Source organism: Callorhinchus milii, unplaced genomic scaffold, assembly GCF_018977255.1.
Source record: "Callorhinchus milii isolate IMCB2004 unplaced genomic scaffold, IMCB_Cmil_1.0 Scaffold3, whole genome shotgun sequence".
In the NCBI taxonomy this organism is placed as follows: Eukaryota; Metazoa; Chordata; class Chondrichthyes; order Chimaeriformes; family Callorhinchidae; genus Callorhinchus; species Callorhinchus milii.
In genome coordinates this window covers 85,099,219-85,243,397 of record NW_024704744.1, presented here as the reverse complement: position 1 = coordinate 85,243,397, position 144,179 = coordinate 85,099,219, and the positions used below count along the sequence as shown (strand labels likewise).

Genomic DNA, 144,179 nt, shown 5'->3' with positions numbered 1-144,179 from the left:
CACCGGACGGCGTCTCAAAGCGCCTGCATCACATTACACAAGCCAGTAATACATCGGTTCTGGGAATGCATTGTACACACCTTCCCAGTGAAAGTGCATCGAGATGGGTTTGGGGATGAATGCATCACATTATTTCATTATCTCCCATTTCTGTTCTTGGCACAATTTTTTTTTAAAAAAAGGAGTTGTTGCCTGGATCCTTGCAGGCAACAAATATATTAAGAAGACAAAGTTCAGTGTTTGTTAGTATCTGGCTTGATTTAGAGAAGTTTTTGTTTTTTTACTTTGCAAAATAAATCCTGATTTTCACCGAATTTTCCCAGGGTTTTGTATGTGAATTTTTTTTTCCTCTCGAATTTCTACTGTTTATCTTTTTGAACAGAAAAAAAGATAGACCCAGAAATAAAAGTTTATGTTTGTGCCCGTGTGTGTGTGTGTGTGTGTGTGGATAGAAAAGACTTTCGGGATCCATCAAATATGTGCAGGTAAACTATTTCTGTTTGATAGCGCAAGAGAGAGACAAAGAGGAGAGGGAAAATATATTATAGGAAAGAATTGCTTTTGGACTTTTAGAGGGATCTTAAAATTGTCAAGAACAGTTTGGGGGGTGGAGAGGGTCAAAGCTGTACTTTGCAAACTGACAAGACCACTGAGATAAAAGCCACAGTGAAGAACAGCACTGATTTCAACAAGCCACGAAAATGCACTTTTCCTTAAGACTATGTGTGTGTGTGTGTATATATATATATAAAAAAAACACCATTTATGGACAAAGACGCTCACACCCATGGAGAGACTGGACACCATAGATTTGAAAAAGGAGTTATAAGTACCCTGATGGTCCCATTAAATTCTCTGTGTACCTGTGCTCCTCCACGCTGTTGTTCTCGGCTGTTTTCCAGTCGGGTAAGGTGCTGGCGCACAGCACCACCATGGACACGATGACGAATAGGATGGACACGGTGGCCAGAACCTGAGCCGCCACAGACGAGGTGGGCTCCTCGAAAGTTCTCCTCATCCTCTCCAGCCACTTCCTGCTGGACTGGGAGTCCGCTCGGACCTCCTCTTTCTTCCGTTTGGTCATTTCCTCCTCTTTCTCCTCGGAGTAGAAGGTGTAGGTGTCGGACATCCTGTCGTCCAGGCGCCGCTGGCAGCAGTACTCCAGGTTGGAGCGGTCCAGACCCCAGTAAATCAGTTCGTTGTAAAAGGACAACTCGCACATCTGAGGCACGAAGCGCAGTTTCCCGTACTTCACATACAACATGATGAACCCGAAAGCCTCCGAGTGCCGGTCGAAGAAATACTCGTTCCTCTCCCGGTCGTAGTCGTCGCACACTTCCAGCACTTCTTTCTCGGACAGGCAGCCGTGCAGTCTGCTCACCCTCCTGAGCGGGAAGTCTTTGATCACGTCCCTGGGGAAGGAATAGCGGGTCCCGCCGACGTTCAGGATCAGGGGGGCGCTGCCCCGCTTCATCTCGGAACAGTGCGGGGGAGACCGGGGGGGGTGGGGTGGGGAGGGGGCACTTTTGACCCTGTGCTACTACATGGGCTCAGTGTGTGATGCCACTGAGCTTTCTTTCACCTGTTCATGGTTTTTTTTTTGGGGGGGGTGGGGTGGGGGGTCTCCACATTAATCCACATGGACAAAAGCCCCGCTCAGGCTGACAAAGTAACACCACCAGGTCTGAACTAACTACTTTTCCTACTGAGTGTGCAGTTGGCTGTCGGAGCCGGGGATGAGCTCTGTGACTTGTGCTGCTCCTGGTGTGGTGTCTCTCTCCCTCTCCCTCTCTCTGGCTGAGTCCTGCAGACAGACCAGGGCTGTGCAGCTCTGACTGAACTGACGTGAGCGGCTGTCGGTAGCCACAGCGCCCCTGCAAACCACTGCTCACCACAGCACAGCACAGCCCTCCCCAAAGCAATTACATCAGGGATTACATTCAACAAAGCACAGCACCAGTCCCACACCGAACCACATTCCCGATTGCTGTATTGCTCTTTGCAGATCGTCGTGTTTCACCTACGTATAATGTTCAAGCCACTGTGACAATCACATCATACAACGTCTTAACGCCGTTTCAGACGGGGGTAACTACTAGTTAGGTTAGTGTTTTGATTTTTAATTGGAGCTTAATGCTGAGCGGATGCTTTTCCTCCTACACTCAGATATGATCAGGCAAAACACGTTTTGATCGTCAAGTGCAATTCTACGCAAACAAACAATTAAGTCGTCTACTTTTTTTTTGTGGCAACTTTTACTCGGTCTCTTTCTCTCCCCCTTTCTCCTTTGTAAGACTGTACCATGAATTGGTCTCAGAGAGCTGCAGCTCGAGCTGGGGATTTGGGGATTCCTGGGGTTCCCGATCATGTCTGGATATCGCCCTAAAACGCTTTGTTTTAAAAAGAGCGATATGGATCTGGGCTTCTATTTGACTCTCTCCCACCCTCGGTGTTCACTGCAGTCCGAGAACAGTGGTTCAAGAGCTAACGACAGAGTTTAAGTGATTTCCTCACAAGAGCACACAGTTGGATGAGAAGCTTCAGCCCTTTCTCTAACCGGCAATGTAACTGTGTTACAAATAAGACGCGCTTTAACTCACTGAAAGCGGTTTGCTTTAAATCGGAATGGTTTCTGCGGGCAGGTGTCGCCGAGATAAAATAACCCCGTGTCCATTTAGTCTTAAGATTGCAATTTGTTTAAAACAATGCAAATTGAACCCACAGAAGAGGCGATTCGATGAGCTTATCATGACTGGATGAATGGCCACATGGGATCACTGCGGCGATTTTGATTAATATTAATAATAATAATAATAATAATTCTTCCATTCATCGTGTGGTTGAGACTCTCAAAGTGCTTCACAGAATATATTGTAAAGTGGATCGACAGTGGGTTTTGTGAGCGAAGAGCAGCAGCCAATTGCGCACAGCAGTGTCCCACAAACAGTCATGGATTGAGTGACCCAATTTTTTTTGAAAATAATGATGGCATTAGAGTTTCCTACTGTTTGTGCAGCTCACTGGTGACTGGTACATTCATGGCACAACCTCACTTACAGAACGCTATAGATCTCACTCACAGAAAGCTCACACACTATAGTCCTCAATCACAGAAAGCTCACACACTACAGACCTCACTCATAGAAAGCTCACAGACTACAGACCTCACTCATAGAAAGCTCACACACTACAGACCTCACTCACCGAAAGCTCACACACTATAGATCTCACTCACAGAAAGCTCACACACTATAGACCTCACTCACAGAAAGCTCACACACTGTAGTCCTCAATCACAGGAAGCTCACACACTACAGACCTCACTCACCGAAAGCTCACACACTACAGACCTCACTCACCGAAAGCTCACACACTACAGACCTCACTCACAGAAAGCTCACACACTGTAGTCCTCAATCACAGAAAGCTCACACACTACAGACCTCACTCGCAGAAAGCTCACACACTATAGTCCCGATTCAATTTCCCACAGCAAACAAAATAATGTGTAGTCAGGATAAATAACATACAAGAGGTAGCAACTGAAAGCACAGCCAGTGTTAGCAACTATTCAAAGACGGTTCAATCCATATCGCTTTAGGATTGTTCATTAACAACCATTAAAATCTTTTATTATCCACCAAATAAAAACCCAAGTATTTTTCATGTATTTCTTTTAAAGTCTAATTGATCGTTTTTTTTTCAGAGTCTAATCTGATTGATTTTTTTGTGCCAAGAACTCACACACCATTTGCTGAGTTGTATTCGAGACACTCTCCTACATGAAGGGCACTATATAAATCTGAGTTACTGTTATTGTTGCTGTAGCCCAATACTCACTATACTGCACCGGTGACTCTGGAAATCTATTGCATGTGCAATCCCAGAACCCACTCATCTGCACAAGTGCATTTTGGAACTGGTTTGCAGGTAAGTGATACATATGCATTCTCAGAACCCACTCACCTATTCAAGCATGCATGGAACCAGCTTGCTGGCCTGTACAATGTTATGTGGATTCCCAGAATTGTTCAGCTGAATGCAAAAAGCAATGAATTGGTAGAGCAGCCAGATGGGTTTCGGATGCACACGCACCCTCACGGGTGCGGAATAAATCAACAAATTTGTTTTCTTTTAAATGAAATTCAGCTAAAAACAAAATTTTCCAATTGATTTTCATTCAAAAGGCTGGGTATTTAACAATAAAACATTTTTTTAATGGTCTTTGTACAATACAGCACTGGCACCTTAGGCACTCAACTGAACGATTACAACAAAGTTGGAGAAAAAGCCGATGATAAATTCAAAGTACCAATATCTAAGTCTAATGATTTAAATCCGTCTCCCTGTCAAGACTATTTCTGCGTCTTCAAATTGGGCCTCAGAGCTAGTTTAAGTGCAATGATCATTAATTTTCCTGCTTGAACAGCAATGGATTTCTTTTAAACATGAATAATGAATAAGGTTAATAATGTAAAAGTTATTTTTGCCCCATCACAATTGTGAAATTACATTGGTCCACTGAAGTTCCTACTTTTTGTTATCATTAAAGTACATTTGCCTGGGGATCTGTGGCCTAACATTTCTCATGAAATGTTTGAAAGTACCCAGGTTTTTCATTTGAAGATAAAACTTATCTTAATGGTCTTGCTTGTGATTTTATGGGTCTAAAAGGCTTGAATCATCTGCTTTAATCATTTTTTGTTACAGCTATCCTGATGAATCACAGCTTTTTCTTCGGAACAATTTTTCAGAAGGAGGGGTAAAGGAATCTTTGATCTGTTTCATCTCTCTTTAACAGCAACAACAACAAATTGAATTTGTATTGCCAGGAGGACGTCCCAAAGCGCTAGACAATCAGGGATCTGCACCCAAGCTGGCAGTTGGTATCAGGAAGGGGGAGGGCAGGGAGAGTAAGGGTCAAAGAGGAGTGTCTGAGACGGGTGTTGAAGGGGATAAGGGAGGGGGCGAGGCAGATCAACACCCTAAAGTGTGCAGAATACAAGATGTCCCAACAGTTCTCCTTCATTAATCAGAGATCCTAGTCATTACAGCCTAGATTTTCTGCAGGTAATAATAATACTTGCATTCGATATAGCGCCTTATCACGTTGTTACATCTCAAAGCACTTCACGGAATATTCTATAAAAGTGAATTCACTGTGTATTTTGTGGGCGAAACACTGCAGCCATGTGAGATCTAGCACTAAGCTGGGAAGTGGCTTTGTAGGGGGAAGGAGGACTCCGGCCTAAAACAAATTATACCCTAGTGGCAGGCTCACAACAGCCCCATCCATTTCGCAAAGTCTCTTATGTGAGGACATTGTGCTGAGCAGGCCTGGTATGTGATACTTGAATTGGAACTCCAAAACATCAAAGTGGTTGGTATGTTTGTAAGCCACTCCATCAAACTGAAGATGTCTCATTAAATGATGTCAAGAATGTCAATCTTAACTCTGAGACTTGCTGTAAGACATTACCAGAAGTTGGGCTTGTGAGTACACTCTCTCACATGAGGTACTTGGTGTTATCATAGTTGATATGTAGAGTGCTAATATTGCAGAATGGCAAGCATCTACATACTGTTTCTATATATGATTTTTATCTCTAACACTCATTGCTATGATCATTTGCTATAATTTGCTGTAATTTGAAGTCTCTAATTACATTCTGCCCATTTAGATAATATTACTGATGGCTAAAGATGATGGGTAGGACACTGAGCTGAGCAGGCCTATTACACGATATTTGAATTGGATTTCAGCGAAGACAATGGTACCAGAATTACACACATAGATGAGTGGGTTCTGGGACAATAGTTGGTTTGTTATAATTGGTGTCGCTAGGCAAACGAGGGAAAATTCTGCTCCCATTTTAACAACACAAGAAAAGAACTCTGCATCCTTGTGATGTGCGGACATGGTGTGGACAGCATAGTTGAACCTGCTGTGTCCTCTCAGATTGACATAAATGCAGGCATCATTGTCAAATTATACCAGCAACATAACCAGATCACAAGTGTCTCATTTTGCTACAATTTAATGCCTGGAATAAAATTATATTTTTCACACAGGCAGCAAGAGCTTGAAGGGATCTCAAGTAAAGTTTTAATTTCCAATATTAACATTGTTACACCCACAATACATTTTCTAGAAACAGTAGGAGCTCCTTACATTTGGCAGGAAGCAAGAGGTGGGTGCTCCCGTAATACAAATAATTGTGCACAAATGCTTGCTAATCGACATCAAGATTTAGGATTCTTCTGTGAACGATCTCAGTAGGAAAAGGATAGAGAAACAGATTGAAGCACCTACGTAAATGATGCTTTCATCCTTGGGTGATAGGCCCTCTAAGATATTCTAAGTTGTGTTTCTATCTTTAAAGTAATAGTTAACTTTTGTAACTACCTCGGACCAATATTGTAGTCATTAGTTATGCATGATACATTTGGGCAGATTCTAAAGACCTTGTTTAAACAATTTAAGCAACGAAAACATGCTGGATACTAGATGATTGTTTATCAGGCAATTTGAAGGCAAGCTGCATCAACAACTTGCATTTATATGGTGGCCTTCACCCAAGAAAGTGTCTTGGAGCGCGGCAGAGCGCTGGGATTGGACGCTGAGCTGGGAGTTATTGACGAATATAGTCCTATTATGTCTTCATTTCATTTCAGCAACTTTGGAACTGTGCATAAGATTCTTTCAAAGACTTGTTTTTATGTCATCTTAGTTATTACTATTTATGTCATGTGTTATTTATTTCTACTTTTGGCTAAAGTTCCGTGACTATAATACTTTCAGTTGTTCAAAATCGAGATTGGATGAAGTGATATGTGATACTATGTGATACTGTATTAAATATTGTGTTTAATTTGCTAAGTCCTACTAAAGGCCTGCAACAACAACAACAACAACAACAAGATTCCATTTATAAAGCGCCTTTCATGTCAGGAGGACGTCCCAAGGCGCTGCACAGTTGGGTCATGACCCGAGCAGGGGGGAAATGGTCAGGGTGAGGGGAGGGAAGGGAGGGAGCGAGGAGGGGGGAAATGGTCAGGGTGAGGGGAGGGAAGGGAGGGAGCGAGGAGGGGGAAGAGAGTCGAGAGGGGAGCTGAAGGCTCGGTCAAAGAGAAAGGTTTTGAGACCGGCCTTGAAGGAGGAAAGGGAGGAAGCGGCGAAGGCACTGGGGGATGGAGTTCCAGAGCCTGGGGGCTGAGAGGCTGAAGGCCCGACCACCGATGGTAGGGCGGTTGGGGCGGGGGACGTGGAGCAGACCGGAGCCAGAGGAACGGAGGGTACGGGCAGGTAGGTAGGGGGATAGTAGGTTGGAGAGGTAGGAGGGAGCAAGGCCGTGAATGGCCTTGTAGGTGAGGATGAGGATCTTGAAATCAATCCTCTGGGGGATGGGGAGCCAGTGGAGGCGAGCGAGGGTGGGAGTGATGTGGTCCCGAAGTCTGGTGCGGGACAGTACACGAGCTGCAGAATTCTGAATGACCTGCAGCTTGTGGAGGGAGGTGGTGGGAAGGCCGGCGAGGAGAGAGTTCCCATAGTCCAGCCTTGAGGTGACAAAGGCGTGAACCAGGGTTTCAGCAGCGTGAGGGGTGCAACACAAAAGGGTGATGTGACTTGTAAATAGCACAGTTCTAGATCTTTACTTCTAGATCATACATTCTAGATTTGTTCATGGGAATTATGGGCATGCCTGGTTACAAGACAAGTTGCTGAAAACTTCCACAAATTCTAACACAATTTCACGTACCATTTTTCTTGCTGCTAAAGATCAATGTTTGCCAAGCTGTTCAGCTGAGTACTATTGATTTAAACTGTTTAAATAATTGGATTTTGGTGCACATGGGTACAGCCTTAATTTTAAATGTGCTATTTAGCCTTATTTAATTTTCAACCCCTTATTTTACCTGAGTTATGTTACAGTGACAGTTAATTGCATGTCATCCTATACATGTTTGCCATTACTAAAATCACTATTAAACACTTTTTCCTTTCTGTACTGAAGGTGGTGACTTGGGATTTAGTTTCACAGTTATGCATGATATATTTGTCAGCAACCCTCCAGTATTTTACCCAAGCAGCCACTCTTCACATATGAGCTTGAACAGTGAATGTTGTTTTGGATGCTTTCCAAGGTACAGTAGCTTTCCAAAGCTCTTCTTGATGGCAGGGGATAGAGTTTCCGACAACAGGAGTGAAGTGCAGTCGGTTACTGGTGAGATGTGGAATTGGGGGGATTGTCTATGGGGTGAGCTTAATAGGCCTCTGGTGTTTTCCTCTTTCTCCTTTCTGTATATCTACATATGCATCTAACACTTGCCAGCTTATCATTCCCCAACACCCACATTCATGTATTTTTTTCTAGCAGCAGTGAATAAACAGCAGGCAGGATTAAGGACCATGGTTATGATTGCCACCCAGACGTGGTCGGAACCAACAGGAAATAAATCTAGAATACGTAACTGGAGGAGAGGGAGATGAATGAACAATGTTGGTACTGTTTCCCTAAAATGTACTACAAAGATACAACCACAAAACCAGGATATGAGCTCCCTCTGATGGTGCAAATGGTATAATATGACCACAAATTGTATAGTTACATCATTTTCTGTATATTCTGTGAAGGGCTTTGAGATGTCTCGATGAAATGAAAAGGCGCAATATCAAATGCAAGAATTATAATTATTATATAACTATGTGTCAAATGGAGGGGGGCAACCAGAGGAAATAGGGTAGCAGGAGATCAGAGAGACACCTCAGTAACTCTAAGGTGCACTGAAGGATTTATAGGTGAGATTGAGGATCTTGAAGTCAATCTGGTGGGAGACAGGGAGCCAATGGAATCTGGCAATTACTGGGGTGTTGGATGTTCAGAGTTTAGTGTGAGTGAGGATACCAGTAGTGGAGTTTTGGAATAGTAGGAGACTAGGAATTGATGCTGGAACTTTCTGTGTGTGTATGACTCAGTTTCACCCTGACAGTGATTTTACCATTTGAACCATTGGATGGAGCTCATATTTCTGTTTCTTGTATATGTTTCTTTGTTTGAGCAGAAAATTCTGTTGAATAGACAGAGATACTGCCCCAAAGGAGTTACTGAGGTGTTTAAGGCGTTTAATTGTGATTAATAGAAATATAGTTGTTGAGATTTCTGCTGGCCCAGTGAGTAAAGGCAGATCCTAATATAATGCTGTTCTATATGGACTAGAAGGTCACGGTATTGGGTTTTGGCTTGTGTTGAGTTTACTGACTTAAGTTAGGGCAAGAGTTGGAGCATTGGAATTGACTTCATCCACCTCTAGAAAAAAGGGGGAAAATTCCGCCAGAATTCTACTCAGTGCAATCAAATTAATTCCAGTGATTCAGCAGTGGTAGCACTGAGCCACATATGGTCTGTGCTGAGTTATTGAACTTGGGAAACGGCTCTGAAATAACAAGTTTTTTTTTCAATTATATATTTTAAATTATTTATTTTCTGCATCAGCTAGTTTTATTTTCTTTTGCATGAATCACGTCTTCAGACGGAGAGGAAGAGGGAGGAAACGGCAGGGGTGGGGTGATGACAAAAAAGAAATACAGGCACAAATATAGGGATTATTTTAGTATGAATTGCTCATATAAATTCAGCTCCCTTGCACCATCAGACTCAGTTTCTGTTCTGGACTTATTCTGGATGTGGTTGCGCTGTAACTGACTTTACAATACTTTATGATAAATAGTCATAATCGTAGCATTTTGATATAGCGCCTTATCACATCTTTGAGATGGCACAAAGCGCTTCACAGAATATACTGTAAAGTGAATTGACTGTATATTTTGTGGGTGAAATGCGGCTGCCAATTGCCACAGCAGTATCCCACAAACAGTCGTAGACTGAGTCACCAAATCATTTTTATTTATTTTGAAAGATTATTGTTGAGTCCTGTAGCTCAGTGCTTAGAGCACTCGCTTTGCAAGCGAGAGACCTGAGTTCAATTCCAGGCAGGGCGAAACCTTGGGCAAGTTTCCTTACTCCACACGCCTAATAATAATCCCTCCAAAACCAAAGAAACAATAATAAATTGGTCATTTTCAATCTACGGCTGTTTGTGGGACATTGCTGTGTGCAATTGGCTGCCGCGTTCGCCCACAAATATACAGTCAATTCACTTTACAGTGTGTTCTGTGAAGCGCTTTGGGATGTCCTCCTGATGTGAAAAGCGCTATATCAAATGCAAGAATTATTATTATTATTATTATTATTATTATTATCATTATTACCCCAAATTTTCCCACAAATCAACTATGAAGCAATGCTTATTATCAGCAGAACTTTGAATTGCTATTAGTGAACATTGTTGCAAAATGCCTTTTGCTTTCAACCTGGATATCTTTCAGTCAAATGCAAGGATTAGTTACAATTATTATTTACTGGAGCAAATCATTCTCCATGTAAGAAGGCATGGTACTTATGATAATTAAGCACCAAGACTGAGGGATATGGGGATAAGGCAGGGTTAGGTTATTAGCTGGAGTTACATTAGAAGATCAGCCATGATTGAATAACGGGGCAGGCTCGAAGGGCAGAATGGCCTATGTTGTGTTATCACAAGACCACAAGATTAGTCCAGATGAAGAAGACTCTTCGGCCCTTCTTATAATAATAATAATAATAATCCTTGAATTTGATATAGCGCTTTTCACATCTTCTAGAGGTCTCAAAGTGCTTCACAGAATATACTGTAAACAACAACAAGATTACATTTGTATAGCACCTTTCACGCCAGGAGGACGTCCCAAGGCGCTTGACAGTGTAAAGCATTTCAGACCCAAGCAGGAGTCAGGGGGGAAGAAGGGAGGGGAGGGGAAGGGGGGTGACCGATGGTATGGTCGAAGAGGAGGGTTTTGAGGCAGGACTTGAAGGAGGCTAAGGAGGGGGCGAGGCGGAGTGATTGGGGGATGGTAAAGTGAATTTCCGGCATTTTTTTTGTGGGCGAAATGTGGCAGTCAATTGCGCACAGCAGTGTCCCACAACAGTCATGGGTTGAAGTGACCAAATTATTATTGTTAATAATATCTGATATTAATATTGTAATAATATTGTAATAACAATAATATTGTTAATAATTATCTGATCCTTCAAGAATACCCATCCTCCCAGCAGCGGCAAACATTACAAATAGCACTCCACATTCATGATATGTGATCCTGGGCAGTGAGAGTTTAGACGTTATGGGCAGTGGAGGGAATCTTGTCCAGGTCTCAACCAACGATCACACTCATGTTTCCAGCGGAGATGACTCACTTGGGGGTGGGGAAGAGAGAAATAATGCAAAGCCATTGAGGACAATTGTCCTGCCCCAATTGATATTCCAGGACGATAAATTTTAGCAAAAACATACTAATACATTTTTTTTAGGAAATAACAGTCTTCATTGTACTGTAATTGTAAATGGCTATATCATTGTGAGAGGAATGACATTACTTTTCTTTCTCTGATCCAGGAAAAGTGCCCCAGTGTATGATTATAGATCAGTAATAGTGAAGCAAACATAAACTGAATGAAGATCCCCATGCCAACTGCCTTTTATAAAATGTAGTTTACTGTTCTGCTATTTTCCCAAATATTAACTTGAGTACAGCACGGAGGATGAAGTCTGCCATACGATATGGAATAGAAGTGATCAGTTATAACTCAATTAGATAGATGCAGGACTTAATTAGTTTTAGGCTTGTTCCAATTATGCAAGAAAAGTGCATGTGGCAATAAAGCTGACATTGCCATCCATATCAGAATTATTGCTCTTGTACATTTGCACAGGGAAAAAACCATTGATTGTGCACGATTGTTCTTGTGTTGATTGAGTGCATTAGTGCAGAAGCAAAACCAGTAGAGGTGCTGATCTATACAACCTTTGATATAAGATAACATTGCAAAACAGTTTACAATCATAATGGGATTCACTGAGATGGAAGCGGAGGAGGGGAAGTTTGAGCATGTTGGTGAAAGGCACAGGCAAGGAGACAGATTTTTAAGTGTTTTGAAGGTAGAGAGCGCGGATATACCATGAACATATTTGGGGAGATACTATATGTTAGTTGCAGAGAGCAGGAACATTGTTGCTGAAAGCTTAGTCAACAACAACAACAACAACAATAAGATTACATTTGTATAGTGCCTTTCATGTCAGGAGGACGTCCCAAGGCGCTGGACAGTGTACAGCATTTCAGACCCGAGCTGGGGTCGGGGAGGGGGGAAGGGAGGGGAGGGGAAGGGGGTGGCCAATGGCATGGTCAAAGAGGAGGGTCTTGAGGCGGGACTTGAAGGAGGCTAAGGAGGGGGCGAGGCGGAGTGACTGGGGGATGGAATTCCAGAGATTGGGGGGAGAATGGCTGAAGGCTCTTCGCAAATGGTGGGGCGTGTGGGTCGGGGGATGTGGAGCAGGCCGGAGCCAGCTGAGCGGAGAGATTGGACGGGTTGGTATGGGGTTAGGAGGTCACAGAGGTAGGGTGAGGACATGGAGCGCTTTGTATGTGAGGACCAGGATCTTGAACTGGATCCTCTGAAGAATAGGGAGCCAATGGAGTCGGGCGAGAATGGAAGAGATAGGGTCATGGAGTTTGGTGCAGGAGAGGACATGGGCTGCAGAGTTCTGGATTATCTGCAGCCTGTGGTGGGAGGAGTTGGGAAGGCCGACAAGCAGAGCGTTTGCATAGTTGAGCCTGGAGGTGATGAAGGCATGAACAAGAGTTTCAGTGGCCTGAGGTAGGGTGTTTATTAAATTCCTACTGTTGGTAGTGTGGAAGGAGTGAAGAACAAGCTATCCCCTTTACTGTGAAAGTGTTTAAAGTATACAGATCTCATCTCCAATCAATAATGTAAATTGTAGATTCCAATAAATATGATAGAACTATTCTTTTGTGCAGGCAATGAATTAATAGATCAAATCTAAACTGAGGAATGACTGAGAAACAGAAGAGGCTTGTGATGTAGAACCAGGCAAACCTTACACCAAGACGTCATCTTATAATCTAGGCTGGCACTCTACTGAGGAGCATTGCATTGTTTGAAGTGCAATTATTTAGATGAAAACATTAAAACATGGTCCCATCTACCTGCTGTCACGTTCAGGTGGGTGTAAAAGATCTAACAGCACTATTTTTTGCTTTGAGGTGTTTTAATAATTTACTGAGTTATAAGAAATTCAAGTTCTTTCTTCTTTCAGTTCACATGAGCCCAGACAGTGAGTAGATGTAGAGTTCCTCCCTAAAATTTAATTTTACCCACCAGGAATTCATTGTGTAATAATCTGATTGCCTTCTCAAAGAACCTGGCTGATCGTTTCTTAAACCATGACAACCCCTTATGGTTTCTACGCCTTAGATCTGAAAATTCAAAAGTCCAGAAAGAGGGAGGCCATGGTTAAATAGTAGAGTTGAATATTCAGGAGTTTTAGCATGATTATCCCTTGGAGCCAGAGTGTAGAACTTTTCCCAGGAAATTGTGGGAGTGGAGTGCAATGTGTGAGAACCTCACACAAACTGGTACCCTGAATGTGGGGCTGGAGAATTTGGTCCCCCTGGTAAAATCTTCAGGAGATTCAGTGAAGCTCTGACTGGTATAATCCTAAAACAGCACAAAGGAGTGCCGTTGGCATCTTACTGGTATGATGAACAGATTGACTCACAACAAATCTACTCTGCCAACTGTGTTCAAACCAATTGCACAATATCATGTAGGGTGCCTATATCTGTGGGCTTTTAGATGTGACCAGATTTTACATTAGCATGGGCAGTCTGACCAGCCTGATGAATGTTGCTCCAGTGCTAGACGTGTCCCTCAGTCTATTGTTGTAAGTTCTCAAGCTTGCAAATTTGGGGACATACAATGAGTCTTTATCTATTAAGATTATTTAATTAACTAGATTATACTAAACAAGTACTGGAATTGCAGTGGCACACAATTATTCATTCATTCGTCTGGACACAAAATTACATTCATCTGAATAACTAAGTTTACAAAATGGCATTAGAACGCTTAACAATTTCTCTGGCTCCTGGAGATAATCAGTTGGGCGTCTGATGCAGAAACTCATCACTATGTTTATTAGTACGCAGACCAGACTCCAAGTTCCAAATATGTATGCTACCTATGCATGGAAATTTCTCTGTGTCTGGAATGGAATGCACACTTTCTTCCTGGAGGTAAACCCCCTGTTAACCCAATTCCAGACAGTATTCGGCACAGGTTGGTGAGAGCCAAGGCACCATATGCTGTTGGTTGGGCAGAACACAAATTGAGACTAAAAGAATGAAGTGCCAATTCAACAATGTTTAGAGAAGGCTGACAATGTTTATTTGTTGTAACAATTTAGAAGGTTTAAAGAATGAAGCCCAAATCGCCAACTAGATACAATGCCAGCAGTTAGTTATTTCATCAAGTTAACAGAATACCAAGAATTGCTCAAACTCTATTAGATTGTTACCTCAGACAGATGGTAAAGGGAAATGTGGAACATAATAACAATGTCCACATTATAGCAAAAACTTCTAACTTTTGCTCTAATTTTAAATTATACTGTTAAAATACTCTTTGAACTTCATTACATTGGTGCTGATTTTCCCTCTTGGTAGACGGTGAGGTAATCAAAATCCCAATTAAATTCACAAACTTGACTGAAATATGAACTTGTTTTTAGCTCATCTCTTAAATGCATTTTACAATTTTACAATTTATCTCACAAACTGACAACTCAAAACCCATAATTTTACTCATGATTTGGGAAGATTCAGATTTCTGGTTGCTTATTTATGGATTTTAACTGGATCAGTACTCAGTTTTAGACTGTTATTGCCTAATCTACAATGGGAGCAAGTGGTCTCCTCCGCTTTCAACCTGTTAACTTTTGCAGGTCTGTTTTTTCTCCAGCCTAAACGTGATCAGTGTCAAGGCACTAGATGGGATAATGAGGATATTCCCTCTCTCACAAGTCAAACAGATCACAAAACTTTGCAATCTGGTGTCTTGACTAAATGTGCCTCCTTGTTTTCAATTTTGTACAAAACCTTTTATAATTTTTTAAAAATGTTGTTGTCTAATGCATGGTCATTATCATGCTAATGTTCCATGTATGACACCTACAAATGGGAATATCTCTATCTGGAGTAGAATGCATAATCGAACAGTGGTTACCTAATTCCAGAAAGTACTAGACACTGGTTGGCAAGAGCAACCAGATTATGTTTTGGGGTACTGCTGGAGACTAACCAACTAAAACCACATAGCTTACCAATGAAAGCACTGTCTGGCAAGCTGCCATTTATAAATGATACGTTGATTTCTACAGAGCCTTTCTTACAGCAGTGAACACTCATATACAAGAGAAGGTTTAATCACAAAGAGAGACATTTGTCCAATTCTAAGTTGTGCCACCAATGTGCATTGTGTATTAAGAGGAAACCCACTTTCTTCAAAAGTAGCTTAAAATATTTACTAAATTGGCAGGTAGAAGCAAAACAGATTTCACTTTGTGATACAGATGTCAAAAAAAATCCTTTGGCTGGAAGACAGTGCTGTTAAACTTCGAACATCTTTATAATAATTGGCAGGAGGTGATTACGCCCACGTACATAATTAGCAGTCATGTGTTCTACTCATGAAATTTATGTAACTATGCATTTTCAGATCATGGTAGCTTCTACCGAAGTGATGCATAGCAACTAGTGGCATACAGGAAAAGAGATGAATCAAACTCACCAGTAGGCAGGGATAGGACAGGAACATGGAAGAAGAGGAACAGGAGGCCATTCAGATTGCTGAACCATTAAGTCTATGATGACTCTTTAATTGTTCCTCTGCCACAAAAATACAGTCAAACCTGTTTTCAGCAACCACTTAGGGAACAGGACCACTGTGTCCTTTATAAAAGGGTGGCCTCTGAGTAAAGGTTTGCTGCTGTGTGTAGAATTTCTAAGTGTATAGAAAAATACATATGAACACATAAACAAACTAGTTTTAATAAAGTAATAAATCAATTGCAAAATACAAATGATTACTGTTTCAGCAGGCCAAAAATTTCAATGGGCTCAAGAGCAGAAAACCACTAGACGCCTAGCACGCACCAATGCCGTGCTGAGCAACTCACTGGACCAGATCTGGCCTCTAAAAAGATTGTCAGTACTCCACATGCCTAAAAATAAGTAACCGATGGTTGTGTTAGACAGGTGGTTGCTGAATACAGGTAGTTTACTATGCAAAATCGGTCTGTGATGTTCCAGGGGGATTGTTGATAGTAGGTGATTACTGAATAGAGGCAGTTACTTGAACAGGTTTGACTGTGTGTAAATTCGAGAATTGACAGATTATTATTGCTGAAAGGGTAGATCAGCATCTCTGTGCACAATGGAAATAAAGATTAATCACAACTTTTTTTTCCCGCCAATTTTCTCCACACCCTCTTCTGTTGAAGTTTCTCTCCCTTTTCCTTCAGCCACTAGATGTCCTTCAATATCTCTTCCGAATGACCCTGAGGAATTATATCAATTGTATCTCCACTCCCACCTTCCAGTATTATCCCAACCAAGATCAGCTAACTCAACGCAGACTGGGAATTGAACCAACAATTCTCCAGATCTGTCTAGCTCACTGAATAAACTCAGTGAACCATCAGGGACCCTGTTTTTTACAACATCAACAATAAATTGTCATGTGTATTATGTTAAATGGCAGCTGGGAGCTACGTTTGAACTGTATCAGCAGCTGTTGTGAATCAGTTCAGGCTTATGCAAGCCATACTTGAAATTATGTTTTTGCTGAGAATTAAATCTCCTGTCTCCAGGGTGCACACTTACTTACTGCTCCACAGCAAAAGAAATCAATTCATGGTCATGCAAACATCCCAGTGATGCTGAGATCAGAATTTCTCACACTGTGAGATGGTTTCTCGGTTTCCATTTTAATCAGCTAGAATTCAAAGATGTGATATGGTGCTATATCAAATGTAAGGATAATTATTATTATTATAGTTTTCAAACTTAAATTATGGATTTGCTTATAAGAATAGTGGTTTGCCTTTATTGAAAGATATGTTCCTGAAAAATCTATATACAGATGGCAACAATTATACATAACGTTGTAAGTATTGAAACAAAATTGTATTCCTTTGTAACATTTAAAAACACATCAGTGAGTTTTGAAACATTGTCTCAAATTATGTCGGAAATTCTGCATTTAAAAAAAACTATTTCCTTAGATTTGGCAACGGCAATAAAAGCTGATCTGATTGTGACTGTTAATGTGAGATTTTTGAAATATTAAATGTAATACCTATTAATTGTCTAATTTGCTGTTTTAGTTCATTATATATCCTGCTGTGTTGAGCCCATTACAAATTATGCAGTCCAGCATAAAATATTGCTGAGGGAGCCTTTAACAACAACACTCCTTTTAAAGACCAGAATGCATCCTCCTGTCTGCCAATAATTGGGCAGTGAATTTGCTGACATTCCAAAAAGCTGCCTCTTTAGCCTCTGGAATCTGAATTCATATAATGGCCAGCTTGATTTCAAGGGAAAGTACATTTTCCAACAGAGCTGTGATTACCTTTAAATTAAAATGAAATCCCTGTATGTCCTTTAGTTTATCTGGATAATACCCCTTCCCCAAGTTCACTTCTCTCCTGAAATTGGTGTCTCATTCTAAGTGGAAGTTTCATAAGTACTATTACCCTCCTCCTACAGCACCTCAGTCAAGTAACGATTTTACTAGTGATTTTTAAGACTTGTGATCTGTCAAGACGGTGCTCAGCTATGAGAATGATCACAATTAAGACCAATCCGATTCTAACATGCATTGTCTCATGTACTTAAGAATTATTGGATTGCAATGAGGAGTGAAAACAATGGTTGATTCTTTTCCCCTTCCCTATCGCTAATCAAAACCAATTGTAGTACCTCAACCGCCATCTTGACAGCTATCAGGAATCTCTTCTGTCTCGTCAGGTCAATAATAATAATAATAATCCTTGCATTTGATATAGCGCTTTTCATGTTGGGAGGACGTCCCAAAGCACTTCACAGAACACACTGTAAAGTGAATTGACTGTATATTTGTGGGCGAACGTGGCAGCCAATTGCGCACAGCAATGTCCCACAAACAGTCGTAGATTGAAAAATGACCAATTTTTATTATTATTTTTGGTTTTTGGAGGGATTATTATTAGGCGTGTGGAGTAAGGAAACTTGCCCAAGGTTTCGCCCTGACCTGCCTGGAATTGAACTCAGGTCTCTCGCTTGCAAAGCGAGTGCTCTAACCACTGAGCTACAGGACTCCACAATACTGCAACAGATAGCACACTCCATCCCATGAGCCATCAGGAGACTTACTCTTAGCTGTTCTTGTCAGTAGAAGTTCAAATGGTCACTGCTCCAAGTATTACTCTTGTTGATTAAATACATGATTTAAATACCAGTCATGTAAGCAGAGAAAACAGAAACCTCAGGGTGCTTATTCAAACTAGTTATAGACTTTTTATTGGTGAAAGGGTTAATGCATCTCAAGGGAGTTTCTTTGCATCACTGATGCACATCCAAATAAATGCTACTGCTGTTTTATCTTCTTTCAAACAATGATTCCAGAATTTAACATACAGGCTTTTACTTTAGAGGGTAGATCACTCTAAAACTAACATATCTCTATGATCCTTACAAGGAACAATAGTTTCTCTAACAAACAAGTAAGGACTTTTTGCCATTCTATTAACCAATGTGTAGTGATTATAGGACAGGATCTCACTTTTGTTTGCTAATCAGTTCAGAGTCAAAATGTACATGCATGCATGAACTCACAGGGCGACACAAATGATAGTGAGACTTACACAGACCCCATTAAGTGGATTAACCTTTTTGCTGAACTGCTCCTGAATCATGTTCTTTTCTTTCCAAGTGAGTACATCAGCCAAAGCTGCAGCCAATCAGTGAAGGAACTCTTTAAAACAGTACAGCAAACACAATTTAGAATGATCCAATATTATTTACGCTTATGTTAAATAAGGAATATCACAATATTTTACCCTATAATCCCTCACTCTAGAAATTAGATTATCTCTTTTTCTGACCTCGCCTCCAAATAACCAGTCCAATATTAATATATAGGAATTACTGTATCTACCAGCCCTTTAAGAATGTATTAATTGACAGCCACAATGATGTAAAGGACTGAATACAGTGCAGATTACAGACTAGGAGTTTGCTGATTCAAATCTTAGTAAATCCTAAATTTAGTAGCCTTGGCTGGGCTGTAGGGGGAGGCTACATTGGCTGGGTTAGGGAGGATAAAATCAACATAATCAGCACTCTGTACTTGTAGTGTGCATGTATAGTGTGTATAGCAGGCAGATGAGGAGAGATGGGCATGATCCACAGTTGAGTGGCCATGTGGTCTGTATTCAGGAGGGTAACCAGCACCTGTAGAATCTCACCCCAGAATAAGGAGGTTGGGGTGCAGGAGCAGGGTATATATATGTTCTATATATATATGTATGAATTGGTGAGAAAATTCATCATTGTAATGCAATTGGCCTAGTAAAAAAACGATGAATGAGAAGCTTCACGATTTACGCTAGTTGTTGTTTGTGTAACTGCTCCCAACACTTTCACTTTTATTTTCTAACATGAATTTGAAATTAAAGTCAAATCAACCTCAGGGGAGATCATTGATGCAAATTTCCTAAGGGTTGAGCAGAAACTAAACAATCAACACTAATGTTGAGAATTAATGTATTACCTCTCACTACATTTTAAGCCCTGGAACTACAAGATTGGGTTATCCTGACTAAATTTGATTGTGATCTCAAGGACGAGAGACATGTAAAAGTACAAGTGGGACTGAAACTAAGATTAGAATCAATTACTGTTTACTCCATCTTTCATTTGAGTTATCTGTAATTTTCTAACACTAGTTAACAAACAGCAATTCAAAATTCTTTACTTTGTTGCCAACTTGCTTGCTCTTCTTTATAATACTTATAAAGAACCTCATCACATCTCCAAGAAGTCTCGAAGTGCTTCACAAAATTTTCTGTAGAGTGTAGTCATTGTGTGTTTTAAAACAAACTTGGCAGATAATTTGTGCTCTGCAATGTCCCACAAACAGCCATGAAGTGAATGACCAATTTTATTTGGGAGATTTTGGCCAGGACACAGGGAAAAACATACTTCTCATTTTGATTAGTGCCCCAGGATTTTTATGTTCAACTCTGAACGTCCAATACTACAAGAGGAAATGTGTTGAATGTGATATGATCATTGTTAAATTATAAACTGTACATTTTCTTCATAATAATAATAATAATCCTTGCATTTGATATAGCACTTTTCATATCTTCTAGACGTCCCAAAGCGCCTCACAGTATATACTGTAAAGTGAATTGACTGTATATTTGTGGGCAAACGCGGCAGCCAATTGCGCACAGCAATGTCCCACAAACATTCGTGGATTGAAAATTACCAATTTATTATTGTTTTGTTTTATTGGAGGGATTATTATTAGGCGTGTGGAGTAAGGAAACTTGCCCAAGGTTTCGCCCTGCCTGGAATTGAACTCAGGTCTCTCACTTGCAAAGCGAGTGCTCTAACCACTGAGCTACAGGACTCCTGACATTGTCTTTCAAATAGTCAAAGAGTGAATGGCCAAAAGGTAACAGGACCTAAACAAACTGAGCTCATGTACCCACAATTTATGTAATACCTTCGTCCAATATGTCCAATACTACAAGAGGAAACCTTCGATCTAGTTCCATGATCATTATTTTTTGACACCTTCAGAATGTTAAAAACCTTTGCAGAGCGTATTATAACGAACCAAACACCTTGAATTTCAAGAAGCTCAAGTTCAATGTGGTTCATCCAAATCTTAATACAAGAGGCTTTTGCAGACCCAAGTCCACCATCGGCTGCCTCCAGGGGGTAGAGTACCAGTTCATCAGTTTCCCTTTTCACTGCAAGAGCACTTCACAGCATTTTAAAGTAACACTTTATAACTCACTAGGAGCCAATGATGAGGTGCCTTCAATGACTGAATGTCACACAAATCAAGGAGACAATTAAATGCTTACATTCATCCAAGGTTGAGAATCCTGTTCTGGAACATGTGCGATCTCAAAAGCCATATGCAATAACAAATTGCATTCATATAGTTTGTGGAGGCAGTATTGGAGTAACTGAAAGGAAGTCCAATTCCTTGCTGAGGAGCATCAAAAGAGGCATCAGGTTTGGCTCCCAACTCATCGCAGCAAAAACACAGTGAAAAGACATCATAAAGTGTGGGTTTATGAGAAGTAGAGGAAAACTTTATTTTAATGCCAACTACTGCTATTTCACATAGACATCGACTAATCATCCCTAAATCTCTGGCAGCTTGATAAAATGTTGTTATTTGCATTGCTCAGCATCCTGCAGCAAGTAAAGAATCTTGTTACTGGTAGCAAGAGCCCGTGCAATCACAGCACTTTATTTTTGTCCACGTTCTATTCAGGGCACTTGGTGTTATTAAAAATACATTTTCCATAATGCACGAAATGGCATTTAAAAGGGAGCTTGCCCTGAAGTCAGCACAAATAAAATGATTGGCAGTGGTGAGACAAGGGCATGAATTAAAAACTGGTAAACAATTAGTTTAATTGGAACAAGTATAAAAAAGATATCAATGCCATTTAAGATGTTGCGAGAAGTGTATTTAATTGACTAATCTCAATTATTTATTTACTATTCCATTCACATGTGTAGCCTATCTTAGAATTCTAGGCATTTGCTTTCAAATACACAGTCACTGCATTTTACAGAGAAAGCCTGTGAAGCTCTTCAAGATGTTTCAATGGCATAAGGATCAATATCAAATGCAAATCAAAAATGTAAGGGTTATGGTGAAAGTTGCTTAATTATAGCTAATCTCAAAATGTTGCTTCTTCTGGCATTTCATAGCAACCGTATGCATGTGAAAGCAGAAATCTTTGAAATACACCTTAATTCTAGCATTAGGAGGACGACCATCATGGCTCAGTCACTATGCCCCAAAACTCTGGAACTCTCCCCATCCCTCCCCACTTTCAAGTCCCACCTAAAGACCTTACATTTTGTTTATGCTTACGGTCACCACCCCCCTCCCTTGGTGTCAGACTCCACCACTGTCAAGCGCTCTGGGACGCTACCCCACAGGAAAGGCGCTATATAAATGCAACTTGTTGTTGTTGGTACTGAACCACAAAGATGAGCGAGGTTCTCTTAGCGCTCCGAAATGCTGTCGAGGGTGAAGGGCTCTATATAAATGCAAGTTATTGTTGCTGTTGTTCTAATTTAATTATAACACCCTCCCCTATCCCAAACCCCAGCTTGGGTCCGAAACACTGATTGTCCAGCACCTTGGGATGTCCTCCTGACATGAAAGGTGCTATACAAATGTCATTTTGTTGTTGTTGCAGAGTTTTGAATTATGGTCTCTTCTGGGATGGCTGATCTCAATCAGGGCACTGCTGGTAGCATTACAGTGTCCCTAGGTTAGGAAGAAAAAATATCAGCTGAAGATTCCCTTTCCAATCTACTGACTGCTGCTGGAAAATGCAACATGTGGATGGATATCAGTTGAGGACAGAATCAATAATAATACAAATCATCATCCTTGCATTTGATACGGTACTTTTCAAATCGAGAAGTCTCAAATTTTACTGTAAAGTGTAGCGACTGTGTAGTTGTGTATTCTGGTATTTGCCCCCGAAGTTTTCTACCTAATCTGACATGTAAAGAAAGGTTACTTGGGTGAAGTAAAGTGACTTATGAACCTGAAACAGCTTTGAGAAATGGAGGACTTCCTTTTCAACTCGTAACAACTTGCATTTACATAGTGCTTTTGACATTTAATAGTGCCTCAGATCAACTAACCAGTGCATTGGGGATCCCAATTCTGATTTCCAGGAGATGGCATTAAATTAAATATGATTTACAGAAAACACAGGAATATAATAATGGGATATGCAAACATCATATCCCGCTCGCCTGGCTCTTGGATCTTTTTTGGGGGGTGGCTGGGCGGTATCTTAATAAGAGTTTTAAGTGTGATTTGTATGACGAATTTTTGCGAAGTTTAGTGGAGTTGTATCAGTGTAAATGGGTTTAGATGTTTGCACTTTCTTCTTATATCGCTCCGGACTCCGCCAATGACACTAAACCGATGCATCTTTTGTATCTAAACATCCAGTCCTGTAAATACATCCACTGTCTCCGATCCAATCGCAGATTATACCAGTCTGCGCATCAGTCCATAAAATAATCTGCTTAATACTATTCACTGTATAACGTTCGAGACTCACAAACTAATCTGGAATATTTTCAGTCGATACAAAAAATCTAAATATTTTATTATAAAATGTGCTGGCGATCGGGTAGTAGACTGGATTTCTGAAATAACATAACATTCCTCACATTTGATCGTTGCATTACTAAGGAACGTATAGAAATATAAAATGTTCATATATAGTGATCGTAAGTTAAGAAACCTTCTGCGATCCAGACGTGTTATATTTTGAGGGTATGGGCATCTTGGGTACAACTATTCAAAGATTCTGTCGAATATCCAATGTCAAAGACTGAACGTTTTGACGAACTATGTGGTACTAATTTTCATATCACCGAGTTAGTGCAATTGTTTACTTTTATGTTACTTAAAACTTACAGCAAGTATCAAATATTAAGCTGATGATCTGTTATCACATAAAGTCAGTACATAAGGGTAATTGACATAATTATTGAAAGTGACTTAATTCCAGTTTATTAAGGCATCTCACAACAGAACACTTATTTAGGAAACGCAATCGACCGCCAATGATTGATAAATGCATTAAATAAAAGTTGCTTATTTATACTATTGGGGTCAAAGCATTCCCATGTGGAAGCCCTAAGCATAACATAACATAACAATACATAACATTTGCACATTTACTCTGGGATGCCTGATATGAAGATAACTTGCGGGTTGAATGGCATTTCCACAATTTTTAGCTGAACACTTCGGTGATTCCTTCAATAACCGGAATCCAGAGACTCGTTCAATTTGTCATTTTCTCTAAATTGGACATTAAAAAACCGGTTACAGTACATCACATTGAAATCCAGTCTCTCAGTTGCTTAAAGTTATACGATCATCATTAACATACACAGTGCAGAGTGGATTCACTGTGCACCGCAACTAACGCGTTTTGCTGAGGCGCTCCGAACTGAAGATCAGAATTTCTGTGTATTGTGTTTCCAATCCATCTGAGCACCGAGTCAGTTACTACAGTCTCAATTCATGGTCCTTTAAATAAAAAAAGGAGAACTGGCGTGCACATTTGCTGTCACCTCATTTGTAAATAAATTAGTAATTACATTGCAAACATGACTTTTTAAAAAAAGGCTCATATCCACTCGATTTGACCCAATTTCTAAATCCATGTCTAAATGTCTAAGTGTATTGTAACCGGTTTGCTACTATGGCTCAACAGTTGAAAACACATACACAACACAAAGGGGCTGCTGATGAGTAGGTAACGGTGCAGGAGTGTAGATAGCAGCAAACACAGGTCACTTTCTGTCCTTTAAGTATAAGTCTCATGTTCTTGTTGCGGGCTGTATTTCCATGTACATCTTTGTCAGATTTGAATCTCTAGTCTGTACCTCTATATGTGTGTGGTTACACCAGCACTCCTCCCTCCTCCCTCTCCCCATTTGAAAGTTAATTTCAGCCATTAAACCTTCCAAACATCTCCTGTCAATTTCACACAGTTGAATCCTTTATAATATCGCCTTTCTCTTTAGATTCACTCTGTGTTTAGTATTTGAGTTCCTCTCCACTCTGACCCCTGACAGTAGGGTCTATCATTCAATATAGAAGACATAAAGGGAACGTGGTTTCAATAAATGCTACTTTTGCAGGTCTCAGTGATCTCTGCCTTGTGCAGTGCCAACACTGCTGATTCCAGGTAGACATAAACCATCGCTGATAATCTACCGGCACTGTGTTGCTGTGGGTTTTCGGCTCTCCCTTAATACACTTGTCAATGTTAAACATCATCCTCTCTGCAAACAGACCCCAGTTTCTAATCACAGTGGCGTACATGATTTCTGGGTCAAAGTTCACACGTCGTCTATTTCCTGCACATCTGACGTCAATTTAACCCATTGGCATCTTCTCTGCAACATCGATCTACGTGTGTACATCCAACTTGTTAGGAATTTATCAATGCTTAAAACCCACTGGACGTGATACCAGAAGAATCCCAACTCGCGGGTTAAACCTCACTGGAAAATGGGCCAATTCATGTTCTGAGCAATTGGTGCAGATTTGATCTGGAACGTGTACATATCACTTCTCATCACCTTTTGTAATACAACTGTTGCTTTCAGTTGATAAAAGTCATACATGGGAGGGAAAGTAAAATGGTGAACAGTCCTGTGTCATTAATAATGCTTATTGTGGGATGTTTAAAATCTTACATACAGTATATCAATACGTTTGATGTTTTCTATGTATACTGTACACCATGAAAGCTACAATGCCTGGAAACACTGCTTAACTACATTTGAAGAGTTCTTGTGACAATTGCTACCTCATGATACTTTCAGACTTGGAATTATAAACAACCTGAGTTCAATTATTCTTGCAGAGCTCTACACTGATGGGTTGAATCTCAATCATTCTCCTAGTTAATGTACAGGTTGCACAATAATCCCAAATCAAAGCCATGACTTCAGGGCAAAGGTTAATTCTCCGGGTTGGAGTTACAATCAACACAGAATAAACATTAGAGATAAACTTGGGTGGAGGGGGAGGGTGTTGGGTAACAAATATTCTTTTTTCTGTGTTTTTGAAAATAAATAACACATCAATGAGCAACAGGCAGAGTTGTACAAAATTATTAATGAGCTGTTTGCCTGTGATTTTAAGGAGAACGACCATATCTATTACTAGGGCCATTATTTTTGAAGGCCTTATTGAAGACATCAACTATCAATGGGATTCAAATAAGCACTTGTCTGACTGCTTGCTTATGGTGTATATCTGTATAGACTTGGACTGTATTAACTTTTCGGAAGACCAGACTTTGGTGTCTAATTGATTTTCACAACGTTTTGTATTTGGCATCAATATTCGTCAACGGGTTTCCTTCATTACGTGTAAACACAAAACGCATTCATCTGGGAGATATTTATGTGTAGTTTTCAATACAGACCAGATTGCTTAAAGAGATAAAGGATGAGTAATTCCCAAAGGACATTCCTGCACATCTGCAGAACCAGCCTTCTTTTAAAAAAAACTCAACAGGCACATTTGGAGCCATAAAGTTAGAACTCAGAGCTGGTGTTTATATCCCAATGTAATACTAAAATCACTACGTGTACTGTTTAAAACACATCAAGAAAAATACAGGTGCTAGAAATCTGAAGCTACGCCCAAAATTCTGCTGGAAATGGTTTACGGTTTGGGACAGTCTGTCATCAGTATTGAAAGAATGGTCTTAAAATCATCACTCTGTCGGATAGACAAAAGTTGAGGAAAGAGAAACAGAACCCCCCCAGGAAATATTTTCAATTGATTAGGTCAGGAAAGAGGGTTACATATTAATATTGTGTATGCTTATCCTAATACTTTAAAAAAAAGCTGTTAAATGTCTGAAGTCACCAAGGCTCGCACTGAAGTCAATGCTTGCGATTTGCTTGCATAAAGAACCTCCACATGTTTCAGTGTTGGACTTTAAAACTTGAGCACAGAAATCCCCCATCGCACGTGTTCCTCAATGAGAACCAATCGAGACTTAAACCAAAGACCGGATGTGGTCCATTGAAGGATGCTGCAATTAATGCATTGGTGCTGACAGGTCTGTGCAGCATTCATCGATTTTATGACACAGGATTGTCACGGGATGTCAAATGGGGGTGGGGCGGGGGCTTTGCAAACTGAAAGAACTCCGCTTAGCAGCCCATTATATTGAAATACATGATTTTATGCACAATTCCATGCACATCCCACAATACTGTCCTATGGGCCTGGATTAAAAGTCAAATGTGACGATCCACTCATTAAGGTACCTTTAATGGATTTACATACAACTCAGTCTTGTGCTTTATTGGACCTGCAATAATTTGAATGCAATTCACACCAATTGTTTAATGACTAGAATATCATGGGACGGTAACATTTTCTACCTTCAATTTGCAATATTTTTGCGCAGTTAAATCAAAACCAGGACAAGTCCCTATAACCTCACAGACCAAAATCTGATGTAAACACTGACACAATATAAAATCACAGTGTATTGTTCGAGTCCGAACATTGCGCCTTTTAATGTTATGACCAGAAACGGTTTCCTTTTGGATTATTATTTTTAAATCCCCCATTTTATAAATATTATGCGTAACGCCCTCTCGCTAACTTTTGTGCGATACGGACAAAAAGTTACTGGATCATTGCCTTCTTAAGCACATTTATCCTGGAAGCTTAACTACTCCTTAATATTTTGAACTGATCAGAAGCTTAAACTGGGAGAAGAATAGTTAATTCTGAAAGTACTGATCTGGTATGAAACCGTTACAAAATGATTTTGGGGAGCAATAATCTTGCAAGAGATGTCCTCAAAGTGATTCGACTGTACTGTAAAAGGCACGATATATGTCGAGATGGATTGCCAATCTTTTAGTATTTATCTTATATTTGATGAATCCAGCTACTTATTTGCAAAGGTCTGCTTAATGGTTTAAATTGGCGCGATTGGACATCAGGAAAAAGTTGCAACAATTAGTTTATAATCAATTTAATTCAAAAAGGGCAAAGACTTAAGGTGTACTTTAAAGTAAATTATTACATTTTACCTACTGAGTTTAGTCCATCTCAAGCTCTTTACGTGATAAAACCCCCTTGAAGTATGTCTCAAATATGTACTCTGACATACCCCATGAGTGACGGGTGCACAACCTTCGTGTAAAGTAACAAAAATAATTAGTATGAAACACCAGAATCCTGAAACTGGATACCAGCCAAGGCACAGGTCTGAATGGCTCTCACAGTCCCTCTGCAGTGTCGGTGTTAGTTGTTTCGGGTTGGATTGCTGGAGTGTCCTTTATAACAGCTCGTTGCACCTTTTGCAGTTAGTTAGTTGGTTAGTTAGTTAGTGAGTTAGTTATACGTTCATCTTTCTCCACAAGACACAGTTTGAACTAAAACACGACAGGACTTCGGGAGCACAGCGAAACAGCGAGCATCACAGGCACAGCTCTGCCCCATCCACCACTGCCTCAGGATCCCGGGACCACCTCCTGTGTCTGCCACACTTTTCCCAATTTCACTGCGCCCTGAGCTGATGTGGTGGGATTTGCATTTTAGCTTTAAAACACACACACACACACACAGACACACACACACACATACACATATGGACACACACATAAAGAAGAAAAGATTATTTTGGAAACAAAGAACGACGAGGACACAAAGTATCGATCGAGATCCCCAAAAGTATCATTTGCAAACTCGCGGAGTGACGACACTGTCACATTGAAGGTACCGAGTCCACCCCCAGCGGTGTCCGCCCGTCCCCGCCCTGTGCTGATGTCCTCGGCCGCTGAGTGTCCACCGGTGTGTGTGTGTGTGTGTGTGGAGGGGGTTCGTTAACCCCTTGCGGTTGCCGAATATTGCCGAAGGAGCGGTGACGTCAGGCTCGGGGGTGATCGGCCGCTGCCCACACGCCGGGGTGGGGGGGTGATGAGGAGGGGGGGGTGATGGGGGGGGAGGGAGGGGGGGGTGATGAGGGGGGGGGTGATGAGGGGGGGGGGGTGATGAGGGGGGGAGGGAGGGGGGGGGAGGGTGATGGGGGGGGGAGGGAGGGGGGTGATGAGGGGGGGTGGGGGGCAGACACACCCACAGAGACAGCGCTGGAGCGCCGCGGCGGCAGCGGGTCAGACACCCACCGCGGTCTCTCTGAGAGATAAGAGAGAGAGAGGGGGAGGGAGAGAGCGAGGAAGGAAGGAAGGAAGGGGTTAAAAGAGGGGAGGGAGGGGGGAGGGGAAAAAAGGGGGAATAACTGACTTTCAGGAGAAAAGCGGAAAAGCGCCCCCACACTCGGGAGATACCTCCTTCCCTCCCGGTCAAGCAGGAGAGAGGGAGAGGGAAGGAAGGAAGGAAGGAAGGAAGGGGGCGGAATGGCGGCAAATATGTACAGGGTCGGAGGTAGGTGGGAGCCTTTCGTGGTGGTTTAGTGCGAGGCGGAGGCGGGAGGGCGGCCATCAGCTCGTGAATTACACTACAACAAGACACTTACACGCCCCCCCCCCCATCCCCTACACCCCCCACACCCCCCCCACCATCCCCCACACCCCCCCACCATCCCCCCACCCCCCCCCCATCCCCTACACCCCCCCACCATCCCCTACACCCCCCCACCATCCCCTACACCCCCCCACCATCCCTACACCCCCCCCACCCCCCCCCCCACCACCCCCCCACCATCCCCCACCCCCCCACCATCCCCCCCACCATCCCCCCCCCACACCCCCCCCATCCCCCACCCCCCCACCATCCCCTACACCCCCCCACCCCCCCCCCCACCCCCCCCACCATCCCCCCCCCATCCCCCCCACACCCCCCCCCATCCCCTACACCCCCCCCCACCATCCCCCCACCCCCCCCACCATCCCCTACACCCCCCCCCACCCCCCCCCACCATCCCCCCACCCCCCCCCACCATACCCTACACCCCCACCCCCCACCATCCCCTACACCCCCCACCACCATCCTCTACACCCCCCCCCCACCATCCTCTACACCCCCCCCACCATCCTCTACACCCCCCCCCACCATCCTCTACACCCCCCCACACCCACCCCCCACCATCCCCTACACCTCCCCCCACACCATCCCCTAGACCCCCCCCACCATCCCCTACCACCCCCCCCACCATCCCCTACACACCCCCCACCATCCCCTACATCCCCCCACCCCCCCCCCACCATCCCCTACACACTCGCCCACCATCCCCACCCCCCCACCATCCTCTACACCCCCCCCACCATCCCCTACACCCCCCCCACACCCACCCCCCACCATCCCCTACACCCCCACCCCCACCATCCTCTACACCCCCCCACCATCCTCTACACCCCCCCCACCATCCTCTACACCCACCCCCACCATCCCCCACCACCCCCCACCATCCCCCACCCCCCCACCATCCCCCACCCCCCCCCACCATCCCCCACCCCCCCCACCATCCCCCACACCCCCCCCCCACCATCCCCCACCACCCCCCCCCCCACCATCCCCCACCCCCCCCACCATCCCCCACACCCCCCCACCATCCCCCACACCCCCCACCCACCATCCCCCACACCCCCCCACCACCATCCCCCACACCCCCCCCCACCATCCCCTAGACCCCCCGCACCATCCCCTACACCCCCACACCATCCCCTAGACCCCCCCACACCATCCCCTAGACCCCCCCCACACCCCCCCCACCACCCCCCCCACACCATCCCCTACACCCCACCCCCACCATCCGCTACACACCTCCCCCCACCATCCCCTACACCTCCCCCCACCATCCCCTACAACCTCCCCCACCATCCCCTACACCCCCCCACCATCCCCTACACCCCCCCCACCATCCCCTACACCCCCCCACACCATCCCCTACACCCCCCCCACACACACACACAGCCAGTCCTCGCCAACATTTATTATTATTGTTATTGTTATTTATTGTTATTGTTTGTAACCAGCTCCCCTTCCCTTCCCCTTTTCTTAAATAACTTCTCCCCCATCCCCGCCCCATGTTTTGAAATATATCAATGTGAATATATATATATATTACAGAGGTAGTAAAAGTTCATGGTTAATATTTACTTTTCTAAACAAAAAAAATCTCTGATGATTTGTGCAAGAGAATCAAAAAAGTTGGGTGAAGTGCTAATACTTTGTGTGCATGTTTTTTTTAACATATATATCTCTCTATATATATAGATAGATATATATATCTTCTGTGTGAGTGTGTATTTCTGTGTGTCAAGTAGTTGGGTGCCGGAGTGCTGTTTGTGCTGTTGTTGGGTGACAGTGTGTGGCTGATTTAAATAAATATATATATGTTATCACCAGAGTGGAAAATGGCGAAGTGACACTTCACTCCCCTTCGGTGCTGGGCCTGTACCTTATTAACACACACACAAACCCGGGCTGCTGCTGCTATTGCTCTTCTGTCTTTATAGCCAGAAAAAAACAAAAGCTATTAGTTCGCAGTACTGTATATGTATTTTTTTAAAAATATGTCTCTCCCATCCCATCCCATCCCACTGACTAGTAGTTCAGTCTTTTAAACAGTTAATAAAAGTACAAATTATTATTTTTTAAAAAAAGCTGAGATGCCATATTTTGATATCCATTGTTAACCCCCCCTCCTCCCCCTCCCGCGCTACACACGACTACATCGCTGGGTAAAATCATTCACGTTAACATCGAGTTTCTGTTAACCGTTAAGATGCCATTCCATCTATTTCTTTCGTCCTTTCCCCCCAGGAAAATCAGGGCAGCCATTTATTATCTTCTCACTAGTGAGAATTTACAGGATGGTGAGGGTCCATAACAACAACAACAACATTACATTTGTATAGCGCCTTCCTCGTCAGGAGGACGTCCCAAAGCGCCGGACAGTCAGTGTTTGGGATCGGAGTTGGGGGTCGTTTGAATTAGATTTTATTTGGGGGGTGGGATTTAAGAATTTTTAAATATACATGTAATGCAGGGAAAATAACCAATGTGACTTTTTGTGAATCAAGGAAACTTTTCAAAACAAATCTTCTCCCTTTAATGATACAATGTGCCATTGTGTCCAAACTGATTTCAAAATATTTTATATTCAATTTAAATGTTGTTATTGTTGGTAATGTTTATGTTTTAGAATTTACTCTCTTTTTGTTGCAGATTATGTTTACTTTGAAAACTCATCCAGTAATCCTTACTTAATAAGAAGAATAGAAGAACTCAATAAGGTAATTCATATTTATATTAAATATTTATTGAAGGTATTCGACCCCTCCCCCCACTAATTTTGCCTACTCTGGTCCTCCTGAGCTATGTGCCACAGCGAGAGTGAGGGACAATCAATTACATTAGTTTGGGATTCAAATAGACCTCTCTCTTGGACTGTGCTTACAGTCCCTTCCTCCCTCCTCTGGCTCTGTGTTGGGCTCTGCCACTGTTATGCACTTCTAGATGCTACCCCAAATGAAGGGCATTATATAAGCGCAAGTTGTTGTAGTTGTTAAGATTAATTGGTGTGTGTGTGTGTTTATGGGGTTGGGAGGAGTGGGGCTGGCGGAAGCTTAAGAATTTTATGAATACATTGTGATGAACATTTGCAGGGACAAATGGTTGGTGACCTGCTCCTTATCTGTGCCAGTGTGTCTCTACATTAGTGATGGAAAGCATGCAGAACTGTTCCAGAGTTGACTCTCTCTAGTATTATTTCATCTGGTCCTGCAGGAAGCTATTGCTCTCCATTTGACATTTCTCTTGGCAATTAAACTTCTGTTGTACAGTGTCCTTGCATGTTGGATGGCACATCCATTACTGAAACATTTTATTAGGATTCTATTTAATTTCTCCCTTTTTCCCAGTTGGGTCTTATGTTGCACATCATTCACTACTAAGAGGTTGTCCAGATGAGATGGTCACAGGCCTCTGCAGATGAGCTTTGAAACTGGAAGGTAAAAGTTGTGCAAGAACAGCCACAATACTCCTATCCATAAGGAAGTTCTAATTTTCACAGTCTTACCCTTCAGCAGTATTGACACTGACCAGTTGTTTTACCATACATTGTATCATTATTGACTTGGTATTATTATATCCAAATCTCTGACTGTCCAGTGCCTTGGGACGTTCTCTCGATGTGAAAGGTGCTACACAAATGTAATTTGTTGTTGTTGTTGACTTATCATGGCATTACTATTCCATAATGATCTGCCAACACATTACTTCAAATGTTGCCTCTTATATGGTGTTCTGTAATAAATTGCAATTCCGTTACTAGTCCCTCCAAAAAAAAAAAATAAATTGGTCATTTTCAATCCACGACTGTTTGTGGGACATTGCTTTGCGCAATTGGCTGCCGCGTTCGCCCACAAAAATATACAGTCAATTCACTTTACAGTGTGTTCTGTGAAGCGCTTTGGGACGTCCTCCCGACGTGAAAAGCGCTATATCAAATGCAAGGATTATTATTATTTATTATTATTTAACATAATTAAATGTTCCAGCATCTTGTGCTGAGAGCTAGTGATTGAACACTAAATCACATAAGAGTTTGGGATGAAGACCCTCAGAAAATTAGCCCTTGCCCTTGTTCTCTCTTCCAGAATACCATCAGTCTGTTTCTTAAATGAGTCCATTGTCCTGGCCTCAACTACCCTTCCTGATAATCTATTCCAGCTGTTGATTACCACTGTAGAAAAGACAATAATCTTAGCTTTTGTCCAAACCTTGCCCTTTTACCCTTCATAACCTTGAATCTATGTCAGCTTTCCTGTGCTGAATTGGCATATCTAAAAGTAATGGAAACATCTGAAATCTCTTCACACTGTGAGAATGAGGCTTGTTGTTCCTTGACCAGGAACGACTGCAACAGTGAAGCATTCCTCATGGGAACCTGACGAACGAGAGACTGATATTGTTGTTCTTGTTGCAAGATTGCCTCCTTTCAACTAACCATGGAGCAGGTTCCAGAGGAGTTTAGAGCTGATCTTGGATCATCTAACGTCAGCAGCATAAGTTGGGGTTCTTGTTTTTCCAAGGTTTTATTCAAGAAGTTTGTTGCCAGATCAGAAACTAATAATAATCCCTCCAAAACCAAAAACAATAATAAATTGGTCATTTTCAATCCATGACTGTTTGTGGGACATTGCTGTGCGCAATTGGCTGCCGCGTTTCGCCCACAAATATACAGTCAATTCACTTTACAGTATATTCTGTGAAGCGCTTTGGGACGTCCTCCCGACGTGAAAAGCGCTATATCAAATGCAAGGATTATTAGGATTATTATTATTACAGTTATTGCAAGCTCTATTCTCTTTTTATTATAACAATGTTTCTTAATTTTGGAATAATCTGTATCCAATATTGCCTAGTTGGGGAAATTAACGCTGAACAATTGTAACTAAATACTATGTATTCCCATTCTGCTACTGTACTGTACTTTGCTTGCTCTTGTTCTTAGTCCACAGAAGGTTGGAATAGTCCAGACTGGGCAATCTACTTGCTTTTAGTGCAACCTTATAATCCTCATGTCTATCGACCGTCTCCTATTCTAACTTGTTCTTGTAGGATACTCAAGATTGTGGAAATCGTTAATCCATCCTAACATTTTCTTTTTTTTTTAAACTTTAAAGTCTAAACTTGGCCTAAAATCATCTGACTGCATCTTCATGTGGTTCTACTATTTATCAACCTTGACGATGTAGAACACAGTGGCATCTGAATGGTGTAGAATATCGATAGTAAGAACTTTCATTATGTCAGTGATTCCATTGATAATGATGAAACTTATCCTGCTGCGAAAGAGTCCAAACAGATTCTGATTTATTTTTGTGTGTGCACCTCCTAATTGGGATAGTAATTTAAGCAATGGAAGCCATGCTTGATTTACCCTCCAGATGAAGCTATAAGAAAAAGGGAGAAGCCTTATAATTGAACACAAAGAAGGGATTGGAAGAGATTCAAGCTGAAATTCAGATTTTGAGTCTTGGAGAATGAGCAGGACTTCAGAAGTCTGAAGATTTTGCTACGCTCACATATTAAATGCTGGTAATTCTTAAAACTCATTGCTGGAGTAGTGTTGTGTGCAACAACAACAAAATTACATTTGTAAAGCGCCTTTCACGTAAAGGTAGGAGGGCAGCTGAAGGCACGGTCGAAAAGGAGGGTCTTGAGTCATGCCTTGAAGGGAGCAAGCAAGATGATGGGACTGTGGGATGGGATTCCAAAAGGGCAGAGAGGCTGAAAGCCAAGCTGCCGATGGTAGGTGGGTTGGGTGGGAGACATGGAGCAGGCTGGATGGAGGGAGCGGACAGGTTGATAGGGGGTTAGCAGGTCAGAGAGGTAGGAGGGGGAAAGGCCATGGAGGGCCTTGAAAGTAAGGACGAGGAGCAGGATGTGTGTTCAGACAAAGAGTAGGATGCGGGTTCAGATTATAAATTCTCCGCAAATCCTTCTGCTGGACCATTTTAATTGATAGAAGAGAGAAATTGAATCTATTCCCTCTCATGCATCTATTAAGTGGATGGTTCATGAAAACTATCTGTTGCTTAACTCGGCACAGTGAGGGGTGAAAAATAGTTAAAAACAGTGTATGTGGGAGGGAAGGAGTTCTTTTTATGAAAAATATTATGAAGCAACAGTGTTTGACACCACGAACAACAACTTGCATTTATATAGTGCTTGTCGCGTAGGGTACCATCTTTTAAGTACTTCACAGCTTGTTGTGGACAGAGAAGTTACTTTTTTAATATAAGCAGATTAGAATAATCACAGACACAACAAATTTCATCACAGAAGACCATTTGGCTCATTGTGTTTGTGTCATTGTTGCCTGTTTTTCAAAGTTTATCTTTTATTTATTAATCCCACTTTGCAGCTCTTTTCCCCATACCCCTTAATATTTTTACTTCTTAGATTCATTATCCAGATGCCTTCTGAATGATTGTAGTGATTGAGCTTCAACAGTCACTTGTGCCATTCTTGATTTGTCTTAGTGATTAGGCAATGTATACATAAATATAATATTCCTATTGATACTGAGATGTTATTAAAGATGAAACATGCTGTAGTGGTCTATATCTTTCAAAATACACAGGGATTTAATAATCTAACTTTTGTTTTCCAGACTGTAAATGGCAATGTGGAGGCAAAAGTGGTCTGTTTTTACCGGCGGCGGGACATTTCGAACAGTCTAATAATACTTGCTGATAAGCATGCCAGTAAGTCCAAGTTTAAAATTATCAGAAAGCTCTGAATATTGAATTTGAAGTTATTAATACCAGTGGATTGTGGCAGAAGTGTTTCACTGAATTAAAGCAAAGTAACTACTATGATTTTCGTTTTATTTTGTAACGGACAAGTTATTCTAAGGTTCTTTAATGTGTTTTACTTATGTAATTATAAAACATGGGATGAAAAATTGCTTCTTAGCCTACAAATAGTGGATTCCACCTACACCTACTCTTGTCTTGGTGGGGGAGGCTGCTCTGTATATCTTTATAAATACTTCATAACTCTTAAAGAATAAACTTCAGAATATTCATCCATAATATTTCCTTTCTTTACTCCTTCTTCCTGGTACCCAGTAGCGTTATGTCCTGTGGGAATTTTCCTGAAATTATGCCATTCTTGGGTTTGTTTTTTAAAAAATTGTTATCAGCATTGCCTGTTTTTTCTATGAGTCAATTCTACACTTCCAGCAAAACAATGTCAAAATAATTTCATGTACAGTCATAGAATATTACAGGAAATTGTTAGCTGATTTTTATAAAGTAGAAAATAATGGCTATTTGCAAACTTTTTTTGAGGGACATGAAATTAATTATCATGGGAAAGGTTCAAATGCACTTTGGAGCTTATGGGATTCCCACGGAAAAGTTTTTGAAAACTAAATCTCCATTCTCCCAGTTTGTGTAAGTGCTTGTTTTTTTGTACATTTGAGTTTTAGCACTGTCAGTATTGCACACTATTCCTGACTAAGAAAGCAGTTAGACATAATACTTATAGGCCTCTTTCTTTGTCACCCTTAAGATGACCTTTAGGTGCTGTCAAAAAATAGTGAACATTTTCTCACCTTCTGCTGCTGAGCAGCAGATTACTGTACTTGTTTCTCAAGTTGCAACAAGCAGTACAACCCATATTTTGGTGCATTTTAGAGGAGTTGGGTTTGACACAAATGGCTTGGGAGGCCAGATTCTTATGTAGCTTTTTTTTAAAAAAATGAAATTTTACAGATTGTAATTACTTTCAGGTCCATGATACTTTAAAGAAAATATTAGCCATAGGTATGTGCTGTGCATAAGACATTTTACTGACTTCGTGAGATTTCTCTCATCCTGTAAAGACAAATGTAGGTACTCCTTAGATCTTAGATATGGCTAGCCATTTTCAAAATTTCCTGCAGTAGAATGGAATATTCATTCAGAAGTTTTTGTGCCTTTTAAAGCTTTTTTAGATTTTATAGTCCCGCTTTCTTTTATCTTCACCCTCCTCCCACCCCCCATAAATACACTGTACCAAATGATAATAAAGGGTAGCATGAAATAAGCCATTAAAATGTTGACAGGTCTACGGAATTAGATTCAAATGAGTTATTTGAGAGTGTAGACCTTGAAGTCATAGTTGCACCATTTACATCCCTTCCATGAGATTACAAGTAAGTTTCATTTTTATTTCACAGATTAATGAATATGTGGAGCAGACTCCCATATTAAGCAGTTTTCCTGAGTCCATCAGCACCTTTGGACAACTGTTCATTAATGAAAGAGACTGAAGGTTACATGCTCAATAAACAGTTGGTTTGTGTTTTTGGGAGCAGTGGACAACAGCTGGTTAATAAAAGGCAACGATGTAGAGAATTTTATAACTCAGCTTGATTACTTTGGGGGTTTAGGGAAAGTGTGAGACTTCTCTGGCAATATAGCAAATGAGTCTATGATGAGATAGTGGTGCATACACTGTGGAGCAAGTGGGATTGCTGAACTGATTTTTTTTGTCCCAGCCTTTTGTATGTCAGTACAATAAAGTAAATAGCAGTTGTGGAAAGTATTTGTGGCAGGTAGCCCCAGTGGTGTAATGGATAGAACTGCAGATTATGGACTGGGAGCTCACTGGTTTGAATTCTGGCCTATACTGACTTTGCTGGTCTAACATGGAGGCTAAGTTGGTGCCAGCTTTCCTGAGGATGGGAGGGGAAAACCAGAAGGATATTTACAATTGGTTCCTCTATGCTGCTCCTCCTCTGTACTGGTAGTGTGCGGTGTGTGACAGCCAGATGAGGAGATGTCCGGTTCATTTGTCACGCCTTAATAGTCTAGTGGCCTGTTGACACTCACGGTCAAGACTGATCCTGTTTACAGCCAATTTCTTATGTCAGCATTTTTTTGTAAACATTTGCAATAATTTTGTAAAATTTGTTTAACTTGCATATTGACTTTTTTTACTTTGTTAATTCCTTGTTCCATCACATATAAAGAAAACTATGTTTCTTTGAAAATTGAATTTTTGCTGAAAGGGCAGATTTTATCTTATGCTTTCAGAACTGTAAGAGTTTTTTTAACTTGCAGTTGAACATAACAAAGGAAGAGGTAACATATGCTGTCGGCTTGTGTTATCTAAATATTTTGTCTAGTAAAATGCAACAACAACAAAATGCAACTCACTTTGATCAGTTTTAACCCCATTACTGTACTTGTACGTGGTTTTTGTTTTTTGTTTGTTTGCTTGTTCATTTTCTTGAGACCTTAATATATTTTTTATATGACTCAAGAAAGTCAGTCTTTATTCACATGACATAATTTCTTGGCAATTTTATGCAAATTTTTGTAACTTGCTTTTTTGTGCTTAAATACCTTCCTTGTTCTGTTCCTGGTAATAACACAATTCTAATATTTTTTAAAGAGTAGGAGAATCATAAATCAAATAAGGTGAAAAACTTTGCCCATAGTAAGATGTAGCAAATGGGAAAGTTGCCACAGTAAGCCAATTATTCTGGAAATTAACTGAATTTTATGCAAGCATTTTGCTTGTATTTCTTCCTGAATTCCTGGAATTTTGATTCCTGTTTTACACTCGCATTATTGAACTTCTGTTAATTTTTGTATGGTTCCATGTTGCTGGAATCATTCACTTTTTGAGTTGTGTATTTATCCTTGCATTTGACAACAGCTGAGATTTGGTCCAAAGAACTGAAGTGCACAGCTGATGCTGGGCATTTGAGGGTTGCATTCCATAATGCAAGTCTGAAGCTTTCTTCTGATGGCCAACTTGATGTTTAATGATGAGTGAAATTCTGGAAAAGAGATATATTTCATCCCAGACTGATCTTTAGAATTCATAGGTTTTGAAGAGTTCAAATTGTTGGCTTGCCTCCAATTTCACTGGCTAGTAGGAAATGCTGGAAGGGTAAGGAAAAATGAACATATTTCAGTAAACAGGATAATCTTGGATTCATAAGTGATTGTGTGAATCATTACAGAATTGACACTATTTTGGCCCTATGCTATTTCCTTGCTTTGAATGCCCGAAAACCTTCCACTTCGACCATGCTTACAGCCACCATTCCCCCCCCACCGGCTCAGAGTCAGGCTGCGCCACTGTTAAGCGCTCTGAGACCTTGCCCTGCATGCACTGCGCTATATGAGTGCAAGTTGTTGTTGTTATACCAGATTGTTTTATTTTGACTAATACATGACTGTACAGTTAGTGTGTAGGGCTGAGGCAGCTACGGAGGTTAGGACTAAGTGCAGCATAATGTTTTTGTGATATGGCCTCAGACCTGAAATAATGCAGAGTTCAATTTTAATTTAAGAATCTGTCCTCTTGAGCTATTTTTCATGGGTTTGTTTCTGGAATTTTTAAAAATATATATTCAGTGAAATGATGGTGGTTGGTTTAGTAGCTACTTGTTGCATTGAAGGGAAGCTTGACAATGATTGTAACAGTCAGGATTTGCATTTTGATTTCTCCCATTCACATGGATAGGTCAAAATATTATGGATACATTTTGACATAAAAAGGCTAGGGCAAATCGGGCATCACTTTAAAGTTCGACTTGACGAATGTTATTTCGTCAGCACTGAAAACTGAATCCAGACACCTTGAAATAAAAGTTGCAAAATGATCTATAAGGCTGATTGAGAGTGGTACAGTTGTTTTAGAATTGAACTTGCAGTTAGTGCCTCAAGAATACGTGGTGGACTTTCTTTTGAACATGTCTGATTTTTCTTGCGTACGTTACTTTTTTTTCCCTTTCCTCCAATGACATCTCTGGAACTCCCTGCCTCAATCCCTCTGTTCTTGCCCCCTCTTTACCTATCTGCAAATCATACCTGAAGACTTTCCTCTTTGACTGTGCCTTCAGTCACCTCCTTTCACTCTCTAGCTTGGTGTCAAACCTCACGACTATTAAGTGCTTTGATACATTATCTGGATCGATGGTTTCACTACATATATGATCTTCATTTGTCAGCTGTAACTTAAAATTGACCTTCTTGTTCTTGTTTAGAGATAGCTTTGTTTGGATGCAATTCTACTGGTTCTCTTGTAATGTTTATTTCCACAATTGTAGCAAGGGACACTGAGGCCAATTCTAACAACCCTGTCCCCAAATTGCTGCCCTGGCAGAGATTGGCTAGCTCGGCAAAGATTTGGAATGTAACCTGAGTGTGTAAGCAATATATTTATGGGTATTCAAACAATACCCATAAATATGCTGTTGGTAGCAAACATAAATACATTTTGGTCACTCATTTCATGGCTGTTTGAGGAACACTGCTGTCTGCAATTGGCTGCTGTGTTTCGCACACACAATACAGTCAATCCAGTTTACAATGTATTCTGTGAAGTAGTTTGGGACATCTCAATGACTTGATGAGGTGCTATATCAAATGCAAGGATTATTTTATTAAAGCAGAAAGCTTTCACGATTTAAACTCAAGCAAAAATGTAGCTCTTGTAATGGATACTTTGCCTAAAAATGTAACAAGAAATTAATTATTGTTCTGGATACCGCACTAAAGTTTGGACAAAACAACATCCCAAACAATTATCAAAATGCTATTTGTTAATTTGTAGCTATCAGTGTTGATGACATCCTAACCTACATTTAATGTTTCTCTGGTGATGGTTTCTAATGTATATTTTGTACCCAGTGTATTTTGTATGCATTTTGTGTACAGTACACCATATGAAGTACAATTTATCTTCTTTCAGAGGATCATGATTTTGTTACAATATTGGCTATGACAACAGAATAACTGTAAAATAAAAACTATTTTTAATGTAATGCTAAAGTAATAAGGGACTTTTTTTTCTTGAATAACCTATTCAAAGTGGATTCAATACTGTATTGTGTTATTCAAATGATATGTTTGAACTATTTCCAGTTTGGTTTCCATGGTGAAATTGATGGGATGCTTAAATGTTATTTGCATCAGCTGGCATTGAATAGGTTAAGTATTTCCAAGCTGTTATTGTTCTAAACCCAAGATGGCTGCTTGCTTCTTTGGTCGGACCAGGTTGGCTGGTGTCATTGGGAGGGGGGAGGGCACAGGAAGTTCAGGCTGACTATTGCCACCTCACTGTGTGCAGGTTGTGTAGCTTTGCAGGTCACATGATAGATTGAGGACATACTTATTTGCAATCCTTAAAAAGATAGCAGCATAATTATTTTTCTGTTAACCAATCATGTGTCTGATTTGGAATCTGCGTTGCTCTAGCAGCAAACTATGGTTACACTAGACATAAGCTGATCTTCATATGTTGGCTGTAGCATAGAATTATGACTGGGCTCATTAATCTTGTATAGAGATAGCTTTGTGGCACAGATTAGATTGGCGACAGTGGTTAAGACAAGATGCCCATGTGGTCCATGTCTAGTGGGAACAAAATGTCACAGAGCAATGAAACTTTGCAGCTCAAAGTGGAATTATTTTACATTGCAATCAGTACTTTAGAGGATTTTTATTACTCACTTAAACTGTTTCTTAAACAAAAGAACTGAAATACTTTACATCTGCCATTTCCCCTAGTTTGCTTTGTATTGCTTGAATGCAACAGTTTCCACTGCTTGCAACTTTTATTGTTTCCAGCTGCTTATTGTCACTTATTTTTCTGCATTGAATGCTTTTAGTGCAGATTTTCATGCCATGGCTCTTGTCAACCTGCCTCTAATACTCTCTTGAATTTAATAAGCAGTGCAATCCCTTAAGGGAAAGAATGCACATTTCACCTTAGATACAGGGAGTTTTGATGCGTAGTTGACCTACATATGTAAAATTTTGTCTGGTGATGGATTTTCACATGCGTCAGATACCTGACTGACCACTGAAATTAGAATTCAGAACTTTTTCATCTCAATTTAATTTTTCAAATTGGAGATCATTGGTTATATTACTTATGTCATTCCAATGTGAAAGGCACTAAACAAATGTAATTTTGTATTGTAGTCCTTTGTTTTACAGCTTTTTTTATAATTGTTGCTATACAGTTTACTAATAGGTTTTGTGGTTCTTGTTTTCTTGGACTGTACTACCTTTCAGTCTTTGCTACACTTTCAGTCTTATTGATTCACTAAATTCACTGGTCAGCCATCAGCAATGCCTGATTTACTGATGATCTGTTTAGCATATACCCTTGGAGCCAGATCACTCCCTGGTTACTCCTTTTATTGACCTTGAAAAGTTGAAGGGCTGATTCAGCACAGTAGGTTTGAAACCCAGAATATTCTGGGTGTGTCACGGTATTTTAAGGTTTGATTTGAAAGGAAGATACATTTTTACCTCTAACTTTGAGGATTTCTGGAAGCTATTGCATCTGAACAATTCATATTCAGGAAATTTTAACTTCTAGTCTTGGACTCCTTTTGTTTCATAGAATCATCAATGATTAAGCACAGAAATGGATCATCATGTCTACATTCATTAGTGTTTTTCCTCACATTAGTCACTTAATCTAAACACATACTCTTGTTCTAAACCCACTCTTATGTTTACTCCTCATGTTCTTTACTATTCGTTTTCAAGCACCTATCTACTCCTTTAAAACAACAACAAGATTACATTTGTATAGCACCTTTCATGTCGGGAGGACGTCCCAAGGTGCTGGACGGTGTACAGCATTTCAGACCCGAGCCGGGTCAGGGAGAGAGAAGGGAGGGGAGGGGGGTGGCTGATGGCATGGTTGAAGAGGAGGGTTTTGAGGCGGGACTTGAAGGAGGCTAACGAGGGGCGAGGCGGCGTGATTGGGGGATGGAATTCCAGAAGTTGGGGGCAGAGTGGCTGAAGACTCTCCCGCCAACGATGGGGCGGGTGGGTTGGGGGACGTGGAGCAGGCCGGAGCCGGCTGAGTGGAGGGAGCGGGCGGGTTGGTAGGGGGTTAGGAAGTCGCAGCGACCATGGAGGGCTTTGTATGTGAGGACCAGGATCTTGAACTGGGTCCTCTGAAGGATAGGGAGCCAATGGAGTCGGGCGAGAGTGGGGGAGATGGGGTCACGGAGTTTGGTGCGGGAGAGGACACGGGCTGCAGAGTTCTGGATTATCTGCAGCCTGTGGAGGGAGGAGTTGGGAAGGCCGACAACCAGGGCGTTTGCATAATCGAGCCTGGAGGTGATGAAGGCATGAACAAGAGTTTCAGCGGCCTGAGGGGTGAGGTAGTGGCGGAGTCGGGTGATGTTACAGAGGTGAAGAAAGGCAGAGCGGGTCATGGCTTGGATGTGGGGAAGAAAAGACAGTTGAGGGTCGAACAAGACACCTTGGTTCCTGACTGACTTGGTGAGTTGAAGTGTGCAACCATGGAGGTTGATGCTGCCAGAGCCTGAGGTGCAGAGGCACTGGCGCGAGACATTCAGGAGGGCCTCAGTCTTGTTCACATTCAACTGTAGGAAATTTGCCCTCATCCAGTATTTGATGTCCGACAGGCAGTCTGTCAGGACAGCAGTGGTCCTGGAGTTGAGGGTGGAGGCAGAAAGATAGAGTTGGGTGTCATCCGCATACATATGGAAGTTGACCCCATGTCTGCAGATGATATCACCAAGGGGGAGCATGTAGATATTAAAGTGGAGAGGGCCAAGGACAGAGCCCTGGGGGATGCCAGACGTGACAGTGCAGGGGCTGGAGGAGAAACCATTAGAGGCAACAAAGTGGAGATTGTGAGAGATGGGATTCGATCCAGTCAAGGGCAAGTCTGCGAAGAAAGTATCTGTGGAGTTTCCTTAGCCATGATTTGTCTCAGAATTTTAGATTTCAGCCATCTTCTGTATAAGGGATTTTTTATCCCCCTCCCCCCCACCATAAATTCCTTTTTTGTGATTATATTGTGCTACAGTAAATTAAAATAAATGTTGTACAAACCTATGCAGCAGGGGGTGTTTTGAGTTTTGTTTTTACTGTGATGTGAGCAATTAGCCATGGTTATTCTATTCCCTTGCATCATTGAGTGATACACAGACACATCTTTGATATTTGCATTCCCTGCTTTTCTGCTGTTAGTAATGACAAAAATGATCCTTCTAATATCTATTCCAAGATGGCACTACACAAGGTTTCTCTGATGGGTTTGGGGATTTCAAAAGTTGATGGGGTAATGCTAAAATACATTTTTCAACTCTGCCCCTCAAATAAGGAATGTAATGTGTTCAGGTGTACTGCAAATTTGACCTCCATAACAAGACCTATTTGATCATGCTTTCAGTCATCGTTCCTCTGCTCCCACCCCCAGCTCGGGTGCCCAGCCAGCAGTCTTAAGCACTTTGATTGTCATCCTGACATGAAAGGTGTTCATAAATGTATATTGTACATTTGTACAGGGTATCGTGATATTAACCTTCTTAAAGGCTGGTTGCAGTGTTTTCTTTGGCATTGCTATAGAGTTTTATTCAACAGGGAAAAGGCTAATAGTATCAATGATTGTATAATAATACAATCGAACTGGCTTCCCATCCCTCAGAGGATCAAATTCAAGATCCTCGTCCTCACTTTCAAGGCCATCTATGGCCTTGCCCCCTTGAAGAAACCTTTCCTTGACCCAACACAGCTATCCAGCTACCGGCCCATCTCCGAACTCCCTTTTCCGTCCAAGATCCTTGAGAGCACCGTTGTCTTCCAGCTTCGGTCTTTCCTCTCCTCCCACTCCCTCCATGAGACCCTCCAATTAGGTTTCCATGCTGCCCACAGCACAGAAACTGCTCTGGTCAAGGTTACAAATGACATCCTGACCATGTGTGACTTGGGGTCCCTCTGCCTTCTCGTCCTCCTCGACCTCTCCGCCGCTTTTGATACTGTGGACCACTCAATCCTCCTCCACCGCCTTTCCTCCCACCTCAACCTCCAAGGTTCTGACCTTGACTGATTCAGGTCCTACCTTTCACATCGCCTCCACTTTGTCTCAGCTAATGGCTTCTCCTTCAGCCCCTGCACCGTCTCATGCGACATTCCTCAGGGCTCTGTCCTCGGTTCCTTCCTCTTCACTCTCTACATGTTTCCCCTTGGTGACATCATCCGCAGACATGGGGTAAATTTGAATATGTATGCGGATAACACCCAACACTATCTCTCTGCCTCCACCCTCAACTACAGGACCAATGGCGTCCTGACATCAAGTCCTGGACGAGGGATAACTTTCTCTAGCTGAATGTCAGCAAGACTGAGGCGCTCCTGATTGGCTCGCGCCAGCTCCTCCGCACCTTGGGCGCTGGCAGCATCAGCATCCACGGCTGTACACTCAACCTCACTAAGTCAGCCAGGAACCTGGGTGTCTTGTTTGACCCCGAACTGTCCGCGCCATGGCCAGCACTGCCTACCACCACCTCCGCAACATTGTCAGACTCCGCCACTGCCTCACCCCTCAGGCTGCCGAACCCTTACCCATGCAGTTGTCACATCAACATTCGATTATGGAAATTCCTTCCTCTTTGACCTTCCCAATTCTTCCCTTCACAAGCTGCAGATCATCCAAAACTCTGCAGCTCGTGTACTCTCGACCACCAGGCTCCGTGACCCCATCACTCCCACTCTCGCCCGACTTCGTTGGCTCCCCATCCCTCAGAGGATCAAGTTCAAGATCCTCATCCTCACTCTCAAGGCCATCCATGGCCTTGCCCCCTCCTACTACCTCTCTGACCTGCTGACTCCCTACCAACTTGCCCGCTCCCTCCGTTCAGCGGGCTCCGGTCTGCTCCATGTCTCCCACCTGACCCGCCCTACCATCGGTGGCCGAGCTTTCACCTTCTCTGCCCCCACACTCTGGAACTCCATCCCACAGTCTCTTTGCCTCGCTTCCTCCCTTGTCTCCTTCAAGACCGGTCTCAAGACCCTCCTCTTCGATCGTGCCTTTGGTCGCCCTCCCACCTCTCTGCCTTCCCTCACCCCTACCCCATCCCTCCCCTGTGCTCGGATCCTGACCCCTGATTATCCTCCCGACATGAAAGGCGCTCTATAAATGTAATTTTGTTGTTGTAATGAAATCTTATAATATTGAGAAATTCTGTAAAATGTTGGTAATAATAATAATAATCCTTGCATTTGATATAGCGCTTTTCACGTCGGGAGGACGTCCCAAAGCGCTTCACAGAACACACTGTAAAGTGAATTGACTGCATATTTGTGGGCGAACGCGGCAGCCAATTGCGCACAGCAATGTCCCACAAACAGTCATGGATTGAAAATGACCAATTTATTATTGTTTTTGGTTTTGGAGGGATTATTATTAGGCATATGGAGTAAGGAAACTTGCCCAAGGTTTCGCCTGCCTGGAATAGGATTTTATTATTATTATTATTAATAAATATTATTCTTTACGGTTGTCAAATGGGAATCCTTCAAAGTTGCCTATGATCTCAGATAACTTGCCTTCAAGTATTAACTGTTCAATTGGGTTTGTCAGCAATGTGGGATATATGATGGATAACAGGTTTAAAGCAGCACAAGCACACAGTATTATTAGCTGGGTTGTTTAGTTGTGTAATGTCGAAGTCCAGGACATTTGTATGACTTCAATATGTGCCAGCAAAGATTGCAGGATCCTTTTTATACAGGTACATTAGAACCCCATTGTAACATACTTCATTTTAATGGGCGGGTTAGTTTGTAGTGGACCCCACATGTACTGACCAAAACATTTAGAATATACACAGAAAGCTGGCCCACCTTTCTCTGCGAAAGAATGTCTGGCCTCTGGGAATCAGCTTGTTGCTGATGCTGGTCGTATTGGCTGTGACCCGGTGACCTGGAAGTTGGCCAATTTGACTTCTTGTCCATTAAACATGGCCCAAGTATCAAGTTACAACAGTACTCCACCATACTGCAATGTGCTACAGAGCAGAAAGGTTCATTGTGATGTTGAAAATGGATGATTTTCTGGTGGGTAAAGCTTCAGCTTTTGTAGCTCTGCTATCTCGGTTTGATGAACTTAAGGTTTGTGAAGGACACTGAAATTATGGAATGTTTGTCTTGCCTCTCTTTGTCTTGCCTAAGTAAGATTAAATAGAAAATAATTGCAAGCTGGCACAGACGTTACTGTGGAAATTCTGCATTCCATCAAAAGCTTGACTTTATGTTATGAAATGAAATCTTTTGGGACAGAAGTTGATCCAATGGAGGCTACAACGTCTATAAAGCATTGGTTTATTCCATGAGTAACTCACAAGTACCGGAAGAGTTCTGTTCCATAAAATGGTTCAGTGACAGCATGGGGATTGGCAGGGTATTCAGACAGCTGTAAAATAGAATTTACACCAGTCCCTAGTCTCTGGCTATAAGTGGGAGGAAGCATGAGTTGGTAGCCAGCGTCTTTTTCCTCAAGGTGAGCAAGTTGAACGAATAAAATAACTTGTGTCACTGGGTTTTGAAGTAGCTTTGGAAAAATACCTGAGAGCAGGTCATTTGCACACCTTCTTAGTACGTTTGGTATGTTCTGTGGAGGGACTTAAAATGGGTGTGAAAATAACTAGCATAGTAATTTTAGGAATTCCTTTACATTTAAAGTTGTTGTTTTAATTAAATTAACAATGAGATATTAGTGTGAGCACAGAAGAAATGTTTTCTCCTGAAGATAGATTATGCTGAATGATGTCCCAGTTTGTTCTGTCTTTGATGCTTTTTGTGTGCTCACTGTTTTTTCATTTGTGGATTTTGCAACTGCACTTGCAAAGGTTGGTTTAAATATGGGAAGGGCACTTGCTGTGAGATAGTATTTGACACTTCCTGTATTACCTGCAAAGACTAAAAAGAATTTACACCACAGAAACAGACCACATAGCCCATCAAGTCTATGACAGTGTTTATGCTCCACATGAGTCTTCACGCCTTCTTTACTCCCTCCCATGCCCTTCTATTCCCTTCTCCCTCATGTGAAGGTCTTGCTTCCTCTTGAATGCATTTATAGTATTTAATTCAACTCCCACTTCAGGCAGTGAGTTCTACAATTCATTACCCTCTGTATGAAGTAGTTCCTCCTAAATTCTCTTTATTTACAAGTTGATTTCCAGATTGTTTGATCCTGCAGTGGATGTTGAGAGATTTTCCTGAATATAGGATGTCTTTGCTACGTTTTTCTGTTTCTGAGTTATTGCGTGTGTGGGGAAAGGGAGTGGAGAAAATGACCGACTTAGGTAAATGATGGCTTATATGTTCACACACATGGAAAATGATAATGGACTTAAATGAAGTACAAGAAAGTGCCTGTGGAACTGTAGATCAGCAAAGAAGGGGATAAAGTTGCAGGGCAAACACAAGCAGATATTTTACCTCTCCATGTAGTGAGTGTTAAGAGAGAATCTGTGTTTTACCATTCTTTGGCTCAGCATGTTAATGTACTGAATTGGCATGTAGTGTATTGCTTTAAATGTCATCCTTGAATTTCTGTACTTGGAAGCTCAATAAAACAAATTTTATAGTAAAACTAGTCTTCAACTTATTTTTTCTTGTGCAATAAACTATTTCTGAAGAATGTCTGCTTGCTTTTTATTTGCGGTACATCAAAATGAATATTGCTGCAGTCACTTCCTTTGTATAATAATAGGTTAGTGTGTGTCACACAATTGTGGGTTACTATTTTTACATTTTACCATTAGTAAACATTGGGATCTGTAATCTAGGAGAAATTACCTATACAAACATATATGAATCAGTCATAATATTTGGTATAATAGTTTTTGCCTGAAATAACTAAAATACTATCTTGGGTGAGCCCTGCAACTATGCTTAGGTTGTCATGTTGAACGGACAATTGACTCGAATAATGGTTAAAAATGATGTTTTTTTAATGATTGAAATATTCTGAAGAGTATCCTTTTGAAACTAATACAGCATCTGTAACGTCAACACATCTCTAAAGCGCTTCACAGCTAATTGCTGTCAAGTCTAGTGTTGGCAAACATAGCAGCTATTTTTCTCGCAGCAGGATCCATGCTCTATGCAAGTGGGACCATGCTCTCTGCACTCTCACCTCTGAGTGCAAGTTCTTACCAGGATACCAGAAGACACTTTGTTTTAAAAAAAATTGTTGTAAAGTATAATGACTACATATTTGTGGGAGCACATGGAAGCAATTTGCATGAAGCAATGTCTCACAAATGGCCATAATCCAATTGAACAATTATATTTTTCAGTGTTAGTGGAAGGATGTCCCAAGGCGCTGGACAATCAGTGTTTCGGATCCGAGCTGGAGATCGGGGAGGGTGGAGGGCAGAGGTAGAAGGGTGACTGAAGGCACAGTTAAAGAGGAGGGTCTTGAGAAGGATTTTGAAGGAGGCAAGGAGGGGGTGAGGCGGAGGGACTGTGGGATGGAGTTCCAGAGGGTTGGGCAGAGTGGCTGAAGGCCAACCCACCAATGGTGTAGCGATCGAGGTAGGTTGGTAGGGTTTAGGAGGTAGCAGAGGTAGGGGGGAGCAAGGCCATGGAAAGTGAGGGTCAGGATCTTGAACTGTATCCTCTGTGTGATGGGAAGCCAGTTGAGTCGGGCGAGGATGCGGGTAATAGGGTCACAGAGCCTGGTGCGGTAGAGGACACGGGCTGCAGAGATCTGGATGCTCTGCAGCCTATGGAGAGAGGAGTTGGGGAGGCCGACAAACAGAAAGTTGGTGTCGTTGAGCCTGGATGTTATGAATGCGTGTATCAGGGTCTCAGCGACCTGCGGTGTGAGACAGTGGTGGAGCCGGGCGATGTTTCGGAGGTGGGGAAAGGCAGAGCTGGTCATGGTACGGATGTAAATGGATGTGGGGTATGAAGGACCATTGACAACTCCAGTTGACAATTGACGAAACCTCTGACAGTGCAGCACTCGCCTATCCCTGCATTGGAGCTTGATTCCGAGCAAAAGTGCTCCTAGCTAACGCATAAATGTTACTTGTTCGATCTGTGTCTTTTGTTTTTGGATGTTACAGCTACTACAACAACAACAAGATTTCATTTATAGAGCGCCTTTCATGTCGGGAGGATGTCCTAAAGCTTTACCCGAGTGACCACCACCACCACCAACAAAAACTTGGATTTATATAGCACCCTCCACGCCGGACTGCGTCTCAGAGTGCTCAGATCATACACTGTAGGCTGTGGTAGGCAGTCATGGTTAGCATTCTGCTACAATGACTGTTGTAGTTTTGAGACTTTGAACCTCTGTAATTTTAGTGTGATTTTTTTGTCACGAGGTGTGTTACCGCTTATATTATGTCATTAAGCATTTGTGCCTTGAAGGGGTTAAAAGATTAAAATGTGGAGCCGGGGTGGGGATGATAAGTAACATTGTGTGTTTCGGGGTTTTATAGACTGATTTGCACGGGTTGGTGTCTGGTGACTAAATTATGGCCAATGTTGTGCATTGATGGGTTTAAAGGGTTAAAAAAGACAGATTGGTGAGAACTGCTGTTATAAGAGGGGTTTCCTGTCAGTCCTGCACGGGCTGTGGCATTCTCCAGTCATCACTCCTTGGCTCCGTCAACAGCCAGATCATGGCAGGTTAATAATGGGGAATAAAACATTCCTTTAGAAGCCATTTTTGTGTATTATTGTGTTGTCGTAACACATTTATAAACCATTAAAACGTGACAAAGGTACTGGATTAGAAGCGGACTACGCATGATATCTTAGCACCCAGCAGAGTAGCTGCATGCACAGTGTATAAGCTTTTCATATCACCTCCAGGGATTGCTGGCTTTGTGCCAGCTGTGGGGGTGTTACATGGAACAGTTTTGCACATCGTTAACCCTGCACTAACTCGTAGCCAGTCTAAACTTTCATAAACCATGTCAAGAAAGACATTTAACGTTACAATGTGTTGGGTCGTTTCAGCACCGTGGGACATCTTTCAGACGTGAAGGGCGCTATACAAGTGTGATTTGTTGTTGTTGTAGTTTCTTCAATCTAGTTTAAAATCTTATCAAGCTTAAAATGCTCTAAGCTTAATTCTTATTTTCGATAACTCAGATTCATAGACTGAGAATAACTATTTAAAGTGACAAACATCTTTTAACTGAGTTGTCAGAACTTTGACAAGCTAGTTATCTATGCGCCAAAATCAGTTACAGTCAATTCAATTTAATTTCAAATATGCAGGAAATAAATAGCTGTGCTTAAGAGGACATCTGTCAGCCAGTGGAGCAGTTATAAATGAAAAGTGTTTGTGCATAGAAATTGAAAATAACAGCTCCATTCTGACAGAGTTGTATTTAGATTTTAGCATTTTGTCTTGAACAGTATTTGTACATTTCATCCACATTGAAGGTCTTGTAACTCAGTGTTAGAGCACTCGCCTCGCAAGCAAGAGACCTGGGTTCTATTCCCGACAGGGTGAAATGTTGGGCAAGTTTCCTTACTCCACACGCCTCTGTTTACCTAGCAGTAAGTAGGAACCTGGTTGTTAGTCGATTAGCGGATCGCTTTTCTGGAATAATCCTCAAAAAAAAAATAATTTGGTCACTCAATCCACAGCTGTTTGTGGGACACTGCTGTGCGCTATTGGTTGCTGCATTTTGGCCACAAATATACAGTCAATTCACTTTCCAGTATATTCTGTGAAGTGTTTTGAGATGTCTAGAAGACATGAAAAGCACTATATCAAAAGCAAGGATTATTATTGTTGTTCCGTAGTAGCACTATTTGTTAAATACTGTGTGCAGAGATTAGTCTTAATCAATAGGAATGTACAAGGCTTGAAAGAAACTCTGTAGTCATTCTAACCAGCTCCAAAGTTTGGAAACTACAATACTATGCTTCTCTCTCATACTCATTGAATAGTTTGCTCCACAAAGCATCTATCCAGCTCCCTCTTGAAATTATCAGTGCGATCTACCTCCCCTAATTAGTTTCTATCATAGTTCAATCCAAACTTTCCATTTTCCCTCTGATGAACCCATGTCCCCTTTGACTATTAGTTAGACTATTTTAAACCTATTATTACATCGAGGATTGACTACGCAAACTCATTGCTTGTCGGCCTCTCCAACTCATCGCTCCATAGGCTGCAGATCATCCAGAACTCTGCAGCCTGTGTCCTCTCCTGCACTAGGCTCCCCGATCCTATCACCCCCATTCTTGCCCAACTCCACTGGCTTCCCATCACACATAGGATACAGTTCAAGATCCTGGTCCTCGCCTTTAAAGCCCTCCACGGTCTTGCTCCCCCCTACCTCTGCGAACTCCTAATCCCCTACCATCCTGCTCGCTCTCTCTGCTCAGGGGGCTCCAGCCTGCTTCCAAGTCCCCTGCCTTGCTTGCCCTACTATTAGCGGGTGGGCCTTCTGCCACTCTGCCCCAGCCTCTGGATCTCCGTCCTGCAGTGCTGCCTCGACCCATCTCAAGACCCTCATCTTCAATCGTGCTTTCGAGCTCCCTGCTTCCCCCCCCTGCCCTCCATCTTCCCCGACCCCCAGATTGGGTCCGTAACTTTTTCTGTCCAGCGCCTTGGGACGTCCTCCCAACATGAAAGACGCTATACAAATGAAATTTGTTGTTGTTGTTACTCCATAACATTTTTAGTGTTTCAATAACATCTTTCTTGAACCTCTTAGCTTAGGTGCTTAACTTGTGTTATCAATCTGATGTACTCTTTGTAATGTCATTATGTCCCCAACGTAATATGATGACCCAAATTATACACTGTATTTCATATGAGGCCAGACATTTTTTAAGATCTAATTTTCTTTATTTACTTCTGTCACCTACAACACTGATATGATTATCCATGGTTTCTCTTGGATCCCTTTCCAGTGTTGTGTAGATTACTACTGCTTAGGACAGATTGCCACTGTATTGCACTGGGCTCTTGGACTTGCAGTTTAGACTTACCATGGCTTGAGATTGAACTGCACCTGAAGGCGGCCTTGTGGGTGTCCGAGACATGCCTGTGCTGATTCGGGCTTGGAGCCTCAGGAAGCCTGGGACACTGTACTTCATCGGTTGTTGTGGAGGTTGCAATGATCCAATGCTAGTCACTTGTAGTCGTAGTATTCTCTATCGCACTTCCCAATAATAATATTAATCCTTGCATTTGCCTTATCGCGTCTTCGAGACGCTTCAAAGAATACATTGTAAAGTGAATTGACTGTATATTTTGTGGGCGAAAAGTGGCAGCCGAGTGCGCACAGCTCTCATCACTTTGAATAGCATTGGCCACTTGTCATCCCAGTCTATTTCAGATCTTTCCCAGTTGGGGTTTTGTGCTCTCAGTTAGCTATATTTGCAACCCCAGCTTGGAATCGTTGGTAACCTCATTGTTTTGCTGCTTACTATTATTCGTAACGTAAGCAATGATGACATTGAAGCAGCCCACCAGCCGCTGATTACAGCAGGAGTCACTAGACAGCTATGTGAAGCAGGAACCCAGATTTTCTTTCCCCCCCTTACACTGATGTAGCTATAGGCATCTCATTATTTTGCACAAGGATCCGAATTCTTCAATAGTGCCAATCATTTTTCTTTTAATTTTTCAAATATATAGTTTAATCATGGTCTCACTCTTAATCCTTTATCAACATTGTGGGCCTCGATCTATTCTTCCCAGATTTCTTGGTGATCCATTTCTTCTTTGTAAAGTGCTTTGAGATGTTATCCTACATGGAATGGAATAAGTGCAAATTGGTAATACTGATTAAAAGCTTAGGAACATGACTGAAATTAATCCCAGTATTTATTATAAAATGACTGTATTACAAAATACAACAAAGGTAATGTTAATATATTATTGTTTTTCTGGCTTCAGTATACCCATTAAAAATGAGGAAACAAAAATATTTGGGGTGCGTTTTGTCGAAATTCTCCTTTTCCTAATCTCTTCCAAACCAACCTTCAAGTCATTTTAAAGGGTGCTTAATTTAGTTGAATTTGCTTTTTAATTTGAATTAAACTTGTTTTTTAGCTTCTGATATTTAGAGACATATATTTGAGCTTACAAGTTGATTTTGTATATGGGAAACGTCAAGCTTGTCCTATATTTGTCCTATATTGTTTACACATTGTTTTTAAAGCATTTCACTCACTTGCCTAGAATGTTGCGTGGTGGTGCTGTGATGGATAAAGTAGCTGTGAACTCTGCTAATCTACCCACTTAATCTCTTCATCAAACTCATTTTTAATTGTATCTATTGTAATATAATAGGCTGCAGTAACTGGACATCTAGATGTGTTTGGATATCTGGTTTAGTTAGCAGTTTATGCTGTATGTTAATGGAAATCTTGCACTTTGTTGACATTGTAATTTTAAATGCATGACAAGGAAGATCCTGGATTTCATTTATTCCAATTATCAGTCATTATTAATAATAATAATCCTTGCATTTGATATAGCATTTTTCACGTCTTCTAGATGTCTCAAAGTGCTTCATGGAATATACTGGAAAGTGAATTAATTGACTGCATATTTTGTGGGCGAAACACAGCAGCCAATTGCACACAGCAGTGTCCACAAACAATTATCGATTGAAGTGACCAATTTATTATTATTTTTTTTTCCTTGAGGATTATTATCAGGCATGTGGAGTAAGGAAGCTTGCCCAAGGTTTCACCCTGCCAGGAATCGAACCCAGGTCTCTGGCTTGCTTGCGAAGCAAGTGCTCTAACTACTGAACTACAGGACTGTAACTCAGTCGTTGACTGCTCTTATCACAAACTCTTGCTAATAATTGCTCTTAAGAATTTAGTTTAGTTACAACCATCACTAGTTGGACCACAATTGCTGGAGTTGCAACAGGCTATGAGAAATCCATTATCCATTGGCACTTCATTACAATATTTCCAAAAGTTTGTGCACTCCCAACAATTGCCAAGGTTCATTTCATGTCCTTGTTATATTTTCCAACTGCTGCCTGCTGTTAGCCAATATGAACTTTGAACATATAACATTTCTGAGTTTCTTTAGAGTACTGTGGATGTATGTCAGATCAGCAAGACTGCATGATATTTGCATTTAATATATAAATTAACTGTGCCCTGCAGTTAGGGAGTAATATGTAATTTTTTTTAAAAAGTTCAAAATCTCCTTCCAAAGTGATCTGTGTCTTATTGATTTTGTCCTTTGTCCTGTGCAGAAGAAATGGAGGAAGAGATGGAGATGACGATCATTTCAGAATTGACAGAAAACCAGAAACATCAGCTTAAACACCGGGAGTTATTTCTATCTCGTCAATATGAATCCCTTCCTGCTACGCACATCAGGTACAAAATGTTCAGTGATCTTGTTCATCTGGTTAAATTTATCTTTGGTATTGAGTGATCACAACCTCAGTGCATGACCTACAACAACCTGAATTTGTATAGCACCCTTCATGTAGAATAACATCTTGGAGTGCTTTAAAATGATGGGGTTTGGATATCGAGCAAGGGAGATGGGGAAGGAGGCGGGGAAGTGACCACAGGTATGATTGATGAGGAAGGTTTTTAGGTAGGGTTTAAAGATGGATAGAGAGCAGGTGAAATAGATGGGTAGAGGAAGGCATTCCACAGGCTAGGGCCATAGTAGCTGAAGGCTCAGCCATTGACGGTGGCCCGAAGCTGGCAAGAGATGAGCAGCAAGCTCAAGTTGGCCAAGTGTAGGCAGAGTAAACCCTTGCCAGTGGTGATACCAAAACCATATTTAACAGATACCTTCTGAAGTGTAATGACTATTAACTGTTTTCCTGTTTATTATACAAGCCAAATTTGCTTGTCATTTCACACTTATTCTAAATCCCTAGATGATTTTCCTTGGTTTTGTTGTGCTTCCAACTTGCGGGAGTTATGTTTTTCTAGATGGAGTAAAATGTTACTGGATTAAAGCTAGTGAATTTCTAGGAAGTGTAGACTAGGAGCAGAGAATGTCTTGTTAAGTGAGTGAAATGTTTTTATTCGTTTGCTGTAATATTGGTCTCTGTTCTTGCACTGCTAGGCTGGTTTTCCAGAACAGTCGAGCCTTTAACTTGCAAATGACCACAAATCATAACCTACTTAAAGGGACAACACAGCACTACTGTATTTTTAAGACCAGATTCTGATATGTGCTTTCCAATGAGGTCTTATGCAGGTAACCCAAGATGGCAAATTTAGCATTATAGCAAACATGCTGTTTTTATAACTGTCTCAAAAGTACAGCTTTGATGAATACAGCCACTGTGCACTTAATATTATTTGGTTAAAGTATACATATTTACAGAGCTAGATAAATAATATGTGACCCCAGAAAACGACGTAACGTCTAGCAATTCCCCCCTTTTTTCATTTATGATCCAACCTCGAGGCAACAACAATAACACATTGGATTTATATAGCACCTTTCACACTGGGATGATGTCCCAAGGCGCTGGACACTCAAAGGTTTACTCCCGAGCTGGGGGTTGGAATTAAGAAGTGGAGAGCAAAGGATGTGGGAATGGGAGATTGATCGAAGGCACATTCAAAGAAGGTCATGAGGCGGACCTTGAAGGAGGCAAGGGAGGGGACAAGGTGAAGGAATTCCAGGATGGAGTTCCAGATGGTGGAGGTAGAAAGGTTGAAGGCTCAACTGACGATTATGTAAATTTGGTGGCAGGGTGGGGGATGTGGAGCAGGCCAGTGCCTGCTGAGTGGAGGGAATGGGCAGGTCGATAAGGTTTTAGCAGTTAGCAGAGGTAGAGAGGAGCAAGACAATGGAAGGCTTTAAAAATGAGGATGGGGATCTTAAATTCAATCCTCCGGGGGATGGAGAGCCATCGGCACAGGGAGCTGGTTCAGGAGGTAGGTTCTCTGTAAGATGTATTTTCTGGAAGAGATGAAAGTGGACACAGACATCAGAAACTCAAATGCTTCAATATGATTGTCCCTTCATTTGATTTCTATACTCTGTGTGTCATCTGCTGTTCTTCTTCCTTTTCATTATTCCCCTTTTACTTTTTGTACTTTCATCTCTGCATTTTGGTGTTTAGCTTATTTTCCTTCCATTCCTTCCTGCCTTATTCCTCTGATTTTAAAATCAGTTTTCACCATCCAGGTTTTTTAAGCAGCATTAGGGTCTGATTGCAGACCTATTGCTAACACTGACAATATTTTCTCATTATAGACATGTAACAAAAAAGTTGTTAGTGTCAGTAATTGGCACATAATAGTGCCTAAAGTATCACATGTGAAGAAGGGCCCCTTTGATGTTGTGGACAAATACTACAGGAGGATTTCAGGAGTGTTCTCTTGTGATCTTCTTCTTACAAAGAATGTACAGCATGGGAACAGGCCACTGGGCCCAACCAGTCTGTGCTGGTGTTTATACTCCATAAGTCTCCACCCATTTGTTGATTTCTCCCACATCTTTCTGCTCACCTCTCCCTCATGTGAAGGTTGAGCTTCCTCTTGAATACATCTACAGTATAACCTCACTAATCCGGTCACTCAAGTGACTGGGCAAGAGTGACCTACTTAGTGAGGTGACCCGATTACTGAAACAGGTCAGGTGATCAGGTCACTGATGTAATACTAAGGGCATTGGTAATGAATGGACAAGGGTAATGAACATTCAACAACCATATTTTGCAGTCTCATTAAAATAAAGGCAATGTCACATTTAAAACAAAAGCTGTCATGTATTCAGCCTACCTTTTGAGAATGCATCCAACTTGGGTTCTGTCAATGCCGTAAATCACAGCTAACTGTCTATGACTTTTGTACTCACTGTTCTTGATCAAGTCCACTGTCTGACGTAAGGACAACTCTTCCGTGGTGGCATGTTTACAACACTTATCAACAGTCACTAAATCAAAACAATGTACACACAGACCATGTGCTCTGAATGCAACACTTACGAAGAATTGGCCGTAGGAGCTCAGGTTAGGCCGCAGGTGCCGGGCGAAGTTGATTTTTCCATTCACCCGTCTTCCGCGATCCCAACACTCCCCGCACATGCATGACCAGAGCCCACTTCACCCACAGCAGCAACATTGAGGAAACAACGTGAGAAGCCCAAGGCCTAACGCACTGTGTACTGTACAGGTTAGTAGCGGAGGGATGTTCGTACCGAGTTTGCAGCAGAGGAGAGCGCTGTGGCAGCCACAATCATTGACCGTTGTCCAGACTAATGAGGTGCCCGGTTTACTGAAGCAGACGGCCTATCTTTTAACATTGACAATGAAAGAGACTGTGAAAATGTGTCCGCAGTTGTGAGGTGGCTGGATTCCTGAGGTGATCGTAAACCAAGTTTCTACTGTATACTGTCTGATTCAGCCACCACTTCAGGCAGTGAGTTGCTTGAAAAATGTGCTTTCGAAATAGGACTTGAAGTGAAGACTAACTAACAGTTTTTTTGGGCGGAGGAAACATCACAAGGGGATGAAATGCATTTTTGGAATGTACAGCATTTCATTTCTGTCTTTTCGGATGCTTTTACAGTTTGAGCTACTGGATAAATATATTTTGTCTGCGGACTTTGTGTACTGTGTACAACCATTTGCCCTGACCCCAGTGGGGGTCTAAAATGCTGTACACTGTCCAGCGCTTTGGGACATCCTCCCGACATGAAAGGCACTATACCAATGTGATCTTGTTGTTGTTGCCCTCTCAAATCATTTTACCCATCTGTTTCTAATATTTGTGATGAATATTTTGCTTTCATTTCCAGCATTACTAGCAGGTACTAACAGCCATTATTAAGTAAGGGATTTGACATGACAGTGCACCAATCTTATGAACATTAGTGCTGTTGAGCCAATACTCATGACAAATGTAAGTTATTGCTTTGCAGGTGATTTAGGTTTGCTTTGGAAGATCATTAGTTCATCCACTGTATTTGTGTTGCTAGGCAATGGCTGCCATCTTACTGTATTCAGTTTATAACAATTACCAGTTAAATGGAGGCAGAAATGGGAAGCAACTTTTAATTTCAATTTTAATTTCTGGCATTCTTCCTAAAGGTTGCCTTTTTTTATACGGTGTATTGCATTTGACAACATAGCCCAGTTTATGTTATGTTGTTTATGGCTACCTCACACTTTTTGGATATAGTGAGGTATGAACTCAATCAACAACACAAGATCATTTTGAGCTTCTTCCTTATCGAGTTCTGTGCTATCCATGGAGTAAATGTGCCTATTTTCTGCTTCATATATGCAATATTTTGCATTTATCTGTACTGAACTGGAAATTAATTTGCTAGAGTTGAGCTTGGATGCATATTCTATTAAGATTGCCAGATCTTGACTATATCCTCTGATTTACAGTCCATTCCCACTGCAGCTTGGTGCAATGCTATTACAGTTGAGCCTGGAATTTAAAACTGCAATTCCTGAATGAGTGCATTCATTGGGATCGTACTGTAGTTTTCAATGGGTTAAACTTCCTTTAGGATAATTCCTGAATTAAAGCCTTGTCATCTTTGCATCTGTTTTAAGTGTGCTCACACTTAGTTTATGTCAATGAATAGGCCTATAATTGCATTAGCATGTGCATGGATCTTTGCGGACTCAAATAATTATAGCAATTAAGCTGCTGAATATTGATACTTAGTACAATTGGCCAAATGACTACATTAACTTCAGTGTTCTTTATTCCTTAAATCCCCTGTGGAACTTTGCAGGTTATTTGCATTATAGTTTACATATTATGCTTGATTTAAGCCAGATTTGTATATTCAGTTTGACAGAAATGGCATTTCTTTAGTTTGTGACAATCTGAATATCACTATTAAAGTATTTCAGTACAGTGGGAGCAAGGACAAATGAATATTAGCATGCAATTGGAGAGGGATAACCTATGTCACAGGATATGGTAATGTGTACAAGCCATTAGTACTATACAATTGTGCTTGGTGTACATTTCTTGGCCTACAACACGGATCATTGTGTTAAACTAGTGCACATAAAACTGGGCAATGCCTCTGACTAATAGCTCATTGGGAACTCTGTTCACTCTATCCCAGTCAGGCAAGGAATGTTGCCAATGAATAATAACTCCCCATCCACATACAACTCCAGTAGACCCATGATTTGTGCATTTCTATTGTATTGTACTATGTAATGTCACATATAATCTGCATTCTACCAAGAGCTGAACTACAGTGTAAATGTTATGGGTACTATTTGCAATTTAAACAAAAAATTTTTTTAAATGTATTTGTGTAACAAAATAAACTGATGGAAGTTTAGAAATAGAGCAAAGAACGCACTTTAGTTCAGCGTAGCTGGGAGCATAGTTATTTTGAAGCCATTCTCTCCAGTTAAGGTGCAAATCCTGTACAGTATATGCCTTATGATGTTGTGAATGAATCATTTCCACAATCACTGCTGTCTCAGTACCATATACAAGTATAATTTTGCTTCTCTGTTTAGTTGGATTTTGTTTCTCTGGGTTCCTTTTTTGATCATTTTCTTTCTGTTTGGTAAGGTCTAAAACATGTAGCCAGCTTATTGCCCTTGCTTGTGCATGTAGCTGGTTAATTCTGTGTGCCAGTAATTGAGATGGTATAATAATTTTAAATATATTGCTGACAGAGATGAAACTTTGTGAAAGATCGTAATAGCAAATTAATTTGTTTCATATTAAACTTGAGAATGCTAGTCTGAGGGGAATATAAACATTTAAGTAACTGAACCACATTTGTCAGTGCATTGTGGCAGAGAGAGACTATGCAATGCACATGCCGGGGGGCAAATGTGCCCTTGACCGCTTACAGCCAGGATGAAGCAGTTTTTTTTTATAGATTGTTGTGGTGAGTGTTCTTCACACTCAGGCATCTTTACGTTGCTGACTGATGTTCCTTACCCTATTAAATCCTTTTTTTACAATAAGTTTGATTGTTGTTTTCTTAGAGGCTGGATACTATACAGGACTTGGGGACACTATCATCTTGGAAAGATAACACAGCTGTGTATTGAGGAGTTTATTGGTGGTTGGGGGTATGGAATGCAGTAAATATAGATAATAATCCTTTCATTTGATATAGCCTAATCAAGTCATCGAGACGTCAAAGTGCTTCACAGGATATTCTGTAAAGTGGTTTGACTATGTATTTTGTGGGCGAAACGCAGCAGCCGGTTGTGTATAGCAATGCCCCACAAACAGCCATGGAGTGAATGACCAATTTTATTTGGGGGATTGTTGGCCAGTGTACCGGAGAAAATTCCCCTCTCTTTTCAAATAATGCCTTGGGATCTGAATAGGCAGACAAGACCTCGGTTTAATATCTCATCCAGAAGCAAACCGAGGTCTTGTCTACCCACCACTGCACTGGAGTGTCAGTTTATACATTGTGATTCCAAGTCCTGATGTGAGGCTTGAAACCACAACCTTCTGATTCAGAGGTGAGAGTGCTACCCCTGAGCCAAGCTGGCACACAACAATGTAAGAGTAGAACGTATGTGCAACAAAATAAATGTTACAGAATGTAAATTTCATGCACTGTTTTCCTTCAGATATTGGAATTTGATATTTTCATCTGTTCATCTAGTCCAGGAGTGGGCAAAAGATGGCCTGTGGGCCATATCCGGTATGCCAAATGATTCTGCCCGGCCCGTCATTGTATCTGGCAATAGAAAAAATTATACTTTATTCAGTCCCAGAAAGTCACACAAATTTCGCATTTGAATCTGATTGGGAACATCAGCCAATCACACTGCTCAGTTGTGCGCACATTCCCTTAAGTGTTGAATCAGGCTGACGTAAAATGAGTTTATCAAAGAAGCGGAAAGTGGACGCTGAAGGCCGAATATTCAACAAAGAATGGATTTCCAAATATTTTTTTTTACCAGTGTTGGTGGAAAATAAAACCAATAAAATAAATTAAAAAAGAAAATAAATAAAGAAAATAAAATCAGTGTGCAGTTGCAAAACAATTTTGCATGTTTTTCACTGGCACTCGATGAGAGTTATGATGTCAAAGACACAGCCCAGTTGATAATTTTTATTTTGAGCTCACAGAAGAATTGGCATTAATGCAGTCAATGAAAGATACAACAACTGGAGAAGACCTTTTGGCGGCAGTAAATAAGTGTATCTTAAAATTAGGAGTAGAGTGGAAAAAATTGGTGAATATGACCACCAATGGAAGCCCAAATCTGACAGGCAAAAATTTGGGTTACTGAAAAGAGTTCAAGATCAAGTCAAAGAAACAAATCCAGAACAGAATATTGTTTTTCTACACTGCGTTATCCACCAAGAGGTCCTCTGTAAGAGTATTCTAAAACTAAGCAATGTCGTGGACACAGTTGCGAAAGTGGTCAACTACATTCGAGCAAGAGGATTAAACCACAGGCAATTTGTAACTGCTTGAGGAATTGGAATCCGAGCACAAGGATGTTCTGTATCACACAAATGTAAGATGGCTTAGTTTAGGAAAGGTCTTGAAAGCAGTATGGGAACTGAGAACAGAAATTGATTTATTTTTGGACATGAAACAAAAAGATTTGCATTTCCCACAGCTGAATGATGCGAATTGGCTCTCTGATTTTGCATTTGTCATTGATATCATGGCCACATGATTGAACTGAATTCAAAACTGCAACGGAAGGGGGCCTTTGTGCACGATTTGTATTGCAGTGTCAAGTCATTTATGACAAAATTATTTCTTTTATCGCGACAGATAGGAAACAGGCCATTCGCCCACTTTCCAACTTTGCAGCAGATTACTGTTTGCGATCAAAGCTTTAAAAAGTATATTTCGTCACTACTTGACTTACATGCCGAATTTTCTTGCCGATTACAAGATTTTAATTTGATCGAAAATGACCTGTCTTTGGTCACTTCACCTTTCTCATTTGATGTTGACAAAGCTTCATTTGACCTCCAACTCAAGCTTATTGATCTGCAATGTGATCCATTGCTTCCGGAGGAATTCAAATCAGTGCCGCTTCCCAGTTTTTACTCCTCTCATAATGAATATACCTTTCCAAAATTAAAGGCTCATGCCCAGAGGATGCTTGTGTTGTTTGAATCAACATACATATGCGAGGAGACATTTTCTGTGATGAGATTCAATAAATCAAAACATAGATCTGTGATGACTGATGACCACCTTGCAGCAGAACTCCGCATTGCAACAACGGAGGCAATGCCTGAGTTCAGTTGTTTGGTTAACGCACATCAGTGCTTTCATTCTTCCCATTGAGTGAGCTTCTCACATTCTCATCAATATGTGAATAAATTAATAAATATCGAATAAATGTCTGCTCAATGAGTTGTTTTTATTTAACCTAATTTTAATGAATGTCAATTATATAGACTTTATTTTATGCATGTACAAGTTTAAGTCTTGATTTTGAGCTACTATTAAGCATTTACATCTATATCAAGTGTATGGCCCGCAAAGCTTACCCAAATTCATGAAGTGGCCGCCTGCCAAAATAATTGCCCACTCCGATCTAGCTATTCCTCCATCCTTTTGCTGAGGCTTCAAACAAGGTTTACTGGTAGTGGTTTGATTTTTCTTGGGATGGTAGGAACTGCTATACAGGTAGAACGTGCCATGTTTGGCCGCTTAGTAGCAAAAAAAAACACCTGACTATATTTAATTCTAACTGGTGTTCAACCAATGATTTGCTTTTCACTAGCTAGTAGTCTTCCTGAAGTACACATCTTAAATGTACATTGTCAGGGGGTAGAAGTGTGGAAAAAGTGAAGGTAATTGCTCGAAAATGTATTGACCTTAGTAGATGAGTGCATCTTATTCTCTGCTGATCTGCTATGTTTATTTGCCAACTATCTAAGAATTGCCCCTAAATGTCTTGTTGCTGTCCTCAAAAATAATTTGTAACAACTGGCGTATATTATTTTCAAAAAATGGCCGTTATCTAATGAGTTTCCAAAAAAAAAATGGCTGAGGTCCTGCTTCCATGCTGTCAGGTCACTATTGATATTACTTCCTGTGCACACTGGCTGGTTTTCTGTGTATACTTGCAGCGAACAGAAAACCTTGGCAGCCAACTGTGTTCACTATCACAGATGTACTAGAAGTGTTCAGGAGTAATCGTGGCTGACTGTGCAGATCAGCCGGTTCATTCTGTCAGTGTATTGTACTTCTGGTGACAGTCGGTCCACAGGAGAGACCGCATTCCAAGTGAACTTGTACTCCAGTGTGGCGCTTATTAACAGATGTCCTTTATTTCTGCAGTTGGAAAATATTTACTAGCTGTTATAGATGTCTGAGACAAATGACGTGTAGATTTAGCATCACTGTAAAAGTTTATAGATTTTATTTTAGTGCCCAAAATATTTCAGATTTATTATCAATTGAACACAATGCGTTTTGCTGACCCAAATATGTCTGTTCTTTCCCCCAGAGGCAAATGCAGCATTTCGCTTCTCAACGAAACTGAGTTAGTTTCCTGCTACCTGGATAAGGAGGTAAAATATAGTTAAGTGTTTAATGATATATTTTCTGACATTTTGCTGACTTGCACTCCAGTGTGGCAAAGCAGTACTGAGGGAGCTTCCAATGTTTGCCGGTAAGTGTGCATTGTGGTGATCGGTTAAGACACATTGAATCGCGGGAAATATAGTCTTGACACATACACATACACATTTACTAGCTGCAGTGACGAACTGCGTACTTACTGGCTACATTGAATTACGCATGCGCATTGTATTATTGATTAAATCAAGTTTTCTATGACCTATACAGTTTGCCTGCAACTTGGACTTCGCTTAAGTCATATTAAATGTTATGGTCCTGACTGATATGACTTATGAGTTTTACTGTATATATCCCTAGCCATCAGTTATTCTTTGAAATTTAATATAACTGGAGCGACATGCCGAAAAACCTTATTTTTTATTCCTTGCTTAAATAGAACTACTACAGACGACTTTAATGTACTTACTTTCTCTTTTACAGGATGGTTTTTTCTATTCTTTGGTATATGATCCTTTACAGAAAACTCTCCTGGCCGACAAAGGAGAAATAAGAGTGGGCCCTCGGTACCAAGCAGATATTCCAGATATGCTAAAAGAAGGTAACATTGTCATCCATTAGCACCACGTAGTCAGAAATTTAAGAAGAAATGACATTGTAGTAACACAGTTCATTGATCCAGAAACACAGCATTTTTCCCAACTAATAGTAATCTTTCTGAGGACTAATCTATGTTCAATGCAAAAAGTTTTTTTTTTAAATAGCACCAATATTTTAGTTTTGTTAAAAAAATCACGTTTGTCTTGTACATTTATGATGATGGGATTTGGGGAAAGATGCAGAAAATAATCTTCATGAAGGAAAATGCAGCATCTTTTGGAAGCTGAAAAAGGTCTTTCAGTACTGGGAGGTTTAAACATTTGAAGCTTCTGTGCAAGTTAAGATATTTTATTTTAATCTGTTTCAAGAACACTCAATTGCTTGTCCAGTGATATTATGGTTTAGTTCAGGGTGGTCCAACTGGCAGAGACCGCATTCCAAGTGAACTTGTACTCCAGTGTGGCCCCAAATTTCTACTGCCCTCGAGAGAGGGGAGGGAGGGGTAAGCAAGAGCCTCCCTCAGTTGCCATGGGGTGGACCAAGGTCAGACACTGAGCGATGAGCTGCGCAGGTTTCTCACACAAAGCTATCTCTTTCCCCAGTGAGAAACTCCTTTACCGCCTTTACCATTCCCATCCCTCCCCACCCTACCTCTGCAATTTCTCAACCCAGCCGTTCCCTTTGCCTAGCACGTACCAGCTTACCTCATGACCCCTCACCCACCAGGACCATTTTGCCCCCGTTCTCTGGAGCTCCATTCTAAGAGTCCCTTCGACTCGCTCCTTTCCCCCCCCCCCATTTCAAGGTGCATCAAGACCTAACTCTTTGACCATGCATTCCTTCATCTTTCCCCATTCCTAGGGGAACTCCCACCCCCCTCAACTCCCACCCCAACTCGGGTGCCCAGCTGGCAGTGTCAAGCACTTTGAGACATCCTTCCGACATGAAAAGGGAGCTGTATAAATATTATGTTAAGTTTCTGGAATGGAAATACAAAAATATTGCTTATGTAGGACGAGGACCTTTCTGAAGTAGGGCATCCGGCCCTCAGCAGTCAAGTGGTTTGGACCATCCTGGTTTAATATATCAATTTGCTGCAGCTCTGATGGGTGTCCTGTGATTTTGGGCTTGCAACAATTTCTCCATATCTTGAGTGTTGGAAAGATGTAGAGTAGGTGCCAAGCTTCCATCCACATGGATTGAAGGTGACTCACAGTTGCTCCCATGCAGATTTTAGCATCCAGTTCAAGAGCTACATAGAAAGATAGGGGATCAATTTGCTGCACACCATCTTGGGGCAGCGGGCCAACAATGTGAAGCGAGCCCAAGAGCACTGGGCTGGAGTGTAAAAAAAAATTCTGTCCGGTTAGTGTAGCTACGGACACAAAGTGTACAGTTTCGCCCACAAAATATACAGTCAATTCACTTTGCAGCACCCGCATACCCTCATACTGAAACCCTCATACATACATTCGTCACCTCAAGGTGCGACTTCAGAAACTCCTTCCTTGTCGGTTGCCCTAACTCTTCCCTCCACAAGCTGCAGATCATCCAGAACTGCCGCTTACGTCCTCTCCTGCACCAGGTTCCGTGATCACATCACCTCCATCCTCGATCGGTTCCACTGGCTCCTCATCCCTCAGAGGATAGAATTCAAAATCCTCATCCTCACTTTCAAGGCCCTCCACGTCCTTGCCCCATCCTACTTCTCTGATCTGCTAAACCCCTATAAACTTGTCCTCCCCCATCGTTGAGCAGGCCCCCGACCTGCTCCATGTCTCCCACTCGATTTGCCCTACCATTGGTGACCGGGCTTTCAACCTCTTTGCCTCCACCCTTTGGAACTCCATTCCACAATCCCTTTGCCTTGCTCCCTCCCCTGCTCCTTCAAGGCACGACCCAAGACCCTCATTTTCGACTGTGTCTTCAGCCACCCTCCTATCTCTCTGCCCTCCCTCATCTGAACCCTGCGCCCCCTTGCTCGGGTCCTGATCCCCACCTGTTCAGCGCCTTGAGATGTCCTTCCGACGTGAAAGGCACTTAAACAAATGTAATTTTGTTGTTGGCTGGCATGTTACTGTTTGCTCATTACCCAGTCCCAAAATGAAAAAAAAGCTTTGCATGCCCTTGCCAATACAACCTCTAGTAAGAATAGCCTTTTCAGTAGATTCATAAATAAAATTGGTTTTACAGAGGTCTTATAGAAGACATACAATTTTTGAAAAGTGTACATTGAGTGGTTCAGTGCTTAAAATATTAATCTTTTAAGGCTGAATTTCCTTGCCATTGCTGAAAATGAAATGCAAATGTGATGATGGACTGAAGGATATTTGTTTCTTGCTCTGCAAAATGCCACTTGTGGCAGCTGCATAAAAAATGCTTACAGAAACATTGGAGCTCTTTAATTTTTAATGCTGTTGAATATTGTCAAAGAAAAAATAAATAAAATAATCAATTCTGAAACTTGCCTGGTCAGATCACATCAAAACCAATAGAAATTCCAGATGCTCTTAGGAGTAAAGTGTTGATAGAGCTATTGGCATAAATTTATGTATGTGCTTTTGTTGGAAAAGTGAATGCTATCCATGGTCCTGCAACTAGACTTGCTGCCTTCCTGATGCAAACTTGGGGGATGCAAATCTGCATATCTGATTAGGTGCAATGCCCTGCTGGCAAGCATTAAATAAATCTTCAACAAATGGGACTGGCATGACTTTGAACAGTACCCTGCCTGCTGTGTTGTGCTTAAATTGGAAGGAAGCTAGTTGTTGCTTATTCCTTTGTTACTTACTAATAAGATTCATCGCATGCTGATTGCTAACATTTGGCAATTTTTTGTTACAACCTAGTACCAAAAATATGTTTAGTGGTAACAATGTGCATTCAATAATTCCCAGTATATATTTATCTCAAAGGAAATGTAGAACTGATATTGAACTTGGAGATATTGTCTAAACCTAATACTTGTTTGGCAAGTTGTCAATGTTTAAATTTCACACCAACTGTGTGGCACAAGCTGCATGTGTGTGAAAGGATTGAAAACAGTGACTGAAAGTTTGATTAACTTGAAGATCAATGGGGAAAATGTTTTGTATGTTGCATGCAGTCCAGGTTTTCCATGAGTTGTAAGAGAATTTTCTGACATTGGCAAAGGCAATATGCATAACTCTCACTTGTTGTTCACACTGGGCTTTTCATTCAGCTCTCTGAAATTTTACCCCTGTGCGAAGGTAGTTGTTGCATTGAATAATTTGTTGTGGTTTAGCAATGGCATTCTCAAGAATTAATATTGTTCTCAGTCTTTTGCTAAGTGTAGTTTAAATTCAGTAGCACTTTATTATCTTTAGAATTCTAATAAAGAGTAGGCATATATGGTAATTATCCAATGGATAGATTTCAGAAAGTATGTTGCAAATATATAATGAGTTGACTATTGAATAAATATTGTATTCAACTAGTCTTTTTTTTAGTTCACAACTGTGTGGAAACATAAACCAATAAAGGACTGCTCTTTAGAAAACTTTAATTTAGAAATTGCAATAGACTTTGCTGCTAATTTTAGTTATGTGGTATAGAATCATAAGAAGACATAAGGATGAGACAAGAAAAGACTATTTATCCTGCATAGCGTGTTCCCTTCACAGACGGTGTACATTTGCCCTAGCGTAGACTCCATCAGCCCACTCTTCTCCTAAGGGAACTAGCAAACTGCAGGTAAAACTAAGCAGAAAATTGAGTTCTCTGAACATAGTTGAGCAAAACTCCAAGATATCAGATCAGTTCAACTTTAAAACTAATAATATTCACATTGTTCTATCTGTATTCCACGAATGACATGATGACATCATCATATTCCACACAGTATTTGCTTTTCTGTGTGTTTATAACCTTTGGTGACAGAGCAGAACATTTTAATTCTTTTGAAAGAAAAAATAACTGGTTCTGGAACTTAAGTGCTGGATCACGTAATTGCTTAGTTTGTGTTCTGTAAATGTTGGGAGTGTGGCTTTTAGGGGAAGCTTGGGCATACATACCTTCAGGTTGATAAAGTTATTGAACTTGATAGTTTAAGCTTAAAATGGGAATTTCATGTTGTAAGCTTTCCCATAATAAACGCACATCAGTAAGGTTGGTAATTTTACTGACAGGCAGAACGTTCCCTCTCTTATGTGGTTGAAGGAAGCAAGGCTTTTCCGAGTTTAATCACAACTCTATTACATTGATAAAAAAAAATCCTGTAGTTCAGTGTTTAGAGCACTCGCCTCGCATGCAAGAGACCTAGGTTTGATTCCTGGAAGGGCACAATGTTGGGCAAGTTTCCTTACTCCACACACCTCTGTTTACCTAACAGTAAGTAGAAACCCGGTTGTTATTCGATTGGTGGATCGCTTTTCTGGGGGTAATAATTCCTTCAAAAAAAACAATAATGATAAATTGGTCACTCAATCCAAGACTCTTTGTGGGACACTGCTGTACGCAATTGGCTGCCATGATTCGCCCACAAAATATACAGTCAATTCACTTTATAGTATATTCTGTGAAGCGCTTTGAGATGTCTCGAAGACGTGATAAGGCGCTATATCAAATGCAAGGATTATTATGGAAAGGAGAGAAAGGACGTGAAGGGTGCTATATAAATGCAAGTTGTTGTTGTAGTAGAGCAAATCAAATGACTTGTTTTATTTTTGCTTCAGTTTTTGGCATTTGGTGTGGAATAAAATATGATTTGTGCTCTGTCAATGAATTACTGTCTTGTGGCCCACATATGGCCTACACTATGTAATTGAAAGAATTGTTGCATGCTCTGTAGACTATTCCTTCAGGAACTAATGAAAAAGCAGTTTATATCGCAATTTAAATAACATTGACGCTCTACCTATTTATTCAGGTTGAGTCTGGATTTCAATCTGTTAATTAAAAACAATAGGGGTGGGTGGTGGAGGAGGGGGGATAGTTTCAGGCGATCGGGGAATGTATAATATAATACCATTGTAACTTTTTTTAAAATTTCAAATAAAAATGATTTACAGCGTTGTTCAGAAAACTGCTGGAACTCTTTGAGTAAGCATTCCAGTGATCCCTCTGGTTTGAAAAGTCTTCTCCAGGCCAAAATTAAAACACAGTCGTTCTTTAATATTTATAATAATAAAAATAATAATCCTTGAATTTGATATAGTGCTTTTCACGTCTTCTAGATGTCTCAAAGCGCTTCACAGAATATACTGTAAAGTGAATTGACTGCATTTTTGTGGGCGAAATGCGGCAGCCAGTTGCACCTACCTTCTTAAAATAGACATGGTTGAATACTTAATTGATATTGTTTTGGGGGAAGAGGAGCAATGAAAAGTGATTACTATGAGAAGACTTGGATTAATGTGCACAATTGAGACAGCAGACTTCCTTATTCCTTTTCCTGATGAATTTGAAGGACTGGTGCACTCCAATGTGAGATGTTGAGCAGTCAGCCTGCTCTCACTTCAGCAACCTTGCCCATGCTGCCCTGAAACTTAGTTAGTAAGAAGATACCAGGAATGATATTGTGCTCCCCACCCCTTCCTGTTGCAGACTGCCTGGTCTCCATTGAAGATTCAAATAATCGTTGCATCACACCTCAGCACTGGTGCTTACCATGGTTCAAACCATGCTTTATATTCTAGTTGGTTGGCCTTCTTATTTGCAATTCCAGTTATTCAAAGTGATGGAGCATTTTACTTTTTTATGTTGAAGTATATTGTGATCTATTCACTCATATCATTTTAATGTGATTAGTTGCCTGAATTTTATCAATTACTTCTCAAATTTTTAGGGTTCTCTTAATCCATTTATCCAACCTCCCCCCATTGCAGCTTAACCATGTCCTTTCATCAACTGTGTTCCACTGCCACAGTTCCAAAATTTGTTGATTTTCCCTGGAAGCAGAGGCAGCTTCACGTCTATTTGCCAAGGAACCCTCTCATGAGGACCAGGATTAAGCAGTTGGTGCTGAGTAAGCCTGGTGCATGGCATTGGACTTAGACCTCAAGAACATCAAGGTGGCTAGCACGTCACAAGCTGTCCTGTAATACTTACCTGGAACAAACTCCGTACCCACATCTCACCAGTTCTGGCCAGGCTCCACTGACTCCTCTACACCGAACGGATCGATTTCAAGATCCTCACACTCTTGTTCAAATCCCTTCACTCTCTGGCATTTCCCTACCTCTCCAACCTCCTCACTCCCCAATCCACCACCCAACGCCTCCGCTCAACTGGCACCGGCCTCCTGCTCGTCCATCATACCCTTGCGCCTAATACTTTCTGGAATTAGGTAAGTACAATGTGTCCCTCCATGGAGAGAGTGCGCATTCCATTCCAACAATCTATCTCTAGGATTTCCATGTGAAGGTGGGATGCATGGAAATCTCAGCTTGGTTTAGATATTCTTAACATGTGTCAGACATCTGGCTGACCAAAAAAAACTGATTATAGTAATTGGATCATCCAATTCTGATGCAAAGAGACTTTGTAAATTGGTTCATAATTCATCATTCAGCTCCAAAATAACTAGCTGAATGACATGAATTAGCAGAATATAGTAATAGTTCAGGTATCCTGCAGACTGGAAAAGAATAATTGCTGACTTTATTTGTCAGTGTCTTAAATCTTTATAACTTATTATCAGTTAAAACAAAACATTTGTCAGATCCCCAAACAACCAGAATCTCTAGAACTGTTGCTTTTCTGAATCACTACCTTGCTCTGCACATTAATTATTCTCACAGTGCGGCAATGTTCAAGACTACCTGCAACGCTGATCTCTGAAAGCATACATTGTAGATATTTGTATTCATGAGAGAGAAGAAAATACAGTGGTATGGGAGGGGAATAGGGATTAAGATTGGTAGAGTATATAACTTTTTATATAGAGTATATAAGAGTATAGAAGGTAGAGTATATAACTTTTTTGGCATGGATAAGTTTGGCCAAATGGCCTGTTTCGGCTCTGTAGATTCTATGCTATTAGTGGCTCAGCGTGGTAATCTGCTCTGCTGGTTCTGTATATTAGTTCAGGGGATTTGCTCCCTCTTGCAAACTTTTAAATTATTATTTTGGCAAAACGATATCCCCCTTCACCAAATCAGCTAATTGTTCTTGATTAAAAGCTGGAGTAATGATGCCTCGCTTGATAACCACACAATGTGAACTTCCTCAGAATCAAAACTCACATAGTAGCATGCTTCCTGGTGATCAGTCTTCATGATGATCCAAAAAGTAGTTCACAAGCTAGAATCCCCACATAAAATGAAGACCACCTATTTTTATAAATATTGAATGCCGAGGAGTGAATTTAAGACAGTGATCTTATTCCAGCATTCACATGAATTCATGTGTCAACCTGGGTCAGGTTGTAGCACTCTCGCCTCTGGGTCCCCTCCCCTCCCCTCCCCTCCCCTCCCCTCCCCTCCCCTCCCCTCCCCTCCCCTCCCCTCCCCTCCCCTCCCCTCCCCTCCCCTCTCGACTCTCTTCCCCCTCCTCGCTCCCTCCCTTCCCTCCTCTCACCCTGACCATTTCCCCCCTGCTCGGGTCATGACCCAACTGTGCAGCGCCTTGGGACGTCCTCCTGATGTGAAAGGCGCTTTATAAATGGAATCTTGTTGTTGTTGTTGTCAGAAAGTTGTGAGTTCAAGCGCCGATTCGGGATTTTGAGCTCACATAGTCTAGACTGACACTCCAATGTGGTACTGGGTGTTGGGGGTGTGCTGCGTTGTTGAAAGTACTTTCTTTTGGATGAGACGTTAAGCTGATGTCCTGTCTGCCTGTTTGGGTGGATTGATAGGATATTCCATGACATACTTGGGAAAAAAAAAGAGTTTCTTCCAATGACATGGCCAACAATTCAAACCCCTCACTCCATAAAATTGCTCATTCACTACATAAGTATTTCTGGGACATTGCTGTACACAAATTGGCTGCCGTGTTCGCTTACAAAGTACAATGTTTACTGTAAATCTTGTTAAGCACTTTGACACATCCTCCGAACGTAAAACGTGATATATCAAATGCAAGAACTATTATTATAACTTTTGTGTTAGTAAAAAATCAGTACTGCTCCAAGTATCCCACTTTTGATGTATAAACGTGAAAATATGAATCTATGTAACGTTTTAATCAGTATTTTACTATCAACTTATTTTCAGACATTTTAGTTCTCCTTTATATAATTAGTTAATGGACTGAATCTAGGCCTGACTTAACTTCAATTTTGTTTAACTTCAGTTGAGCAGTTAAACTAATGCCTCAGGATGCTACCCTGCATGAAGAGTGCTATATTAATGCAAATTAATAATAATAATAATAATCCTTGCATTTGGTATAGCGCTTTTCACGTCAGGAGGACGTCCCAAAGCGCTTCACAGAACACACTGTAAAGTGAATTGACTGCATATTTGTGGGCGAACGCGGCAGCCAATTGCGCACAGCAATGTCCCACAAACAGTCATGGATTGAAAATGACCAATCTATTATTGTTTTTGGTTTTGGAGGGATTATTATTATTAGGCTCTGTGTGGAGTAAGGAAACTTGCCCAAGGTTTCGCCCTGACCTGCCTGGAATTGAACTCAGGTCTCTTGCTTGCAAAGCGAGTGCTCTAACCACTGAGCTACAGGACTCCACCTTGTTGTTGTTTAATAGAGTTAGAACTTATTAGTTAGCATTATCCAATATCAGACTACCTAAAACATGGCTCTTAAAATGTCCAATTGATTTATGGAAAACTGCATTCAATTGCAGAAACCAATGAATTGCAACATCGTAATAAATTTTTACCACAAAATTTCTGGACCATAAGAATTTACGAGCTACCTTTGTTTACAAACTATTTCATTTGCCACATATTACAAATCGCATAAATTACATTACAAAAATGTTGCTACAATAAAATGGATTAACCTCGCTTGTGATGGAGAGCACCCGTCTACTATACTGTCCTGCACTTGCCAAGAGGACATTTGAGCCTTTAACAGCAGGGAATTCGATCTTAGCCATCTCAACTGAGCTCAATCATATGTTTACCCATTGCCTATATTGTGGATTCCAGAAGAAGTTGCTGGTTAGTAGTCAGGAGTGGCAAATCGGGTTCTTTTTTCTTTACTTAACTTAGGAATTTATTATGGATTTCTTAAGACCAATCATAGGACCACCAATGCCAGATTTGGATAATCTAACTCAACATATACTGGGGATCAATTCTGAGATTTTATTCACTGGGCAAACCCTCATCAAAATTCTGAAATAAAACTAATATTGATTAGTTAGAGTTGCAGCTAATTTCCAGTCAACTATGTTTTCAGTTAGTTCAATTTATATATAAACTTGCATTTATAAAGTGCTTCTCACGCAGGGTAGTGTCCCAGAGCACTTGACAGTGAAGGAGAACGACGCCAAGCCTGGGGGAGGGGAGGGATGTAACGTAGGCACGGTCAAAGAGGAACATCTTCAGGCGCGATCTGAAGATGGGGAAGGGAGGGGCAAGACGAAGGGATAGAGGAAGAATGTTCTATACATGTGGATGTTTATCCTGTGTCTGCGGATGACATCACCAGGAGGGTGCATATAGATGAGGAAGAGGAGCTAGCCAACAACAGCAAAATTACATTTATAGAGCGCCTTTCACGTTGGGAGGACATCCCAAGGCGCTGGACAATCAGGGGTCAGGACCTGGGCATGGGGGAGGGGTGGGGTAGGGGTGAGGGAAGGCAGAGAGGTAGGAGGGCGACCAAAGGTATGATCGAAGAGGAGGGACTTGAGATCAGCCTTGATACTGACAGAAGGGAGTAAGCGAGGCGAAGGGACTGTGGGATGGAGTTCCAGAATGTGGGGGCAGAGAGGCTGAAAGCTCGGCCACCGATGGTAGGGCGGGTCGGGCGGGAGTCATGGAACAGACTGGAGCCCGCTGAACGGAGAGAGCGGGCAGGTTGGTAGGGAGTCAGCAGGTCAGAGAGGTAGGAGGGGGCAAGGCCATGGATGGCCTTGAAAGTGAGGACGAGGCCAAGGCTGGAGCCCTGGGGTACGCCACAGGTGTCGGGGTGGGAAGAGAAACTATTTGAGGAGATAAAATGAAGGTGGTTTGTTAGGTAGGACTCGAACCAGACTAGTTCGGTCCCGCTAAGTTGGATGAGAGTGGAGAGACAGTAGAGGAGGATGCCTTGGTTGACTGTATTGAACACAACTGAGAGCTCCAGAAGGACGAGAAGGCAGAGGGAGCTCCGCGTCATAGAGAGTGAGGACATCATCTGGGACCTTGACAAGTGCCATCTCTGTGTTATGGGCAGGGCAGAAACCAGACTGGAGGGGCTTGTGGAGGGGATGTGAGAGCAGAGCTGTTCAGCGATAAGGCATTCCAAAGCTTTGGCAAGGAAGAGCAATTTGGAAATGGGATGATAATTTGTGAGGTTAGAGGGTTCAAGGATGGTTTTTTTTGAGGAGGGCAGCGATGACAGCAGTTTTAAGGAGGATGGGACCAGAACCTGAGGAGAGCGACTGGTTGACTGTGTCAGCCAGCAGTGGGGAGAGGGGGGGGAGTTGGGTGACGAGTAACTGGGTGGGGAGGGGGCGATCGAGGCATCAGGTGGTGGGCTTCATCTGGGAAATGGTGGTTGAGAGAGGGGGGCGGAGTAACTGAGGCAAATGAGTCTAGGGAGGGGTGAATGGTAGGGGTTATGGTGGAAGGAGGGTTGATGTAGATGGTCTGGGAGGTGCGGAGGGGGACATGAGGGAGGAGGATGCAGCCAAGCGGATATTTTCAATGTTGTTATGTATGCAAAAATCAGTGTTTAGAAAGTCTGATGGCTGACTATACATCATGAGTAAAATCGTAATCTCATAACTTTCCCACCTGCCCAGTCCTGTAGCTCAGTGGTTAGAGCACTCGCTTTGCAAGCGAGAGACCTGAGTTCAATTCCAGGCAGAGGGCGAAACCTTGGGCAAGTTTCCTTACTCCACACAGAGCCTAATAATAATCCCTCCAAAAACAAAAAACAATAATAAATTGGTCATTTTCAATCCATGACTGTTTGTGGGACATTGCTGTGCGCAATTGGCTGCCGCGTTCGCCTCCAAATATACAGTCAATTCACTTTACAGTGTGTTCTGTGAAGCGCTTTGGGACGTCCTCCCGACGTGAAAAGCTCTATATCAAATGCGAGGATTATTATTATTCTCCCCCACCCCCGCCTTACTGTGCTTGACAACTTTCAGTAACCAGGGATATTGACTTTGACTCGGTCTGTATCCCGCGAGCAGAAGATAGCTTATTCGCTATCTTCTGCTCGCTGGATTCAAACAATTATAGTGCCAATACTGCTATTTACTAGCATTTTGAGGAACTGAAGAAAGCTGGTAAATGCCTGGGGTTTTAGTTTATTACTTCAACATTCAGGCAAGGTTAAATACCAAGAAGTTATATTTTTATAATTTGATGTACTTGCCCTCAAAGAGCTTGTTTGGGATCTTGAGCTGGAGATTATCTCAAATGGACTGACCTCAATTAATCACAAGAAAGCAGTTTCTCATTTGGTAAATAAAGATTTGCATAATAAAATATGCATGTTGATGGTTATAATGTGTTGAATTTACTTGGGAAAGTATATAAACGCCACCTTTTCTTCCTTGTTATGTAAATCCTGTATTTATTATTCTTGACCTTTCTGTATTTATAGTTTAATTGTAAATTGAGAATTGTGTCAAAGAGAAATGATTTGGGTTATTCAGTGCTTCAGCACATATTGCAACAACTTGTATTTATACAGCACCCCTCACGAAGGCCAGCGACTCAGAGCGCATGACAGTGGTGGAGCCTGATGCCGAGCCAGGAGGTGGCGGCGTTGGGTGCATTTGTTGTTGTAAATCTGTAATCTGGTCTATTGGTTATGCTGTACATTGGTGTCAGCCTGGTTCAGTTGGTAGCACTTTTGCCCCTGAGTCAGAATGTTGTGCGTTCCAGCCCCACATCGTGAATTTGACCTTGCATTGTCCAGGCTGATACTCCAGTGCAGTGCCAGGAATGCACTGCATTATTGGAGATACCGTTCTTTGGATTAGATATTAAAGGTGCTATCAGAAAAGTTTATTATTAATAAGCAAACTTGGAGTCTGGTACATTGTTTTTTCTAGTGTAAGCCTGAAGGTCATTAAAATCCTGTCCAAAATAATCTTGTACCTTGTACTTTATGTTATTTAGAACTAGCTGCACCCGTTGAAGCTTCGCTTACAACAAAAGGATCCATTATGGAATATAGACTGACACACAGACAGATATTTTGTTTTTATACTCAGCTGGGAGACTCCTGTGGAAGGACTCAGTGGGCGGACTCCTTTAATATATTTTCTCTCACTGTGTCTTTCTCTTTCTCTCTCCCTCTCTCTCAGTCTCCCTCTTAGTTTCTCTCTCTCTCTCTCTCTCTCTATCAGTCTGTTTAGTCTTTCTTTCTCTCTCAGTCTCTCTCTCTCAGTCTATCTCTCTCTCAGTCCTTCTCTGTCTCTCCCACAAAACACACAGTCACTACAATTTGTACAATATTCTCTCTCACACTCTCTCACTGTCTCTCTCAGTCTCTCTCTGTCTCTCTCTATCCCTCTCTCTTTCTCTCTCTCCCTATCCCCCGCACCCCCCCCCCCTCTCTCTGTCCCTCTCAGTCTCTCTCACTATCTCAGTCTCTCTGTATGTCCCAACTGGGTGGATTCTAGCTCCAATGACAAGCAGAAAAAAGGTGCTTTCCTCTGTCGCTGCCTAGTTGAAGAATATGATGCATACCTCATATTTTGGGGGTTAATTAAAGTATTTTTTAATATAGCTCATCAACAATGGAAAATCCCCCTCAAAAATAAGCCATGATACTGACAGATGCAAGACCTTTCTGATGAGGTATAAATTGTGTATCTACATCAATCGTTTATTGCGTGATTGTCAGATACACAGACATTTTGTCTTTATTTGTATAGATGATGAGAGCCAGAGCTTGCAATTGTAAGTTAGCAGAGCTGGTATTATAATTTCTTTGAGATTTAATATGGAAACAAATGGGACAAGATGAATGAAATGTGAGATGAGTCAATAATTCACTTTTCTGTTGTTTAATGTTTAACACCTATACATTTGAAATCAGAACCTGCTGTAAATCTAAAGTAAATTGAAGTGCTAGTTTTGGATTACAAACAGTGCTACAATTTTATTAAATCACTGATGCATCAATGTCAACAACAATACAACATTAATGTACTGAAATACTGGAAAAGCATACAGTTAGTTTGTGGCTGAGAACGCACTAATTGTATGTTTTCCAGCATTTAGTTTGCTTCACAGTACATTGTTTTCTTTCATCCCTGCAGTTCTACAATAAAAATGAAGATGAATTAATATTAATGGTTAGAAACCTAGAAACAGGAGGAGACCATTCTCCCCATCAAACCTGTTTATCAATTTTATTAGATGTTAGTAGATCTTTTAATCCCAGTGCCTTGTATTTCAACATAACTTTTAATACCTCTGCTACCCATGTATCTTGTCCATCTCTCTTTAAAAAAAAGTCTCTATTGTTTCTGTCTACAGCTTTTTGAGACCAAGCATTCCACATCTTCACAGCAGTCTGTGTGAAAAAATGCTTCTTGACATTCAGGATACTCTCCAAGGCTAAGTTTATCCTTTGTAAGATTGGTGCCCAAAACTGAACAAAGTGCTTCAAATAAAGTCTATCCAGAACTCTGTACAACTGTAGCAGCACCTCCTTACTTTTATAATCCAAATTAAATTAAATCATAAATAATAAATCTGTATTTTGAATGATTATACGTGGTATGGATGAAAGATGATTACTACTGCTGAATCTGTTAATTTTCCCATTTTCCTTTCCTTCTTGCTGGTGTGATTTGTCACAATGCCAGTTATTCAGTACAAAACTGACAATACATTTTCTGATACAGTGGATTTGTGGATTAACCAGATTTGAGATTTGCTATAATATATGACTGATTTCTAAACAGCTTATTAGTGTGAGAAAGGAACACATATTTCTAGACTTCTGAACTCTGCTCCTGAGGTGTGGAGTTTGCAAAAAAACATTTTTTTCAAAAATAAATTAGGTGGAGTGGCTCAGCAGCAGAAGCCAACAGCACTTGACTCCCAGTAGACACGGTTATGAGTTCAATCCTCGAGCTGCATGAAATGTTTCTGAGACTTGAGGTTCTGTGTTATGAAGAAAGACTCATAACATTGGATAGATTTTTATTTGGAGGAAAGATTAGGTTCTGAAGAATGAATACCATAGATATACAGAGCTTACATCTATATTACTTAGTTTTGAAGCACAAAGCTAGGCAAAATGATATTAAATAAATGAGCTTTGAATAGAATAGCAGCCAAAATGATTTTTTTATCAGTATAGTTGAGGATAATAAGAAATAAGCCTTGCGATTTATATAGTGTCTTTCATGTCGGGATGACACCTCCAGATGCTTCACAGGATGTAGTGTAAAATGTAAAATGTATCTTGTAGGCAAACATGGCAGTCAATTTATGCAAAGTAGTGTCCCAATACAGAGTTACGAAGTGATTGAGCAATTTTATTCGTGGGATTGTTGACCAGGACATCAGGAGAAACTCCCCTCTCTTTTCATATAGTGCCATGGGATCTTTAACATGCACCTGAACAGGAGGGAATGGACTCCCAGCAAAAGCACAGGCAGCTGTGTTAACTCCTTTTTTTTAAAAAAAAAGTGGTTAATGATCTGGTAAAGAACAGGATTAAGGATTGTTGGATTTTGTCAAGTTCCAGTGGAACCAATGCTGTACTGTATGGATGATCTGTTAGCTGCAAGGACAATGTCACACACAAAAGGAGGCAATAGCTCAAGTGCATAAAGCAGGATGTAGGGTTTGCTAGATGTTCAGGACATCTGCTTGATTAGACTTCAGTGTTCAAATGACCGTTGCTCAAGAGATTAAATGGGGTTGATGAAACTGATGTTCTGAAGGAGGATGACTATGTTTCAAGTTCTATTCTAACTTCAAATTTACATGCATTCATGTTCTTAACATGAATGCATGTAAATTTCAGTTACAGTGCTTTGTGCAAATATACATTTATTTCACTTTGGCAAATATATTAGTACTCTTGTCATTATACTTACAAAAAGTTTTGTTTATATTGATTCATTTAATTTGTTCATTTTGTTTATGCACTCTTGCTTGAAGAAGAATGTAGATAAATTCACATTCAGCTGAGTTCTGTACATCTGTTACACATGGACACTAGTTATTCAGAAAAGTGCTCCTTGTGAACAGTCCAGAGAATGTAGAATTCAGTCAGCTTCTTGGGATAATAATAATAATCCTTGCATTTGATATAGCGCTTTTCACGTCTTCTAGACGTCCCAAAGCGCTTCACAGAATATACTGTAAAGTGAATTGACTGCATATTTGTGGGCGAACGCGGCAGCCAATTGCGCACAGCAATGTCCTACAAACAGTCGTAGATTAAAAATGACAAATTTATTATTGTTTGTGGTTTTGGAGGGATTATTATTAGGCTCTGTGTGGAGTAAGGAAACTTGCCCAAGGTTTCGCCCTCTGCCTGGAATTGAACTCAGGTCTCTCACTTGCAAAGCGAGTGCTCTAACCACTGAGCTACAGGACTCCACAGGGATGAATCTGAATATGAGCCACTTCATTTAGCCACAAGCTCTTTAGGCAAGCTCACATTCTTGAAACAAGTGGAACATAAGTCCATTATCACCTCAGCTGTGGTGTTTGAGAGATTTAGCTGTTCCTAAAGCAGGGGATCCCAAATTTTCTGGGCCCAAGTCCTCACCATGACATTAGACATCCTGACTGAGGACTACCAGACTGAGGGTATCTCCTGGCTCTGGGGCCACCCCCAAAAAACATAATGCAGTCCTCCCCACGCCCCCACCACCCATTTGACAATCAGTGGCCTAAAGGACCCGTGGCCAAAGGTGTATTTTGCAAAGGATAGGTAGTTGGGCACTCTCTTAGCTGAAGGATTTACTTCAGCTCTTGTTGATTTATTTCAGTAAGCACACAAAAAAATTGGGAAGTTCTGAACAATCACCTGATACTCTGCAAAGTATTGGTGGGTGTCGTAAATTGTCTGACACTCATGTGAAGTTGGATATGCTGATTGTATTCTGTTTGTTTTTTTGTGGAAGGTGAATCAGATGGCAGAGACCAAGCAAAGATGGAAGTTAAGGTGTGGGATCCTGAGAATCCACTCAATGAACGTCAGATAGACCAATTCCTAGTTGTTGCACGGTGAGTTCAAAAATGAGTCTGAAACACTATTACAGAGATCTGCATAGATATTTTAACATGTTTAACATTTGTTCAGCTCATTAAATTATAATAATAATCCTTGCATTTGATATAGCGCCTTATCACGTTGTTGAGATGCACCCAAGCACTTCACTGAATTTACGGTAAAGTGAATTGACTGTATATTTTTATTCATTATCATTGTATATTAAATTGAGCACATTCAGTAGTTAAAAAAACATGCATTTGTAATAATTTTAAACTTTATTTGAGTGTGAAAATTTATTTTATTTGAGAATTTAATTGCATATTAAATTGAGCCCATTCAATAGTTTAAGAAAAATTCTTGCGTTTGTAATATTCTTCAATCCATGACTGTTTGTGGGACACTGCTGTGCGCAATTGGCTGCCATATTTCGCCCACAAATATACAGTCAATTCACTTTACAGTATATTCTGTGAAGCACTTTGAGACTTCTAGAAGACGTGAAAAGCGCTATATCGAATGCAAGGATTATTATATTTTTAAGTGGTTTACAAATAATTTCAATTTTGGTCTACTATAGTAACTTGTAATTGCACACAATTGTATGCAAATGTAGCTGCCAATTTACACACAGCAAGGACCAACAAAATACCATGAAGTGAATAACTGATTTATCTGGATGGCTATTTATTTATGACACTGGGAGAAACAGCCTTCTCATTTTGAAGATTGTCATTGCATCTTTAATGTTCATCTGAACAGGAAGGATGGTATCTCAGATGATGTAAGATTCCTCCAGTATAACACTGCTTTGCTGGAACTGGTGTCCCAGTCATTTTGAGGTGCTCTGATCTGATGGATATTACAGCCTAGACCAGAAATGTTCAATTAGACCAAATGGAATGAGAAACACATTGTTTTTCCCTTTATAGAAACTGAATTGCTTATGATCTCTCAGTTCAATTCAATCTTAAATCTTTCTTGTAGGCTTGGAAAATGGTTTTCCTTTTTCAGCTGAGGTTTTCTAATTTAAATTTGTTAGCATAGTATTCACTCATGAGCTTACAAAGCAAATTTCCAGCTTATAAGACCAAGCAAATGAGCCCTGTTGGGAAGGCTTTGAAGTAGTGATGCTCAAACATTATTAAAGATATGTATACAGCTTTCAGTTCAGGTACTGAACAATGAAGCAGAGTGAGATTGATGTGGATATTTCACCTACTTGTTTCCCAGACAGTAAGTATAAAAAGTTGCACAATGAGACAACCTACCCATCCATTATTCTTCAAAGGCATTGAAAAGCTTATTCAAGAGCCAAATCAACTGATTATATAGAGTGAACCATCACTTGCTATCAGTTGCAGACAGTAGCATCATAAATTACATGTCTAATTGCATCATCTGAGTTCTAACCATGCATTCATGAACAGTTGTTATTCTGATCAAAGACACAATGACACAGCAGGAATGATAGTAATTGTTTTAGCTTTACATTCAGTAAGAGAAAACGAAAATACCCCATACTAAAGCAGACAAGCAATCAGCTTTAGATCAAGAGATTACATGGACTAACTTTCTTAAAGAAATAGGCAGCCATAAACTATTTGATTTCAACTCTTTATCTAATTCACTTTAGTCTGTAATGGTCAACTTTATTTGACTTTGTGCCTGGTTTAAGTAGTGAAGTTTACAGTAAGAAGAACCAACAGAGGCACTAATAGCTGGGCGGGGCTCTTCTTACTTCTCAACTGTTTGCTTATCCAAACGGTTTTGGTTTTGCACATGCTCTTCGATGTGAGATAACCTGACAAAATGGATATCAATGAAAACGATCCTTTGGTTTGTTTCTTTGGTTCACATCCTTTTAGATCACCCAATCTATGATCTTCCCATTACAGCATCAACTCAATTAAGTGCATCCAACATCCTGGCCTTCCTGGTAACTTATTCCATTAATTACTCTCTGTATAAAGAAATGTTTCCTGGTGTCTGCTTTAAAATTGCTCTTCGGAATCCTGAACCATTGCTCTTGGGCTGTTTTCCAGTTTCAAATGCAGAACTACAATAGAGAGTCAAGGAAAGATCCCTTTCTAGCTGATCAAAGAAACCCATTGTTTTATCTTTAGCCGGTGCACTACCTTCAAGGTTACTGTTGACAATTGACTGCTAGGCTATATACAACATCAGTGTAGTTACAGTTAGTGATTGTGCCATTGCAGTTTTGAGTTCTGTTGTTCCTACCAATCAATGTTCCTGGGCTGTCTTCTGATTTTGAGGGAAAAAGCTATAAATCTGATCAGCAAAACAAAATGTAAACCATGAAATCAATTGTAAAAAAATGTCCTTGTTCCACATTTAAATATTAGTAAAATACAAAATATTTCAATGTTTAGTGGAGCAGATGCTGCCCTCTACAGTGTTTTATGTAAAATAACAATACACATTTATTTTATGAGATTGTACTGAAAAATGACACTTGGAAGATTTGTGCATACTATAGCACACAAAAAAATTACTATTGGTCTCTTTGAGGTCTAAGTTATGCGATTTAAAACATGCAAATTTGTGCAAGGATTATTATGAAAGAGTGTTACATTGTGTTTTCGCAACACAGATCTGTTATAACAATGAATGTGGAGGTGGATGTGGTTGAAATGTTGGGAAGGAAATTGTCCCAAAAGTGTTCACTCGTAATTTGATACAAGTGGCCATTGTACTTCTGAAGTCACACAACGTATATAATTTGCTTATTGTTTTTGGCAAATAGGGCAATGAACCCCATTCAATTACAGTTGATGCAATGCCTGATTTTATGCTACATATATCATTGGTGTCAGAGAAGCTATTTTTCTCCCTGCTTTTCAGAGCAATTATTCATCTCAGCACTGGTTTGGAAATATTTGGGGGAAAATGAGTTTTGTTTCGCACTTGGAATTAGATGGTGCTTGATGTTTAATTATACTTAATCTTTTTTCTGTTTAACATATATTCATCTTTTTGACACAAAGAAAAATAATGCCATTGTTTTTGCAACATTTAAAACTTTATATTTATAAATATAATAACATTGTTATATAGCGCCTTATCACATTCTTGAGATGTCTCAAAGCGCTTCACAGTACATATTTTTGAGTGACTGTATTTTGGTTTGTAGTGTGACAAATAATATAATGCAAGAAAATCTTGTCTAATCAAGTCAATATGTGAGCACAGTACACAGATGCACTCTGGAAAGTGGCTACATTTAAATCAAATCTATCAGAAATTTTGCATATAATATGTATATTATAACAAACACATATATATGCTTTTTATTGGAACAAATCATTTTTCTAAAATGTTTTTAAAAAGATGAAAATTAATCTGGGCATCTCACAGTCATTAGGTGTGGAATGTAATACTTACAACCAGTCATTTATTTGCAGTCTGTGAATATTGGATTGTAAGATTTATGAATAGCCAAATCACAAAGCACAAACCAGCAAAGTGAGAAAAAGGCCAATGGGAAAACTATTTACCACTGTTCATTTTTTTAATAAATGTCCAAGCAGTACAGTGCCTGATATGTTATGTGGCATATTTGATTAATGCTGTACTTAGACGTATGACCTTCAGTTCAGTCCTAATTAGATATAATAATAATAATAATCCTTGCATTTGATATAGTGCTTTTCACATCTTCTAGATGATTCAAAGCGTTTCACAGATTATTCTGTAAAGTGAATTGACTGTACATTTGTGTGGGCGAAACGCGGCAGCTAATTGCGTACAGCAGTGTCCCACAAACAGCTGTGGGTTGAAAATGACCAATTTATTATTGTTTTTTTTTTGGAGGAATTATTATCAGGCATGTGGAGTAAGGAAACTTACCCAAGGTTTCGCCCTGCCGGGAATCGACCCCAGGTCTCTCGCTTGCAAGGCGAGTGCTCTAACCACTGAGCTACAGGACTCCACATTCCACTTGAAGTTTGCTCATAATCTCTACACTGAGGTGGGGGGAGGGGAAATAGTCCTTCAAATCTTATCTTTGATAATTTTGTATTAGTTACTTCTAGTTCTTCAAATTAGTCTAACATTTACATTATTTATACCAAGGGCATGGTATAAAATATAAAGTCAATTCACTTACAGTATATTCTGTGAATCACTTTGAGGCGTCTCGAAGACGTGATTAGATGCTATATCAAATGCAAGGATTATTATGTTCCTGCTCAGTTAACCTTTCTGTAGTACAATCATTATGTAGAATCCTAAATCTTTGAAGGTCTTCTAGAGTCGGTAGCATTCTAGGAACCACTGAAAATGCTAGTGAAAGCATTTGCTGCAGTCCAGCCAACTTCCTGCATGCTGCACGCATGCTCAGTGTTCAATGATATCAGTGGCTTCTTGATGACTCACAAGCGCTGTTTGGTGGCCATTTATATAACATGACAAGTTATAACATGGGAGTCTGATTTTTATGGAGTCAAACTATTGCGTTATAATGCAATGGGTCCAACTGTGTCTTCTCAAAATAAGAAAACTTATGACTCAAACAAGGTTTGAATGCATATGTTCTGAACAGCAATGCAAAATGAAAACTTTATTGACTTTTTCCCATGTTTCTTCTCTTGGATAGTGCTGTGGGTACATTTGCTCGAGCTCTGGACTGCAGCAGTTCTATCAGACAACCCAGCTTACATATGAGCGCAGCAGCTGCTTCAAGAGATATTACCCTAGTAAGTTCAGTGCTGTTCTCCTTATCCACTAATGAGGTAAATAGGATGGTCCGTGTTAAAGTAACATAACCTTTCTCTTGCATTATAATTCTAGTAAAACAGGAAAATATTTTGGTTGTTCATTTGGAGTTTGGCATTGAAAAACCTGAATGTTTGTTTGTTTACTGTCAAGAAAATGCTGACGGTGATGAACAAAACCACATAATGCTGAATGAAAACAGATATTCTGGGATTTTACAGCATCTAAATCAGCTTCTGAAAAAGATGGTTTTAATGTTTCATAAGAGCCACTTCATCAGTTCTATTGAATGAAACCCATTTAATTGGTAGGAAACACAAGGTAGTCAATGTGTTCAACACAATGCTTGTTTTGTTAATGTAGAATATGCATATATTTTATTTGTGCATTTTATTAATCATTAAAACTTGAATTGTACATAATGGAGTAAAACAGCCAGGGAAAGTTATTGGATGTAGCTTGTTCTCTGGGTGAGATTTTTCTAAAGGTTGTTTCCATGCACCAAATATCTCTTTGGTTTGCTTGTGGATGCTGATGTACTGTACAAGGAGTGAGCAACACCAATGCAGTTGTTTGTGCTTATGAGCACATGAAAATTTATGAAAGGTCTATTTGTATGATTTTATGAGGCTAGTCGTTACAAGTCTCTATAATCACACTTTCTAGAAGAATTTGTGAAGTTTTAGACAGGTTTCTATATTTTCATTCTTGCTGAAAAAGGATCTATTGTTTAGTCAGCTGCTTTCAGGCAGATGATTGAAAGTAGGTAGGAAATGAAATCTAGTTTGAACAAACATTGGAAGGCTGAGTAGACCTTCATATTATTTATTTAGAAAAGTCTTGTTGAGCTATATTGTAAGCTGGTCTTTGTGGATTCATTGCAAAAATGAAGATCAAATTGCACAGATATTTCTTCTAATGTAGTAATATTGTAAATATGGTCAATTTGTTCTTTCAGAACAGTTACTTTTGTTTTTTGATTCAATATGAATCATTTAAGATACTGCACCAACAATATATCCTGTCACTGATTGGTAATGTGAACAGCTGTTTGTTGTTAATATGTACTATATACACAGATCAGTCTCAGGCCCTAAAGGTAATGCAGAGGAGAGTGGAGAGGCAGGACCCCAGTGTTGCAGCAGCACTATTAAGAACAATTAAATAAGCTAGCACTCTTCAACCTCAATTTGAAGGTAGTGAACGTATGGAATGATGGTTGAGGCCAAGACATCGGAGAATTTTTTTTAAAAATGGGAAGACAGTAGGATTGGTAACATGGAAGAATGACAATGATGGGGTGTTGAGCCTTCAACATCCTTATGACTTCAAATCCTCATGTTGGTTCTAAATGGAAATTGAAATCTACATTGCTGTTTTATAGTACCTTCTATTTTGGAAGGCTGAAGCACAGCTTTCAGAACTTGTGAAACCAAATCTGATACGCATTTAAACAGCATTGAACAGTCTTGTGCTGAAATGAAAAGACCTTTGTTAAATACTTCTAGCTTTAATTATAGTACCTTTCAAAAATAATGTTTTTATCCAGCTGAAAGACTTCAATGACTATCGCATTGAACCAAACTAAAAAAAGATTTCTATTACAGTTCTTTGCTGTTAATAATAGATTTGGTGTGACCTTGACACATTGAAAGGATGTAACATTTATTCTCCTAGGACTTTCTGTAGCTGATTAGGAAGAAAAAAAGGGAACAGCGATTTTTTTCTTTAAATAGAGACTGATATTTTTGTACATTTTATTGAGGACCTTTTTTTGGGGTGGGGGTAAGAAAATGGGAATAAAAACATCTATTTTAGTAGAATTTTGTTCTTGGAAACGATGGAAAGATGAACAATGAGAGGCTTACAAAGGGTTGTGGGAACAAAACAAAGCTATCCCCCCCACCCAAAAGTAAATGGTCAACTCTGATAAAAAGACCACTCCAATTGAATTTATTGTAGTTGTAGAGGATCATCTTTCCATTTCCAAGCATAAATACACAAGCCCCTAAAATCATGGCAAGCTCTGTCTAGTCTGCCTAGTCCAGTGCTATTCTAATACGTTTACCACTCACCACATGTGGCGATTGAGAATCTAGATGTGGCGAAATTGCATTTTTGATGAGTAAATAAAAATGAATGATCAACACCATCTTTGGGCATGTGACCTTTTTGTTGGTAAAATGGTGAAATGAAGAGCACCATATGTGAATGTTTTTTGATCATTGTATGTGTTTTACTTCCTTGTTTACTGCTTTTTTTTATTATTATATTTTGTGAGTCTGTCTCCATTTGCTGTAGCCTCCATCAATTACCTTCCATATTTCTCAATTGTGCAGGACTGATGATAAGGGAGTGATATTTGTGGGACACGGCTGTGCGCAATAGGCTGCTGCATTTCGCCCACAAACAGTCATTTCACTTTGCAGTATATCCTGTGAGGCGCTTTGAGATGTTTTGAAGACGTGATAAGGCACTATATCAAATGCAAGAATTATTATTATTTGTTATCTGCTGAATGAAAATTAACATGAGTGAAAATGCCAGATTTCAGCACCATGGAAACACCAGTAATATTATATGGAGAGGTGAGCTATCAATCTTGGTCAGCTTAACCAATCAGAATAACCGCTCTGGCTCAGCAGAAGAAAGCAAGACCAGACAATAATAATAATAATCTCTGCATTTGATATAGAGCTTTATCACTTCTTTGAGATGTCTCAAAGTGCTTCACAGAAAATTTTGTAAAGTGATTGACGGTATATTTTGTGGGTGAAATGCACAACAGCGTCGCACAAACAGTCGTGGATTGTGTGACCAAATTATTACTATTTTTATTGATTTATTTTTTCAATAATTAGCAGCTCCATGGGGCATGTCATGGCAAAGGGCAAGCAGCATCCAACCGTGTTCTCAATGGAGAGCAGGGGTGGGTCTAGCGTGTTTCGTGAAAGAAAAATAAAGAGAAGACTGTAAAGTACGGCACTGAATAGTGGTAAATGTTTATTAAGTAGATGTTTGTTAAGTAAATATACATGTGAAAGTACATTTACCTGAATTATGTAAGTTCATGTGGCTAAAATGGTGTCTCCAAAACCACATCTGTAGCTAAGCAGCAATTTATATTGGACAACACTGACCTGGACAACTTTCTCTCTAGCAGTTAAACTGTTACAATTTTTATTCTCTTTACTCATTAGTTCCACGCAATGGACACTTTACACAAATATAACTATGACTTAACAAATGCCATCAGCATTTTGGTGCCACAGGGTGGTCCTGTTCTCTGCAGAGATGAGATGGAAGATTGGTCAGCATCTGAAGCTAGCCTTTTTGAAGATGCATTGGAAAAGTATGGAAAGGATTTTAATGACATACGACAAGACTTTGTAAGTAGTTACTAAGGCTATTATCCTGCAAATTGTTGATGCATTTAGAGACATTGAATGGCACAGGTGATCATATCTGGAACAGTTTTATCTTTGTTGAGTGTAAGAATTCTGCAATATAATTTTGGGCATTCTAAACTTGGTTTGTGTTGAATGCAATTCCAGAAAAACTTGTAATTTGGCCACAAGGTGGGTGATGGGCAAGAATTAATGAATCCAGTGAATACTCTTCTGAGATTAGGGGAATGAAGTTGGAAGTTGACCTAGATTTTAAGCACATGGCCTTTTGGTTCTTGATCATTGACACTAAGTACAGAAAGATGTTCCTTCCCCACGACTGGCAGAACCTTATTTCCTGGAAATGTTTCTTTCTCTAATTGCTGCCCATTATATTTATGAAATGAGAATGAGTAAGTTGCAGTTAAAAGACATTAGATAATCCAGTGTTCTTTTGAGGAGAAATGTCACATAATAATTCACTGACAAGTGAACGCAAAGTAACAGGCTGGGAGATACACACTTTTAGAATTACACAGGAGAACAAGAAAAGGGGAGGGAAATAAGGATTTTCAAGCAGAGCAACATTTGAAGTGGTGATATATTTTACCATATAATCATTCATAAATCCTAACGAGCCAAAGATCTACATTGGCAAGATTTTTAAATGGTTTTGATATCTTTTTCTGATATTGTTTGTTTATGAGATTTTTTTCAGTAAACCTTCCAAAGCATTTCACAGTATCAACTGGCACATGTGCAGGCAAGAAAGTTGAGACAAAAGGGTCTGAATAAGTTACTGGGTAAGGAAGGCAAAACTGCAAGTATCATAATTACATGTGTATACAATTCAGAAATCCTCAGCCATCTCCTCAAGAATTGCTGTTAATTCAAAGTTTAATTATTTATTACCAGTTGTTTATAGATTTCTGTGAATGCTGATGTGAGGGCATTGCGTGTAAACCAACATTCTGTTCAAGTTTGCTTAGCAATGTGTATCAAAATTCTAAATTATAGTTTAATTATTTATACAAAGATTGTTTTAAAGTTACCTTAATTATGATACTAAAATTGAAGGCAGAACAAATAATGACGAATTCTGCAATTTTATTCAAAAAAGATTTGGATTTCTTTGGAAATAGAGACAATAGGTGGTAAATTTAGTTAAATGTAGTACATTTGAAACTGTTAGCATGGGAATAAGATATTGATGAAGAGATACGTGCTGGTTGGAACAGCCATGCATCGCACACAGTGAATTTGAAGTAATTATGGAAGAATTATTGAACTCATCTCTCTAGATGCTGCAATGAAGTAGCAAAGGGAGTCCAAAGAAGTGATATTACAACAACAACAAATTGCATTTATATAGCGTCTTTCATGTCGGGAGGAAGTCCTAAGATGCTGGACAATGAGGGGTTTGAACCCGAGCTGTGAGTTGGGATCAGAGAGGGCAAGGGAGGTGAAGGAGGAAAGGCTCAGTTGAAAAGGAAGGTTTTGAGACAGGCCTTGAAGGAGTTGCCTCACAAGGCACTGGTTAGGATTTTGTTGATTATAGTCTGCAGTATTGGTCAACATATCATAACAAAACATTAATATTACTTGTGCTGTGGGCTGCTATATAATCACCACCCATTGTGTAAAGTAGCAATATCTAAACTGTCTGTCCATCTTCCCTCTTCTGATCTTGAGCCCCTCCACCTGTGTACCTTTATGGCTGTGTCAAACATATTTGGGTTCAGCTGCTGTAAACCCCTTATAATCTTGAAGGTTCAATATATTTTATTCCTGAGACTTCTTTTCTCAATGCAAAAGCATTCAGAGTTTCCGTAGCCTCTTATAGGTCAAGTTCCTAAACTCAGACATTGTTTAGTGGAGTCCTGTAGCTCAGTGGTTAGAACAATCGCTTTGCAAGCGAGGGACCCGAGTTCAATTCCAGGCAGGATGAAACCTTGGGCAAGTTTCCTTACTCCACACAGAGCCTAATAATAATCCCTCCAAAACAAAAAACAATAATAAATTGGTCATTTTCAATCTACGACTGTTTGTGGGACACTGCTGTGCGCAATTGGCTGCCGCGTTCACCCACAAATATACTGTCAATTCACTTTACAGTATATTCTGTGAAGTGCTTTGGGACGTCTAGAAGACGTGAAAAGCGCTATATCAAATGCAAGGATTATTATTATTATTAGTTGCCCTCTGCTGTACCCCTTCTGATGTCAGGATTTTTCTAGTGTAGTACAATAACTATAATTTTACAAATGGCCAAATCGTTGTTTTCTGCCCTGTAATTGCCTGTATGGATGGAATTTTATGGGGGTGATAGGGCTGTTACCAAACGTTATGTGAAATATAAATCTATTGTGGAAACTCTCTCAGGGTGGGAATGGTGCTTGTTTAAATTACCCTGCAATCTATATCCAGTTATATATATATAGAAAGTTAGTTAGGTGATTTTCCTAAGTTGTGAAACTCTTTCAGTACTAGACTCTTAGATCTGGTTTTTCATTATTAGTGGAAGTGTATAGGGTGACAAAAACGTCATGATACCATTACAATGTCTAATACGTCTTAAAGAAATTATGATTTTCTTTATAGAGATTAGGGTAGCTGAAAAATAAGACATTTTGGTCACCGTGTATATCAGAAAAGTTCTCAATTGAGTTGTTATATTCTGCAAATCATTGGATTCTAGCGGACAGCAGTTTGCTAACAGTTTTGTAATAGTATTTAAAATATTATTTCCAAAGTTTTAGTTTCAGTTAGTCATCAATGTTGATTTGCTCCAATTGATACCTTCAGTGCCTGTACTTCAGCCACTCTGTCCTATTTCAATTGGTTCAGTTGCAGTCGGTGACATCTTCTGAAAATCTGCAATGACTCTTTGCTATTATTTAATGCCTCAAAAAATCTTCAAGGTCTAGATCAGATGAGTGCAAGTGAGCAGTTTGCTCAAGAACATTTTACGACTGTGCAAATAATATTTTGCATGTTTGCATGGTTCGGAAATGAAGCATTGGGTTCCTCTATAACTCCCCCACTCTCCTGAGGGTTGTTATGATCCTGATGAATCTCGGGGTCTGCAGTTAGAAACTGTTCCAGTACCTACTATCAATATCGCTCACAAATGAAAGCATCAAAACAATACCTTAAGGACAAAATATTCTTCAACAATATGACTGCCCAAATGTGGGCTGCCTTTTCGATCATGATTGTTTTCACTTTGGAAGCTAAATGTTCCTGGTAGAAATTGCTTTGGGAGACTGAACCCAACAATTTTTTAGTTATTACCTTGTGTTGTCAGATATCAGTAACTGAACATTTAACTAATCATTGTCTGACCATATTGCCTAAACAATGGATGAATAAATGCTAATATTTCTGCTAGGAATGTGTAATTTAGTTATAACCGGAATGATAGTCCTTTAAATTGCATGTTAATTGAGTGAGTATATTTTTATGCTAAATCATATATTGCTATGCTGGTTTTCTATAATCTTAAAGGCAGATTCCGCTATATCTGTGTTAGGATTTGAAAAAAAAGAAACGATATAATAATAAATGTACATTTATATAGTACTTTTCATGTCGGGAGGATGTCCTCAGGCTCTTAATAGTCCTGACTTAGCACCTGAGCTGGGGCTGGGGAGGGTGAAGAGAGGAAAGATGACCGAAGGTGCGGTCCAAGAAGAAGGCCTTTAGACAAACCATTGAAAGTGGTGAGGTATTGGGTGAGTCAGAGGCTACAGATTTGTATTTCTAAATTTTAAAATGTAACTACTATGTAACAAGTTTGAAAGTATTGTTCTTTCTTAATGCGCTTAAACTATATTGTTAGTGCACACCACAAGAATTGTCTGTCAATCTTACAATTATTATACATTAGAGAGTTTGTTTCTTTTTAACAGCTGCCATGGAAGTCACTCACCAGTATTATAGAGTACTACTATATGTGGAAAACTACAGATCGATATGTACAGCAGGTAGGAAAATTACTTGTGTATTTGCTGTTGTTTCTTGAACTGCTTCAAATTTACTGCATTAGTAACTCCTTCGTATGTTCAAATACAGGCAAATTACAAAATTGTTTTGCATGCAACCTACATTAATTGAATCCAACCATGCAAAGTTGAAGTATTCTGAGGAAAATCAAATGGATTGCTTTCCCAAATTATATTCCATAAACCTGATTTGAGTTATCTACACTTAAGTTAATTTATTTAAAAGTGCAATAATATCAGGTATTTATTTGTTGATTGCAATAGGCACGTGATTCATGCAAGGTTCTTGTTGCACACATATTTGTGTTAGAATACTAAAACTAGTGATATCTGAGCATTACGTTCCAGATGTTAGTGCAAATAACAATTACGTACATTTCGTACAGATTTCCGTACATCATTGGAAAAATGATCCTATTGGCCTATAGTGGGGCTCCCTATCACAGGAAAGGATTAGAATAAAAACAGGTGAAATTAGTCCATGGAATAACTTTGCATTTCTATTTGTGTTTCAGAAACGACTCAAAGCAGCTGAAGCAGAGAGCAAACTGAAACAAGTGTACATTCCAACATAGTAAGTATATTTGAAGCCACTGTACAATTCAAGAGGTAAAATCAAAAATATTTCCTATTTTAAAGTTGCTACTACATTGGCTAGTTGTAATAGTAGCAATAATAATAATAATCCTTGCATTTGATTTAGCGCTGTATCACATCTTTGAGATGTCTGAGTTTCACAGGATATATTGTAAAGTGGATTGACTGTGTATTTTGTGGGTGATCCCTGACACAGAGTGGATCGACTTCAAGATCCTCACTCTGGTGTTTAAATCCCTTGGCACCCCCTATCTCTCTAACCTGCTCTATCCCCACAGTAGTACTCGCTGCCTCCACTCTACTGGATCCGGCTTCCTTCGTGTCCCCTGAATCCTCTGCTCCACCATTAGTGGTCGTGCTTCAGCCACTATGCCCCAAAACTTTGGAACTCCCTCCCTCAACTCCTTCGCCTCGCCCTCTCCTTCCCCATCTTCAGGTCACAACTTCCCCCTCCCCCTGGCTCGGCCTCAGGTTCCGCCATTGTTAAGCGCCCTGAGACGCCACCCGGCATAGAGGGCGCTATATAAATGCAGGTTCTTGTTGTTGAAATGTGTCAGCCAGTTTGCACATAGCAATATCCCACAAACAACTATGGAGTAAGTGACCAATTTTTTATTTGGGGATTGTTGGCCAGGCCACCAGGAGAAACTCCCTTCTCTTGTCGAATAGTGCTACGGTATCTTTAACTTCCACCTGAAGGGGAGGCAGGAGGTTGGTGTAACAGCTCAGCTGAAGGAAGGCATCTATGATGATGCAACACACTCCCAGCACTGCATTGGAGTATCATCTTAGACTATGTTATTCCAAGTTCGAAGTAAGGCTTGAGCCACAGCCTTCTGACTCAGAGGCGAGAGTGCTCCCACTGAGCCAAGCTAGTTTCCAGATTTCAAAAATGTCTAATCAAAATAGCATTCTTTGTTTGTCAATGAAGTACAATGTAGGGAAGTGCAAAGTCATCCACCTAGGTAGCAAAAACAGTAGAGCGGGTTATTTTTTAGAAGGGGAGAGATTGGAATGTGTTAGCGTCCAGAGGGACTTGGGTGTCCTTGTACACCAATCACAGAAAGTTAGTCTGCAGGTGCAGCAAACAATTAGGGAGGTGAACGATATGTTAGCATTCATTATGAAAGGATTAGAGTATAAGAGTAGGGAAGTCTTGCTGCAACTGTATAGGGCCCTGGTGAGATTGCACCTGGAATACTGTGTGCAGTTTTGGTCTCCTTATTTAAGGAAGGATGTACTTGCCTTGGAGGGGCTGCAGCGTAGATTTACTAGGTTAGTACCAGGGATGAAGGGGATGAGTTATGAGGATAGACTGACCAATTTGGGCCTATATTCTCTAGAATATAGAAGAATTAGAGGGGATCTTATAGAAACTCATAAGATCATCAAAGAGCATGATAGAGTAGATAGTGTGAGATTGTTTCCCCTGGTTGGAGAAACTAAAACCAGGGGTCACAACCTTAAAATCAGAGGCCAACCCTTTCACACTGAGTTGAGGAAGAGCTTCTTCACTCAAAGGGTGGTGAATGTATGGAACTCACTACCCCAAAGGGCTGTTGATGCTCAGTCCTTGAACGTATTCAAGACTGAGATAGATATATTTCTTATTGCAAAAGGGATTAAGGAATATGGGGTTAAGGCAGGGTCAGGTTATTAGCTGGAGTTAGATTAGAAGATCAGCCATGATTGAATGGCGGGGCAGGCTCGAAGGGCCGAATGGCCTACTCCTGCTCCTACATGTAATCTTATGCCTATTTTGGTAGAGACAACTTCATGGGTGAGAGGTCACCTGGAGCCCATTACCTACATATTTTGCACTATGTATTTTAGATATTCCTCAGTTCTGCTTCTTCTTGTGATTGGCTGCAGCCAAACCTGTCAATTAGTGCTTTATAAGAACTGGGAAACCTGCATCCAAAACTTAATATAAGCATTTTCCAAAATTTGGCGCAATCTTAAACTTTAACACAACAGTGTTAAAGACTACTAATAAATACAATATTTGGAGTCCAAAACACCATTTCTTCCATGCAAAATACTAGGAACTAGTTTCTAGATCAAATGAATTTTTCTTTATTTCTTCTGACAGTTGAGCCATGTTTCACGGTGTACATTTTTCACTTATATAAACTACACACAGGCACTGGACAGTCTCTCACTTTGCCACCAGGTGATGATGTGTGTGGGAAGCAAAAACAAATGAGAACCGAACAACAACAATTAAATAGAATTTTTAGTGATTTCTAATGCAAAACTGGAAGTACGGCAATTTGACTTACAGGAACTCTACTCAATGCAATCGGCATCAGAGCAGAGTTCCTGCAAGTTGGCATGACTTTTTTGTGGTGACCAGGACGACTCTCCACTCAGTTTTCTTATTTAAAAAAAATCCTGTTAGAAATCACCATGTTTGACACAATATGAGCCTCTTTCTTGGGGCATTTTATAAAAAGGTATTTCCTAGTGATTCAATAGATGGCAAGTTAGTTTCTGGGTGGTGTTAATTCCTCTCAGAAGAGGACAATGTGATTTAACACATTTAAAATGGCACAGGTTTTCTATGTCTGTTAGCAGCAGGTAACTTCCTGACATCAGCTGCTGAACAAAGGCTGTTAATGATCACTTCACAAGATTTTGATTCCTGTTGTCTGGTAAGTGGAAAACTGCCACCACAAAACCTGTTTGTACGTATTGTGTGGGTGAAATGATTAAAAATCTAGTACTAGATATTGGTGGAACCGTTAATGTACACTGTGAAACTTGTTTATACTGCGTAGATGAAACAATTAAAAATCTTGTACTAGGTACTAGTGGAGCAGTTAGCTAATTAAATAGAAGTGATTTGAAGCATGCCATTTCCTTGTATTGGCATAATATATGGTATAAACACTCCAAGGATGTTTCAAGGCTGTTATTTCATCAGGCAAGAATCAGGTCGTCGACTGAGAGGAAGATTTGATTCAGACCTAAATCAAGTGGCTTCTTTTAATTATTTCGCTCGCAACTGATGTTTTCTATATTGTGAACACAATCTGCATTTTGTGAGACCCTTACTATTTCTTCCATTTCTCTAGAAATTTCTGGTGTTTTAGTATCACGCTAGATGGTCGTGGAATAATATAACTGATTCAGCTTCGAATATTAATTTTCTATACAAATATATTCCAGTAGCCTGCTAACCAGTGGTGGAAATTCAACAGGAGATGATTGCTGCAAAGATTTTGCCATTAAGAATATTAAGACAATATGAAGAATGTGGGGGGAAGGGGAGAGGTGATCCCACACACAGCTGGTTACATTTGATATGCTAAATATCAGTTACATCACTAAACTCATCCCATTGTATTTTTCTCCCAAGCTGGACATTTGGTGTAAAGATCTTCCATATCCCAGAATAGTAGAAATGTTCTCAGAGCATCCACCATACCAATCGTTGTTTAGTTACAGACATGTGTATGGTGTCTTGCTCTTACAGAGGTACTCCACTGAGATTGAATTTAACATGTAATGCAACCTATTAATTTGTTTGGCGATCATTTGAATTCAATGACTACATAAACATTTCAAAGTTGGGTTTTAAAGCTAGATTAAAGAGAGAATAATTTGGATCCATTTATTTACAGATGTGTATTGTTGGATATATTTTAACACAAACTCATAAGTCATCAACAAACTATATTTTGTCTTTCATTTTATAATTCCTGACCAACTCAAGAAGCATCTTATTTTTTTCCCCTGCTTAATATAATTTTTTAAGTATAATTTTTCAATTGTTTGTAGCAATAAACCTAACCCCAATCAAATATTGAGCAGTAATGGAAAGCCTGCTGTGGTGAATGGTCCAGTTGGAGGAGTGCTTTACCAAACCCCGAACTCTGCTGTAGGCCGGCCCTGTGAGAGCTGTTTCAGTGAGTATTTAAAACGTAATTATTTATACATCACCAATACTGTTGAGAGTACACAATATGACATGCAGGAGGAAATAGCACCTCTGTGAACTGGTATGCAAGTATTCGTCAATATGAATAACAACAACTTGCAATTATATAACGCCCTTCATGAGAGTTGCATGACAGAGCGCTCGACAATGGCATGGCTTGACACCGAACTGGAAAGTGTTGAGGGTGGGGTGGGGTTAGTGATCAAAGGTTGAAGAGGAAAGTCTTCAGGTGTGATTGGAAGATAGGCAGAGAGGGTTCAATATGGAGGGATTGAGGCAAAAAGTTCCAGAGATTTGGGTCAGAGTGAAAGCATAGCCGCTTATTGTGGAGCGGATGGAATGAGAGATGTGCAGCAGACCCGTGCCAGTTGAGCAAGAATGGCAGGTAGAGGAGTATGAAAAGCTTATGAAAGACAAGACAATATGAAGATAAGTTCTGCCATTTGCGTAGTAAATATAACTACATTTGCAATTGCTATGTTAGAAATAGTTTGCCTTATTGCTCAATATACACTATGTTTAATGTGTATTTTAAATCGGGTATTCACCCTGATTGATCGTGTTTAACCTTGTATGCCTGCCATCAATTTTGCTTGCCGTAGATGTCTGCCTCTTCTCTTTCCCAATTTTTTAAATGCCTAGTGAGTGTTTTTTGAGTGTGTATATGCTTCTGTTATTCTTTACAGATAATATTACAGTAATGGTGCTTCTGCGAATTGAAGAAGCATTACTAGATTTGTTTATTTTAACATCAGAGAGTATGAGTTGAACTTCAGAAAGCGTTACATAGATTTCACAATTAGAAAAGTTGTTACTTTCTGATACTGAGGGGTTTTTGCCCAAGTTTTACTGCCGTTGCAATATACTTAACAGGCTAAGCTACTGAGGATCATGGACTTTTTCTTTGCATTCTTCTCTTTCTTTCAGCCATACAGTCGCAGCCATGGTATTCCTGGGGGCCTTCTACTATGCATTGTAGACTTTGCGCATTATGTTGGAGTTACTGGAAGAAATATGGGGGTCTGAAAATGCCGACTCGGACAGAAGGAGAAAAAGGAGAAAAAGTTTCACCTACGCACAATGTTTCGGTAACAAATTTTGAATTGATGTTGTTGATTCTTATGATTAGTTATGGAGTTTATTTTTCTTATTGAGAAATCTAGGTGAAGGGCCAAGACCCATAATACAGGATAACATCTTGCATTTATATAGTTCCATTCATGCGGGGTAGCATCTTGGAACACTTAAAAGACACCACAGAGGATGATAAAATTAAGAGAAAGAACAAGATAAATCAAGAGGTAGTGGTTGAGTGGTGATAAAACCCTGTAGATTGTAGGAATGGAAGAGAAAGGCGAGATAAGATGCTTCACAGTTTTGATATCCTGAGGAAAATACCTATGTGGTTTGTAGACTAATGGACGAGTTCCTGTTTCTACCACAGTGGAGTTCTGTTAAAGCATTTCACATTATTACTCTCCATAAATTTTGTTTTCTGGTACATTCTACAACTCTACTCATTTCAAGTGCATGAACTAATTAAATAAGATTTCAAGATAGTGCTAGTTGGGCAAGTTTCCTTACTCCACACGCCTAATAATAATCCCTCCAAAAAAACAAAATAATAATAAAATGGTCATTTTCAATCCATGACTGTTTGTGGGACATTGCTGTGCGCAATTGGCTGCCGCGTTCGCCCACAAATATACAGTCAATTCACTTTACAGTATATTCTGTGAAGCGCCTTGGGACATCTAGAAGACGTGAAAAATGCTATATCAAATGCAAGGATTATTATTATTATAGTTGTTAATCGTGAAGTTTTCACTTCATATTAGGTAACACTTACATGAGATTTTGTTCTGGATGCCTTGTTAATAGAAAAACTATTAACTATGTTAAATTTTCTCACTGTAGTATTCCTTGCTCCCAAAGACCATATTGGAGTATACTATAAGTGTCATCTTAATTATTATTGTATTGGGTTTGTTATGAACTTATTAGTGCTTTAATAGCCCATCTTTGAATAGACATTTCTCCTGACATGTGCATAAACATTCTATCACCGAACTGTCAACTCTACTTCTCACAGCAGGTCAGTCACTAGGTTCACTAAGAATTAAATCTAGAGCAAATTAAAATCTAAAATCTAATAAATGATCCCTTTATGAAAAGAATGAACTCTTTTGATGAACGTTTTCAGTTTTTCTAATGACTCTCTTCACAAGATGTGCCTTTGGTAGATATACCAGTGTTACGTATAAGACTTTGTACAATGTTTTGTTATATCATAGTTGTGTGTTCATGGATTTGGCACAAAAAAATAGAGGACTGTTGGAATCTAGTGTTGGCTGAATGTTGGAAATCTGAATATAAAATAGAAAATGCTGGTAAATCACAGCATGTCACTAAGCAGCTGTAAGACAAGGAGGAGTTGCTGCTCCTGAGGTTTGTGTTGCACTTGGTTGAACCAGCGTGGAAACACAATGATTGAAAGTAAGATCAACAACAACAGATTGCACATGTATAGCGCCTTTCATGTCGGGAGGACGTCTTAAAGCGCTGGAGATCAAAATGCACGTGGGAGGAAGAGTTGAAATGGAATTTCCCAAGAGACCAGCAACATGTCTACTGATGTTTGACCGTGTGGTTCTTGTCTCATGAGACGCTTCAGGTTACAGCTCCACGTCTTTAGCTTGTAGTTTGCTTCTCCATTTCCCACCCATTCTCCAGCTTTTTAATTTTTTTTTAAAATACGTAGTATTTTATACTTTATCCAACATCCTTTGTTTCCTCTTACCACTCTTTTAAACTTGTCCTTTTTTTTGTAGTTAATCGTTTAACTGCCTCTTTCTGTATTTCATCAGTACTTTTATTCTCTAAATTCTAATTGGTTTCCCCCGCCCCCCTCGCAACCTGAAGTTATGATTTCTATTCTGATGAAGCGTCAATCTCATCTTCCTCTTTCAGATGCTGATTGAACTGCTGTGGATTTCCATCAGTCTCTGATTTTATTCTAAATGCAGCACTCTTGATTAAGACATTCAGGTTTCTTATTTTGTAGCACGAATGAAGCTTTCTGTCTGACCTGGATGCTTTGTTTCTACTTTTTTGTATTTTTCAAATAGGAGCCACATGTAAGAAGTCAGGGTCAGCCAGGACAATGTCTGCCAATACACAGCACCGGTAGTCCGAAGTCCACATTGAAAACCCGCCAGTCATTTTTCCTGCAGACAACACGTCTTACAAAACTTGCCAGGCATGTCTGCAGAGATATTCTGCAACTCAAACAGGCGGCAAGACGACCATTTGTTCCAATTAACTGTGCTGCCATTAAGGCAGAATGTAAGAGTTTTTTAAATTCCTAGCTTCGATTTTCCATGCTTTCAACCATTTCCTGTCCTATTATTTGCAATAAATGATACTTATGACTTACTACATTATTTATTTGTGTGGATTTTTTATTTTGCTCAGAAACCTTTCATAGCTGCATCTGTTGTTCTGTCAACAACTTCAAGGAAGCCTGTCTGTTACAAAATAAAGTTAAACAATGAATATCTGACACTATGGTGTGATTTTCCAAACTAAACAATCTAGCTTCATACGATAACTCATATTTACAATTTAAAGTAATATTTTGAATTACCATAAATAAATATTTTTCTCGCTGAACGGCATAATTTCATTGAACTGCTTTTTAAAAAAATCCTACACCTCCATAACAATCCAATTTATATTATCTAAAACTTTAACAAATATAGTGCAATCATAGTTTGATATAGTATTTCACTTGTAATTACAAGGTATGACCAATTGTGAGATTCCATCAGTCAAGGATTTATATGAGTAAATCATAGTACTGCGAATTGCAGTTTCATCATACAAAAAAAAATTAGATTTGCTAATGCATCATATTTCTGGTCTTCCTGATATTATTTTTCTTAAAAGTCCTTTGCCATGATGAGTAAAACTGAACTTATCAACTGGGTGGGGGATTGGGGGTGCCGCCTGCCACCTCAATGTTTGTGCAGACATTCTTCCTTCGAGTTAATTAGATTGTGCTTCACATCTGCTGCTTTTGCTGCTTCAAGCCATTTTGGATTATAAAAAGTGATTAAGAATGCAGTCTGCCTTCAGCAGCCTTGTGTCAGATTTGACTACCTAAAACACGAGGCCAAAAAATATAATCTGATGAGAAAGGATGCCCTGAAATGAATTAATTTGTATGAAGGAAACTTTTTTACGAGATGATTTTAAACGCTGTGGATCTTTTCCACAAGAATTTGATTTGGTAATCAAGTGTATTGTATAATAAATGCAAAATATTCCTTGATGGGTGGAAAATATAATAGATGTCTAAAAATGCAAGCTGTTGCCCAAACAGATTGCTGCAGAAAATTTCCAACTTTAATGTTAAATTACCTGCATATTCCCTAGACATAGCAAAAGATATGCAGTTTTAGCATATGGTTGATAATCTTTTGGTAGGAAATTGTGAATTGCCCTTATACTAACTGTGCATTATGCTAGCTGTGTTTTTGTTCTGATTATTTGCTTTCATTTGTGCTGTGGTGAACCATGCATATTTTCTTTCAAATAGTGCATGCATCATCGCCTTTACAAACCATCTTTGAACGTTTTGTTCCATGTAAAAGCTGCTCATTGGCAATATAATATAAAGTTCCGGGACTTGGGAGTTGGAAATAATTATTTTGAACAAGTTGGTATTTTGTCACATAAGAAACTGAAAAACAACCAATTTGTTTGACACAATGGCCTTCTTCAATGTCTTATCTTATGCTACAGATAAATTCTATGTAGTTTTTGAATGTGTTAAACTGCATAGGAGCTCCTCATTTTTGCTGGAATATTGTGTAGATATATGTAATTTAATGGTTTAATTGGGTACTTCAAGTGCACATTGTCAACAATTTATGCAGTCTGCCAAGAAGAGGTACTGTTAGGAGTATAATTTATTAATGTGCTGATTTTTTTNCAGTAATATGGGTAGGTTTGAAACCTTTACAAAATAAATCACTGACATTTGATGCAATCCATTTATGATCATCCTTTGTTGTCAGGTATGTAGTGTTTTACAGAAACCAAATCAAATTCCAAGAATACTGAAAACTTTTGGTGCATGTTTTTAGAAGAAAAAATTCTCCCAACAAATGCCTCTGTTCTTTTTGGGAAAAAGAGAAAACCTAGTAGGAAATGGAGATCCTTGAGCACATTACTGTTGCTCTGTTCTTGCCAATCTGGAGATCTTGGAATTGTGAAAGAATTCTACAATAAGAGAATTTAAAATTTTGGTTATGCCACCGAAGAAAACCTATTAGCTTTCAGAATCATGATTGTAAATGAGACAGCCAAGCGAGTGTTGGTCAAGAAAAATGCTGTACCTACATTTTATTGTGGGATTGTCTGTATCTTTATTGTGAGTGAGATATAGTCAGTCGCACAGCTGGTAACACTGTTTCCCTGCCTTCCTTTCTACATTCTGTTCCTCGCATGATCCGGAATAGTTTAGAGCTGCTCTAATCAGCTTCAGTTTTATGTGACAGGTTGCACATGTGGAAATGGTGCCATTGTAGGGCCTGAATGCAGGCAGAAGAGCAGTCGTATGGATCTTCAGTTACTAGATTGCCTTTGTTGTGGGTAATTGTGCTCTTTTCCTGTCTATATATGGTTATCGTTGTGGTTGCCAGATCACATGCAAATTGAATATTTACATTAAAAATGAATTCCATCTGATTTCTGATTTCATACCAGTGGCATGACACACTTTCACGTGGAGTCCTGTAGCTCAGTGGTTAGAGCACTCGCCTCGCAAGCGAGAGACTTGGGTTCGATCCCGGCAGGGCAAAACCATGGGAAAGTTTCCTTGCTCCACATGCCTGATAATAATCCCTCAAAAAAAATAATAATTTGGTCAATCAATCCACAACTGTTTGTGGGACACTGCTGTTCGCAATTGGCTGCCGTGTTTCGCCCACAAATATACAGTCAAATTCACTTTATGGCATATTCTGTGAAGCACTTTGAACCGTCTCGAAGACGTGAAAAGCACTATATCAAATGCAAGGATTATTATTATTATTTAATCCATTTCACTCAATTGCCTGGGTTCTTGGACAAAATAATGTTTAGCCATTGATTAATTGATTGTAAAATAATTTTGATGGTTCACTTTTGTTCATTGAATTAATTAAAAGTACTAACCATTGCAATACAGTTGGTTGGAAAAACATATGTTACACGTTATAAAGAGATGAGATCAACTATTATAATAGAAATGTGGTTTATGACATTTAGATAATTAGCATTTCTAGCTATGATGTACACATTTAGTTGTAATGGGATAGTTTATCATTTCAAAAGCGAGTAAAGCAATTTCAATTTGATAGAACAGCAAATTTTTACACCGTAAACATATTGAATGCAAATGCTTTTTAATTGGAATTTATTTTCAAGAATGTCTATCAACTGTTTGCATAACCCCCTTAAAACTATAGCAATTGATTTTACAGGCCCACTTTTTATTACTTTTTGTAGTAATAAATACTGAATCCAGATATGTCTGTAATATTCACCAGTGCTCCGCTGTTAATATGTTTGGGTTTTGATTATTTTGTGTCTGCAAATATGCACAATGGTGAATTGGTATCTTTTCCAGGCATGTTGTAAGATTTAAGCAAATCCAGGAATCAAATGTGCATTTCCTTCACTGGTTGAATAGTTTCAAGTACAGTGGTCTAATGGCATTTGATGTGTCGCTTCTTTCTGATATTGCAATTGTTTTTCCCACATTTGGCCTTTTTCTTATATGCTAATCAATGCGACGAATCAGTCAAGTTTAGAGAAACTTGCTGAAGCACAATGTTATTTTCAACCTAATGCCTCAGTGAAACATTTATTCAGAAGAGAATTTGTTGCTGTTTCTTTCTTTTTCTTTTCACAATTTTATCCTATTCATTAATGTAAAGAAACATCAAAAGTCTGATGACTTGCAAATAATGGAATAAAGTTGTGGATGAGTGTTCTTTGTCGCTGATACAGTCAGTGTTTTGGTTTTGAAAATACTAGGTGTAAAAAATGGATGCATCAGAGCTCTTTCTATCTTGCAGCAGGGTAACGCTGAGTTCACTTCTATGAAACTACACTATTGTTGAATGCTGATGTCAAATAATGAGCCATGGCCCTCATTCCTGCTGACTCTCTTAGTTTATCACTTAATTAATAAGATTAATGGAGGGTTCATGAAGACAAAGTAACTAATTCAAAAGATAAATACTAATTCATCTTACGGTGCTTAATACGCATTCTTATCAACATTTAATCCATTTTACTTATGGAACTTATTTTATGGAGGTATATGTTTAGGGCTTAAACTTCTGCCTCTTAGCTGAATTGTACTCATGTTTGGGTCAGGATAGAAAGAACTTGAAAGCATATAAATGAATTATTGTGTACCAATGGGATTTTGAAGATTGATTAAATCTTTGTTTGGTAATATCGAGCATAGATAAGGATCAAGTACCTTAGTAAACCTAAAAGAAAATAAATGGAATAATAAAGTAGAGGGATGGTATTGGCATCCTACTTGAAGCAAAAGTGAGTGATGGTGGAGAGATTTTTTTTGGACAGTCAGGTGTCTGACGAATGCAGAAACCCATCATCATGCAAAAGAGTATCCAAACAAAATTGGGAATTTCATGCATCCCACCTACACATGGAAATCCCAGAAATAGATTGATTGGAATGGAATGCAGATTCTCTCCCTGGAAGGAGGCGTCCTGCTTACCTAATTCTGAAAAGTATTGGGTACTATTTTTTTTGGAGCCAATGTTTGGGGACGCCATAGTGTGTGTGTTGGAGTACTGCTGGAATCTAACCAGCTAAAACCTTAGAGTTTGCCATTGATAGCACTGTCTGGCAAGCTTTCCCACTGATTGTCCTGCAAGGACCACTCTACCTATTAGGAATTTGGATTGCAGGGTTAACAGGAGCTGAGCGGGATGACTTCCTATCCCCAGTGACTGTTCTGCCCTTCCAAGTCCTGCCGATGGGCCAGGACTGTGTTGTCATCAACAATGCCTGGATTACTGCGGACCCACCTGGCTCAGTAACCAGACTACTGAGACCGCCATAGAGGGCTGGCTTGATTCTGACATTCTGTTGCCAAATATGTTACCTTGGAGCCAAGGTGGAGAGAACCAATTGAAAGTAAAGTATGGATGCATCTACTAACTGGTTTACACTTTACTGGTAATTAGATGTGTTAGTAAATGCCTGTCTCCAAACCTACCTTTCTCATCAGTGATTTGAGTTGATTCCACATTACAATGGGAGCGTCTAACTTGTAGTGTCCAGCTTTTTTTTTACCACATTCATTATTGTAGGAACAAAAACTCTCATTTTCAGCATTCTGAGAAGAATATAAAATCTGTTACTCATTGGATACCAATTGGATTTATTCACCTTTACACTGAACAAAGCTTAGTTATCCTATCAAGAATCAAATTTTTTATATAATATTATAAAATATGCCATTGAAACTGTTAATCTCAAGAAAGATATAAATAAATCAAAAAAATTCTAATACTTTCCCCCTGCATTAAAGTTGTGGTATTTTTGAATCTAATACAGTTGACTGTTCCAACCCAAGCATAACTTGCAATGAATCAAATAATTTCTGTTCCATTCCATTGTCTTCAATTTTTGATCTTGAAGAATTGTAATCAAACATCTTCCCCAGTTATCCATCGAGGAAGATTTCAACTCAAATGTCAACATGCTTCAGGATTGTTTGAAGTAGTTTATTCAGAGTTGGATTTCTGAATGAATGAATAATCATGCTTATATATAGATGTGAAAATTGGTTATTTTTGCCTAAGATTTATAGAATGTGTTTGTCAGTACTCATCGTTATTCCATTGTTGTTTAATGAGAAAATAAATTTGTGTATGTTTGGCTTTAGAAACAAAAATTGTGTATGCATAATATCCAATTGTTTAAAATCCATTTGTCTTAAGGAATATCATCATTTAAAATGATAAGATTCTGTTGGGAGTTCATTTTTTCATGGAACATTAGATGTGTTTCCTCTTTCATCTACAGATACAACTAGATTGCAAGAGGCAGTAAAGATACCATCGAATATCAAAGCTGCTTCGAGGAAGCCCTTGACGAGTGTCATCAAGTATCTAGGTGAGTGCTTTTAAGTATTTACTTGCACCTTATAAAATTTTCTTTTGGAAGCTTAAAAGTTGGAAAAAAAACAGTAAAACTCTTTGTTATAAAATAATAATCCTTGCATGTGATGTAGCACTTTTTATGTCTTCTAGGCATTTCAAAGCACTTCACAGAATATACTGTCAAGTGAATTGACTATATTTGTGGGCAAAATATGGTTGAAATGAATGATGGAGTAAGATCATTTAATCCAAGCTGTGATTGCAACACTAGAGAAGTGTGTGTGATTAGGTTGGGTACTACAGTACAGTAGTTTTATTGTTTAGTGTTGTGATGATATGTATGGAATTAACCATAGGGTAAGCCACGTACAAAAATCAATAATTATTGCATTTGATTTGGTGTCTTTCCTGACAGGAGGACATCTCAAAACACTTTACAAGATTTACTGTAAAGTGTAGTGACTGTTTATTTTAGTGGACATTAAAGATCCCATGGGACTATTTGAAAATAGAAGGGAGTTTCCCTTGATTTCTTGGCCTAGAATTCCCCAGATAATACTTTACGGTTGTTTGTGGAACACTGCTGTGCACAAATTGGCTGTAAATTTGCCTACAAAATACAAAGTCACTAAATGTCACATTAAAACCCTGTGAAGGGCTTTGAGATGTTTCAAGATATAATAAAGTGCTATATCAAACAATGATTATCTAAAATAATAATAGTCTTTGTTAATAAAGTACTCGGCAAGCTAATTTGTTTGTCAGCAAACAACCAAGAACATATGATTGTTGTACTTATAATAAAACATCACAATAGTGATATTAAGTCTGGCTCTTCCCCCCCATTATTGAAAAAGTAATTTGATTAATGTATTAGTTGGACGAATGTTCAGGGTTATAGTAACCCCACAATTTACAGAACTAGTCAGCAAACCCAGAAATGAGTCTCTTAAGCCTGGCAGAACTCATTAATGGTTTTGAGTCAGGAGTATTCTTTCCAAACATCCTTTTTCATGTTTCCCTCAATGTCATAGAAATAAGTGCAATGTAATAATTTTAGTATTTAAAAGTCTCCATTGGTAGCCAAAGTGTTAACAGCAACCAAAAGTACTTACAATAATTAATTGAAAATAAATGTAATTTCTGTTAGGGTAACAATCCTTAATGCTTTTCCTTCACAGGTTATTATTTAACAAGTGGATGGATGCCTGCTAACTTGCAGGAAATGTCTGCATGTTCTAAACTTTTCATTGCGGTATGACACATTTGTTTGATGGTGTAATATTAATTAGTTTATGATTAACCTGTGACAACCTAAAGGTTATCTGAGTTATTCAAACTCTGGCTTAAGAGTTCATGCTCAAAGAAGTCATTGATTTTGTTGTTTAATTAGAATAATTTGTTGTTTTTTTACAAAACTGTTGTCTGGTAAAATGTTTTGAAGGGATGTAATATTCTGATTTTGCTTTGGGGTGATTTTTTTTTGCAATTTAATTTTCAGAATTGCATCCTGCTGTGAAACCAGAGGTGACCAGGATGACCCCAAGCCTCACTTCAGGAATCTCCAGCCGATCACCCAAACGTTTGCTTACAATTCAAAACCACGGCTCTCCAACCATTCTGGGAAAGCGAGGCTACAACCAGCACAATGGTGTGGATGGTTAGTTTAATTGAGCATGACGATTGCATTTGTCATACGGTTTTTAATTATTGCAGTGTAGAACCTTACTGGAAGTGAGACAAGTACTTTACTTCTCTTTATATATATATTTTGTGTATGTATATATAATTTCCAACAACTATATGCATTTAGATTTTATTCTATATATTTACACTCTTAAGATTCTAATGAATATATTTGTATAATTTCAAAAATTTAGATGGTACCCCATTGTTATTTCCCATCAGTTTGTTTACTCCTTCAGTGTGGAGGAAGAGAGCTGTTTTGTGGCAGATTTATACTCTGACTGATATTAATGACAGGGTCATTTCCAATGAACAATTGTTGCTGGTTTCTTTATTTCTCTCCTCTCTGCCCTTTCCCAAGAATTCTACTCATTTGCAAAGGCTTAAGGACTGGCAATATTGAAATTATTTAAATTGGATTTTAATCCAATAAAATTACAACATCTTTATTAAGCCATCATTTTGTATTATAGCAAATATTTTATTATGTGCTGTACTGCAATGGGAGACCTTGAATTCATTAAATCATATGGAAGAACCAGTGCTTTTGAGATCTGTTGTAAATGATGCGGAAACTTTTATTATGACAGTGTTACTCAGGACGAACAATGGCTAATTGAAAATGTACCTGGTATTTTGTTTTCATAAATAATGCCTGCTGATTTGGACATCAGTTTGTTTATTTGCAATTATCAATCTGCTTACAAATATTACTATTTAAATTAAGCATTTTAGAGTGAATAAATGGATCACATACTTGGTACTTAGGCAGAGAGAATAGGAAAGTACAAAAGGGATTACAAAATGAACAGTCACTACATTTTAAAGTAATTCCTGTGAAGCACTTTGAGACATCTTCTTGATGTGAAAGGTGTTGTGTCAAATGCCTAGATGACTATTATTATTTTTATTTTAAGTTCAATCTCTGATCACTGATATCAGTGAGGAGCCACAATTGGCATAGAGTGTCGCTTGGTTAAGGAGAGGAAATTCAGCTTGGGTGAACCATTTGCTATTCAGTGACCTTCTAATTGAAGAATATATGTGTATGAATTGTTGGGGGAAAGATTTGCTATGTCTTAATAGTGATATAGTGCCAAATTTGAATGCCCTGCTGGCACTAAACATCTTGGCTCAGAAATAGAAAATAATCACTTGGGGAAATATTAGCGAAATGGACTGCCACCACACTTGTCAACGTGAAATATAAGATGTAATAAAACTGTAAGATGAAGTCATTTAATGCTATTTTTATACTGCTGGAAGCAAATGACCATCATTTCCAACACCAGAGCAGTTTTGAATGATGAGATGTATTTATATTTTTTTCTCCAAATTACCCTCACCAGCACTGAGAATCCACGTGAAACTAAAGACCATGCACTGAACTGTACCCATGATACCCATGAAGTAATTGTATGTGCTTGAAAGGTATATAACTGGTAACGCATACAATATACTACTTTCAAGTTTGAACAATATTTATGTGACCATAGTGAAGGGAGTTTCTTCTGGTGTTGTGGCCAACAATCCTTCAGATTAATTTTTCATTCACTTCGTGGCTTGTGTTATCTGCGAGTACAAATACAAATTGTTTTGCCTTTGGGTCTATGCTCTACTCTTCATTATTTGATACATTTCTGTAATCAGAGCTAGAGACCCTGTGGGAAGTTATGCAATGGTCAGACATTCCCTTCTCCCCCTCTTCTTTTCCCCTGCTCCTTGTTTCCTAATGGAATTACCTTGCTATTGATAGACAGCTAAAATTAATAATCCACATTGTGACAATCATGAGTACAATGTTAAATATGGATAATAATAATAATTCTTGCATTTTATATAGCGCCTTATCATGTCTTCCAGACATCTCAAAGCGCTTCACAGAATATACTGGAACGTGAATTGACTGTATATTTGTGGGCAAAACGCAGTAGCGAATTGCGCACAGCAGTGTCCCACAAACAGTCGTGGATTGAGTGACCAAATTATTATTGTTTTTTTGAGGGATTATTATCCCGGAAAAGCAATCCGCCAATCGACTAACAACCGGGTTCCTACGTACTGGTAGGTAAACAGAGGAGTGTGGAGTAAGCAAACTTGCCCAATGTTTTGCCCTGCCGGGGATCGAGGCCAGGGCTCTTGCTTGTGAGGCGAGTGCTATAACCACTGAGCTACAGGATGCCTGGATAGCACAGTATTAAGTATAATCCATGAAATTGCAGACATCCAGAACATATAGTATTTGCTTCAGGAATAACATGAATGTGTGCTTTTAATTATTTATAGTAGGTGATGAATATATTTACAATCGAACTGATGCCATATAAAGTATCCCATTTTGATCAATCATGAGTTTGTAAACTGTTAGCAAATACTCTTGATCTTACACAAACGTTATCTTCATTTATTGCTGTGTCAGGAAGTGTGAAGAAACGACTTTTGATGTCCTATAGGGGTAAGACGAAACAGTGGCAATCTACTTCAGGGATTTGCATGATTACTTTCAAATCATATTTCCAAATCATAAATATAATAATTATCCACTTGGCCAACACTTACCTGCCATTCACTGAATTATTGTCATGTGTTCAATACAATCTGTGCAGTGTTGCATGTTTCAGTGTAACTCTTAAGGTTCATATATCTATGTACACATTTATATCCATATATAGATATATATGAATAAAAACTGTTTAAAAACAGTTTATTTTCAGCCTTTTTCAGATGGTGCAACATGGATCTAATTAACACTTAGCTCATCTTTGAATTTTCCTTCAGATCAGGGTTCCATTAATTGTGCTGTTTGGCTCCATAGTATTGAATACAGTTTGGAAATACTGTATATACTTTTATGTGGTCTGAATTGTTAATTTATAATTTTATGTAAATTGGGGAGTGGGCCTGGAGAATAAAATACAATTGGACTCCTACGTCTTTGGTAGTAAGATATCAATGATGCCTCCATTTTCACGGGATATTTAGACTTCTGATTTTGAGACTCTTTGGTATTCAACACTATTATATTTACATTGTGTGTTTCTTTTAAAATAAGAGCATAAGAGTAGAATACATTTTTGAAGTGTTGATATCCTTTTGAATGCTTTAGAATGGGGGTTCATGTGATGTGATTATCATATGTTGCATTTTCCTCCCATACTCTATACATTTTTTAAAATTTCAAGAGCTGATATCGTTTTGTTGGTTGAGCTAATTTCTGGAGTGCTTCAAAGTCCTGGGACTTTGAGCTCTCTGTCTCAGTAACACTATTAAACTGAAGTCCCATCTGCCTGTTCAGGTGGATATTAAGATCCCATAACACTAATTGAAAACAAAAGGGAGCTTTTCCTCGTATTGTGGCACCCCCCAGATAAAATTGGCCATTCACAGCATGGTTGTTTGTGGGATATTGCTTTGCTCAAATTGGCTACAGGGTTCACCTACAAAACACACTTCATAATACATTTTGTGAAACCCTGTGAGATATCATCCTGATCTGAATGGTGCTATTAAAATGCAAAGATTATTATCTTCAGCATTCTCAAAACCTCTTCTAGCTAGCTAGCACTGATGTCTAGTTAGCATATCATTCCTATGCCGCTATGGCAAAATACCCAATTAATGTAATTGGAATGTTTCTCATTTTGCCACGAATGCTGAGAGAACCTCAGACGAGCAGGCTTACCCCCCCAGTTTCTCGCCCTTTACTGAAGGAGAAATACTTAGTATGACAACCTTCACTCATAATATTAATTGTTAGATGTGGGTTAGAATAATCACAGAACTGAAGACTTTTACATACATTATTTTGAAAAATGTAACTCTTCCAGTAGTATTTTCGTAAAGTTGTTTAAAAATTTGGCTCAAAATAAAAATAAACAGGACAGTACCTTTTTATTCATCTTTAGGAAACACCCATGGATATGGTGGGGGATGAGAATCATGCATTCTGCAGCTTGACAAATATACAGACAAGGTTCCATATGCAATGGCTCTAGTAATAACTACTGCCTCATGCTTTTATAAGGTATAGGTCATTAATAACAGATGCTTGCATTAAGAAGATTTATGCATTGGAGCGTCTATCCATTGTCAGTACACAGAAAAAACAAACTCGTATTTCAAATGCCAATGTGAAATATTGGTGCAGTATTCTGAGAATCCAGCCAGCAATTTGACCATGCCTTGATAGCCACAATCTATAATCTTTGGACAGTTCTCCTTTTCCTTTAAATAAACTATGTTTAAAAATATTCATTAATGAATTTCATTAGCAGTTCAGTCTCAATTTATCCATTTGGTGAAAATGTGTGTTTTAATTCAGATTAAACTACAATTAAGGGGATTGGAATTCCACAGTTGAGCAATACAATGTGAACCAGCCATTTGTTTTCTTTGCAAATAGGGGCTAAACTTCACTTTGCTATGTAATGTTGGTAAGAGTCCATGGAGCACCAGAAAGGAAGGGACGGCACATGTTTGAGTGTTTTTTGTCAGTATGCATTACTGTACTGCATAGTTGTGTATTATCACTTGCACATTTCATTTATAAGGGACAGGTTTTGATTGGTATTGTGTTCTGTTCAAATACATCTTGAATGCTTCCCATACATATTAGAGTGCCTTTTTAAACGTGTAACTTATCAGCCATCATTCATTTCTGCAGCCATTTATTCATTTTGTGTTTACTTGTTAAAATGCTTTTGTTAAATTAGCTTGCAATAGATTTAATTTGTTAATTCCTCTGCATCATCGGTCCAGAACGTACGAACAATCATAGCTAGTTGACTGAACAAGGTATGGGAATTTAACTTAAATTTGCTCATTTGATTTTCCAGATGTTCCGAGCCAAGTGCAAGGACCACTAATGGTGAGTGTTCTTATTTTTTCAGTAATGCCATCAGATTGTATCTGTCAAACAAATCAAAGTGTGAACCTATTTTTATGGGCCATGAGTGGAACTTTGATAATTTTGTGTCCAAATTTTGAGTAAAAAGTAATTCCTGATTCTGTTGTAGGACTTTCATTTCTGGGTCAGAATGTTATGGGTTCAAGGCCCATGTCAAAACTTGAGCAAGTAAACTAGATTCCGATGCAGCTACAATAAAAAAAATCACACTTATATAGTGCCTTTCACATTGGGAGAATGTCTCAAAGATCTTTACACTGATTGATGGGAGCCCAAGCTAGGAGGAAATGGTGGTGGGTGTTGGGGGTGAGGTGGTTGAAAGCCCAGTCAAAGAGATAGATCTTCAGGAGTCATTTGAAAGCAAAAAGGAAAAGAATGACATAGAGGAATTTCTGTAAAGCGTTTAAGGAGGTAGGCTCACCTGCCGATAATTCAGAAGAACAGATGGAGCAGGCTGAAGTTGGTGGAGCAGAGGGAGTGGCCAAGAGAGTAGGTTTGCAGGAGACTAAAGATCAGTCATACTTTAAAAAAGAGCCCTTTGTTTGTGACATGGACATTGTGAATAATCTATATGGATTAATAATAATAATAATAATCCTTGCATTTGATATAGCGCTTTTCACGTCTTCTAGATGTGTCAAAGTGCTTCACAGAATATACTAAAAAGTTTCTGTAGGATACTGTAAAGATTCTGTAGGATAAAGAGAGCCAAGGTCCACGGGTCGCAAAAAATAAAATAGTAAGTGACTTATATCTTTGTTCTGCTCACTGTTGTTTGTTTCAGAACTCTGGGCATTTCCCATACCTAGTAAATGGAAAAGGGATGTCAGCCGGCATTAACGTAATCAAACCTGGCACCATTCCCGTGATCAAGAGACGGGGGCCCAACTGGATCGATCCCCCTGATGATGGCTTTTATATGGCTACTGAGGAAACCAGGTAGGCTTTGTGGTTACACAGTAGAATACTTTACTTCCAACACAAAAAATTGCACATCACTAAAAGCTGCTAAATTCCGACCCAAGTTTCCAATTCCAAACTAAAGAATCCAAGGAGCACTACCTCTAATCGTCTTTATCATAGAATCATAGAATTATACAGCACAGAAGGAGGCCATTCGACCTTCTTTAGCCTTTTTAAAATTTAGTTCTACTGCTTGGCAACAGAATCCAGATAGTAGAGTGTAGGTACAGTATAGATGTATAGATTGGGACATCCTCCCGACGTGAAAGGTGTCATACAAATGTAATTTTGTTGTTGTTGTTGTAGTAGTAGACATTTTGGACCATGTATTAGCACTCTGTTAATAATTAATCAATGAACTATCTGGGACTTGCTTGGCTGCTAGGAAGGAACATAACAGGATTTCTGCCTGATATATTTTGTGGTCAAATTGCTGTTTAAGTTAATCTTTTTATGTGTTAGCACTCTGTTATACAATCAATTGGCTATCTGGGACTTGCTTGGTTGCTTGGAACATAAGTTTAAATTAATAACATTGGCTCCTCCTATGTGTGGCTGAGTGCTTGTGATAGCCATCTATTCTGACTTTAACTAACTGATGGACAATGTACGAAAGTTGCCCGAAGTGACTATTGCTCCTGTGTGAGGTACGTGTCCTTTGCTCAGCATGTTCCCCCTATGATGATAGTGGTGTTTGGAAATCGCACAAATGATCCAAACTCCCGCTTCTCGATCATCCAGAGTGTTCAAGCACTGCTGTGCTGAATCACTGCAATACAATTAACTGTGTACGAAGCAGGTTTTACACCAACTGCTTCCTACATGGTGAGTTCCTGATCTCATTCTGTCTTGTTCGGGATAGAAAATTAGATTCAGATCAGTCGGTTCTATTCTTTCATTTCTATAGATAAACACTTGAGGGAAAATAACATTAAAGTGTATTGGGGAAAGAGCAAGGAAATGGGATTAGAAAAGATAACTTCAACAGCACCAACACATGCTCAGTGAGACGAATGACCTCCTATTGCTGTAAATATTCTGATTCCTGTTAGCTGGTTCAGGAGTGCTTTGGAATAAGCCACATTTTAATAACAATAATAATAATCCTTGCATTTGATTTAGTGCCTTATCACGTCTTTATCAGAATAAACTGTAAAGTGAATTGACTGTATATGTTGTGGGCAAAACAGCCAGAGAATTGGGAGGGGAAACTTGATAGTTGATTGAAACAATTAAATTTAAATTGTAAAAACCCTGGTCTTGCCAACAGCAAGGTTAAAGCAATAACTACACACATCTCCACTGTGGTTCAGAGAACTTCAACATAGAGTTGAGAAGACTTATACAGAAACTCCCTCTGCCTATTACTGAGTGTTTGTATAACATTTTATTAAGGTTGCTTTTTGTGCCGCTTACTCTGGAGGAATATTAGATACTGGGAAGTTCTGAATCCTCAAACTCCTGCTTGTCAGGCTAATTCCATTACAATTACTTTTTTGCTCGGGGAAAAGAGGAACATTTCTTAAGGAATAAATTAATGTTTTCCTTGTAGGTAATAATCCTCTTTATTAACGTTAACTTCATTTAACACACTGCAAGCAAGGTAAAGCTGTACTATTGTGCCCTCTCAGAATTCTAAACAACATATTAATTAATCATTCACATTGTAATGTAGTTCATTTTAAAATTGTTTTCATTTCTATCAAGACATATCCTCATTACAGAATTTTACCCTTTAGATGTATCCACTCTGCCACTATCTCACCATCCACTCAGTTGAAATCCTCATCCACTGCCTTTGTTACTTCCAGATCAACTTTTCCAATGGCCTGCTTGTCAGCTTCTGAATCAACATCCTCATCCAGGGGCCTTTAAAATCCCCCCCTACCTCAGTGAACTCCTGCAAACCTATTCCCTCAGCAATTCCTTGGCTTCATTAACCTCTGTCCCGGTTCTGCCCACCATTAGCAGGTGTGCTTTCAGCTTCTGTGCCCGCTCCCTATAGAACTGTTCCCAAAATCCCTCAACCTGGCCTCCCTCCCTCACCTCTCTAATCTTTTGAAACCAGTCTAAAAAAAAATCATTCTCTTTGTGCTGGACTTCTCAGTTTTTCTAAAGCAATTTGAGATGTTCTCCCTATGTGAAAGGTGTTAACTAGAAATTGTTGTTGTAATTGGAAAACACTTTGCCAACACTATTATTATTATATAACAGAGTGCAGATTGACCTGTGATATGCGGTGCAGCAAAGTTAAACCTTGTGAGAATTTCTCAAATCACCTTGTGTTGCAAGCTGAAACCTCAACTCCTTAATGCATGGATGTTTCAAGGTAACACCAGGTTGCATTATTTTATTAATCAATAAAATATAGACACATGTGAGGTGGTGCATTTTGGTAGGAGAAATAAGGAGGTCACATACTGCCTGGAAAAGAAGAATCTAAATGGGGTAGGGAAGCAAAGGGATCTAGTGGTACAAATCGCTAAAAGTAACGATGCAGGTTAGTAAGGCCCCCCCCAAAAAGCAAACCAAGCGGGGTTCATTTCTAGAGCGATAGAAATGAAAAGCGGGGAAGTTACGCTAAACTTATATCGAATCTTAATTAAACCACATTTGGAGTACTGTGTACAATTTTGGTTCCCATATTGTAGAAAGGATATAGAAGCACTGGAGAAGGTGCAAAGGAGATTTACACAGATGATACCGGAACTGCAAAGTTATACCTATTAGGAAAGGCTGAACAAGCTTGGACTCTTTTTCTCTAGAAAAGAGAAGGGTGAGGGGTGATTTAATAATAATAATAATAATCCTTGCATTTGATATAGCGCTTTTCACGTCGGGAGGACGTCCCAAAGCGCTTCACAGAATAGACTGTAAAGTGAATTGACTGTATATTTGTAGGCGAACGCGGCAGCCAATTGCGCACAGCAATGTCCCACAAACAGTCGTAGATTGAAAATGACCAATTTATTATTGTTTTTGTTTTGGAGGGATTATTATTAGGCGTGTGGAGTAAGGAAACTTGCCCAAGGTTTCGCCCTGCCTGGAATTGAACTCAGGTCTCTCACTTGCAAAGCGAGTGCTCTAACCACTGAGCTACAGGACTCCACAATAGAGCTCTTTAAAATTATGAAAGGTTTTGATAGGTAGACATAGAAAATATGTTTCCACTTGTGGGGGAGACCAAAACCAGGGGCCATAAATATAAAATAGTCACAAATAAATCAAATCGTAAGTCAGAAGAAAAGTCTTTACCTACAGAGTGGTGGGAATGCGGGACTTGCTACCACAAGGAGTAGTTGAGGTGAATAATATAGATGCATTTAAGGGGAAGCTAGATAAGTACATGAGGGAGAAAGGAATAGAAGGTTATGCTGATAGGCTTAGTTGAGGAAGGGCAGAAGAAGGCTCATGTGGAGCACAAATGCCGCCATAGACCAGTTGGGCCAAATGACTTGTTTCTGTGCTGTATGTTCTATGCAATTCTATGTAATTAATAATAAGATAAAAGTAGATTGTGATTATAGGAAAAAGCCATAAACCATCCACTTGTTGCGATCAAAAAATAGAAGTGCTTTAAGTCAGCTTTTTCTTGTTAAGTCCCAGTATATTTGGCTCAGTATTACATGGTGCATTTGCCTATTGAACCCCATGGTTCAGATTTTTTTGATGACTCTATTTTACTCAAATGGATTTTGAGCAAAATTGTAAAAGAAAAGCTGTATCACAATCTCCACAGGCAATCTTCTCAGGTACTATTCCTAGATGGGGTGATCAATGGCCTGTTGACATTGGCGACATCTTTGGAGGTAATAGTATTTGTATTAGGAGGAAACTCACCGAATGTTATACCAAATTTAGTAAACTTGCCCTACCCAACAAGCAACAGTTATAAAATGGTAGCTTTTAGCAAAGCAGGATTCAACAGTTCTGAGGCTGCATTTTGTTTTAGCTCAATGTTGTGGCAGTGAAGTCTAAAGGTGTAAACGGTGCTTCAATTTAATTTGAGAACTGAGTAAAGCAGTTTATTTGATCTAGTAATTGTGTTCCATGTCTAATATAATTAGTTCTGCTCTGAATACAGCTTCTCTTGCAAGCAGGAGCTGACCTGATAAGTACTCTGCCATTCAATATTTGTTCTATTGCTTTTACAGCTTTTAATAATACTCTGAACTGATCCTGTGTAAGACACCAACTAATTTGAGCCGGATTGTTAACCCTCTAGAGTTTAGACCCTCTTTTGTTTCCTTCCTCCACAACTAAAAGTGTTATAATTGACAGGCATAGAATCTGATTATCTAACTGTTGTGTGGAGACCTCGAAAAGAATGATGAAAAGCATTGTATAAATATAGGTTAAACGAAAGGCAAAATAGTGCAGATACTGGAAATCTGAAATAAAAACCGAAGTCGCTAGGAATACTCAGCAGGTCTGGCAGCATCTAAGGAGAGTGGAATGTGGGTTAACGTTTCAGGTCGATGATCTTTCGTCAGAACTATGTAAGGTCATCGACCCGAAAACGTAATCCCACTTTTCTCAATTGATGCTGCCTGACCTGCTGAGTTTTTCCATCAACTTCTGTTTTTATATATTATAATAAAATAATAAGCTTTGCATTTGATATAGTACCTCATTACGTCTTTGAGATGTCTCAAAGCACTTCACGGAATATACTGTAAAGTGAATTGACTGTATATTTTGTGGGTGAAACGCAGCAGCCAATTGCACAGCAGTTTCCCACAAGCAGTCATGGACTGAGTGATCACATTTTTTTTCACAAATTATATAAATGTAAGTTTTTACTTTTGATGGACATGGAGTATTATAATGATGTGCCTGATGCACTGAAGCAAGGTTTGGCGGTCAGTGGAAGTAAGCATTAGGCAATAAGTAGGTGATGAACAGAACTTTTTGGAGTGTCTTTCTTTTTTCTTTTCAAAAAGCTTTTTATTTATAAGTCCTCTTTGTTGCTGACACTCACTGCACTTCATGAAAGCAACTCAACAAGAATCAGCATTGTAAAAATAACCAGTGATTATCATGATGATGGTGGGGAATCTGAATCACTTAAAATACTATCATTCTATAAAACCAACTCAACGCTTGACACAATGGGCTGAACGACCGCCTTCTGTGCTATAAATTTCTATGGTATAGAATCAAAAATACTAATTCTTTAAACACTCACAGTTAAGAGGCGTTTCTTCTAGGCAAGCATGTGTTGCATTGTCGTAGTGCACTGAAAAACTATATTAGGCAACAATAGAACTAGTCATCTTTTTCAGGCCAATGACATCTGAATAGTTTTGGATTGGATTTGGTAAAATTACTTCTCTCAACTCTGGCTATAATTATTCTTTTGACTTGCCCCAGGATACTCTCAAGTTTTTTATGCTGTATATAAGCCAGGCTTTGAATGTAATTATTGGACCAAGGAATAAATTTATGGGACACAAGTGCATAGTTCAACTCTTCTCAAAGTGCAAACTTGATCTGAGCCAAGCTGTTGATTGGAGGTGTGTGGGGAGGTACAGGCAGACAGAAAGACAGCTTCCCTCAGCTAGTGGGGGAGGAAAATTATCAGATAACTCTTGTACTCTTGAGGACTGGTATCAGAGCAACACGAGCTGAGACCTGGCAGCAGCTCTACAAATGAGAAATTCTGTTTTAACTCAAAGGGATTCTAATAGAATTGGGGTAAGTAATTAAAAAGAAACTATTTCAACAGTTTAACGCTTACTGCAACATTAGAAATTGAGTTGACTTGTGCGCCATGACTTCTTTAGGGTTACTTTGATGTTTTAGTTGGCCTTTTCTCGTTTAGTACTGTGTAAGCTGTTGATGCATTAAATCCTTAAAACCCATCATAGTATTTCTCTTCTCTGTGTAATTGACCAGAAGACATTAAGTACCTTCTTACCTCGTGTTTTAACGTGCTCTTACATCAAGGATTACAGCAGTAACTGAGGAAAGAACAGATCTGTAAAATATTAAAACTATTTCAAAATGAATTTAGGAACCCAAATGTATAAATGTATATCCCTGTATGTTGGCTTTTTGTGTAAAATAATCTTGCATTGTTTGCTCAGAGATATAATTCAATGCACTTTAGGTATGCATTGCAAAACTGGGATTGGTGAAAGAATTGGGATTTGTAGATTACAGCTATAATTCAGTTGTTCTTCTCTTTCCCGCCTCTCTATCCCAAGAAAATATATTGTATAATTTCACTGTCAACTTATTTTGTTTTTAAGAATTCTCTGTCTTTCTCATGGTATTTTACAAACTTGCATTGTCTTTAGACTATTGACTTTGAATTGCATGGAATTTTGGAAAATTCATAAAATTAATAATAAAGAATTTATTCTTAACTTGACAGCTGTCTTTCATAGTTTTATTCAATAACTTGGAAGATCAACTTTAAAATTAAGACTCCATTTAAGAATTTTCCAAGATTCTACACGATCTTAAATTTTAAGAGTACTGTATGGTCTTAATGCTAAGGCCCAGGCTATCTCCAATGGGAACTATTTTTCAAGAAGACAGCATTTCCCCACTGTTGCTAATGAACACAAGGTTGTTGACAGAGTGTCTTGAGATTGAGAATAAACTTGCTATAGTAGTTATAAATCGATACCATTTATAAAGTAATTACCAGGATCAGCCGATGCCATTTCTACTGGTTACCACTGTTCATTAGTGTTTGAGAGTAATTATGGGTTGCTTATAGATATGCTAAATATTTCTCTGTAAGAGTCCATTATAAATTAAATCAAACAATTGCAAGATCATTCTTTGAGAATTATAAGCACGTAGGAAGTTATAACCAAACAGATGTGAAAATCTGTTGGTGCCTGCTGTATCCAGACTGAAATTTGTTCTAGTCATTATCACATTACATCTCATTTCCATGGTTAGTTGTCTGTGTACATTTGCACACGCATGTTCGCACACGAATATACATTGTACACAGTTCAGGAAATTGCTCACATCTAAGAATGATCAGGTTCTCACAAAAAGGTATGTGAAACAATTTATTTAGTAAAGCAGGCAAAGCCTTCCTGTGAGGAATGTGAAGCAGCGGAGTCGGACAAGGTTGGGGGTGATGGGGTCACGGAGCCTGGTGCTGAAGAGGACATGAGCTGCAAAGGTAAAAGTCCACTGTTTACAGAGCCAATTTATTGTAGGTCCAAATAGCCCTTAGGATCTATCTACTACAAGAAATACAACTCAGTGTTTCAGATGGGATGTTAACTATTATTGTGGGCAGATTATGTTTGACTTTTTTGTTTTACAGATGGATGACCACCTCCAGTTTTCCAACAGTCAAGAATTTGTGACTGTGGGAATCGCAGATAACTGCCTTATGTGTATATAGATGAACAGGTGATTGCACAAGATGTGTGTGTGAGATAAGGTTACATAGGGTAATGGGTGTAAATTGCATTATGTTCAAGTAGATGTGTTTCATTTTTCATTCAATGTTGTAGAGTCCTACACATAACTTTGTGGAGAAGGGTTAGGTACAGAATTGATGTCTGCATAAGTAAAAATAGTCATAGATGTGGGGAAAGAGCTGTAACAACAACAAAATTACATTTGTAAAGTGCTTTTCACATCGGGAGGACGTCCCGAGGCGATGAACAGTCAGGGATCAGGACCCGAGCGGATGGGGGGGTGGGGGGGCAGAGCTGGGCTGAGAGAGGGCAGAAAGGTAGGAGGGTGGCCGAAGGCACGGTCGAAAAGGAAGGTATTGAGTTGTGCCTTGAAGGAGGTAAACGAGGGAGCAAGACAAAGGGATTGTGTGATGGAGTTCCAAAGGGTGGGGGCAGAGAGGCAGAAACTCCAGCCACCAATGTAATAATAATAATAACAATCCTTGCATTTGATATAGCGCTTTTCACGTCGGGAGGACGTCCCAAAGCGCTTCACAGAACACACTGTAAAGTGAATTGACTGTATATTTGTGGGCAAACGTGGCAGCCAATTGCGCACAGCAATGTCCCACAAACAGTCGTAGATTGAAAATGACCAATTTATTATTGTTTTTGTTTTTTGGAGGGATTATTATGAGGCGTGTGGAGTAAGGAAACTTGCCCAAGGTTTCGCCCTGACCTGCCTGGAATTGAACTCACGTCTCAAAGCGAGTGCTCTAAACACTGAGCGGCAGACATGGAGTAGGCCGGAGCCTGCTGAACGGAGGGACCAGACAGCTGGATAGGGGGTTAGCAGGTCAGAGATGTAGGAGGGGGCAAGGCTTTGGAGGGCCTTGAAAATGAGGAAGAGGATTTTGAATTCTATCTTCTGAGGGATGGGGAGCCAGTGGAGCTGGGTGAGGGTGGGGCTGATGGGGTGACGGACCCTGGTGCTGAAGAGGACATGAGCTGCAGAGTTCTGGATGATCTGCAGCTTGTGGAGGGAAGAGCTGGGGAGGCCAATAAGGAGGGAGTTTCCGTAGTCGATCCTTGAGGTGACGAATGCGTGTACGAGGGTTTCAATGGCCTAAGGGGTGAGGCAGGGGCGGTTTCGGGCAATGTTGCGGTGGTGGGGGAAGGCAGAGCGGGTCATGGCACAGGTATAGGAGAGAAAGGACAGTTGAGGGTTAAACAAGGCACCCAGATTCCTGACTGGCTTGGTTAGATGGAGTGTGCATCCCTGGATGGTGATGCTGCCGATGCCTGAGGTGCAGCGTGCGAGCTAATCAGGAGGAACTTAGTCTTGCTGACATTCAGCTGTAGAAAATTGGCTCTCATCCAGGACTTGACATCTGACAGACAGTAAATAGGATTAATTAAAGGAAAGTGATATAGAGCAAATAGGCAACAGTAACACAGAAATGAAGGGCTGAATGGCCTCTTTCTAGGCTTAAAATCTCTGTTTCTATGATGGGAAATATGCTCATTCAAAACTCTGCTGCCCGCATACTGACCTGGACCAAACTCCATAGCCACATCTCACCAGTTCTGGCGAGACTCCACTGGCTCCCCATCATCGATCGGATCGACTTTAAGATCCTCATTCTCATGTTCAAATCCATTCACTCTCTGCCACCTCCCTAATTCTCCGACCTCCTCACTCCTCACTCCATCACCTGGCGCTTCTGCTCGTAAACCTTCCTGTTCGACCATGCTTACCATGCCCCCCTCCCGCCGGCTCGGAGTCAGGCTCCGGCGCTGTTAAGCCATGGTTATTGTTTGGAAAAAAACTTAACTTTGAAGTATTATTAATCCTACCCTAGAAAATGAAATCAATGGAAATGCTTAATGCTGTTAACATGCAGAATGGAAATTGCTTACCTCAATTTGTGTTTATTGTTGAGGGTGATGTAGTGGTTCAAATCATCACAGCAGATTTGTGCTTGTCTATCAGTTCAGGGAGAATTGAATATTGAATATTTGTCTTTTCTAATATGCTAGGGAAATTGGGCTGAATATCAGCATAGTCTATTTACTTTGATTTAAATATTTTGTTTCCAAATTGTGTTTGAATCTTGCCTGAAGGCTGTGTGACTCATATTGAAGTGGCATAGACTCTCTGGTATGTCACCCCATTGGCCATTATTCATCTGCATTTGTTTAGAGTGAGTACTGGCAAACTAGTCGATAGTGAGAGCTATTGCAGCAAAGTTTGAACCTGCCCTCCCCCAGTATCCATACAAAAGCGGCTCAGGAATGCTGACTTGATTTCTTTTCTCGCGCATAGATGATGCTAATGGTAAAATATCCACAGTTGCCGCAGCTAAGAACAGCTAACTTGGAAACTATCAAAGATTCGATCTGATGCCTTCATGAACATTGTTGTTGTTCTTTGGATGAGATGTTAACCTGAGTCTGCTTATTCAGGTGGACACTAAAGAGCCCATATTACTCTCTCAGTATCCAGCCAACAATTCCCAAAATACAAATTGGCCATGGCTTTTTGTTTGATATTGTTACAAGATTTAACATAGGATATTTCAAATAGGAGATTGTGTGGCTTGTGTTTGAAATAGTTGTGACATGCAGTTCATAAACTACAAAAATACATGATACTGGGCAAGGCATTTCAATGTTCAAGATACTTAATCTATTTTAAGTCCTAGATTCAGGAAGGATTGCTGAACAAAATTGTGGAAATTTCAATTCCTTTCTTATTACTTGGCTTTACCCAAAATGTCAAGCATCCACAAATAAGTGTCACCTTATCTCACTTGGCAACACTGTCACCTGTAGATAAGAAGATTGTTGGTTCAAGCACCATGTCAGAGACTTGAGCTCATAGTCTGGCATTTAAGTCAAGTTCAAGGGGTCTGCATTGTCAGAGATGCAGTCTTTTGAATGAAATGTTAAGTCTAGGTCTTTTCTGCTTATTGTCAGATAGAGAGTAAAGATCCCATTACACAATTGAAAAAGAGACTTATATAATCCTTACATTTGATTTAGCTCCTAACCACATCTTCGAGATGTCTCAAAGCGCTTCACAACACATATTATAAACTGTAGTAACTATGTATTTTGTGGGAGTTCTTTCTTCTAGGCTTGGGCATTCATCTCATGGCTGTGTCTGAGACCCTACCTACAAAACCAGTCCCTACAGTTGACCGTAATTACTTGAGAAAACATTTTGGGTTGTTTTAACATGATGAGATACTTTAAAAATCCACGTTCTTTATTTTGATGTATGAATATTATTTTGATTATATTCATACATCAAAACAAAGAACTTGGGTTTTTAAACAACAAAAAAAATTACATTTGTATAGCGCCTTTCATGTCGGGAGGAAGTCCCAAGGCGCTGGACAGACAGAGTTAGGGACCCAAGCTGGGGGTGGGGGGAGGGTGTTGGGCAGGAGGGGAAGCAGGGAGATCAAAAGCGCAGTCGAAGAGGAGTGTCTTGAGACGGGTCTTCAAAGTGGCAAAGGAGGAGACGAGGTGGAGGGACAGAGGGATGAAGTTCAAGAGGGTGGGGGCAGAGTGGCAGAAGGGCCGCCCGCCAATGGTAGGGCGAGCGAGGTGGGGGACATGAAGCAGGCTGGAGCCCGCTGAGCAGAGGGAGCGAACAGGATGGTAGGGGGTTAGGAGGTTGCAGAGATAGGTGGGGCAAGACTGTGGAGGGCTTTGAAGGTGAGGACCAGGATCTTGAACCGTATCCTCTGTGTGATGGGAAGCCAGTGGAGTTGAGCAAGGATGGGGGGTGAGAGGGAGAGGACACGGGCTGCAGAATTCTGGATGATCTGCAGCCTGTGGAGGGAGGAGTTGGGGAGGCCGACAAGCAGTGAGTTTGCATAGTCAAGCCTTGATGTAATGAAAGCATGTATGAGGGTTTCGGCAGCCTCCGATGTGAGACAGTGGCAGAGCCGGGCGACGTTGCGGAGGTGGGGGAAGGCAGAGCGGGTCATGGCGCAGATGTGAGGTAGAAAGGATAGTTGAGGGTCAAACGAGACCCCAAGGTTCCAGATTGTCTTAGCAAGGTGGAGTGTGCAAACATAGATGGTGATGCTGTCGGAGCCTGAGGTGAGGAGGCGCTGATGGGAGCCAATCAGGAGAGCCTCAGTCTTGTTGACGTTCAACTAGAGAAAGTTAGCTCTCATCCAGAACTTGATGTCCGATAGACATTCAGTTAGGACAGCAGTGGTCCTGGAGTCAAGGGTGGGAGCAGAGAGATAGAGTTGAGTGTCATCCGAATACATGTGGAAGTTGACCCCATGTCTGCGGATGATGTCACCAAGAGGGAAATATAGATATTGAAGAGGAGGGGAACAAGGACAGAGCCCTGAGGAACGCCGCACAAGATGGTCCGGGGGCTACAGGAGAAGCTGTTCGTGGAGATGAAGTGAAGGTGGTGTGAGAGGTACGATCTGAACCAGTCAAGGACAGAGCCATGGAGGTTGAAGTGAGAGGAGAGGCGGTGGACGAGGATAGTGTGGTCGACGGTGCCAAAAGCAGGAGAGAGGTCAAAGAGGACGAGGAGGCAGAGGGAGCCCTGGTCGCAGATGGACAGAATGTCATTTGTCACTGTGACCAGGGCTGTTTCTGTGCTGTGGACGGCATGGAAACCCGATTGGAGGGGTTCGAGAAAGGAGTGGCGGGAGAGGAAGGAGTGAAGCTGAAAACCAACAATTTGCTCCAGGACCTTGGAGAGGAAGGGGAGGTTGGAGATGGGGCAGTAGTTAGGGAGTAGAGAAGGGTCCAGGGAGGGTTTTTTAAGGATAGGAGTGACAACAGCGTTTTTTAATGGGATGGGAACATTACCAGAGGATATGGAGAGGTTTATGATGTCAGTGAGTAGAGGGGCAAGGAGGTGGAGCGGGGAGGTAAGGTTAGGGGTTGTGATGGGGTCGAAGGTGCAGGTGGTCGATTTCATACGGCTAAAGTGGTGATGAGAGAGGAGGGGGAGACAGGTTCAAAAGTGTGGAGGGTGGTTAGGGGCTGGGGTGGGAGGAGGAGATGGGGAGGGGTTAGCAAATGCAGTGGCAGAGGCAGCTGAGCGGATTCCCTCGACTTTGAATTTGAGGAAGTCCAATATCGCCTCAGAGTTGGCATTTGAGGTGAGGATGGGCGAGGCATGAAAGGGTGGGTGGAGGAGCTGATTCGTGATGGAGAAGAGGAGCTTTGGGTCGTCCTTAGCCTCCAAGATTGTCTTGGAGTAGAACGACGATGTAGCGGAGGCAAGGGCGAAGCGGTAGGATTTGATGTGGTCCAGCCAAATCTGATGATGGACCGTTTTAAAGTATAATAACTAAAATCCTGAAAACAAATGACTAATTTTTATCAGTTGTTTTTTCTCAAGATAGGATTAAAATCTTATCAGGAGGCTTGCGTTGGATTGTAAATTTGAGTTTAATGATTGTGTTTGCAAATATCTGTACGCAGGATTATGATGGTGAATACTAATCTGTAAATCTAGGGCGAGTTAAAGTGAAAACATGAAATAAGAGCTTTGTTTTTATATAAATCTTTACGGTGGAAATCAGCGGCTCAGTACTGGATTATCTAGTGATCCGCATTTAATAATCCATTGTAATCTGTGTGGGGCTGCTTTTAATAATGTCCTTTAGCATTTTGTAATTACTGAAGATTCAAATCTTCAGTTAAATTTATACAGGGATACTTCTTGGAGCCCTTAGTAAAGTTCAAATGTACTGTTAAAATATTGTTGATCAAAGGTTGGCCAAAATGGCTGCATAATGTTATGAAAATTTGGAGAGATAAGAAATTGTTTCAGATGTTGTTAAGAAATGTTAAACGACTGTCAAAAGCTAACTCGTAATCTCAGTGGGCTGCAACTTTTCTGTTTTAATTGGCCAAAAGAGACACGTCAGCAACAGATCTGACGCACTTTCTCTTGATGGGGCTACAAGCTGAGAAAATGTCTGTATGAAGAACTCCTGTTAAATGACTGAATGCTTATTTCATTTCAGTGCTGAAGCAGTTGAACACCTTTTCACGGTAAGTCCAGCTCTTCCTACCACTTAATGTCACTTGAAAGCCATCCTGCAGCAAATACCAGTGTCCATGCTGGATAGTCAATCCTTTGGGGAGAAGCGACAGAGCCTGCATCTCATGTAATGTGCACACAATTCATACTGTGACATCTTCCAATGTGTATTCTTTATTGATAGATAGTTGGAAAGAGAAAACATGACTAAACAGCGACTATACCCTTTTAAGTTGTTAAATGGGTATTTTTCATACCCATTGTTTAATAATGTGCAGAATTGTTTCTAAAAGATAAGCTTCCTTTTTTTCAAAGGAAAATGCACTTGGTGTTTATTTGGTGTGGAATATTTTACTACAATCACATTACCAATGAAAATCACTGTCCATTTATACACATCTGATATCAAACTTGTACACATCAGGATGCTATAATTTATCGAAATATATTTAATGCAATATGCCAGTATAGACAGGATCTAATGACACTTTATTAAGGATTTTATTGCAGTGTAGTATAGCTTTCACATCATAGCTTTTTTAGTTGTAGTGTAAACTAACATTGCTGAGTGCATTTTAAGGCAGGCTTTACACAGATATTTTCCCATTTGGAAATCAGATTAGAATTTTGAACTACTTTCTTATAATAGCAACAGTAAGTACAAAATGGGATCCTGTTTTGCCTCATGCTACTAAGAAGTAGCTTAGGGACCAACTGATCTCATCAGATTTCTATAACTTAAAATCACTAATGTTGAAAAGATTTTCTTTGGTCAGCTGGGTGTCTGACACACGCAGAAACCCATTGCCATGCTTAAGAGTATCCAAACCAAAAGTACCATAGATGCACTCTACACTGAGTGTGTGCGCTCTTTCTGGAGGGACAACCCTAACTAATCCTGCAAAGTATCAGGTGCAGGCTGACAAGAGTCTAGGCTGGGGGATCCCACAATATGCATGGGGGTACAATTGGAGTTTAACCAGGTAAAACTGTGTAGCTTGCCATTTCAAATACTGCCTGGCAAGCTTCCTGCTGCTTGTTCAACTGGAACCATCATACCCATTAGGGCTTTATAATACTATAACAATCCTTGCATTTGATATAGTGCCTTATCACATCTTCAAGACGTCTCAAAGGCAGGGCTAACTGCACCGAAGTGGGAAGATTTCCTGCCCCCAATGACTGGCCTGTCTTTCCAAGTTCTGCCGATGTTCCAGGCTGTCTAGTCTGTCATTAACCAGCACTTTAAACTACTGTTGAATGGCTCAGGATCTAAACCACTGACACTAACAAGGAGAGTCGACTCATTTCCAATATACCACTGAAACCAGCTCAGCCCAAGGAGACCCAACTGTGGAAAATGTATAAATTATCACCATCCATAAGCAATGTTCTCCTGAATCCTGAACTGCGCTAGTAGCAAATAAGGCAGCAGAGGCACAATGCTCTTTGTCAGGCCACTCGATCTTTGACAATGTTGCAGTTCCATCACCCCTAGCCAACCGCACAACCTGAAACCAGTACTTTGAAACAACCAACAACAACAAAATTACATATGTATAAAGCCTTTCACGTCGGGAGGACGTCCCAAGGCGCTGGACAGACAGAGTTACGGAGCTGACGGTCGGGGTGGGGGAGGGCAGGAGGAGACGCAGGGAGATCGAAAGCACGGTTGAAGAAGAGGGTCTTGAAGATGGGTCTTGAAGATGGTGAGGGAGGGGGCGAGATGGAGGGACTGCGGGATGGAGTTCCAGAGGGTGGGTGCAGAGTACGGAAGGCCTGCCCGCCGATAGTGTGCGAAACAAGCAATTCTTATTCTCAGGACCGAAGCCATTGTATGGGAGCCCACTGTGACATGTTCAGGTTATCCAGGTTGTCTTGCTAGACTGATCTCTCTGTTGTAATTCAGTTCAGCAATGTCTCCTTGTGGCTTTAGTGGATCCGACAGCTCTTTTGTTTTGCCAATTGACTACAAATTCATGTAGCCACCTGGTTCTTGCTTTAGTACAGCTCAATCATAACCACTTGAAGCAGGCTTGCATTCTAGCTCCTCTTAGTACTTTTGTTTAAAAATGGTGTGAAGAAGGACCAGGTTGAAATGATCCATATTTTGGGAAATGTAAATGCAGGGGAGACATGCAATTCATATATTTTTCCCTCTAGTTGATAAAGATGTACACCGCTGATACTGTATATCGTTTTTAATGCTAATCCTGCTGAATGTGAAATTAGCAACTGAATCATGTGTTTAATGAGGAGATGGTTGCGCAAAGCTGATATGATTAAACACTTCTTTTAATGTCAAGAGTTCTCCTCTTTTCCCTTTAGGTTGTCTGGTCCACAATATTTCTTCATCTAGCTGTGTTTCAGCTAATAAATGAATTTATCTTTCCACTGCTGTTGTGCTGTGTTGCACCAACTTTGGGAGGTGATGTGGAGCCCTGCTTTTTAAGATGCACACCTCGTTATGTCTGCTTTCGAACTAGTTATTGATCAAGAATCCAATGGGTAATTTAAACTAGTATTTTATATCATTTAATACCTGAAAAAGTCTTTTTTAGTATTTGTAAAGTATCCAGTCCCAGGAAACATTTCATATGAAGTGTGTTTCCTTTGTATGCTTCATGAAGTTTACTTGCACCCCTCACCTTCCTTGGTTGAGAGGACAGGATTGAGAACTGCGCTGCTGTTTTAGCAAACCATCCGAATTATGCATGTGTATTATGTATTATGCATGGTTCTCCCAAATATTAATTCATACAGTTTTACTTGAGATACTTATAGAAATTTGAGCATAGGGCCCATTCAGCCCCACTGGAGCTATCTGCACGATTTAATTTACCTGCTCATTTCCTGTATCCTCATATTTTTCTTTTAAATGCTATTGACAGCTGGGTAGGCACTAATAGTAACACAAGCTTAGTTAAGTAACATCTTAACTAAGCTTTGTGTAGGGACAAAAATCCAGCCTCCCCTCTCTTTATACTTATAGTAATAGTCTTCATTTATATTACTTTCCTGCTTATAGCTGTCTTCTGTGTAATTATTGAATACAATTGTTTGTTTTGAGTGTATGTTACCTTCAAATTCTCCCTTCTTCTGGAACTCAGTTCTGACATCCCTCCACTTCTTCCCTCTCTTTCTGCTTCCAAACCCATCCAAAGATCTGTCTCTATGATTGTGCCTTCAGCTACCTCCTTCCCACCCCATGTCTCCCCCTAAGCTCGTACTCCCACTCTGTCTTTGTAAAGCAATTTGAGCCGTTCTCTCTATGTACTACATAAATGCAAATTGTTGAGTGGAGCTCAAGCCCAGTCTTCCTTTGTTTCTTGGTATTTTGTAATGGCCCAGAGAACACAGTGGGAGATGAGTTAAGAGTTTGGTCTGCAGGGCATATGTGTAATCACACACTGGTTATTGACACTTGACCTTGGTTAGAAGGTTTGGTTGATAATTCCATGTGTTCTTTGTTAATTGTCCAAGAAATTTTGTTCACATCAGCTGTATAGTACAACAATGCTTTAGTGCTTTGGATTGCATAATCACTGCAGAACTCGATCACGTTTCTTGCAAGCTAGAAATTTCCACTTCATTGTTTACTCCATTTAGCTCAGTGGTTAGAGCACTCGCCTTGCAAGTGAGAGATCTGGGTTCAATTGCAGGCTGGGCAAAACCTTGGACCAAGTTTCCTTACTCCACACACCTGATAATAATCCCTCCAAAAACAAAAACAATAATAAATTGGTCATTTTCAATCCATGACTGTTTGTGGGACACAATTGGCTGCCGCGTTTCACCCACAAATATACAGTCAATTCACTTTACAGCATATTCTGTGAAACACTTTGAGACGTCTAGAAGACGTGAAAAGCGCTATATCAAATTCAAGGATTATTATTATGTGTAGTTATCTGAAACACTCTGAAATTGATAGTCAAAAAATGATTTATAATAATCCCCAGACTAAAAATATATACCTGAGCTAAAATATAAATGCATCTAATGGGTCTCCAGTAGTGTTCATAGACATCTTTATAATTTTTATCACAGCAGGAGAACCATATCAACCCATTTTCTGAATTGCAATATGAGTCAAGATAAAATTCAACTTGGAGCTGAAAGTTCTTGTGGTGCTGTTCAAAGTAATGTTCGGTCCATTCTTTATTTTTCTTCTATTTTATAGAAAAAGATTGAGTCATTTTTCGTTCGATATTTTCAAAATACAAGAGAAATTAAGGTTTTGTGATTCAGAGCCTTTGGATTTGACAGTGAAAGCTGTGATTAATCATTTGTCACCAGCAGTGATTAGGAGTGATTATTCAGTTCCAACAAAGGTCATTTGAAGTGTGAAAAAGTTGACTGAACCAGGATCATGTCACACTGCAAAGGTTAGATATTGATCACCTTCAATGTGCCTGTGATTGCCTGGTTGAAGCTAAGCACAAAGCACTATACTGGAGTCATCAGGCACTTAAACTCAATACAGGTGTAATATCTACTCAGAATGATAACTATGCATTCATACTGGTGAAGTGCAGATACATGACACATTACTTAATGTTGCAGGTATGCTGAGTGTTTCTAGGACATTTGGTCAGTGATGACAAAGATCATTTGACTCCCACGTTCGGTAGATCTTTCTGTATTGGATGAATTTGCTTTTGTAGTGATTTGTAATTGCAGTAGCACTAAATTCTGATACCAAAATCGTGTTTTTTTTATGGAGTTCAAAGGACAAGAAGAAGACTGTGTTGGACAGGGTCCTGACCTTTATTCACTAGTTTTAACTAGGCAATTCATCATGTTTAGTTTATTAAAGATAAAACATGGCAATGCTTTTGAAATCTTGTATAGCAAAGTGTTACAGGTCAATGAGTTTAACACAAAGGGTACTTTCGGGTATGTAGGGTTTAATTAATAATACAGAAATAATATCTTAAGTACAATGTGTCTGTTTAAGTAAGATTATTTGCAGTATAAACATCCCATTTTCATATTGGATTTTGCGTACAGACGGGCTCGCCTTTGCAGGCAATTTGTGAGGAAAAGCAGCTGCATTGTCCAACTCACGATGTCTGATTCCCCTGTTCCATTCGCATAGAAGAGATCTGATTCCATAATGAAAAGAATCAATGCCACAGTTATCAGACCCAATGTCATTCCATAAAACATTTGACATAGCATAAGCACCATGAAAACAGTCAAGTTTTAATTTCTCACACACTATTGTCCAACTACCTGTTGAAGACTGGGAAATAGCTGAGATTAAGGTTGCCACTGTTGTTATTTGAGCAGCAGAGTTGTGCAAATAAATTACTATTAGTTTTTCTCGTGCATTACTTGTCTGATGATAGCAGATGGTTGTCATGTTGCTGCAAGCAACCCCCCAACCCCTGCACCCCACTCCCGCCCCCAATGTGGAGTGATATAAACTCAGCAGATGTGGCGCAAACTGACAGTTCCTCCAGCCTAGCACAACAGTGCATGCTGCTGGTCCTGCAGTTTAAAAATGGCATGAATGAACATTCACTTGTGGAAATGCAGTTGTCACAAAGAGCGTTGACTAAAATCAAGCTGTGTGTCATGACGGATGTACTGCAATGTGATTTCCCAGCATCAAACTGTAGCCAGCCGTATACTGGAGAATCTGTTTAAATCAACCACAGTGGAGAGGGGAAACTGTGGAGTGTGCAAGCTTCTTGTTCTTTAGATGGAAGTTGTTCATGGTGACCCCTTACCTCGCCATTCATGTTAGGTGAAGTTGAGCTCAGACCCTTGAGATTTTCAGTATTCAATTCTGCTCAGCTGCCAGCTTCATTATCTACTCGTGAGATTGGAACACAAAATGATGGATGTTTTCAGATTCAAGTTAGAATTGTTCCTCAGAGCTTTGTACCTAAAACGTTAACCTGCATTTATCTCTCAGATACTGATTAATGTTTTATGGCAATTACACCATTTTCTAGTTTTGTTTCAGATTTCCAGCATTCGTGTTTTTTCTTATCTCATCTTCTCCTTTGATGCCAAATTGGAGTTTTCCGCACAAATAAACCATTGTATTCATAGAGCCATTAATGTTAGTAATCTCTTGGGACTGTGGTGCAAAAAACATTATTCACCCCCCCCCTCAAAAAGTGAGCCTTTATTGTGTGATAACATCTTTATAAGTTGTATACTTAACCGGTATTTGAAGGTGTGCATAGAGCAGTTGGTCCATAAAGGTTAGTTTTGATGCCCAGATCGTGCCAACAATCTGTGAAAAAAGGTTTCTCTTTGTAAAGCTCCCTCACTGATATCCTTTTCCCTCACTGTTGTTGACACGCAGCTATTTTGGACATCCCATTTTGCAGTTGGAATGGCACTGTGGTTACCAACCCGTTATGGTTCAAAAGTCAAAATTGATTAATTGCTGCTGGTTAAGCATTAAAATGTTTGGTCTTAACCCTTGAAATATGTTCACTTTTCTGGATGTGATTGTTCTGTAGTGCTTGCTGATGAGTTTACGTGCTTAGCATTCCAACACCTTGATTTAGACACAAAAACTGCATCACCACTTGACTTGACTTTTGCTGTCTGTCATTCACCCACATTTAAACCCCTCATTGTGTGTGATTTTTCAGCCACTGACAAAGTTTATTTAAAAACTACAAATTTTCTCCCACTGCCCATTTGGGGTGGTGGGAGTCGGAAGCAAGGTAAGTGTTTCAGCATTTTATTTTATTTTCAAGTAGACTTTCAAATAGACTTTTTAAGCAAATAATGGGAAAGGTGAAACAAGATAGAAAAGCAATGAAAAGGGACATCAGGATACAGGTGCAGGTATTTTAGATTGTGTTTTCAATTTTCCTCTTAGTAATTTAGGATTATTGTACAATAGGTTAAGTGCTTTGAATCGGTATTCTACATGAAGAGTGCTATACATATGTGAAAGTTGTTGTTATTGCAGTGAAACTGTTGTTGAAGTCTGGGTCACATAACTACTGATGATTAGTGTGCTAGTGTGCATCAAAACAGAAGCTGAAAATGAATAGTTTTCAAGACCTGACCCCAATCTAAGAGTTTCAGCCACTTCTGCTCGCATACCTCTCCACAGTAAGATCCAACTACCCATTATCCTCACGCTTGGAAAGCTACACTGGCTTCTGTGGATCACTTATAAGATCTTCATCCTGACCTTTATATATTTTCCTAGCAACATAGAAGATTAAGAACAGGAGAAATTTACCCAGCCCACTCTGCCATAGTCCATTCTATGGACCACATGCTACAAACTCTCCAAATTCCACCTTCCTATCATTTATCTCTTAATGTTTTTAAATCAGAAAAATCTATCAATCGTTCTCTTAACACCCTTAACTGATTTCTCATATATGGTTTTCTGGGGCAGTGCATTCAAGGTTCTTATTGCTTCCTGTGGGAAGATATTTTTCTTCAAGTCAGTCCAAATCCCCTTTGACCTAAATTTAAAATGAGGTCCTTTCACAAATGATGAATCCAGCAAAGATATAAGTTCTATACGCTCATTTTGTCTATTCTTTTAGAATTATAAACACTTTTTTTTTCACCATTCAGTCTCAGCCTTTGACTTTCCTCCCACTCCATCCTACCACTGGTGGTTGACCCTTCAATCACTATGGCCTCTCTCACTGCAACTCTCTCTGATCACTTTGCCTTTGCTCTTTCTCCCTTCACAATCTTCTTAGAAACCTATCTCATTCACCATGATGTTGGTTTACAACCTTCCATTTTTCCTTCCTCTCCTGTCTGCTCAATACAACCTTATCATGCCCCGCTCGGGTCCTAATCCTTAACTGTTCAGCACCTTCGAACGTCCTCCCGACATGAAAGTCACTTTACAAATGTAATTTTGTATTGTGTTGTGTCTCTGTGAAGCACTAAATAAGTGCAAGATTTTATCAGATTGCGTTTGTGGCAGTTAACTTGAGGAGCTTTGAGTTTTAATTCTATAATAATAATAATCCTTGCATTTGATCTAGCACCTGATCATGATACTGTAAAGTAAATTGACTGTATATCTTGTGGGCAAAACATATTTTATGGCCCATCTAGAGGCTAACAAAGTTTTTTAAAGAATTACATCTCACTACTGTATCATAAATAGTTTGATCAGTATGTTTGAAAGCTGTATTTTTAACCAAATGGTTACTTTTGTTTTCATGTATACAGGAAGATTCGTAAGCTTCTGTCTCCGTCTGAGATGAGGAAATCTTCCAGGAGACCTTGCACTCCAGTTGCTGTGAAACATCATCCTCTATCCTTTACTTCCTCAGAGCAATACAGACATCCAGGCACTGCAGGTCCAATTGTCATCATGGACTGAACATGATCCAGCAACAGTCATTGTGGACTCAATGTGTACAAGCAGATTGATTCAACCAGGCCACCAAGTAGAAAGTGAAAGAGTGCTACTGCAGAACATATGGATTTCCTGTACTGTCTCATTTCTTTCATGGTTTTTGCATTCACTCCTTTTTTTAAAATCAATTCAATGTTGAAAAGATTGAGCAAGTGTTCAGAAACTAATGTCTTTAATTTGAGGGGGAAAATGTTTGATCACAAACTCCATTCCCCAGTAGCTAATCTTATATGTGGTTTTGTTTAGATTACTTCCTGGTGTATTCTCTAGACTGACAAATGTCTGAACAACATTGAGGACAAATATCAATAATAATAATAATCCTTGCATTTGATTGTGTTCCAGTTACATACGTTTTATTTGTGAATCAGTATTTGTTGAAATATCTGCACTTCAGTACTTGAGTGTTTTAATGTTCCTGGATTATGCTTTAGCTAAGAAACTGTTAACAATGAGTTTGTTGAGATTATGACTGAAGCTTCAGCTCCACAACATGGATGTATTGACTTTCCAATAGACAAACCAACGAATCGAAAATACGAAACGAGTATGGAAATTCAGTCAAAGCTTTCTATTTATAATCTTTATGAAGGAATAATCCATTTAAGGTTGGGCTGTGGCAGAACTTGACCTCAGTGATTCACTGATATTGGTATGTGACAGAGACGTTGAAATAATGGTGTAAAATGTGCAACATTCGTTATTTAAAGACTGTTTTTGCCAAGCAGATGGCAGGTAAGTGGTTTAATCCACTCAGGATCCTATCACTGCCATTTTGTTTTTGCCTTATGGCAAGAATTTTCTTTTGTAAATCATAGATCCTACATTGGGCTCCAGATACTTTTTTGTTTAATTTTGCAGTCATGGAGTTTATCTGACTAAGGACTAAAAGTCATCCTTTCCTAAATTGAAGAATTAACTTACAACAATCATACCAGAGGCTTTGGCCTTCGCCTGTTCAATCGCTGGAAGTTACATTTTTGGCCTATGTTGTGTTGTAGGTTGTATTTATGTAAGTAGTTTAACTTTTCCAGGGTTTATCGGTCTAGGTGGGCTGAAAATTGCGTAATGAGGTTTCCCATTGTTGTCACGGTTTCAGTTTGTATTTTCAGTGTGGCGTTTCAGTGCCATTTCACAAAATAACACTGTTTGAATTGAGACAATAAACCATGAATAGCCACTGAAACACCAATAATCATTGAATGGTTTGGATGCCAATTTTTTCCAATGTAATAATTTTCAGCAGGCCACATGAAGGATTTCTGTAGACCTAGCCAGGTCCTATTGGTTATGTTTTTATTTTCCATTGGAGCAGAGGGAGCACTTGTGAAACAAACACTTTCTCGCGTAGCAGCTGCTTTATGATGGACCGAAAGCGGCGTAAATTCCCCGAGCAGCTGTGAGCACAAAATCAACAAATATCTTTTTATCATTTTTGGTATAAACAGAATAAAAGTGGAATTCTCTATTAAGACCATAGGAGTAAGGCCTTCACAGCCCACTTTCTGCCTTTGTTGACCTTGTATCTCTGCGATTCATAGAATGTACACCTCATAGACACATGAGTGGCCATCCTAAATCCTATCCCTGGTCCCATATTTTGTCCAGTATTTTTTTGAATGAGCATATGGTTGCTAGCCCAACAACTGACTATGGCAAAGAATTCCACATTCCCACCTCTCTCTGGGTGAAAGAGTTCCTTCGAATCTCTGTTCTGAACCTCCTAGTTGTCCTTTGTGAGCTCCAAGTAATGCATTTAATTAACATCTGCTGTACTACAACTGGTTACTCAAAGTCATAGCATGGCAACTTCAGCCGTGTCTTCAGGAGACCAGGGAGGAATTGAAAAAAGAGAAACCAGAAGAAAGAGAAAGTTGTATTTTTGTAGCTGTCACTTTATATTAAAACACCATAGTAATTAATGGTAGAGACTGTTTTCAAGCAAAAATGACATCTCATTTATTCCTGCAGGCGTGAGCCAAATGACAATGTATCCGGAGGATTATTGTTCACAGCAATGAGGGAAATTCCTTTTCTTCTTGTGTGTCTTAGGACCTTTAATGGCCACCTATAAAATGAATGCAGGAGGGGATTGGAATGATGGGCCAGGAAGTAAATAAATGGTGGGAGTGTTATTTTGAACACACTCGCTACCCAATATAGTGTTGGTTACTTGCATGTTTAAAGCACTTAATCAAACTCAGAACCAGTGTAGTTTTCTCTTATCAACGCAATAACAACATGTCCTTCTCCCCAACCATTACTGAAGATTTGAGGATTGGCACATCCTTTCAATTTGCCATACTATTGCTCTCCCAATATGACAGGCTGTTCCCAATATTACTGTTTGCAATGTGAAGCATAAGTGCTTGGGCTCAAATAATAAAGAGCACTTTTTTCCAGCTGGTCTCTGCAAAGGACCACTGAGACACAGCATCACATTTTGTAGCAATTTATGTGATTTACCTCTGATCTGGCTCTCCTTAATCAAGTTTGATTGCATGCTGTTCGGCCAGTTGGAACGCAGTACTATGAAACGTCAGGCTCAAACTCGTGGCACTTTATGATGACAGTTAGGTGGGTTTCCTATTGAAATTATTCATGAAGTAGGTGACAGCACAGGGACCCCAGGAGATTGTTCAATCTTTAATACAACTTTAAAAAAAACATTTTCTTTTGAGCCCCATGCTCTTCAAACATTCTTTTGGAATTTCCTTTTTTAAGCCACATGAAATAAATAGGACACTCTTCACTTTGAATTCCATTGCAGTTTGAAGTGGAAGTGACCTCCTACACAGTTGATAAGATTTTTTTAAGACAATCTTCAAAGTGTTCAGAAATTATTGCAATTAAATCAGCTGTTCATTAAACCACAGAAGGGTAGCACTGGGATAATCTCAGACCATCTATTCATATATTACAGAAGAATAATATTTTTAAATCTGTGAGCAGTAAATGGAGGGTCATTTGGGGCAAATTTCATTTGCTACCAGCTGCCTATGTTTCAAGGATGTTTTAAGAATACCGTTCTTGTAGTAATAATTATAATAATCCTTGCATTTGATATAGCGCCTTGTCGCATCTTCTAGACATCTCTAAGCGCTTCACAGAATACACTGTAAAGTGAATTGATTGTATATTTTGTGTGCGAAACACGGCTGCCAATTGTGCACAACAGTGTCTCATAAATAGTTGCGGATTGAGTGACCAAATTATTATTATTTTATTTATATTTTCTTGAAGGATTATTATCAGGCGTGTTGAGTAAGGAAACCTGCTGAAGGTTTCGCCCTACTGGGAATCAAACGCAGGTTTCTCGCTTGCAAAGTGAGTGCTCTAACCACTGAGCTACAGAACTCCTACAAATCCATTTTTTGCACATTTCAAACTCAGGCCACTTCATTACCATCTTCTGTATCCCCACCAAGTTTGACTCACAAAATCTACCGTCAATTTACTTAACAATATTTTCTGTGAAGCGCTTTGAGACACCTCAAAGATGTGATAAGCGCTATATCAAATGCAAGTATTATTATTATATAGAGGACTGGTGCCAGGTTCCATTGGTTACAATGTTCCTTCCTCCAGGAACACCTGACTAAATTTCATATGATTAAACAGTGAAGCAACAAATAGGTGTATGAATTATAATTGAATGCTTTTTTTTTGAATTTTTTGTTTAAACTGGCTTGCAGGACTCTTAAGTTTTTTTTAATGTTTTAATTATTTTATTTCATTAATGTTTTAAGTTGGGATCAATGTATGTACATAAGCCCTACACGGTTATCTTTCCAATCACTCGTGCATTTATTGACCTTACTGGTAAGTACTCTTATCAGCATCGTTGATGTGAGTTTACACTGGGAAACCCATTGTAACATTCACATTGCCGCACCTACTAAATTTACCTGTCAAAAATCGTTCCTTCCTTCCCCCCCACCCTTTCCCATTTTTTTGCATGAGCATAAGAGTGTTAAGGATCCACTCATGAAATTGTCGGTGCACAGAAAGAGTGATGTGATATCAGAGCAGGGAATGGAATTGTTTCAGCTGTGGCTGGTGCATTCTCAAGAACTATTAACTTTAAATCAGATTCATATTTGCACAATCTGAATGCAGCATTAAAACATGCTGAAAGGAATTGTATTCAACTAGTCTTATGCATTGTTTCTAAAAAGTGGCAGAAGGAGGTTAAAATTGCAGATTGATGACAATTTACAAATTGTTTCAATTAAAAAACCTTAAAGTTTTGAAAACAATATAACAGCACAGTCCTTAAGAGTGAAGTATTTTAATAACAAATTAAATTAGTAAAAGTTTTGAGCTCTTTTTAAAAGAGCCAGACAAAGGAAACAATTTTTCTTAAAGATTTCTATTCATTTTAATTTTATTTTTTCCCTATGTAAGATTAGTCTATTTCTTACATGTGAAATAGCCTTTCACATCGGGAGAAAGCGTTCCACAAGATATACAGCAAAGTAGGCGAATGTAGCAGCCAAGTTACATACAGCAATGTCCCACAAACAGCCATGAAATAAATCACCAAATTTATTTTTGGGTTTATTGGCCAGGGCAGACACTGGAAGAAAATCTCTTCTCAAATAGTGCCATGGGATCTTTCATGTCTACCTGAACAGGCAGATGGGACCTTGGTTTAATATCTCATCTGAAGAAGGGATGAACAATCTCGGTTTAACAGTTGACGACTTAGTAACACTTTTACACACAACATAATTTTCCTAGAACAAAATAGAAGTAAGATCACATATGTTTTATAACACCAATCCACCTGCGAATTTCCTATTCTTTTACTCTGCTTTTTTTCCAATTCTACTTAAATTTATATTAACAAAAGTATTTCAAAAGGAGCAAATCAAATTCAGAATTTTTAGGGTTAATGTCTTTTATATGCTTGAAATTGATGGGAACTAGCCAGCCTGAATACCTGGCTTATCCTTACCACACATTTTACACTTCAAAAGGAAATGTAAAAATCTCAACAGAGAATTAGGATCCATGAATAATTATGACTGTAATCCAGTGTAGAAAATATGTTAGATCAGGCAAACTAGAAGTGTAGTGTTAAAGAGTGAATATAGAGATAATAAGAACTTGAATTTATACATAATGATTTTCAGATCAAATGTCTCAAAGCGCTTTACAAAATACATTTTTAAGATACACATTTCCTTGAAAAATTGAGGTAATTTTTTTTAAAACATCGATTAGTTATTTCAGGTCATGTATTCTTTTGAAGAGTGGAAAGATGACCATCACGTTTAACATAATCTTAGTTGAACCGTTGGATGAACATCATCCATCTCTACGTTCTAAGTTAAATTGTTTGCTGGTCTCTTTGAAAAGCTGGATCTGAGTCCCCAATTCCTCTTACAAAGCTGTCTGCTGCCAAAAGATTAAATCTTAAATGAGTCTGTTACTGCGGCTTTTCCCACTCTTTCTGTAATGCTTTTCAGCTGCTTATTAGTTTCTTCACCCAAACCCCTTGTGATCTTCAGTATTGGAAAATATAGAGTGGATTATTTTTATAGATGGTACTGAATGCATTATTGTGAAATTTGCAATGGAAATGTGAAGTTTGGATATTTGCTGGAATAATAAATAGAGCGAGTTCTGCAGGTATGCTTATCATTCATTATTAAAAAAAGCTTTTCACTGAGTATATATTATGAACCCCAATTACAATTGGAGATCCCTAGCCTCCCTGTGGTAATGAAAATTGGATCACGTGACATCCAGTCTGCTAGGAGATGTTTCTAGTATACAGCCTTAGCCTAAAAACTATCCAGAGCAGAGTCCCGGTTTAATTATTTTAATACTATGTGCATTGGGATATCTGTAGCTTTAACCTGAAAAGGAATATTGTATCTCTCTTGTGCTGAGACTTGTATGCCCACCAGGAATCAACCAAGGTTGATGATTATTTCACTATTAAACTCTGAATTTATTTTGTCAGGGACACTGGTGGAGACTGAATTCAGGGTTTTGATTATCCAGAACTACAGGTCAGTGTTGCAGTCCCATCCCTGCCAACCATATTATCTTGAGTTTTTATTTTAAAAAACTGAAACAATCAACCCAACTTGCGAACTTTTTGCGAAAGAAAAAAATTGTAATTGCCGGAAAAGAGGAAGGGAGGAAAGGAACAGTTTCAAGTTTATCATTCATTGCTGTCTCAGTGCAATCAGGTGTGGAATTGCTCTATGTCCATTTAAGGGGATATGGTTCATGGTACTGAATAGCCATTCAGTGGATGTCTGTGAATGATGCTGTTCATCTTGTAATTGCAGAATCAGAGTCTAGTGTATGAAAGCTGTGCTGCTACGTACTGATTGCTAGGTGTGATCAAACTGAAAGGAAAAAGCCAAATAAACGATTCCCATCACTGTCCTTACATCTCATCCTAAACCCACTGAGATTTGAAGACACCACGATGCTGCAGAAAAGAAGCCAGAACAATGGGGTGAAAAATACAACCACATTAAATCTGTTAAATTGTGGACTTTATCAGTTGATAATTATTGACCAGTTTCCGGGCTGAATCTCATTTCTCACCACCCCTGGCTTTAGCACAATAACTGGACCTTAAGACTTCTGGCCTTTCAATTATGGAGAACAGTGGTTTGGGGAAATTAAGATTATTGGATTTTAGATTGACTGATATCTTGTGAAGCAGCACTCAAATGTTGCCTCCCAAGTTGGGAAATTATTTTATAGCTGACTACCACTGAGCAGCAAACTATTCTGGTGAGGCCTTGGACTAAACAACAACAACAACAACTTGCATTTATTTTGTGGCCTCACGTGAGGTAGCATCAGTGCTGAACAATAGTGTTGTGACCAGGAGGAAGGAAGGGAAGATTGGTTTGACCTGAAACCAGTCAAAAATTATTATTGGCTAAAATTCTGCTGTTTCTTAACAGTTTCGATATGATCATCACATTGAACATGTTATGAGACATTGTATTTCATGCCATTGTTCATTTTGTTTGTACTATATTACTTAACAGCTGCTTCAAAGTGTGTTTATATTATTCCTAATTCTTTGTAGTGTTATTGTACAAAAACCCGTGAAATGTTGAAATGATTCACAAGAAACCCTGCAATTTATTCATTGCCTGAATGATTTTTCTGTTTTTTTGTTTGCCGTACTTAGAAAGATTTCAACACTGGTTTTATTTTAGTTCTTCATTGCAGCTTTCTACAACATAATCTGATTTCTGTTAAGGTTATGTTTCTTTGAGTTTAAAATGGTCAGTTATCTTTCGAACAGTTCTAACTTTTCTAATAGTGAGCTTTGGCCTAATGTTTTTACTAATAAAAATAATCTTTGTTCTTCTGAAAGGGAGAGATGTTCCGCTGTTGTTGTTTCCAGCAGTTGGTAAATGCTTTGTACAGGACTGACAAAAAGACATCGTTTAACTACGCTTTTTTTCAACTATCTTTCTGTGTGTTTAAATTACTGTACAACTGGAATAAAAAACA

The 144,179-nt window shown here is 39.8% G+C and overlaps 2 protein-coding genes across 3 annotated transcripts in view; one reads left to right on the top strand and one right to left on the bottom strand.

Annotated features, from left to right (window-relative positions):
- The window catches only part of kcng3 (potassium voltage-gated channel, subfamily G, member 3), a 5,912-nt gene extending 4,438 nt beyond the window's left edge, over positions 1 to 1,474 (bottom strand). The window contains exon 1 of one of the 2 annotated variants that reach the window (XM_042333381.1): positions 834 to 1,474. In XM_042333381.1, the coding sequence (XP_042189315.1) occupies positions 834 to 1,474 (641 nt within the window). The remainder of the gene's footprint in view (positions 1 to 833) is intronic. The other variant, XM_007892441.2, reaches the window with a different exon arrangement.
- Positions 1,475 to 29,044: 27,570 nt separating this feature from the next.
- LOC103177994 (metastasis associated 1 family, member 3) lies at positions 29,045 to 136,531 on the top strand. Its single transcript, XM_042333224.1, has 21 exons — positions 29,045 to 29,237; positions 31,983 to 32,050; positions 35,938 to 36,031; positions 55,327 to 55,453; positions 64,504 to 64,567; positions 65,058 to 65,175; positions 81,376 to 81,478; positions 86,083 to 86,182; positions 89,402 to 89,590; positions 93,499 to 93,573; positions 94,107 to 94,165; positions 97,972 to 98,099; positions 99,059 to 99,219; positions 101,260 to 101,476; positions 107,252 to 107,341; positions 108,830 to 108,988; positions 111,434 to 111,469; positions 113,850 to 113,881; positions 114,705 to 114,859; positions 128,283 to 128,310; positions 136,487 to 136,531. The coding sequence occupies exons 1-21, from the start codon at positions 29,210 to 29,212 to the stop codon at positions 136,496 to 136,498; spliced, it is 2,043 nt and encodes a 680-aa protein (XP_042189158.1). The 5' UTR covers positions 29,045 to 29,209; the 3' UTR covers positions 136,499 to 136,531.
- The last annotated feature ends 7,648 nt before the right edge of the window (positions 136,532 to 144,179 follow it).

Bases quoted from the DNA above. Each gene is read 5' to 3' on its own strand.
- LOC103177994 (XM_042333224.1), top strand. From the start codon at position 29,210: ATGGCGGCAAATATGTACAGGGTCGGAG. The intron at 36,032-55,326 runs GTAAGTCCAAGT...TGTCCTGTGCAG, and splicing joins ACTTGCTGATAAGCATGCCA to AAGAAATGGAGGAAGAGATG. The intron at 64,568-65,057 runs GTAAAATATAGT...TCTCTTTTACAG, and splicing joins CCTGCTACCTGGATAAGGAG to GATGGTTTTTTCTATTCTTT.